Here is a 111,501-nt window from a genome sequence, read left to right on the forward strand (position 1 = left end):
ATATGAAAAGAAGAAAGTTTCCTTCTCTGTTTCATATTCCTTTCCTATCCGGATATTGCAGGCCAGATATGAGGCAGGAAACATATGAATTACAAGATCTCTATTTTTGGAGAAATTGTAGAAAATTGAATCTTCTTTCCAATGACACTAATCTTGCAATTTTTAGACCTCTGAGACTTGAGATATGGGCCATAACCTAAGACAGCATTTGGAGTGCAGGAAGTTCAGGTCTGATTCAATCCTTGTTTTTTGACTCGCTCTTTGGGTTTCGAAACAACAAAACTGAGTTCTATGCCCTTCATATGTTTTGTAGATCTTTATCTCAGATATTTGAAAATGGTGATGAATGCCTAGAACTGAGTTGTATAGCTTCCTTTGCAACCCAAAATCAATCAATGTTTGGTTTTACTGTCGGATTCTACCTACTCAGTAATCTAGTATCTGAAAACACATTAATTTCCCATGAAGTCAATAGTTCAAAAAGGAATCCAAAATTCTAATTAACTTGTACAACACATCCAAAATATTTCAAAATCAACCATGAATAGTGGAAAATATACATGCTAAAAATTCCCTTATTAACCACTACATAGACAAACGTCCCCTTTTCTTCTCTAAGTCATCCTCCATTATCATTACCACCGTTCCACCGTAACCTGACCAGCACCACAGATCTTTCCCAACCATTCTTCTTCCGCCAAAGATCCACCATTTCCAACCATGCTGACAGCGACAACAAAGCTTTAACCAATAGCTCCCTCGCTCATAATAGACCATGACCACCAAAGTAAAGGGTTTCCTTTACAACAGAACCATCCACGGAGGAGAAGAATAGGAAATCAAGAACAGATCCTAAAAAATAAAATTAAAATGAATCAACTAGCATATGTGTTTTTCTTCTTGGTGGCCCCCACCGCCAGCATAGGAAGAAACAGGAGAAGAAGCCAATCCAGATCCACTCATTTCCTGGTTTTTCTTGTGGGGGCACATGAACCCACACACCACCAATAGCGATGGTGAGTGGATACGCGTGCTGTCATTGTTCCTCCATGTCTATAAATATTTTATTGGTTGCGGAAACCTCTCCAATTAATTCCTAACCTTTAGAAGGTCAATTCATGATCTCAGATTATTTTTTAACAGTATTGCTAGAATGTTGTAGAGTTTGATATATGTTTATTGTTTTTGTATAATATTTGGACTCTTTGGACATTATTTGATTTGAATTGATGTGTGTTTTTTATTTGATAATTTGTGTTGGATGGTGCGTTTACTTTTTGGAGTGTCATCGCTAATTGAAATTTAGTTTTTTTTAATTTATGGTTTATGTTTGGGATTAGTGTTTATATGCTTTTGAGTTGAATTTCGAATAACATATAACTTGTTTATAAATTGATAACTTGCTTATAAATTGATATCTTGTTCAATTTAAAACATATTACTGTATTGCGCTAAAGTCATGGCTTTAGTTAAATTTTCAAAGGTTTGATGATAATTTTGCAAATCAATTTTTGATTCCCCCACTTGTTTTTCACCCTTTCATATTTAGTATTTAGAATTGTATCCTACAAGCAAGATGCTTTTTTGATATTAAACGAATCGGTTCTCAGCCATAAAAAACAACAAAAAAAAAATCTTTTCTTTCAAGAATACAATTTCTATTTTAATTTGCATATCACCAAGTCTTTAAAAAATATAAAACATCATATTGTATTTCCATACAAAAATTCAAAATATGTACTTGCATGCATTTTAGAATTTAATAATTAGTTTATTAAAGTCATGAAAACTAGGCCTATATTTAAAAAATACCAAAAAAAATATTTTGTTTTCTTTTAGTATCAAGTATTACAAACTTATATGTAAGACGTATTCTCAATGTTATATGAAAACATAGTTCATTTTGTTATTACATTGACATTAGAATGATTAGGTTGTTAACATATTAAGATAAGGACCTCCTTATTGAGGAGGACTTTTCTTTGACAATAGAAGGATCAACGATTAGAAAACACAACAATACCTTAGTTTATATCAGACAAATAAAAAATATAGTTTACCTCAAGTAAGGCGTATTAGGAGTGCTAATACCTTCCTTAATTTTATGCAATTAGTCCCCTTTTCCAAACTCTAAGACCAGTTAGGGTTCCTAGTGACCAAAATACTAGGTGGCGACTCACATTCTCTGTTTTTACTGATAAAGGATAAGGGTTCCTTATCCTTTCTTCCCACACTGTTTCTGATCTGGGAGGATGATTGTCGTGACACTGCACATCTGTGACATAATGACAACTCCATTAGGAACCACCGATGGACTAAGCTTTGTTTTTTTGTCTGATTATTGTTTGGTTTGTATGTTTATTCTTAATATGCATTTCCTTTTATTGTTTACTTATACACTTAAATTTTTATACATATTGTTTATGCATTATATAGAATTACCTCATGCATCACACGTCTTAAATTTTCAAGCACACACAAACTTCTAAGTGAGGTGGGGGATTAACAATATACCCTATGACTATTGGTCAAGTTTCAAATGCGTAAAAAACTCAACTCATATCTGAATGCCTACTTAGTAATAGTGGATATACATACTTTATCCACTCCTTGCAACGCCCTCATACTGTCTTTACAAAGATTATCACTAGGCAGATTTGTGACCCTTTTAAGATCAGGTAGAAAACCTACTCATGCTCACTTAATGAATAGAACATGTTCTTAGGTTGAATGTGCTACCTTCATTTTGCATCAAGACAAGCCCTTCTTGACGCATCTTAAACTCAGGATTTATGGGTGATGCATTGATTGTAAGTCAGAAAATTGTCATTGTAGAGTTTAGACAAGAATCAAAATTATTGTTTCATTATGAAAAAGTTATGACTATATATCACCCTTTGAAAAGCGAGTTCATCATATAAAAAGATGATCATACATTTAACATGCATACTCCTGGGTTGAAACATAAGTTCCCCCACCTAATATCTATTACACCTGACTGAGATAAAAGATGAAAAATGAAGAAAGGGCTTAGAAAGAGACTCATTATTAAAAGAAAATTGAGAGCATCAAAGGTGAAGTATCTAGACTCACAAATATGTTTGAACAAAGTGCTAAGTTTCAAGAATGGAAAGGGTGATGCCCTTTAGACTAACAAATACACCTAAAATATTTCAGGCATTAATGAACAATATGTTAGAGACTTTTCTAAGAAATTCATGTTGGTTTTCTTTGATGATATCCTAATATATGGCCCTACCTTTGAGTTATATGTCATTCACCTCAAAACAGCACTGGAAACATTAAAAGATCATTGTTAGTTTGCTAGACAATCTAAATATATATTATGTGAATCTCAGGTGAAGTATATGGGGCATATTTTATCAACTAAAGAGGTTGATACAGATCCTAAAGGTAAAAGCAATGAGAGATTAGTATATTTCTAAAACAACTAATGAGTTTAGGGGCTTTTAAGGTTGGTATGATATTATGGAAAATTCATAAGAGGATTTGGAATTATAAGTAGGTCTTTGACTGAATTACTCAAGAAAAATAGTTTCAGCTGGAATCAGAACTCACAAATGGCTTTTGAAAGACTTAAAAAAACCTTGTATGATGTATCAATATTGGCATTACCTGATTTTAATAAGACTTTTTTACTAGGAATTAATGCTTATGCTGTAGAAATAGGAGCAGTACTAGGTCAAGAAGAGAGATCATTGTCTTTCTTTAGTGAAGCTTTATATTCTATATATTTAGGATTGTTTATATATTAGAAAGAATTCCTGTAATTTTAATGGCAATGGATAGGTGGAGATATTATTTTGAGCATGATCAGTTTTGATAGTTTGTTATCAAAACTGAACATGAAAGTTGAAATATTTGTTGGATCAAAAAACTCATTCTTTCATGTAAAGAAAAGGTTTGACAAAACTATTGAGGCTAAGGTATCGGATTTTTTACAAAAAAAAAATGAACAAGAAGGTTGTTAATGCTTTATCAAGTAGAGTGATTATTGGTAAAGGATTCGAAACTGCTGATGAATATGTTATACAAGACGTGGGTGACTGTAATTCCATTTCAATAGTGGTACCAACATGGATAAGAAGATCATGGAAACCTACAAAAATAATTATCAACTACAGGAGATCATCTCTGAGAAATTAGTAGGAGTTGACAATTGGCCTGAATATAGCTTTGTGGATGGAATACTCAAGTATAAAGGAAGAATTGTGATTGGAAAAGAATGGTGTAGAAAGGAAAATGTAGTCAAAATATGTCGTGATTCTTGTATTGGAGACTATGATAGAACTCAAAATTCTTATAAGAGGTTTAAAGTTGTGTTTTATTAGCCTTTAATAAAAAAATGGTGAAGCAGTTGGTGGAGGAGCATGATATTTGTAAGCAAGCAAAAACAAAGAAGGTGGCTTATCCTAGACTCTTACAGCTATTGCCAATACCTGGTGGAGTTTATAGAGACATTATAATGGGTTTTGTGGAAGATCTTCCAAAATCTGAAGGTAAAGACATTATAATAGTGATTGTGGATAGATTTACCAAATATAGCAATTTCATTGTCTTATCACATCATTTTACTACAAAGATGGTAGCTGAGACATTCTTAAGTCATTTTTATAAGTTTCATGGATTGCTAATGATCATTGTGACTGATAGAGACAAGGTGTTACCAGTTTGTTCTAGAAGGAATTATTCAAGTTGTTAGGAGTTAAATTGTTTATGAGTTTAACTTATCATCCGTAATCTGATCGGAAATTAGAAAGGGTGAGCCAATGCTTGGAAACATACTTAAGGTATATGTCTATGAATAATTCTAAATATTAATGTTCATGGCTAGCTTAAGTGCAATGGTGGTATAATTCCAGTTACCACTCCAAAATCAAAATGAATCCTTTTTCGATTATCTATGGCTATCCAACTCCAATTACTGAAATGGCATTGCAAGAGACTGTTACTATAGCTATAATGGGGGAATTACTATAGAAAAGAGAATAGTTGAATCATAATGTGAAGAAATAATTAAATATAGCTAGAAACATAATAAAGCAAGTGGTTGATAAAGGGAGGACAAAAAAGGAATTTGTAGTGGGAGACTAGGTGTACTTAAAGCTGCGGCCTTATAGGCAAACAGTTGTGGCTCTATGAGGAGTATGAGATTGAATCCATGTTATTTTGGTCCTTATAAAATCATTCAAAAGATAAATTTTTGCTACTATTAGTACCAATATCCACCCAGTATTTCATGTCTCACTATTTAAAAAAAAGATTAGAAGTAATGCAATGGTGTCCTCAACTTTTCCAGTGAGATAAATCAAGAAACGTAAAGGTGAATCCTGTGGAAATATTATAACAAAAGATTATGGGAAAAAAAAGGAAATAGGTTGCAACAGCTAGATTGATCAAATGGTCAAATTGTTTTACTAAAGACTCGATTTGGGAGGACCTTGAAGAATTTTAGTTGTAGTTTCCAAATTTTGATATCCATTCTTGAGGATAAGAATTTCTAAAAGGGGAAGATTTGTTATAAACAGTGAGTTAGCAGTAACGTGAACAAGAAGAAATAATTGAAGAAGAGGAATGGTGAGAGAAGTTGTTAAGTAGAAGGAAGTTAGTGTATAGAAGCATTAAATACGTGGGAATAAAGGTAGTTGGTTAGTTGGAAAGATCAGTTAGTTAGTTGGAAGGATTGTATAAACAAGGCATCTGATGTATATGGAACTCAAGTCTTATGAAGTATTATTTCTATAAATTTTATAGACTTCTTTCTATTGGGTTTCTGAAACACATACGTAGTGAAAATGATAAATTTAAGATTTTTAAGGATTCTCAAGGATCTTGTTAGACATATCTAGAGCTGTTTAGGGTATATACAAAGATTACTTGAAGATCAGATGTTCTTTTTGGCTTTGAATAATTGTTTCAAGGCTGGATTGTCACAAACCACAAGCTGTCCAAATGTTCGGCCTCTAACGATAATCCACATAAACCACCAGTTAGAAATTTCCTAAACCCTTTTAGGAGATAGAATGACTGTTATACCTTAGAGTACTAACTCTTTTCTTTTGTGTTTTAGGTGTTTACGTACAATACTTTTCTCACCATTCTCTTTTTCTTTTAGGAAATAAAAGGTATAGATTTCTATTTATAAAGAAACCTAAAAACCTTATAATAGAAAAATATCAATATATCCTTTAAATAATATTACATATATTATTTTAGGGTAATTTTATAAATTTATTCAATCAAGTCCTTACTTGATTATTTCTAGATCTAAAATTGTAACTCTTCTGTTAATTATATTCTAGTCCTCGGTTTCTAAAACTTATTTACAATCAACTATCATTTGATTAATCATCTCATTTTAATTCTAACAAATAGTTCTTATATGTGTGACTTATTAGATTCCCTAATAAGTTAACCCAAATATAAATCATAATTCTAAATAAAATAAGATTAAATAAATTAAAAATTTTAATTTATTATGAATTCAATAATTGATTGATTTATATTTGAAGATCAAGTATAATGTCTAACAACCTTGATCCTTCAAATATTAGAAAAGTCATGAATGGTTTGAATTAAACCTTCAGTAATTAGTATCTTTGTGTAATTATTATCTCTTGATCATGAATATTCTGATTTAAACATTATAACATGGAATATGTCGGCTTTGTTAAATCGTTTTAGTTCTTAATATTATAGTCATTAATTCTTTGAATAAGATTTTAAAACTCTTTTCAAATCTCATTTCATCTTGGCCAGGGATTTCACAATCAATATTATTTGAGAACAGATAAAACATTTTTTATAATTCACCTAGGGTGATGAATCCTCTTTTTATTACTCAAATACCTTAATATAGTTTATGTCATACCCAATATATGTTTGTTTGTTACCCTTGATTAGGACAACATGTGTTCAAGATCAAAACATAACACCCTCTGTATAAAATAACTTAGTGATCTCAAGTTTAAGGGTCACTTATACAACTATCACGAGAGTATTTACATAAGCATAAGTGATCTATCCATATATAATTCTTTTACGGGGTCAGTTCAGTGTATATGTTATCTAACAAGTATTTACATATTAGTGCCAGGTATCCCTCATACCTTAGTATATGAGAGCAATTGCTTCTTTTCATAAAAGAATGAACATATTATGTATCGGTCTCCACAACTCTAATTAATATCTAATCTTAATATAATATTGACTATGAACATTTAAGAGCAATACTTTGATGCAATAAAAATCTCACAATTATAACAACTTTACAATTTTCTTTGCAAAGTATTTTTATCTCATGAGACTCTAAACTTATTAATTAAATAATAAATTCATTAATCAAATATAAATAAATATTAAAAATAAAAAAAAGTATTTATTAATAATAAATATATTCTACATGAATAAAATCAGTACTACATATAACCAACCGATTAGCTACATAACATATTTACTTCTCTCATTTCTTCTAACTCTCAATCTCGTATTCTCTTCCCACAACTCTTTGTTAAGACTAAGTTGTTTCCAGCATGACAATAAAATTACAGGTGAAATCCCAGCATTCTTCTCTCAAATCTCTCCTATTCGCGTTTCGAATCTTAGAAATAACTCTATTGAAGGGCCGATCCCAAACAGTTTATCGAGTCTTGAAAGTCTTCAAATATATCTTTCAAACAATAACCTTACTGGACAAATCTCTGCTAGTTTAGGAGAACTCACTGGAGTGATACATGATCCCAGCGATGAAGATATCTTTTCCTTTGACCTTCTATACTTTGTTACTTACAAACCTCTACTTCACCCTGACAAAATAATTAGAAAACCAAGAAAAATTATGGCTGTTATCTGGGAAATGGTATCTTCCCTTCCAGCACCTCGGCAGATATATACTTCCTTAGATCTATCAAAGAATCAATTATCAGGCGATGTTCCTGATAGTATTGGAGATCTGAAAAGCTTGAAATTGCTGAGCATTTCCTATAACAAACTCTCGGGAAGAATACCAATCAGTTTCGGCGACTTGGAGAGCTTAGAAAGTTTAGATTTGTCGCACAGCACTCTCTCAGGAGAAATACCACAAACGTTCGAAAAGCTTGTCCAACTTACTGTTTTGGAATTGAGTGACAACAAGCTAAAGGGACGCATTCCGAATGATCCTCGGATACATTCAACGATCAAAGTTCTTATGCTAACAATAGTGGGCTCTGTGGAATGCAAATTCAGGTACCATGTGAGAAGGAATCGCCGAGGATGAAATTGACAGCCAACAACAAAGGAATGTGAAGGCAAGGGCACATGGTTTTCTTGGAAAATGATGGGGATTAGATTTCCTTTTGGGTTTGTCTCAACAATTTCAGCTATGCATGTCTCTGGTTAGGTAACCTGGAAACCCTAAATTCTCTTTTCAGCTCATCCCTCTAGCAGAATAAGGGGAAAAGGGCAACAATTTGTTGTGCAAGCACACCCTCTTGTGCTCTTTCTATCCATGAAATAGCAAAAATAGCAAACATTTTTTAAATTATGATAAATCAAGGCAGAATAGCAGTAATAAAGCACAACAAGGCTGCAATAGCCAATAACATTATATAAATGTTTTCAACTGTTGCCCCACCGGCTCATACTTCAGCTCATGGTCGGGGAACCTGTCCTCAAACTCTCAATTCATTTTTTTTTTATTTCTTTCTCTCTTTTTTTTTCTTTTCTTTTTTTACAGTCATATATGAGAAAGATCCTGTACCAGAAGCCTGGTTTTTCTTTAACATGCGGATGAAAAGCTAACCACCCCGTTCTGAGAATCATATTGAAAATAGCATCAGCTTCAAAATTTGAAACCATCAGATTCTTTTGAAGAGGCCAGCATGTACACCAAAATCTAGCAAACAGTGCGCCCGTAGCAGATTGAAGCAATGTAGAGATTTTTGGACCATTTTTCCTGCAAGAAGAAAAACATGGAAAACTGAACAATTAATATTTTCATTATGAGAAGCTGAACAAAGCCACCACCTAAAAATAGACAAAACATAATTACGCCAAATTATAGTCTATTTAGTCACCCAAATATTTTCCAGAAAAGGGAGTCCAACTTCAAGTGGGCTAAATTTTGCAGAGACCAAAATGCTAGATTGGGTGAGGTAACCAATGAGTTGCATATATGGAACTAAGACGGCTTGTCTGATTAAACTTTTTCTTCAGGACTTGCAAGCAACAGCTCAGTACAATTTAAACTGAATTTTACTAGATACTTTAAGGCAGAGAAAACATGCAGAAACCTACCTTAACATGGGTGCTTGGGAAGGCAGAGGTGCGCAGGGTTTCCTGAGTTTCATCCACCATTTTTCGTTTTGGTATGCTCAATATGAAGGCTGCTTGATCAGCAGTGGCAGCCATAGATGTTATCCTGAAACCACTCTCCCATCGCCGATGGATCCCTTCGCTTGGATACAAAAAGTCAAGCTCCACAACCTAGTCCCAGTAAAGCAACAATAATGAGGAGAAATCTGATAACCGGAAGGTAAAAGGGAAAATAAATGTGCAGGATTACCGGTGCATAAAAAAAATCACATCCACAATAGGAAATCATACCTGATCAGAATATCCAGCATTCCTGGACATAACCACACCCCAGCGACTGCCAGCAGTTGTCATGGATGTGACATGAAAACCTTCTTTCCACTTTTTATTTATCCACTTGAAAGGAAAAGATTCACTCACTTTGTAAGACTGCTGGGTGTAAGGAGTTCCTACATAATTGCAGAAACTTCAGAATCTACTTACGTAAAAGTTAAGCCATTGGATCTCTTAGTAAAAAAGTTATTTCGCTTAAACCACCAAGAAACTGAGAAAGGCTCGATTCCAATAAGAAACATGAATGGAAATTTTCACAGCACCTCCTGAAGCAGTGGGAAGCCCTTTCCAGGCTTACTTTAAGATTTTTACTTCTCCCATGCACATGATATAACTCAAATTTCAAGTCCATTTGACAATCATAACCATTTCATTCATGAACCTACATGTTAATCTACGTAGCAAAATCCTAATTTTAATAGCTAGATACACCATACTGTGATACACATGCCGGTACCCATGTTATATGCATGGAAGACTCGTTCCAATCAGCTTGGCAAAATGATGCATCTCAAAAAAGCAAAAGAACAATATGTAAGTTGCTATTTGAAACCTTTTTGTGTTCTATGCATGCCATGATGGCATGACACAACACTTTTAACAAAGGTAGGCTGCAAAAGTGCACCTCAACTAGCATATGCAACAAATAATAAAAAGCCACACTCGGGTTTATAAAACCCAACTAAATCACTTTACATGACCAGATAAAAGAAAATATCCATAGAAGCAAATCTCATTTCAGACAATACTAGGACCTGGCAATACCACAATACAAGCCTTGCCCAGTTCCACTTTGTAGTCAGAAACATAACTGAAAACTTACAGCAATCGTCTGTTTTGCAGATGACAGTTAGCAATTCAAAATCAAGGGGAGTTCAAAGTCCAACAATGGCACTTTACTCCAATTTATTAATTTAGTTCTTCTAGCTGGCTCCCTAATAGCAAAGTAAAACTATAGAACCTGCCTAAGGACAAATACATTAGTCATGTTCACATGCAGACAGATAATGCCTTTCAATCATACTTGATGCATCTCTTCTTTACAAAAATTATCAGTATCTTTGTGCTGACATGTAGAAACATACCTATTTAGTTAATTACATTAAAATTAATATTAAGTACAAAAACAAGCAGAATTAGCAGTTGGCATGATGTAAAACAGTACGAGACTTCAAGTGTAAGAATCTTGGTAGCTTCCAAGTCCTCAATCATTTTTATACATTATGAAGACAGAGTTACCAATCTTCATGTACTAACATATATAGCATGCAATTCTTTATATTGTGGAAAGAGTCACCAACCTTTGGACATAACAACCAACGAACTTCCATTACTTGCACCAGCTATTGAACTGATATAGTAATTTTTTTCCCACTGTTCCATAATCCAATCCTGTTAACAATCCAAACAATTTCAAAGATGATCAGTAGTTCCAGTCACACATGACTGTGCGGCAAAAGATGATGGCAATTAATTTTCTTGAATTAATACCTTGTGCAGGAAGACAGTTGACAATTCATAAACCTGAGATGTGAAGCCCGTTCCAGCATCCATGATTAAGGCCCAGAGATTAGTTGAAGAGGCAACACAGCTGATATATAATCCATCTTCATTACCCTTTTCTACATGCTGGCGCAGCCTTGAATCAGCTACATTGTAGTGGTATCTACAAATCCAAGGTAAGAAAACAAAATGATAATGCTGGAACAAAAAAACTGAGACTATTAGGAGTAATAAGTTCAAGGAACAAGAAGACTGATAATTAGAAAAACCATAATGATAATGAAATTACTCTCTGGAATTTCATATTATAGTTCTGATTTTCAACTGCAAGAAGAATTCTATCTTCAACTTAAAAATTATAATATTAAAAACAAAAACAGAAAGGACATGTATATTTCACACTTTGGTCATTTCAATGACTGCCAAACACTATAGCCTATGAAGAACGATACTTTAAGATATTAATAGGATGTCCTGTAGATGGCTATTCTTCATGCCATACTCCTTAATTGAAAGCAATGCAGAACAAAATGTTTCTTGGATAACCTTGAGGGTTTTGGCATAGAGCCTCCCTCAAAAGTCTTCTTAAACCCGCACACGATACTAATTTCTCAAGCACACTTCTTTTAGCCTTTACAATTGAAATTATTGTCACCAAAATATCTGGATTTGTTCCATCACCATTACATGCTTCTTGGAAAATGAATGACATTTCTTAGTTAAGAATGACAATTACCTTATCTGATTATATTTTATTACTCAAATTGTCTTCTTAGTTGAGATACTTTATAGGGCTTTCACATTGATCAATGGCGTGACCTCTCACTATCATAGATCTTCACAAAAGAAAATTACTTTCCAGCCATACAAGACTAGTGTTCTAATATCAATCATTGGAAACACAGGAATATCCTTGAATCCTTCACTTCTTTATCCTTTGTCCAGCAAATCTGACAATGTTTGTTGCGACAAAAGAGAAAAAAGTTTATGAATTACCTCTTTTTTTTTAATTCTTTATATTCTGGTGCTCCTTGCAAATTTAGTCTGTTTAGAATTTATCGTCGAAATATTAATGCTACTACATAGAAATTATAGCTTATTTAGGAACTAGAATATTTGTTAGGAGTTTACTATTATGATCATTTCTTTTCCCAATTAGCTTTCAACTTTTACCGCCTATAAAAGGGGCATGTATTCTCTGTAACAATAGGGACTTTAATAATAAAGTATACCACACCTAAAACCTGGAAAAAATCCATAGTTATCCTGCATCAACATTTCCACCACATTTAACAACCATATCAAACCTAAACCTTCAACTTTAATCTCCCCTCACCTTGCCCCAATCCCTCCCCCCCAAGAAACATGAACACAAGAGACAGTTTGAAGCATAAAAAAATCTAGTCATAACAGGAATTCAAGGACAGACAAACAACCAGTAGCACTTTCTTTCACACCCATAGCAAATGATAAAACCAGCTCAAATCAACTTACAGAGGCAAAGCTCTGTAAGCACAGAAAATAAGAATTGTGAGCATGTAAGAGTACAAGCAAATGTTATATGACCGTGCCAGAAATAAATATACCTCTGCTTCATAGGTCGACGTGCATTGTAAACAGAAATCCACTGTGTAGCAGGACTCCCTAATCGTACTTTCTTTTTTGGTTGCTCATCCTCTTCCAAGTTTATAAGCAATCTTCCGCGTTTTTGTCCAACCTGTCCAACCTGATTGTTTAAAACAATAATAAAAGTTCAGCAGGTTGAAGCATCCTATCAAGCTCAGGAAAAGAAAAGGAAATCAAAGTTGCCTTAAGAGCTCCGTCAATTCTAATTGGCCTTAGTGGAGTGCATGGTTCAATAAGACTTTCAAAGAAAGATATCAGCTTGGAATAATTGGGCTCCTCATCAAACTTCATATTTGTAACAGCTTCAAGCAATTGTTTGAATGGGGCAGGACAAAAACAACACATCAGCTCTGGAGATGTACCCATCTTTTTCTTACAAACAAGAAAGCTCTTGTTATCTCCCTGTGCATTTTAACAAACAATCAGATAATGACCAAAAAAGAAGTGGGGTAAGAAATAGAATGAAAAGAGCATCTTAATAAAAAAAAAAACCCTGAAACAACAATGTAGACTAACCTGATAACCCTGCCATGGCAACCTTCCTTTTATAAGAAATATTAATGTATATGCTAATGACTCAAGATCATCCCTCCGACTTCCAGTCCGACCTAAATGTGCATGTACACTTGCATACCTTATCGTTCCCCTGCCGGACAGATGCGTCAATATTTGAATATTTAAGTATAAATTGTTGAGCATATATGAAAAAAAATCCACACCTAAATACATCAGGCCTCTGATCATAATCAACATGCTGACCAGAGGAAGCATCTTTCCATCTAGAAGCTGAACCAAAAAACATTAAATTCGCCAGCAATAAATACAGATATATAAATAGCATGTAGTACAACTTCAACCACATAGAGAAGAGCAAAAATCTCATGTATAAATTTAAAAATAAATGTAAGTTGTTATGATACGTAATCGTGGTTGGCACTCAAGGATAGTAAGAGCAAGGAAAGACAACATACCCAAACCAAGATCAATAAGATATAGCTTTTTCTCATCTGCGGTTCCAGGTTGACCAAGTAAAAAGTTTTCGGGTTTGACATCTCCATGCACAAACCTTGTTTGAGAAGAGAACAAATCATGAGCAGCGGTACTTACATTCTAATCGAAATTACTGAGGCAGGTTGATAAATAAGAACGTCAAATCCTGAACCCATGGAAACATAAACGGCTTACCCCTTCATGTGAAGCTTTTCAAGAATTGATATAGCCTCCACAGCAATGCAGGCTGCCATATTTGGTGACATCCTGTAGCAGGTACTTGCATATTAAACAAGGAAAAAAAGCGACCCCTATAACATGGACACAAGGATGTCATGCACACATGCATGATCATGGTGTCAGTGAATGTGTGTGGCTGCGTGTAGGTGTGAGGGAGAGGGAGAGGGACAGAGATGCTCTTTCTTACGATTGGCCAAGGGAATTCCAAACATCCCAAAGACTGGGACCAAGCATGTCCATTACCTGAAATATATATTTGATTTCTTTCAGACACAATAAGCAAGTTTAGAAATTTTGATATGGAGGAACTCATAATCAAACCTCACCAGAATATAGAAGTCTCCTTGACGACCCTTGTAATGTACCCAAGGAATTCCATAACATCCATTTAAGGTGCTTTACAATTCAAATAGAAAAGGAGCAGATCAGTAAAGAGTGAGGATAAGATGATAGATTTCAAATAAGTTTATTATTACATGACTTTCATATTTGAATTCAGATAATGAAGGCAGGTGCTTACTTGTACACTTGCCACTCATAAGGAGGGCCATAATTGCAACCTTTACTATTTCTGTGCTCAAACTTTAGTGCCACCTGTAAAAGAAAGGGAACGGTAAGCATCAGACTCAAAATGGTTATGTTTTCAACAACCTAGGACATGGAAATGAGCCATCGGTCATACCTCAATTGCATCTGGTCCAGTTCTATCACTGCCTCCACTAACTCTTCTGCCAACATAAACTTGGCCAAAACCACCCTTACCCAACTTCCTTTCTACTTTGTACACAGGAGAACTACCCACTTGCACCTGCACCCATTAACAGAAAAACTATCTATTTGAGATAGAGATTAACTATAGATAAACTACTACAAATTTTAGAAAGAGATTATTTTTAAGATGAACTTAAAAGTAAGGACATGCAACCTGACCAGAGCTTAATTTCATTAATATTTTTCAAAATGATTATCATCCAAATATTTTCAAACAGCTTATTCCACATAAGCTGAAGCAGTGGAGACGGCAATTTATTAATTACAAGGAAAGGATACCAGATGAATACTAATAAAGACAGTTTTATACAACTCTGTGATGCGCACAAATAACCCTGCAAAGATAGAAAGGCAAATGGATGATTACCCTCTCAGGAACTGGAGTAGTGCTTCCTTCTTCTTCGACTGCCACTACCTTTTCTGCACTTCCACCCTCCATCGCGATATCTTTATCTGCCACCACCTCTAATCTATTATAACCTAGTTCAGCAGCTCCAACAGCTGCAGGTTCAACCTGACAAGGTTCTGGGTCTAAATCTATCAACCTAACACCCCGGCCTCTACCGGCAGCAGTTGGCCTCGTTGTTGGCGAAGCCCCTTTTGCTACAACTGCAGCATTCCCACCCCTTCCTCTACCACCACCAGCTCTCCTCCTGGTCTTGTTTTGAACAGGCACCGTCAAATTTTCTGCTTGATTGTTTGGTTGATGGGGAGGCTGAAGATCATCAAGGCGCTTTGATCTCCGGGCTCCACTTCTCAATTCTGGCATCCTCAGCCCATGCAAATCACATTCCACTTGATTCCCCCGATATCCCTTCAAATCTCCTGTAACAGAAAAGCCAGATACTCATAATTTATGACATACTTGCGCACACGTGCAGACACATAAACTGCAGTGGGAAATACAACATAAAAGGAAATGGCACTAGAAACAGAAACATTTGAGCAATCTAATAGAGCACGTTTCACACATGTTTCTTACAATAGATATATGCAGTTAAAATTACACATCAATGATCAAAAAAGGAAAACACATAAACTGCCCATGCATACCCTTCAAAACAGACACGTATCGGTAAAGAACGGGTTCAAATGCAACACAATCGCGCGCGCAGAACTGATACATACATGGAAACCCCCTCAATCAACTACAATTCAAACTTTTTAGCAAACCCTTATCAAAACAAACAAGTTGATACAAGTTTTTCTTTTTCTTTATCACAACGTTGTATAATTCCCAACCACAACAAACAACACTCTCAACAACAAACACCAACTGCAAACAAGAAATACATAAACTAATTCTCATAAACATATGCATATATCAAAACAAATATACAGTAAGAATGTTCAGTTGGGTTGCTAAAACAGATTAAATCTTCATAGACAAACATTGACAAAAGCAAAGGTGGGTTAATTTAAAAGCAAATACAAGATAAAAAGATGGTATTTTCATATCCTAAAACATGAAGTAAATGGTATCTTTTATATCCCAGGACATGAAGCAAATGTAGCTAGAAATACCCACAAAATCTAAACAATTCCTTGTCATTCCATTTCCAGAAAATGATGTTCTATCATTTCTTTTCCATTTAGTCACTCACTCTTACTTTATACCAAAATCATATCGTCTCAAAACTAACCACACAAACATATCCAAACACCAACAATTGAATCCATAACAAAATAAAAAAGCTAAGTTTTTTTTCATCTTATTTCAAAAAGTTAAAATCTTTAACCATTTAACAAACAATCTGCAGCCCGATCATCAAAAAAACTAGAAAACCCTTTTGTTTCATAACAAAATCAAAGCCGATCATCAACAAACAAAGCAAACACGGATATTACTATCATCAAAAAAGGAAAACCCGCAAAAGAAAAACAAAAAAAAGCACTCACAGATCGATCTTCGATACAAACGAAAACAACAACGATCGGAGCTATGAAAAACAAGCAACCGATTGTTCCTAGATCGCCCCTTTATTTTTCAGATGAAAAAAAAAAAAAAAACTTTTTTTGTTTTGACAGACAAGGGTTGTTGTTTGGATAGAAAAGCAAGAAACATAGAGAGAAGTTTTTGATTTGATTTGGGCAAAGACTCTCTCTTTTTTGGTGTCTTGAGTTTGTGTCTTCTCTTATTACAATGTGTCTTAAAATGATAGAGGGTGGGGATGGGGGTGGTGGAGTTCTTGTTGTTGTGTCTGGATGTATGTGTGTTTCTCACTCTAGAAAATCTCTCTTCCTTTCCTTTCCTTTCCTTTAGCCAAGGAGTTAAAACCAAAAACTACTCTCTCTCTCTCTCTCTCTAATGCTATCTAGGAAGGTACTCCTCCTATCTACCACATAATGTGTATTTTGTATAAAGAAACATGAGGTATGCAAATGTGGCTTTCTTCTAACCAAAAGGATATTCTAGTGTAGAGAGAAGACGAGATATGGCCGTATGGTATACGGGGGTGTGGTATATATACATGTATTTGAGGTGTATGTACGGTGGTTTGGTCAAGATACAAAACATGGGGCATGCTTGCAAGACATGGGTAGATTGTACAGATCTGTCCCGGTAATAAATCACCATGAAATTTCATTAAATTTCATGTTTCTAACTTGGAAAGGGTTAGGTTTGAATTTTGAAATAGTGGGTGAGCGTAGGGACGAGGAGTTACCCTAGCTTTATGTAGATTCAAGCTTAAAATATATTCATGCTAGTTAATTTATATGTGTGTTTGATATCATAATAGTTTTTGCGATTGTTTTTTGAACTTATGTTTTGAAAACGAGTTTTTAATAAAATCCATGCAAAATTATATCGCGTTGTGATTAATCAAATAATTTTAAAATCATGATTGGAGCATTAATTTATGCGTATTTGAATCGTAATAGTTTTTGCGGTTGTTTTTTTAATTTATGTTTTGAAAATGAGATTTTAATAGAAGCCATACAAAATTATATCGTGTTGTGATTAATCAAATATTTTTAAAATTATAATTAAGTTGTAAAGGAGATCATTGTTTTTATTTTTCTTATCATGCTAAAACTAATTTGTACCTTAATTACTTATAGTTGATGTGCTTTGAATCCAAAATCTAGGATTCTATGAACTCTCATAATTATATAGAAAAAGAAAAAAAAGCACAAACTTTGTGATGTTCAAAACAAAATGTTGTAGGTGTTTAACCTAAAATCTTATAGATATACTTATAAAACTAATGCAAATTTAGTTATATTTGTAATATGCTAGAATTATCCAATACAAAATATTGGATTAAAAGTTTATGACATTATAAATGTACTAATTATCTATATATATTAGTGTTTAACTATTACAGTTTATCATAAAAGATTGATAACTCATCGACGTTAAAGTTTTATCATAAAATAATAAAAAGCAGTGCATTAATTTTTTATACACGTGCATAAATGCATGTATGTCAACGTTTAATCATATAACGGTTTGCATGAGAATTTATAACTTATCACGTTAGAAAGTAATGCATTAATTTTTTGAACACGTGTAGAAAAAATATATAATTTTTTTTAATTATAATAGTTTTATCTATAAAATATACATATAAATGTATTAATGTTGATTGCATTCTTCTTTCTTGTCATGCTAAAACTAATTTGTACCTTAATTACTTATAGTTGGTATGCTTTGAATCCTAGCACTGTTTGTTTTTTTATTTCAAATGCGCTTTTAAAAAAATTTAAATTTTTTTTTTACTTCAAATTAATATTTTTTGGCGTTTTCAAGTTATTTTGATGTACTGGTGTCAAAAATAATTTTTTAAAAATAAAAAATATATTATTTTAATACATTTTTAAGTGAAAAATACTTTAAAAAACATCCGCAACCACATTCTAAATCCAAAAGTCTTTGAACTTTCATAATTCTAAGAGGAAAAAAAAAGAGAGGACATAAACTTTATGATGTTCAAAGGAAAATGTTGAAAGTGTTGAACCTAAAGGATAGATTTACTTATAAAACCAATGCACTACTTGTAATATGTTAACATTACATAATACAAAACATTGGATTAAAAATTTATGCCGTTATAAACATATTAATTTTTTTATATATATCCTAATGCTTAATTATTACAGTTTTATTATAAAAAATTAATAAATTATTATATTTTAATTAATAAAGAGTAATACATTTAATTTTTATACACGTTCGTTCGCGTGTATATATATATCAACAATTAATTATAATAATGTTTATAATAATCGATAACTTATAATATTATCCAACATCGAAAAGTAATGCATTAACTTTTTTGAACATGTGTAAATAAAATACATATAAAATTTTAATTACAATAGTTTTATTTATATATATGAATGTGTTAAGAAATAGTTACATGTGTTTGGATGTTATGGATATAATATACCACGTCAATGGTTAAAAAAAATATACCTCGTCGGGAATTTAGAGATTACCTCCCACCTCTCATTTTTACACGACATTAAATGATGCTTTAATTTAATTATAAAGAAAGCTTCACAATTTAGGTATCAACAAACACATTAAAAAAAAAATCATGAGAATATTTCCTTTTAAAAAAACAAATGTTAGAGATATCCAGACATTTATTTTTATTTTTCAGTAATCAATCTGTACAAATTAATGAGTCAAGTTTTTTTTTATTTGCAGGACATTCAAAAAAATCCTTCTAGATAAACCGAAAAAATTTAGAATTCGCTTGAGAGTATGGTTGTTTTTGTTTCCGGGTGTTTTTTAAAAGTATTGTTTTTAGGTGTTTTTTAAAATTGTGTTTTTCTTGAAAAAAATATAAATTTAATATTTTTAGTGTTTTTTGATATTTTTGATGTACTGATATAAAAAGCAAAAATTATTTTAACATGTTTTCAAATAAAAATAAATTTTAAAAAATACTCAACACCATACTACCGAATATAAAAAAAAATTATCGTCAACTCTCTTTAGGATTCATATTTGAAGGAGGAGATTTTCATGATTATACCAACAAATATAAATGATAAATTCAAAATTTAATCTAAAATAAATAAATTCAACATGCAAAAATCTGTCACAGTATTTCTTGGTCATAGGATCCCGCTAGGGATGCTGCTGTATTTTGAGCTCTACATATGTACGAGCAGGAGTCTGGCCAATGTGAACATGGTATGCAAGCATTGCACGTATATCCAAGGGGTATCCTCCATTTGTGCATCGTTTGGTCAAGGTGCTGCATGTATGCGTGCATGCATGCGTGTATACAGATGTATACATACGGTGTACAGATGCATGCATACGGTGTACAGGTGGAAAAAAAGGAAGTTTTGTTTTTATTCGCATGGGTACCAGTGGTCAAAACACATCGCACGTTATTAGTGCTGTTCTTCGGACTGTCTGGTAAGCATAGCTAACTCCTTTTGCTTCTTTTTTTTTTTTTTCTAATTATTTTTTAAAATATTTTTTAATATATTAAAATAATTTTTTTTATTTTTAAAATTTATATTTAATACCAATATATCTAAACAATCTGAAAATATAAAAAATAATAATTTGAAGCTAAAAAAATAAAAATAAACTGATTTTTTAAAAAAACACTTTTAAAATACAAAAATAAACAGGTTTTATTTTTTTTATTAAATTTTATATTATTATTATTTTCATCACTTCATATTTAAAATGTTTAGACCACTTCACGGATTTCTTTTAAAATTTGAATTTATCTATTTATTTCTATTTCATAAGTATGCATATCTTCCTTTGATTTATATTTTTTATTTATTTTTGCATTTTAAAAATATTTTTATAAAAAATTAAATTTATTTTATTTTTTTCTATACTTAAATTAATATTTTTAACTATTATAATTGTGGTAGCCAATTAAAGCGTAAAAGGGATGTTTTTGCAAAAGTTTGATTTTATATATATACTTAAAATTACATTTATAAGGGCATATATATAATAAATTGCAATTCTAAATGGCTCCACCACCTCCTTCTCCACTAATATCATTAATCTGTCGTGTGGCGTTCTGATAATTTTTGTTTTTTTTTAAATAATATTATTTTAATATTTTGTAATTAAAAAAATAATTTTAAAAATCCCTTTCATCGTAATACCAATCATACAATTAAATATAATTTCATTCATCAACGAAAAAATATCCAAGCATTGGTGGGGGAAAAGTCAAAAAAGGCATTATTTTTCTCTTGGTAATTAACCACCTTCCATTTTCCATCCCTCGGTCGGTCAAAATTACTGAATATAAATTTTTAACCTAATCTGATACATGAACAGCAATTTAACTTGTGAGGTGGGGAATTCATCCACTTCTCCCCTAAATTTACATGGTTCTTTACGCTTAATAAATAAATAAATAAATAAAAAAGTGGCTAATTTTCAACCAGAAACACGAGTCGGTAGGAGAACAGGGTGACACGGAGGTGGGATGAGGAGTCGTCTCGCCAATGCCCTTTGAAAACCAGGCCATGTTTATAATAATTAAAGCTATCACCATCCACCTTTTACAGCATGGCTTTTTTTTAAAAAAAAATATTATTAATATAAAACAGCAAACTAGATGTTTTATTCTCACTAAATATTCCTACGCAAAATTGTTTTTTAAAAAAATATGCATGTTGCATTCATATATAATTAGTCATAAAACAATTGATAACATTACCATAAAAATATATAATCTTATTAAAATTAAAAAGAAAAAATAAGTAAAATAAAATAAAAAAGGTAATAGGCTAAGATTCCTTTCTAGAAAAATAGGTCAAATGTTGCTAGGCTAGCACATTTGATCTAAAAAAAAAATCTCAGGCATACTTAGGTTTAGAAATCAAACACACATTATTGTTTATCTCTATTTTTTAAAAAAAATATAGGTGAATGACACATCATTCATCTATTTATTTCAAAATATAACAAATAACATATTTTTGATTGGGGCAAATGACATGTAATCTATCTGTTTGTTTTCTAGCCACTTCGTATGTTAGGTATAAATTTTTTATGCCTAAAACACCATATTTCAACATGCTTTAATAGGAAAAAAACCTAAAAAACATTGAATAAACCTTAATAAACTCATATTAACCCTAAAACACCCTATAATTACTTTAAAAACAAAACAAATCAAGCCATATTTTAAAAAAAAACCTCATGGGGCTCGATCTACTTTTTTCAGTATATTTAAATGATAAAACTAAATCTATTAAAATATTTTCACTAAAACAAAGACGAATCCATTAACACTAAGATTGATATTTTTTATGATCGAAATGTGGCTGGTTGAATTGTGGCTGACCAAATTATTTCCCTCTCCTCTTTATTTTCTAACGACTTTATCTCTGGTCTCTCAGTAGATAGGGACTAGAACATGAAAAGATAAAGTTTAGCATCAAAATGTAAAATCTTAAAATAATATTAACCAAATATGCAAAAAATAAAACTCCAAGGACCAAACTAAAGTTTTTCACACCTTTTAATAGTAAAAATAAAAAAAAGTTATTTTTTTTAAATTTTAATCCTTATTATTTTGATTTTTTTAATTATAAACTAAAATTTTATTTCATAATATTGATCTTAATTTCTACAAATACATGTTTACAACATAGCTTTATATAAAAATAAAAATGTTTTAAAAATAAAAATTTATCATAGATTAAAAAAAATATCATGCCTCGGTGTTTTTAATGCGAGCATGTGAAAGCCTTTTTTTAAAAAAATAAATTTGAAAAAATTATATAAAATAAGTAATAAAAAAGAAAAAAATAAATGTTTTATTCTCACTAAATATTTCAAAGCAAATTTTTTTAAATCTGCATATTATATCCATATATAATTAATCATAAAACAATTAATAACATTACTATAAAAATGTATAATCTTATTAAAAGTTGTGGCATGACTGAAAATTAATTGGATATTACCTAGATGACTTGACTTGTTTGGAGACAACTCGAAAGACTTGTAAAAATATGAGTTGGCGTTTTTTTTTTAAAATGACATGTTTTTTTCAAAAAAACAATGAGACAATGACATATTGAGCTAACCTGTCGAACTTATAGAACCAATCATAACCTCATTTAGGTTTAATAACTTTTTTTTTGTAAAACTATTTTTTATTTGATACAAAAAATAGAAACTTGCAAAATTAAACACTAGCCCAATGTCGAGTTTTTTATATGAGACCTCAATAACCTCATTAAAAGTAGATTAAAATAAATTATGAAACTTATCCCCTTATCAACCCAAGTGAACCCGTGTCTCGAGTATAGACTTTATTTGATTTAAAATTTTTAAAAACAATTTTTTATTCAATTACATAAATAAAATAGACATTTGCGAAATTCAACACCAACCAAATTTCAAGACGATTGTTAAGACCACGATAAATCTATAAAAAATAAGACAAAATAAATTATAAAAACCAATTAAAAAGTAACTAAATGTTGAAGGATGAAATTAAAAAATAAGAAAAGTGATCATTCACTAACTTTCTCTCTTATTTGTTCTTTTCAAATGCCTTCTCTTCGCTCTTGAAACATAATAATTGAAATATTGAGAAAATAGATTTTTGAACCAAAATTAAAAATATAAAACCAAAGAAATTACAGAATAAGAAAAAAGAAAGTAGATGGACTAAAAAAACTTATAATAAAATATTTTTCTTAAAATTTTTAAATATGTTTAATATTATCAAATAATAAATTATACTTAGTAATTTCTCACAATTTGAACCTCTTAAATAAACACTCATTATTTAGAAAAACTCTCTCACTCTTTAAAAAAAAAGAAAAAGAAAAGAGGAGACACGCGTTAGCATAGGAAGTGACACAAAAGCCTTATGCAAGTCCACGAAAAAAAAGAAGAAATTTTTAAACTCTTAATGAGACTTTCTGTTCTTGTTTTCCTCTCTCTCTCTCTCTCTCTCTCACACACACACACACACACACACACACACACACACACACACACACACGCGGGGCTATTCAAAGCCCACACATGAATAAAAAGTTCTTATATTCAAACTGTCATCATCAATTAAAAAAAAAACAGAAGAAAAAAGCAGCATAAAGATAATTATATATATAAAAAAGACTCAACAACACTGATATTAAAATAAGACCATTACTCGTAGAAAAAATTGTTTAAAATTTAAAAACCTTTGATATTTTCTTCTTTTGAGGTGTTAATGGCACATTAAAAAGATAAAATTATCTATTAACTATTTTGTTTATCTTGAAGGATGATTTTTTTAGGGTTTGTTCGCATTGTGTTTTTTTAATTTTAAATTTTTTTATTTTTAAATAATTTTAATACACTGATATCAAAAATAATATTTTAAAAATAATATTTTTTATTATAACACATTTCTAACAAAAAAAAATACTTTAAACACAGTCCTAAACACACCCTTATTACAAGAACAAAACCTAATTCCCCACTTAATATTACAAGCACAACTATTTTTTTTTATTTTATTTTTTAAATTCTTACATTATTTATTTATTTTTATTTTTAGATGTGTTTTAAAAATTCATTTCATTTAAAAAAATATTAAAATAATTTTTTATTGTATTTTTTTGATTATTTTAATGAACTGATATTAAAAAAAAATACCTGCACCAGTATAATCTTCAATCATTTATTTATTTTTCGATTATTTAAAATGGAAATTCAATAAAAAAAATACTCGACCAAATAAAAAAGGACAGTTTTGTTTTCTTAGGTTTTTTTTTAAAAGCTGTCCATCAACACAAATGATTCAAAGTGATAAAATTAAAAGAACGAGGATGAAAGTGAATTTCACGCGACACAAAGGTGGTTTACCCCTCTCCCATGAAAACCAAAGCACCAGACATTTCTAAACCAGCACCCGGAAAGAAATGTCACCACAAGGTCAAAATACGGGTCGGAGGCCCGAGCTCAGGCACGACCCGGTAACAAACCGATGGGTCATTTTCTCACCCGCCCGTGCCAAAAGACCCACTGATCTCAAATCCAAATCCCCTCAAAACTCTAACCCCAACGACAACTCCTCATGCCCTTTCTGCATCGGCAACGAGCACGAGTGTGCACCCGAAATCTTCCGGGTCCCGTCTGACCCGTCCGACCCGAATTGGAAACTCCGGGTCATTGAGAATCTCTATCCCGCCCTGAACAGGAATCTCGAGGGCCCGTGTGATGAAAAGCAGGATATGGGTGTTCCGGGTCTGGCCATGGGCGGTTTTGGGTTTCACGATGTGGTGATAGAGAACCCGGTTCATTCGGTCCATCTGTGTGATATGGAGGCGAGAGATATTGGCCAAGTTTTGCTTGCTTATAAGAAGAGGATTCAGCAGATTGCTACTGTTGAATCCATTAAATACGTGCAGGTTTGCTCTTTTTTTTTGCTGTACTTTTCTTTTTAGTGAATTTGTGTGTGTGTGTTTTTTTTGTCATGGTTTTTTTATTTAATTCATAAACATAGATTTCTTCTGGGCCATTTGTTCAAGTACGAGTAGATTCTTCAGTTTTTTCTGTATTTTTGGTAATGGTTTTTTCTTCTTGAATCTTGAATTTGTAGCTAAACAAATTAAGCTCTTTTTTTTTTTTTAATAATGTACTGTTGATATTAGCTTGAATTTTTTTTAGGCTTTGAATGATGATGATGATGATGATGATGATGATTATGATTTAGCCTAGATGACACACAATGTTTTGTGAACTTGTCATTCTATTGCTCCTTGAATGGGTATCGGGCGGGTATATTTTTGTTCATTTTTCAAAATTATATTTCATTGTCAATGCTTTGGAAAGACAGGCTTGGAGTCTGTACTCTTGAAAAAATGGTTTATATCTTTAGCCTTTAGGAAATTCAGAGTTTTTCTTCATGTTCTACGAATATATAGCGAGTCTGATGGTGGAGTTTGGTGTTTTTTCATGCTTGTATTCTCTCACTTGTTCGTGTTTTTGTTTAATGGTTCTGTTAATATGATTATGTAACCTAGCCCACCATATATTCATTAGCTGTTGTGATGTATTTTTCCTGCAAAATTCTCTCTTTTTGTATTTTTTTTTTAATTTTTTGCGTAACTTAAAATTTGGAATGCATCATTCTATTATTCAGGCTTCTTTGAACCCATAAAATCTGTGTGCATGCGCATCCTCACAGTATTGCTTACCTTTCAATTAAGGTGTGATTTGACTTGTCTAGCTTTTGCACTATTAGCAACCTGAACCCAAAACGGTCTTGATTTCATTGGTAAGGTGTTCAAGAACCATGTTGCATCTTCTAGAACACCGATGAGTCATCAACATGTTGGTTTTATTGGTTAGTGATTGTCAAGAGCTTATTTGAACATGTTTTATTCGTTCTTAATTTTTCATTTAGTTAATAATTTGTTTTATTTTATCCTTTTTCAGCAATGGGATTTTAGTTAATTCATTAATGTGGATTTACGAAATTGGATTTCGTTCAAGTGTGTGTGGATATTTATGTTCCTGGGAGTTTTGAATCAATGAATACATGTAGCTTTGCTTTTTGTAGTTGGATTTGGAGAATTTTAGTTTAAAATGTTTGCGCTTATTGTTTTGGGGTACTTCACTAGTAATTAGGATTGTTTCACTGTCATGGAAATTTTCTGTTCTGCCTTGTGTCCTCATGTCTGCATAACTAAAAAGGAGGCTGCATTTAAAGTTAAACCCATGAGATTTGCATGCACATGTATGTGTTTTTGTGCAATCTCATCTGCTTTGCTTTCCTGTCATGTTAAACTGCATCTGAACTTGTTTCTCTGTTGCATTGATATGCAATTGAACTGACAATGGTCTTTGTTTTACACTTTAAGGTGTTCAAGAACCATGGCGCATCTGCTGGAGCATCGATGAGTCATTCACATAGCCAGATACTGGCTCTTCCCATTATTCCTTCATCAGTTTCTGCTCGATTTGAGGGCATGAATGAGTACTTTGAAAAGACAGGAAAATGCAGTCTATGTGAAGTTCAAGCAAAAGAACTTTTGATTGATGAATCGACTCATTTTATCTCCATTGTTCCTTTTGCTGCCACATTCCCTTTTGAGATATGGATTATTCCCAGGGCGCACTCCTCTCATTTCCATGAATTTGACTGTGAGAAGGTAATTTTCAGTTATTGGTTCTGCAGATTGAATCCTTTATTTTGCACAGGTTTTCAAATACAACCACATATTGTTGTCCCCCCCCACCTCCCCCCCCCCCCCTTTTTGGGTCTGACAACGACATTATTGAAATTTTAATAATTAATTTCATCCCTTCGTAAAGAGGAAAAGGGTGTGAAAATAGTCATTAAGACACCATGATTTACATTTATGATCCTTAGGTTATTTTGTTAGATACTTTAAATTGAAATCACAAGAAAAAACGAGGGTAGTATTTTTTGATTTTGTTGAACCCAGAATTCCTTTCTAAATGTTTGTGGCTTGAGCTTGGGGAAGTTATTGTCCTGTACCAGTTTAGCCCTTACCTTAAATCTTAAAATTTGAAAAGAATAGCAAGGAATCATATGTCGAAAGAGTACGTTTGAAAGGTGTGTTTGGATTTTCTTCATTTTTTATAATTATTTGGTATAATTTTGCAAAAGAAAATATTGTTGTCTTTTCTTTTCTTTTCTTTTCAGAAATAAAAAGAACTATGTTGGTACAGAGACAATTGTAAAGTAATTAGGAGTCTTTACATTTATTTGGGAGGAGTAAGGTGCCATATGATGGAATAACTAAAAGTAAATTAATAAGATGGTTGTGTATTTAAGGATGCTACCTTGCTAGGTGAGGCTTAATAAAGTGATTATGATAAAGCAATGGACTGTAATAACGCATGTAGAGTTTTCTCTCCACCTTTTTTCTCTGTGAAGTATAAGATGCAAATTTTACTCATGTAATTCGTATAACCTGTAAACTATGTGATGTTTTGAGCCTTAGATAAAGGTTTTCCTGTAATTGTCTTTGCACATGGTAGGGTTCTTTTCCGTGATTGTCATTTTATCCTGATTTATGTGGAATTCTGCAGATGGTTGATCTCGGTGGATTGCTGAAGCTCATGCTTAGGAAGATGTCTCTACAACTGAACAACCCGCCATTTAACTTCATGATCCAGACCTCTCCCCTTCAGGTTAAAGAATCAGAATTATTCTATTCTCACTGGTTTTTACAGATAATACCTCAGTTGAGTGGGGTCGGGGGGTTTGAAATTGGAACTGGCTGCTACATAAATCCTGTTTTCCCCGAGGATGCTGCAAAGGTTATGAGGGAAGTTAATCTGCAAGTGGAGGGTTGAACTGATCACATTCATACCAGTAATATACCTTAGATTTACATGAGAAGCTGAAAAAGAAGGGTAATAAGGAGAAGATAGTCTCATCAATAGGAACTGTTTTTTTTTTATGTTGTGTTTGTGCAAGGAAAGTAGAAGCATATTCATTTGAAGTGTGCGGCAAAAGCTCTCATGTGTCCCGCATGGCTAATGCTTTCTTTTTTTTTCCGGCTAGTGCATCATGCTGTTGTTAATAACTTAATAATGCAAGACAGAGAGAAAGTCAAGAGAGCAACACCTTTGAATGACAGGAAGAAATCGACTGTCATGGCATAGAAAGGAGATCAGATCTACTCGAACAGTTTGGCATGACGGTATCCAATGCTTTCTAGTTTCTAAATTCCAACCCCTGTTCTCTTTAAACGCTGCATGATTAAAGTTTTAAATGATGGGTCAAAATGCCTTTGGAGTGAGATGTCAAAATTTCTTGGTGTTAACTAAACACCAAGAAAGAAAGTAAAAGACCAATGGAGAAGCCATCCTAGTCTCTTTGCCTCATTACTCTCTCAAACCCTTTGGAGAAAGTTGAAAAGAGGAAGGGCCGAATCATCTTTGTCGTTTTAATTTTTCGGTTTGAGCAAGCACGAATAAACTTTGGAGCTACGCATGCCCAGAAAGGGCATGCTTTTCTCCCATCCTATGATGTGCATTTTGCTTCAACTATTTGTTTTTTGCTGTTCTGGACCACTGTGATTTGTGCCCATAAATATTGTCGAGTGTGTTATCGTGAGAGCATGTTGATTGTATTGCTTGTATAATTTGTTAATCAATCAATAATAATCATGGGAATTCTTCTAAAAGATTAACCTTTGATTTTTTAACATGATATTAGAATTTTACGCTATAAAAAGTCATGTAAAATTAAGTAGGTTATTTGGAAAAAATCAATAGGTATTTTGAAAATACATCAAATTAAATATTTTGATTTATATCTCTTTTGATTTTTTTAGTTTTTTTTTATTGTTTGTGTTTTTTTTTCATTTATTAATGAACATAGTTTTTAATTTGTTTAATTGCATACATGCATAAAATATTTTATCTTCACTTATAATTTTTTAAACTATAAAAACGTGTTGAAAAAGCTTCTGTATAAATATTTTTGTTGAAAATAAAATATCTAGTTTTGGACAAAATATGTGTCAAGTATCTAAGTATGCACTAGCAATTGTGTACTGTTCCTAAAGTCACCCAATGTAAAAAGAAAGAATAAAAGCACGTGTTTTTCTATTCCAATGTAAGTTGAATTTATGAACCATATATCAAGACAAGTCTTTCTGTTCAGACGATTTTAAAAGTAGTTCTCCTACAGTGAAGAGAAATCGGAGAAAAACCTAATGAGTCTTTTTCAATGATAATCTCGCTAATGTTAATAAGAAAAACATGTTTGAAACTAGGGGTGATTAAAAAAAAAACTAGTTTATCTATAATATTTGTACTATCTGATATAACATAACTTCTTAAAATCAAATAATTTAAATATTATAAATAACGAGTCAAAAAACCTAATAAATATATATTATGGGTCGGGTGTAGATTGAGATCATTGAAATCCGCTCAACTTAACTCAACTCGTATAACTCAATGTATGTACCTCGAGTTCTTGGTATAAATAATATTTTTCCTTCTTTCTTTTTATATTTTTCCTCTCTCGCTTTTACACTTATAATTTCCTTTTATTCTTTTAATCTCTTTCCCTTCTCTTTATTTCTCATTTTTACAGAAGTTATAGATATTTATTTTGAAATTTAATATGATAAAGTGACAATGGGTTTTACAATTCCAATCTTTTCTATTTGGTAACCAAGGAACCATTAGAAAACAAATGAAAATTTTAAGAATTCAGATTAAACTTTTATTTTTTTAGTCTAATCATAAATCCAAAAGCACTTTATATTCTCTTCCTACTAGTTTGTCTTTGTATCATATTGCACCCTAATAATTTTATAAAATGCTTGACTATGATTTTTGTTTTGATTTGATTTTATGTAGAATTTGTGATAGTTTTCATGTTGTCCCTAATATATACATTCTAGCAATCTTATATAGTTCCAACAGTTGTATCTAGATATTTTTTTTAGGATTGTCGATGAATAAAAGAGTTAATATGCTTAATTCGTGTATATCTATAATATCTATAAAACTTTTAGTTAAACTTGATACATCCAACCTACTCGGGCTAAAAATAAAATAAAATTGAATGGGTCATGTTTATATTTTGTAAAATATCAAAAATTAGGTTGAATATAATTAAAGTCAAAACCCGATCCACTTTATCCATGAACATCCATATTCAAAATTCATTTTAGAAGCAGGGGCTAGGCCCAAAACTTCGAAACATATTCTTAGCTTTCAATGTGTATTACAATTATGCCTACTTTTTCTTCATTTTGTTCATCAAACTTTTTTTTTTATTGCATCCTTTTGTGAGATATTTTGGGTGTTTTATGAATTGATAATCTTTTATCTTCAAGTGTTCTACATATTTGATGGTTTTTATTAAATTTTAGAACTTTGTTGCAGACCAATTTAATGAGATATAGTTTAAAATTATAGTAAAAATCACAATTAAAAAAAAAGAACCAAACTAAAAAATAGAAAAAAACCACGTGGCCAATCTTGAAATCACTTGAAAAAGTTCCTTCTGATCCACCTATTTTCCTTTTGCTTCTTATATAGTCCCTTTAGCTTTTTGAATTTTAATGTAAAACCCCTCGTTTTTCTCTTAAACATTAATTTAACCAATGTATTTCATGGCATAGTTGAAATTAGGATACATTTATTTGTTTTTTAATCAACTTTATTTATCATCATAAATACTCTGATTTGACATTTATTGAAATTTAATAGTCTTTCAAATTCCTTTATTTTTTTAATGAAATTTCAGCATAGTCTTCTTTAACGAAGTCCTATCCGAAATTTCTTCCTGCTACCTGCACCAAAACACATTCTAATAATTTCACACAAATGCCTTAGACATACCATTGGTTCCTTTTATCCCTCAAATCTATTTACAATTTGTCAATAATCCTTATAATACTTCCATTTCATTCCTTTCATTAGTAGACCATATATCATTTAAATGCATAATTGAATTTAAGTAAAATTTTAACATACATAATACTATAATAATAACATTCCATACTTAATATATCCTATAATAAAGTTATTACAATGCCATAATCTTTTCAAGATACACAGGTTCTATACTTAACAAAATGTAAATAATAAACTAAATCAACGTTGTTCCGTTGAGAAAGATGAACCTCTAAAATTTATAACATATAAGGTAAAAAATGCCATTATTTTACTATTTAATATTTCACAAATTCGATTCTCTACTCATATATTAACCCAATATTGTTAATAACTCAGATATATCCATATAAATCCGAAAACCACTTTATTTCTTCATATCCATAAGTCACCTTTAGTAATGACAATTCAATTTACACCAAACCCCTTACTTGTCCTACATATAGATGAATAAGTCATTTATTCTTCATGTTGGTCATCATCCAGATTACCCAACAAGCCTTCTACCCAACTCCATAGTCACCGTCAACATGATTATTAAGTATCAGAACACATTTCTTTCCTTTTCTTTGTCATATGAATCAATTTTTATCAATCAATATTGATATCTGTCTCCTTAGCTACTGTTAAGGGTGTTCAAAATAACTGATTAACCGAGAAAATCAAAGAAAAATTAACTAAAAAAACCGAACCAAAATGAAAAACCGATTAAACTGATTGTCAAAACCATAAATTTTAACAGGTCCGGTTCAGTTTCGATTTTGAACCAGAAACTGGCACAAACCGAACCGTACCTATAAAAGCTAAAAGTTACAAAAATCTTCAAGGTATAAATAGTTAAATTGTAACCTAACCCTAACAATTAACATAACTTTACTGCCTCTCATAAAAAGTCACCACCCAGAGAAATTCCCAATCTTCCTCTCAGTTAATTCCCAATCTTCTTTTCCCAGTTTCCCAATCTTCCTTTCTGGTGGGTTGTTGAATGAGCTTTCAATGAGAAGATCACATTTTTCAACGTCACATACACATCCAAAGAAAATTGATGTACAATGATCTTTGCCCATCTTTGTCACTTGTATCTTTTTCTTGTTCTTATCTTTCCTCCCTTTTCATTCTTAGTTGTACCTCAGACTCCGCTACTTTAAGTTCTTGGTCGAGACTCTTTCTTTCACTCCTGCAACTTGAGGCTCTCCTTTATAAAGTTGCGAAAGGTGCCCCCTTCAGAACAAAGCCCCACCCTTCTTTACCCCCTTTAATGAAAGACCTTCGCCCCACTTCCTATTCATTTGTGGGTCGGGACCCGAGGCCTTTTTTTTTTCTCAATTTCAAGAATCTCCCAACCAATCTTTCTTGTGGTAAGTATTCATGATAATGGCTGAGATCGATGGGATTAATGGCAATGGAAACCATGAAGGAGTTGTTTTGGCTGAGATCGTGAAAATTTTAAAGCCCGATTTAATGTAAACCAATTTTAAAAAATTCAAAAAAAAACCCATATATGATGGGATTAGGTTTCCCGGTTTTTTTTTTAAAAACCGGATTTAACCAAACCGGATCGTTTCGGTTTGAACCGGTTTTCGGTCTGGTTCGGTTAATATTTCACAAAATTAATGTAATTTGGTTCGATTGGTTTTTTGAGTTTAAACCAAACCGAACCAAACCATGAACACCCCTAACTACCGCCATTATGTTATATCAAGTGTCGCATGTACATGCGTGACATTGTGGCGTCATGATCAAGGAGTCGTCACCTAGTTATTTAGTTCAGGGCCACTATGAGATCCAAGTGGATTGGTCTTATATAAAACTCTAGGGTAAGAGATTGATTGCGGCTAGGTAAGGTATTAACACCCCTAGCGTATCTTACCTAAGGTAAGTTGCATTGTGTGGTCTAGATGTGACTTAAATGTATTGATGAGTTCCTAATCAATGGTCCATTTATTGCTTAGAATAAATATTTATTTCATGAATAAATCTGGCATTTCGAATTCATTATGTAATCTTATGCCAAAATAAATTCTTGCGGGAAAAGTCCATATAAGTGCTCTGACATGGTTCACCTATCGTGGAAGACGAAGTAGTTTTCCACAAATCGTATCGTATATTATGGTAAAAAATAATCCCAATTAAAATTGGTAAATACCCAAAATAATTCTAAGAATTTTCTAGTCAACTTCTAGTATTTAAATGCTAGCTTACTTATAGTTCCAACATTTATACAAGAATGTTGACTATTCATTAATGTTGACTATTCATTCTCATGAATTAAAATTTTTAGGGGTTAGTGAAATATTAGCCAAGTTTTTATGGATTTAATAAATTGGTTATTAAATCCAAAAATAGATGCAAAGATAGTTTTTGAATTTTTATTTATATTTAAAAAATGCTATATCATATATATATATATATATATATACATATAAAGCAAAATATGTTTTTTTATCTTTTGAGAGACTTGGCCAAATGCACACTAAATAAAATACATTTTTTTTTTATTTTTTGAAAATGAGAATTTGTTTTTAGAAATTTTGGAGATTTTGATGAGAAGTAGGGTATTTTAATGCCAGATCAACATCTTACTAGGCAAGTTTATAGTCCCAATATTAAATAAAATTGCTGGAAAACTATGTGAGAGACCCACAAATTATTTTAAATTGGTACTCAAATTTTTTTTTATATTTTTTATGAATTTATTTCGGGTCTGTTTGGTAAAAAACCATTTTCATTCAAAACAAAACTGTCAAAATAGATCTAATGGTATGTTTGCCAAACAACCCTTAGGCCAAAAATTCCTTAACAAAAGAAGTAACCAATCTAACAAAGCCTTGGTACTTAATGCAAAACAAAACCAATCGGGTTAACTCGAAAATACTTATTCAAACTTTAATCGAACTGAAAACCATGAGTTGACCCGAAACTAAAGCAAAACAAACAATTAAATCAAAAACATATCAAAACTAAAAAAACAAAAAAAAACATAAAATTTTATGACGAAAACAGATCACACATTAAGAACACGAAGAACATTCAAACTGAAACCCAACAAACACAAATCACAAACCACAAACCAGACAAGTTTCATGCAATCAAGTGAAAGGTTTTTTGTGTAATTATGTGTAGATCAAGAACTAAGCATCCATTTTCTTCGATTAACACTCAAAAGTCACGATTTGATCAAAATCTATTTAGGCAATCAAAAGAACTCTAGAATCTATATGCATGAATATGTGTTATTGGTGTGTTTTAACCCTAGATTATTTGCTAAAGATGACAAGCTAACATGTTTGTGCCAAGAATTAACCCAAATCACCTAAAAAACAAGAGGTTAAGGCAATGTTCATGCGAAGAACATGAACCCAGAATTTGGAAAATTTCCAGAAATTGAAGAACTAATGCCAAAACTAAAATTTGGCCTTCTAGGCCTCTAAATACACTACTTTTGGTCCTCACAAACCACATTATCAATACCAAGCATAATTGAATTCAAAAAACTAATAAATAACATCAAATCATCAATAACATTCATGAAGTTTCAACTTCATAACTGCAGCCCCAATGACAGCCAATAAAAACATTAAAATTTGATTCTCAACTAACTCTTAAACACTTAGAACTCAAACCATGTTCAGGAGCCAGGAACATACACTAATAAAACAAAAAAGGTATCAAACATCCACTGCTACCTTACAAAATAGAAAAGGCATCAAACACCCACTGTCACCTTTTGGTAGATCAAAAAATACAATATTTTATCAAAATTAGTCACAAACATATTGTCTTGACACTCAGTAACGTCAATATCAACTCCAAATAAGATTTAAATAATAAAAACAATATTTTTACGTATTAATAAAAACAAAACTAGAAAACATCATAATACTAAAACAAGCTGAAAAAAATCAAAAGAGGTTTAAATATTAAGAAAACATGAATAGGCAGGCCACATAGACTCCATCAATGAGTTTTTACATGGTTATACCTTCTCCAAGCTTGTTGACTATAGATTGCTATTTTTTCTTCTCTTTTCCTTCCTTCTTCCCATTTCACTCCTTTTCTTTTCAAAGCTTGTTAGACCTTCTATGTTAGGCTTTTAAACCTTCACAATATAGTATATTAACAAAGTATTTCTCCATGTTTTTCTTTTTTTTCTTTTTTTTCTCTTCTGATTTCCAGGGGTATTTATAGGGGTTTTCTAGGTTTTTTTGATGGATTCCCTCTAATATTGATCAAATCTTAGCTCTTTGATCAAAGTGAGAGGGTTTTGGAAAAAAGTTAACAACTGAAAGCTCTTGTACCAGGCTGGTTTTGAAAGTATTGATTTGGTTTTAGGGGTACTTGGTGGTTTTAGACTTGGAAGACAATAAGCTATTTCTGGCCTTTTGATCTTAAGATGAATTAATAAGAACCCTTTTAGAAGTTTTAAGTGTGAACACATGAAAAAAATAGGTGGTTTTTGAAAAATAGGTGTAAACGTTATTAGAAACCACCTGAAATTGGTATAAGATCTACATGCCTTTCATTTGGATCCAACCTTTCTCAATTTGAAGGTTTGTAACTTCACATTTATTTATTTGAAAGTGCCAAACCGATTAGCATAGAATTTGAAAATACAGTGATAACTGATTGAAAACAAGATGTTGTTGAGTTCGTTGAAGAAAATGGGATGTAAATATTTGATGAGAGTAACTGGTCTTTGTAGAGGGGATGTTTCTCAGTTGAATGGTGGTGGTTATAGCCCCTGAGGTGATCAGAAATGTCACAGTCATTCGCCTGAAAGTGTCTACCCGATTAGCCAAAACTATCGAAGAAGTTATACAGTGGCTGAACGATGCATCGTCTAGGTTAAACCCTAAAAATTAGGGTTTTTAATTTGAGATCTGAAATATTTCATTTCAGCCCCTATTCTTCTAATTGCTTTTAATTGTATCCATAATTGCTTTCCAAACTCTTAATTGCATGTAATTTCACCCCTGCCGAACTCAATCATCAGCCCCAAAGTTTAACGTTATTTTTATCTTGGTCCTTGGTTCCCGATTTGTGCACTCGGACCCTGAAATAACCATTAAAATTTAAATATATTTTTCAATTTAGCCCCTAATTTGGTCAATTTCAGCCCCTACAATCACATGTCTTTTTAGTTTGGTCCTTAATTTTTGATTTCTTCAATTAAGTCCCTAATTGCCCATCAAACTTCAGTATTTATGCAACAAAGTCCTCATCCAAATTTTTTTTTCTTTACCCCAGATCAAAATGTTTTCACTAGTAGGGCCTTTTGTTAGTCAGAATTGGATGATCAATTTTGCCAATCTTATACATTTTAGTCCTCCAACGTTTTCACTTATCATCTTGGTCCTCCACCACTAATCTTGGAAAATATTCTATGCTTTTTTCATGTATGTCCTCTTATATTTTTTATTAGTTTTATTATATATATATATGTGTGTGTGTTGGGGGGGTAAAAATGAGTAACAACAGATGCCCATTCTTTACAATAATTACGAAACAAAATCTCATTAAGGTTTTGTATAATGAGCTTGTAAAGAATAAATGTCTGTATGGTTTTTTATGTTATCCACTAATCCAAAGACTTTTCTTTTTACAGAAAATGGTCTCATTATCATGGGTGATTTACCAATTTTAAAATTCAAAAGAATTATTCTATTTTCATGAACGACTTGCCTATTTTGAAATTCAAAAGTTTTGGTTTATTTCCACAGATGACTTACCCTTTTTAAATTCCTAAAATAATTTAAACAAGCGTCCATGCTTCCGTGACATTAATCTATTTTCACGAGTGACTTGCCCATTTTAAAATTCAAAAGTTTTGGTCTATTTCACCAGCGACTTACGCTTTTTAAATTCCAAAAAGAATTTTAGCAAACATCTATGCTATCTTGAAATTGATCTATTTTGACTGGCGACCTGTCTATTTTGAAATTCAAATGTTTTGGTCTATTTTCACGGGTGGCTTAACCTTTTTAAATTTTAAAAAGAATTTTAGCAAGCATTTATGCTTCCCTGAAATTGATTTATTTTCACGGGCAACCTACCCTTTTCAAATTTTAAATACTATGATTTACATCGGATCCTTCCAAAACTTTTCTAAAACAAAATTCCAAAATAAAAATACCTTTTAAGGGTAGACTCTTAACACAAGTGCCTTATCTTACCGTCTTAATTATCCTCACCCTATAAGTGGGATGTCTTTGCCATTTCTTGGCTTTCGTTCACCCATGCAGATTTCGAGTGTTGAGCTGCTTGTGTAGACTTTTTTCGTGAGTATTTAAGCTATGGAGAATGCTATCCTAATCGGGAATGAATTTTGTCATTTTGATGATTTTTGTTTTCAGTTTAGTTGAATTGAACTCCTACATCTCAATGATTCCCTTTAACTAGAACTTTGGTTTCATAGCTCAGTTAACATAAAATTCCAATATGACAATTCCTTTTAATCAGAACCCAAACTCTTTGTCTTTGGTTTGGATAACTTAAGATCCCAATTTGACAATCTCTTTTAACCACAACCAAAATCTTTGTCTTCAACTCGATTAATCTAATATCCCAATCTAATATTTGTTTTCAGCTCGGTCAACCTAAGATCCAAATCTGAAAATTCTTTTTAATCAGAACTAAAATCTTTATCTTCTAGGATAATCGTTTTCTCACAACTATTCTTTATATGCAACTTTTTTCTAGCAGTTCTGTTATCTCAGCGACTCATGTTTTCAGCTCATTGACTTGAAATCTCAATTTGATGATTCCCTTTAACTAGAACTATCTAAAGGTATTTTGATTGAATCCAAAACATTTTGATTGTAGGGTTGGCCTTTGATACTTCCCGGTCACAGGGTTTGAACTTTTTGACATTTTTCAATGCCAAAAAACTAAGAAGTTCCTAATGGCAGGATTTTTCTCATTCTCTTTCTAATTGCAAGGTTAAAACTGAGATCCCTTGTTGTATTTGCTCAAGGATTATTTTTTAAATGATTTAATTATGGATTTTTCCTATAAATAAAACATTTATGCAATGCTTAAGAGTTAGATGACATGCATGTATCCTTACCTGATTTGAAATAGAAGCCCCTATTCTTTGACACTTTATCGTCCTAAGGTGCCTTAGCTTGCCATCTGATGCTTTTTGGACTATCCAATTCTCATTCGAGTTTATCATTTGCCAATTCTTCGTTTGAATATAAGTGCTCCTTTTTAGACTATCCACCATGATTATTGCTCTCATTATTTATCAAGCCTAACCAAGCCCCCAAGTGTGGTGTTGTTTGTTTCATCATAAAGGAGTTTAACAAATCATTCAACTTCTTGGATCATTTCAAAAACCACCTCTTGATTAGCTATGTGTATTTTGCCAACAATTATCTAAAGGCTTTCTAGTGTCAACCTCATCTTAGATTGCAAATCAGCCATGACATTACCCCTTGTTGAAACATATTCTTCAAGCATCAACCTTCATGAAATTTTCAAGTCATTTAGACATACATATCATTGCTTGCAGCAAAGGCTCATCAATGTGTATTTAATGTTCTTCATAATAAATGGCTTTTAACCCGTCTAATCTTATTAAACAACTCTGTACATTTATTATAACTATTATAGGTACTTATATAGCCATGAAGTTGTTCCTCAATTGGGCTATGCTTCTTCAATATGAAAACATTTTCTAAATTCTTGAATAAAACCATTACAGTCATCCTTCACTAATGATTTTCAACATCTCTTTAGCTGATACGACTAAGTTCATCCTTTTAGACCCAATCTATCTTTAGAGATTCTCCCTCATTTCAAGGCTTTGTAATTAGCTAAACTCAATCATGGAAAGAAACACATTATCATCATCAATGATGTTCTTTTTATCACCCATATCAATACGGTGGAATGCACTTTGAATCAATGAGCTTCAAAGTAGATTTTCCCCTGTCAATCTAGGTAGCGTGTATCTTTCCAACATGTGATAACATCTTTCAGGAGTCATAAGCATATTTCAAAGGGTAAACCAATCTTTTAGACATGAAGACTACCCTCAAGTGTAGCGTTACTATCAACTGCTACTAGAGTTCATTAATCATAGACTGTTTTTTAGCAACATTGCCCTCAACTGATCTGATAATGCTTATTCTTCAATCTATCATCAAGAGACACTTGTCATTAACAGATGCTAATCATAGTTTTGATGGATTTCACTAAATCATCATTTGATTATGTGTTTCTTTCCCCTCCAACAAATCTGAATAATGTTTATTTTTCCTCTTAGGGTCCATTGTATTGCCCCTCGTTTGCTCAACTTAAAAAGTGTCAATGTCATTTCTGTCAACGGCTTTGTAAACTCGATCAATGATCTTTTTTATTTGAAAATCTTTCTTTTTTAGAAATCAACTCATAAATTTCTAGGATCATGTCTATTTAATTCTCATTGTTGAAATAAAATTAGAGAGATGTTAGTTTTGAAAGTATTTTTAAAATTAAGCTTCTTTAGTCAAATATCTAACACGTATCATTCAATACATGTAATATGATTATCTTGTATTTTGAAAACATAAATTGACTCGTAAGATTAAAATAGTTTGTTTGGCTCTTTTATAGTGCTTTGTGTCAATTTTAATCTTTTATTTTGAGTATATCATTTGATGGTACGTAACGAGGTGGCATTATGTTGATTTCAATACCAAGGTGTTTGGGGGTTTGAGGGTTTTAAAAACCTAAGATCACTATCAACCATTCACTTCACTCTTTTTCTTTTGTTATCTTCATAATGACATATAACCATGCCATACATTTCATCAAAAAGTCTTGTTTCCTAAAACTAGACAAGAAACTCCATTTTCATTAATCAAAATCAAATAATAGCAAATAATTATGCCTTACCTTTTCTATAGAATTTCCTTTAATCAAAATCAAGCACTATGCCTCACCTCTTAACAGGACTTTTCATCAATAAAAACTTTCAATGTTACCAATCAAATTCAAACATTAGCATATAACCATGCTACTCTTTTCAACAAGAATTTTTACCTCATTTAATTAATAGTTCAAGAAGTTCCATTTTTATCTGTCATTTACATACAACCATGCCATTCCTTCCATTGTCAATCTCAAATTTAAAAAGAATACTATAGCTCATTGCCATTATTTGTCTCATGATACTCCATTTTTTTTTGTTGTCTTACGTTTCAATTTAAAGGAAGGGTCAAGGTTCACTACCAATCATTAGCCTTATCATTTCCTCATTTTTCTTTTACTATATTTGTAAAAAAATGGCATATAATCATGATACACATTCCATTTTTACCTAAAAGATCAACATTCTCTTAACAGAGACCATAAAACAACTCCAACCAATAAAATCATTTGAAGACAATAAAGGTTTTATCATAGATACAAAAGGATATGTTTATAGTCCAATATCTTTTTTTTTTCTCATGCCCCCAACATTAATTTTTGACATTTGTTGTGCCTTTCCTCAATTAAAACCTTTCTTGCTCCTCCTAGACATGATAGGCATACCCCTCTTAGACATGATCGATATTTTTCTACCTTTAACCTTTTCATAGCATTCCATCATCAACACTTGATTTGCTTTTAAGTGCAGATAATTTCTACTTTTGGCTTTCTCACTTCCTTTCTCAAAGTTTTCCTGGATGCCTTCCAGCCAAGGGTTTTTTTTTAGCCCTTTCTTGATCGTTTGGTTTTCATTCTTAGCATTCCTTTTACTATTGATTCTACTATTGTTTTTATCTTTTCAACCAAAAATCCCTCACTTGACCCAGTGTAAGGGTGTAATCTAGGCAAGGTTTTTTTTCAAAAGAAAGATTCTATCAGGCTCAAATTAGGATCTATAAGGGATTTATCTTAAGAATTGTGAAATGAATAAACAAAGATGGTCTTTTCTCATTTCAAACAAGGTCAATTAGAACCGATAAATTTTGACCTTGTCCAGCGTAATAATTTGGACTTGCAAAGAACCATGATTCACGAGTCCATAACTATTGAATCTACTGCAAGTCATTATGCATACTGCTAAACTTCATGATATGTGGTTTAATTTCATATATGAGCTCAAAATTGTTTGGTCATCCTACATTGTTTGTCATGCTATTTTAACAAACATTGAATTATTTCTGCAATCAAGACACTTTTAATCTTTCAAGATTGATTAGTCTTAATTTTGCACGTTGGAGCTTGATCAAAATATCATAGCCAATAATAAAATGCTAATCATCTTTTGATTTTAGAACAATAAAAAGAAAAGGCATATTTCATTAAAAATATGATTTAATCCCTAAACAAAATGTTGAATAAAAAAATTTCATAACAAAATTGTTGACAATGCAACATCCTAATTAGGCCAGCTTCTCCAGCAATCACCCGTGTCTCATCATCGTTTATCAATCTTTGTTATGCTCACGATGATCTAATGACAATATGGTAGATGATATCATTTATCACATCCTCAACTTGCCTCTTGCTCATTAACTTCTAGACTCGATACTTGAAACTCTTGGAACTACTCATATCTCTCATATGGATTATACCACCTTGGGAATGGTGGTTTATGGCAATTGTTCTTAAAGGCATGACAATTCTAATGTCATGTCCAACTGTGCTCCTTCCTCGACAATAAAAATGGATCTAAATGGGAAGAATATATGGAGTAAACCCTTCCCTAATCACAACATATCAATACTTTTGATCTTGAAGTTAAAAAAATATCATGTTAGGAAAATATTTTCCCATTAACACAATGTTAACATTGCAGTTCAAAGGACTTACATGAGGTTTTTTTCTCATTCAAACCCCCATGTTTATTAAATGTCTTTTGTTCCATTGTCTTCTGTTGTAACTCTTCATGATCTATATTTTCATGAAATCACTCTCCCTATCAATGTAGGTCAATACAAGTTTTTCTTTGTATTCAACAAGCCCAATATCTTTACTATCATTGCCTTTAAAGGCTGGTGAAACAAAAGGAAAGAAGAAATAACTTTCTATTTTCACATCAAATACAAATATATTTCTCTTCCAAGTAAGCCAATGAAGTGAACCATTCACAAATATTTTTATCATACGATAAAGAAACTTCTCTTGTGGCAACTTTACCTCATCCAACAACTTTCACCTCCAAGTCTTTGAGTCAAACAACTCAACTCTAATGCAGTGGTACATATAGAATTCTTTATCATGCGGGCGGAACTTGGGCTTCGAGAATCTCATAATTTTATAGCTTAAAGGCTTTGATCTTTCAACCATCATATTAAGTTTTATAATATCATATCATGTTTTCAAATTCAAGATCTTCTGCCATTGTTTGGTAGTAGGGTTTCCCATTTAATAGCATAGTCCATGGTATGCGTGACAAAGTAACACTCTTTGATTTGTTAATGCCACTATTTCAACATGATCATGAAGGAAATCAAATGACATTTCATGATGGGGCTTTAGAGTGTTAATTGAAATAAAGGAAACATGATATTCATTATTGATCATGCTTTGTATAAATAATCTAGAGACAATGTTGATTTTTTGGCTGTGTAGCTTCGTACAAGTGGATTCGTAAGTGAACTTGTTGCCTTCTTTAGAAAGAAGCCTATATTTCACCACAATCTCCATTAATAAATGCGTTAAGACTTCATAGATGACATTCGAGCATAGGGCACAAGCTTAGTTCATGGTAAAGTAGGGGTTCTTGTTATCGGCTTGAAGAAAAGCACAACGATGCTTTTGGATTAGAAGTTGAGCAAATCCTCCTTAACACCGTCAAACATTGACAACTCTTGGCTCTTTAGAGAAAAACCAAATTTGAGGGACCTATATTTCAACCTATGAGCATGCATGTTAAATGTATGAGTATGTTTTTCTATGATGAATTTGCCCTTCAAGAGGTGACACATGGTCGTTACTCTTGCATGATGAATAATAATTTTGATTCTTGCCCAAACTTTACAATGAAAATTTTCTAAGTGACGGCCATTGTGTCACCCGTAAGTCTTGAACTCAAGATGTTTGGCTTGCCTTGATTCAAAGCATATGTAGGGAGCATACACCCTAAAGAGTTTTAATCCTTTTACGTAAGATAGGGGATAAGTTTACTACTTGGTCTCTAGAAAGGGTCTCTTGTTGTCTTAGTGATCACCATTGTAGAGGCAATATAGGGGTTTAGTAGGTGATATGATGACATGTATATTAATCATTACCAATCTAAGCACTCAACAAATAGTCATATGGTTTCATGAACTTAAACCTTGATTGAAAGTCATAGGATAAGTCGCTACTTCGCCAACTAACATGAAGTTTCCATATATGTGCATTTCAAAGCGATGTATCATAAATAGACTAGTCATGCATGAAGACATTCATTTATATCCAATGTACATGCGCAAACGAGATAAAACATACAAAGACGTAAAGAAGTAAGCCAAATGTGAAGATTTAAACACATCAAATTACATAAACCACATAAAACATATAAAACCGAGTCCAATACTATCAAAATAGAAGGTCCCCAGTGAAATCACCATTCTGTCACATATGCGCATGCGGCGTTGCGGTGTCGGGATCAATAAGTGACCACTTAGTTGTTTGATTCAGGGTTAAGAGACTAATTATAATTAAGAAATGTATAACACTCCTAACGCACTTTAGCTGAGGTAAGTTGTATTGTGTGATCTAGAAGTGGCTTAAAGGTATTGATGAGTTCTTAATCGATGATCTGTCTATGGCTTAAAATAAATATTTATTCTCATGAATAAATTTGACATTTCGAATTCATTATGGGCTTGTATGCCCAAATAAATTCTTGCGGGAAAAGTTCATCAAAGTGCCCTGACAAAGTTCACCTATCTTGGAAGGTGAAATTTTTTTCCACAACTCGTATATTGTGGTGAAAAATACTCTCTATTCAAATTAGTGAGAACACCTGAAATAATTCTGATAAATTTATAGTCAACTTCTAGTACTTAAATGCCAACCTTCTTGTAAGTCCAACATTTATACCAGAATGTCAACTTTTAATTCTCATGAATAAAATTTTTTAGAGGTTACTGAAATATTGACCAAGTTTTCATGAATTCAATAAATTGGTTATTAAATCTAAAAATACATGTAAATGTATTTTTTTATTTGTGTGTGTGTGTGTGTTGTGTATATATATATAATGCTAAATCATACATACATATATACATACATACATATATATAAAGCAAAAAATAATTTTTATCTCTTGAGAGACTTAACTGAATGCACACCACATAAAACATATTTTTTATTTTTTTGAAAATGAGAATTTGTTTTTGGAGATTTTGACAAAAAATAGAGTATTTTAATAGAAGGTTAACATTTTACAAGGTAAGTCTACAGCCTCGATATTAAATAAAATTGCTGGAAAAATATGCAAGATATCCACAAATAATTTAAAATTGGTCCTTGAATTTTTTTTTATAATTTTTATGAATTTATTTGGGCATGTTTGGTAAAAAAACCATTTTTGTTCAAACCAAAATTGTCACAATAGGTATAATGATGTGTTTGCCAAACAACCTCTTAGATAAAAAATTCCTTAACAAAAAAAAGTAACCAACCAAACAAAGCCTTAGTATTTGACCCAAAACAAAACTAATCGGGTTGACTCAAAAACACTGGCCCAACCCTAAATCAAACCGAAAACCATGGTTTGATCCGAAACTAAAGCAAAACAAACAATTAAAGCAAAAATAGATCAAAACTAAAAAAAACAAAAACATAAAATTTTATGACAAAAATAGATCAAATACCAAGAATATGAAGAGCACAATGAACTTTCAAACCGAAACCCAGGAAACACGAATTACAAACCATACAAGTTTCAATAGAATCAAGGGCATGATTTTATGCGTAATCATGCGTAGATCAAGAACAAACATCCAATTTTGTCGATTAACACTTAAAAGCCATGATTTGATCAAAATTTGTTTGGGTAGTTGAAAGAACCCTATAATCTAAATGCATAAATACATGTTATTAATGCGTTTTAACCTTAGATTATTTTCTAAAGATGACAAGCTAACATGTTTCTGCCAAAAATTAACCCAAATCATCTAAAAACAAGAGGCTAAGACAATGTTCTTGTGAAGAACATGAACCTAGAATTTGGAAAGTTTTAAAAAATTGAAGAACTATTGCCAAGACCTATATTTGGCCTTTTAGGTCTCTAAACATATTGTTTTTGGTCCTTACAAACCACATTACCAATACCAAGTATAGTTGAATTTAAAGAACTAACAAATAACATCAAATCATCAATAACATGAATGATATTTCAACTTTATAACTACAGTTCCAATGACAGCCAACAAAAACATCAAAATTTGAAAGGAGGCCCCCATATACGTAAGCTAATACTAAGGAATCTTCTACGAATATACCCCCTATCCCTTTACATGCCTTTTTTAGAAGATAATTTCATATGCTTATTTGATTAATCAACATTTGCACAATCTTGCTTGTAACATCCCGAGTTTGTCAAAGATTTTGTACTACAAAATTTATTATAATTTCCAAGATTCATCGCACTTATCCAATTCCTTCCAAACTCTATACTTAGTCAATCATATAAGCCTTCCCTTTTTTTTTATATAATCTCCTAATGATTTTAACTAGTATATAATCACTACATACTAGTTTAACAACACCCTTAACAACCATGCATTTAACCCCTATCTTTCTCAAAAAAATCTCAATTCCAACACATTTTAAAATCTCAATTAAGTTTAACCAAGCAATGCTTTCATCTTCATGCATAGTCATAATAATTATACACATTACTTTCATACAATTAAAGAGTATTTAAATTAACAATTTAATTTCCTCTCTCCTTTTTCTTTATTGGGCAACCATGTAACACTCCATTTTTCAAATTCATGCTTCATTATCCCAAGGTTTTTATACCCATTTCATCCCAGCTAAACCAATTTCCATCAATTTTACATTTTCTTGAAATTTTTACTAAGAACCCCAACTCAAATTTTCTTAGTTTTCTTCTAAATCATTTCAATTTTACTCAAACTTACGTAATTAGATTCTAAACACCTTCCTAAGTAATTATGTGAGTTTTGAAACGTAACCAATCAAAATTTTTGCCACCTATCTTCTTCTTTTCTTGATTTCTCTAGTTTCTCTCTCTAATTTTTCCTTTCTCTCCCTTTAATCTCTATTTACTCTTGTGTTTAAGTGTTTCCTTCCTTTTTTTTAAACCATCTGAAATTCACTCACAAGCTTAAATCCCTTCAATCCCTTCACAATTACAAGAAAAACAAATAAATCCTCTTTTTTTTCCTTTAATGGTTGTCGGTCATGCTTATAAGGAAGGAGGGAGTAATTTTGTTTTTTTTTTTTCCATTTTTGCCCCACTTTTCCTTTTAATTATTTTAGGTAATTTCCTAAGTTTCTAGTTTAATTTGACCTCATAATTTGACCCGATTTGAATTGAATTTCTCCCTCTCTCTCTCTCTCTACAGAAAATCATCTATTCATTTAATTATAATTTCTTCATAATGCTTACAATTCGTAAAATTCCATACACATCGCACATGACAAACTTTAATTCCCTCCTGCCTTTTTATACATGTGTAATTTATATTATTATTATTATTATTATTATTATCTTTCAATTGTCTTTTATTGTTAAGTTTTTCCACATTTTTTTCAGGGGTTTAATGTACTTTTCTTAAAAAAATATTAAATTAATATTTTTTTAATTTTTTTCAATAATTTTAATATATCGATATTAAAAATAAGAAAATATATTGTTTTAATATATATTCTTAAAAAAAAAAAAAACACTTTAAAATGAAAAGTCACCCGTGACAGTCCGCAGGCAATGAGTAGCTGATGCTAAACAACATGATTTGGGTGGTAAATGACCCTCAACGTCAAAGCAGCATTTATGACAGATACACGTGCAAAATCACCACTATCTTCTTTTCTTTCCATCTTTTAGTCTCTTCTCTATCTACTACTCCAAGAGGAAAAACTAAAGGTAAAATATATGCCAAGAAAATCTAATCTAGTGGGACTCGTGGTGCAATTGAGACACACACACCGTTTCATGGTAGCTATTGTGCTGTCTTTTGAATAAGAATAAAAACCCTAGGTCTTGGGAGGTGTTTTGGCGGCTACCCCCTTCTCCAAGCCTTCTCTCTTAAGTTCTTCTTTCACTACTTGACCTCAAACAACTGAAACCCCAGCACCCAACCCCCGCCTCCTCCCAGGGTTTCTCTGTCGCTCCTTCGATCTATATCTCATCAACAACGTCATGGCAGCTGTTCCTTCTGCTACTGACAGTATCCTTGCCTTCTCCTCTTATTTGGGATTTGTTTTTTCTTTTGCAAGATTTGGAGTGTTCTGATGCTACTTTGTCTTTGAATTATTTGTGTTTTGCTCCTTTTAATGCTTTTTCTATGCTTTTGGGTTCTTTGGAACATGGGTTTTGTTGGGTTTTATGTATAGATTTGGAGAAGTCAGTAAAGTTGCGTTCTTAAATCAATTTTGTGCTGAATTTTTAATTTCTTGATTTTATATGTGTTATTTATGCATATATGGTGACTGGTTGATTGAAATGGTGTTGAATGAGTTTTTTTTCCCCTTTTTTTCTTTTTCCTTTTGTGATATTTGTGCTGGGGGGTTTATATTTATGTGCGGGATTTGAATTTGAAGTTTCTATTTTTCTATTTAATATCTATCTTTGAAGAATTCTTTTGATGTTGGGTTTTCTCATGGGACTTGAATGTGAAATTGTAAATGAATGAGTTTCAGATGTCCTGTTAAGCTTTTGAACCAGTTTATAAATGTGGGGTTTATTATTTTTTGGTGCTTATTATGAATTAAATATTTTCCTGGACAAGAATGGTATTTTATATGTATTTTGGGATGCTGTTAATCATGCTAGATGTGCCTTCAAGGATAAAGACTGAGACTTTTTGTTTTGTTCTGCTATTTGGTGATGAATGTTTCTTGCCATGTATGATCGACTTCTTTCGTTGGTCCTTTACATATACTCTCACAGAAGCTGCAGGTTTGCTAGAGAACTTGTCATTAGATTCTCAGACCAAGACTGCTGGAAATCCTGCACCTGCTACGAAGGTATCTTGAAATCTTGACTCTTGTTTTTTTAGAATCCCATATGTGACATTGTTTGATGCTATAGTGAATTGATGGTATAGCCTTCCACTTGTCAATATGGATCAAGTGACTTGGCTTCTAATACAACCAAGCACTACAACGGTCTACAATGCCTCTTCTTGTAGACCCAAATGTGTACCTTTTTCCCTAATGGATATATGTTGATTGCATATAATGGAGGCAAGATGTGTACTGAGTATATTGCCCTACATCTTTTAAAATGGGTATTTAAGTTGATTAGACTGGTCAAGCTATCATCATTTGTAATTTTCCTGATCATTAGCAATCTGTGCATTCTTCTTCAGTCTATCATAGCTATGACAATGAGTAGGAAACTACTCTAGAAGATTAAATATGGTCTAATCTCTCAAGTTCAAACTCAAGAACAGCTGCAGTAATTTCTTGTTGCTTGTTTGTGGTACATGCTGTATTTAAGGTTGCATGAGAAATGGTTTCCGAATCTTTCATACTGGATGAGGGTTTGCTTATTGTTTGATTAAATGGGATTTGTGGTTCAACCTATTTAATGTCTTATCAAACCTTTCCACTATAAATAGGAGAGAGGGTCTCACTTTTGACTTCAAGAGCATCTAAATATTCGGCAATGAATCTTCTTTTACTTGAAATCTGGTGTTGAGTTGCCTCTATGTTAAATTATTTTGATAACTTTTAATTGTTGGGTGGTATTATGTCTGAACTTCATAAGCTAGATTGCCTTTGTTATTTGTTGCATAGTATTGAGGGTATAATCTGTGGAACTGCAAGCGAGTAATAGCTATCAGTTATCTTAGGGGTTGAAATTTTGTTTTCTATTGGGCAGGATTTCTATGGCGATAATGGAAACTTCATTTATAACCAAGGCTATGGTTATGCGCCTTTTGGAACATATCTGCCTCCAAATTCACCCATTCCTACCATGGGATATGATGGCCAGCTATATGGGGCACAGCAGCAGTACCAGTATCCTGGTTCTTTTTACCAGCCGTCAACTTCTGCAGGCTTGTTCTACCCCTCTAACCAGCCCAATCACTCTCAAGGGCATGTAGCATCCTCAGGTACAGCTGACAAAGTACCTTTTTCTGCTGGTACTGCTACAAGAAACTCCAATAACAAAGTGAATGCTGGAAGTGTAAATAGAAGTAACGGACCAGCAGCTGGTGCAGGGTTCTCATCAACACTGGTGTGTAAACCAGCAGTCTTACCTGTTTCTTATTTTAAGCTTTAGATTATTTTCATTATTTGCAAATCAAATTATTGTATTTTGATCTTTATTTGTATGATTATTTATTTATTTTGGAGACCATGACCATGATTTAGTTATAGAAGCCTCTTTGTTTTGGTTTGATTTAGGGGTTTTCAGTACCCAGCAGAAGTGATATTTTTAAAACTTGAAGAAGCCTCCCAAGTTTTTCTTTTTATCTGGTTATTTTATGTTGTTTAGTTTTTGTCAAGTTCTGTGTTTTATAGTTCTTGTGTTTTCTTGTAGTTTCCAGTTTGAAATATATTAGCAGTTTAATTATTTCTGATTTATTGATCTGCTCTCAGAACACTCATCCTACAAGACCAATATCTGGCATGGACCAAGCATCTGGGTACATGAACTTGATGAATCCAAACAACAGGATGTATGGTCAATTTGGAAACAGGATGTATGGTCAATATGGAAGCAGAGCTGGTGCTGATTTTGGATCTTATGCCTATAACTCATGGACAAATGGACGTGGGTGGGTGGTTGTTGATAACAAGTACAAATCCAGGGGCCATGGCTATGGAAATGAGAACCGGGATGGTTTGAATGAGCTAAATAGAGGACCGAGGGCCAAGAGTTTCAGGAACCACAAGGAATTTGGAGCTGTCACACAAACAGCAGAGGGGCAGAACCTCCCATTGTCCGAGAGTAACAGGGATGAGAATTTGCTCCAAATTCCAGACAGGGAACAGTACAATAAGGAAGACTTTCCTGAAGAATACTCAGATGCAAAGTTCTTTGTTATTAAATCATTCAGTGAGGATGATGTCCACAAGAGCATCAAATATAGCGTGTGGACAAGCACGCCTAACGGGAATAAGAAGTTGGATGCTGCATATAAACAGGGCAAAGAGAATCCTGGTGACTGTCCTGTATTTCTGTTATTCTCAGTGAGTATTAGTGCTGTACCAACTACAAGTTGAGTTTATCAATTCATATTTTTCCTAATTTTAACAATCTTGAATATTTGCTTTTTAAGGTCAACACCAGTGGGCAATTTGTTGGTTTGGCAGAGATGGTGGGGCCTGTTGATTTTAACAGAACTGTTGAGTACTGGCAGCAGGACAAGTGGACCGGATGCTTTCCTTTAAAGTGGCATATTATTAAGGATGTTCCAAATGGTTGTTTGAGGCATATTACACTTGAAAACAATGAAAACAAGCCTGTGACCAATAGTAGGGATACCCAAGAGGTAATTATATTATTTTCTTCCCTCCTCCCGCCCTTCTTCACCCCTCTGCCCCACCTCTTTTCTATGTGTGTATATTTTGGGGTGGCTCTCGACCATAGAGTTTATCATTTAATCTTGTTTATTTGTGGCTGTTAGGTTATCTTCGAGAAGGGTGTTCAAATTCTTAAAATATTCAAGGATCACAAGGGAAAGACATCAATCCTGGATGATTTTAGTTTTTATGCAGGTCGTGAAAGAATCATGCAGGAAAAAAGGGCCAAGCACAATTTTCACAAGCAGGCAAGATTTGCTTCTGTTTTGTAATTTTACTCTGAATTTTTCCGTGTTTAGGAGAGATTTATTTAATGTCCTTGCGGTGCTGATTAGGCTTGTAAAACTTTCTTTGAGTGACAGATTTCAGAGGGGAAGTCTGCTGTGATTGGGAAAGAGAGTTTGCAAACAGATGCAGCCTCCATAAAGGAACCAGCTGGTGCTACACCACTTGAATCTGTGAAGATGAATGGAGAGGTAAACGGGAAAGAAGAGAATGGATCAGATTTAACTGTTGAAAACTCTGGCAGGGATGCTACATCCGCTGTATCATCTGAAAACGTTGCTCCAAATGTGGTTGCAAGTGCCTGCTAATTTTTGGGACGTTTGCTATCACATTATACAATTTTAGCATAGAATTCTTAGGATAGGTTGTAGTTGGTTGGTTTCATTGTCGTGGTAATGAATTTGCTAGCTACCATCAGCGTACACATGCTTTATGGGAGTTCCTATTTCAAATGAAAGGCCCCTTCAGCTCTCTTAGTGTGGCAGGAAGGAAATGGCCTCTCAAGACCTCTGAAGGTTTTTTCAGTATTCTTTTTTGAATTAGGCGTATTGAGAAGAATGGGTTTGGCTTTCTATTTATCAGTTTTTATGTGCTACATAGTCTGTTTGCTTCCTCTACTTGACCTCTCCATGAGATGACATAGCTTGAGTAAGAAAATTAATTGATGTCTAGTGGGGCATGTAACCATGATATGGTATTTTAGGTATTGTTTGGTATGCTGGAAAATATTAATTGAATGTCATAGGATTTGACTGAATAAGTAATTGTCTTGATTTGTGTTTGGTGTGTATTGGACGAGATTGGATAATTTATTTTAATTTGTGTTTGATAGATATTGGATGGGACAAGGTTGGCTTAGAGGCTTGAGTGGTTTGGGTTCGTGAAAAAATAAAGAAAGAATTAATATGATAAAAAACTTGGGTTGACATTTGATCTTGAGATAAAACATGGGTAAAAAATTAAGTATATTTTTTTGAACTTTTCTTAGTCAAAACAAGAATGTTTTGATTTGTTTTATTTTATTTGGGCTAACTCAGATTGATCTTCTTAACTTATAACTCAAGTCTTGTCTCAGGTTGATTTTCGAGTCAGGTTTTAAAACTATAATAATTATTTTTACCTTGATTTGGGTCAGCTTGGGTTGATTTTCCTAACTCGTGATTCAACCTGTTCTGGGTTTATTTTTAAATCGGGTTATAAAATTATGATAATAATCATTTGTATATTTATGTTGACCCTAGTTATTGGTCAACTTGACTCCCTTGGCTTTGTTATAGGTTGACTTTCAAGTCGAGTTTTAAAATTATAATGATAATTAATTTTATTTTTATATTGATCTTGGTAAGTTGTTAACTCGACTTGTGATTTAGGCCTTGTCTCAAGTCAACTTTTTAGTTGGGTTTTAAACCTGATAATAATTATTTATATTATTATGGTGACCTAGGTTAATGGTGAACTTGATCTGTGACCCAGGTCAACCCTCGAGTTATATTTTAAAAATATGATTAATCATTTTTAATCTTAAATTGACTTGAGTCAGAGGTCAACTCGACTTGTGATTCGAGTCTTGTCTCGGGTCAACCCCTGAGTCAGGTTTTAAAAATATGCTAATAATAATTTTTAGTTTTATATTGACTTGGATCAATGGTCAACCAGACTCGTGACCCTAGTCTCATACCCAGGTCAACTTTCTAGTCAAGTTTTAAAATAATGATAATCATCACTTTTATCTTTATATTGACATGGATCAATATGGGTTAAATATGGGTTAATTCTTATGCAGAGAATTTGATAAGCTTGTCCTATCTCTTTTAGTGGAACAAAAACTTCTCAATTAGAATTCCTTGGACATGACAAAAATTGATTTTTGTATTGTCCAAAAATACACCAAGCAACTTCATAAAAAAATAATATTATATCTCATCCATATTTATCTAGCGAACTAAACATTATCTTATAGTTCATTACACAGTTCTATATTTTAATCATAAAATTTTTTAGTTAAAGTTTTTTAATTTTGTAGACAAGAGCATAACTAATAAAAAAAAATTGAAGCTTTATAGCATAATCGATATAATTAAGACAAATCAATCTTTCAAATACAAGTTAACTAACACTAAAAATTTATCTTGCTAAAAAAATGTTGGTTAGGAGCAATCATTAATTATATTGTAGAGTTAAGGATGATAAAATATTCTTATACTTTACACACACACACACACACATGTAGTGTAGTCTAGTGCAAAAAAAAAAAAAACAAACAAATATTTTCTTGTCATTTCATCTTTTTATTTTTTCTTTCTTCTATCTCTTATCTTTTCACCTTTCTTTATCCATTTCTAAATAATCTTAGAAAAAACATGTTATTAGAGTACAACAACTAGATCTAGTGAGTTCAAGCATCGTCGTTGTTTTAAAAGGAGGTTAATTGTTTTGTTGATATCAGTAATGACAACATGTTGATGTCAGCACGACATCACCATAATATTTAAATTATACTTTCAGAAATTCATTGAATCAATAAACAAAAGCCTTAATGTCTCATTAACAATTGTTATTTGAGCTATTAATTTTGTAGGAAAAAATATTAGGTTTCAACTGTTTAAGTCCTTGAATCTTGTGAACCAAAGGTTTGCTTCTTGGATTAAGTGATAATGGCTGGTTGTAATTAAGTTAGCGGGATGATTATTAATCAATGACTAGTTGGGTTCTTATAGTGGTCAAATATATAATCCTTGGTAGAGTTGTGAATATGACATGGAAGAGTACAATTGATAAAACAAGTATTATATCTGGTAAGAGTAGTGGGAGTCAAGTTAGAGTTATGAGTGAAGATTTTACCCAACTCTATCAAACTAAATGGAAAAAATTATTTAGCTTGGTCCTAATCCTATATGTTGTTTATTAAGGCATGTGGATTGTATGGGTATATCACAGGAAAAAAAAAGACCAACACCTAACAACTCACTATTCGCTGAATAGGAGTTAGGAGACTTTCTAGTTATATCCTAACTCATCAACTCTATGCAACCTTTAATTGCTCAAGGTTATCTCTTATTGGATTCTCCTTAAAAAAATTAGAATGTTGCTAGCCTAACATGCTCATAATTAGACAATGATGCACAAGTTTATGAGTTATAAAAAAAGGTTCAAGAAACCAAACAACACGAAATGTCTACATATTATTAAGTTTGAAAAACTAATTGATATGAAACATGTTTATGACTTTCTAACTAGGTTAAACATTGAGTATGACCATATTAGAGTTTAAGTTGTGGGAGAGAGAGCTTTTCCCTTTCTTGAAGCACACGTATTCTCATATTCAACAAAAGAAAAATAGGAAAAATACAATGTTGTGCATTGTTACTTATAAGAGGTCAATCATGATAGATAACTCTAATTAGAAAAACTTTAGATGAGGATTTACACGTTTTAATTAACCAAGGTTAGCAGATAAAGAACAATTAAAAGGTGATTATTATGGATGAACTAAACACACAATGAGATATAATAGAAGTTACATGGACATCATTCAAAAAGATAAGGTGGGAAAAATAGTTTTTCCTAAATCACAAATTCATGTGTAAGAGATAACTAAGAGTTTAGTTCATGATAGTCAATCAAACATTATAACTTTGTCCAAATAAGCGGTTCATACACTTAGACATTTAATGGCCAAACTTGATCTTTTATCTTCATCTAATTTTGCATATGCAGGTATCCCGATAATAATTTCTAATTCTTCCACCCTTTTTTATTCTGATTATTAAGTTATAGATTCAAGAGCTAATTATCATATGACTCGATCTTTCAAAAAGTTTTCATCTTATAATCCTTTCTCATGTAAAGATAAAGTATGTATAGTTGATGGTTCTCCAGCCTCCATTTCTAATAAAAGTTTAATCCAATATACTCCTACTTTATATTTAATCTCAGTTCTTCGTATTTCCTAATTCTCTACTAATCTTCTATATCTGTAACTAAAATAACTAAAGATTTAAAAGTGTGAAGTCTCATTCTATTTCACATATTCTGTATTGAAAGACTTGAAGATAAAGAAAATGATTGGTTATGGTGACCATTTATAAGGATGTCAATCAAGAATTACTTCAATGATACATCAATTGTAGCTTTAAGAAACCTATTTTTAGCATAATCTCAGCAATGTACTACAAAAACCTTATCTTGTGATGCTTGTGATTTGCTAAATATATACATGCTTCCTATTCCTCAACTTATAATAGCAGTATTAAACTTTTATAGTGATTCACTAAGATGTTTGGGGTCCTAATCAATTTGTTTTCTTATCTAATTGTAGATGGATTGTTACTTTTATTAAGTGTTATAATTGTACTACTTGGGTTTATTTGATGCATAATAAAAGTAAAATGTCTTCTTACTTTAAGAGGTTTCATAACATGATCTCTACACAGTTTAATGATAAAGTTCATATCTTAAAGAGTGATAATGGTATTGAGTACATGAATGAAGTTTTTCAAAGATATTTGTTGGAACATGGGATTCTGTATTAGACTAGTTATGTAGATACACTAAATCAAAATTATGCAGTTAAGCAAAAGAATAAACAATTGTTAGATCTCTCATGCTCACAAGGAATTTTTCCAAAAACTACCGAGGAGATGAGTTTTTTACAACAACATATCTCATTAATAGGATTCTAATAAGAGTTGTTAAGGGAGTTTCTAAATTATCATGCAAAAAACCTTTAAGTTTGTTTGTTTTGTTTAGGATCATAAATAAGTTGTTAGGAAGTTGGATCCACAAGCGTTCAAATGTGTTCTTATTGGATACTTAGCTATTTAAAGAGGGTATAAATGTTATCACCCTTCAAGTAGAAAAATATTTGTCAACATGGATGTAGCTTTTTATGAGAATAAGTCATATATTGTTAACTCACATCTCAAAAAGAAGGTCGATGAAAGTGAGGGTATGTACTTAGTATCTCCTGCTTATTTGTTAAATCCTAGACCATAATTAAAGGGAGCAAATCAAAGGGAGAGGGAAGAAGGAGATGAATATTCAGCAGGAGTAAAAAAATATAGGAGTGATAAAGAACAAGAAAAAATAGTTCAGGGAGATAATAGGAAAATAATTTGTTTTTTACTTATTCATAAGACTAGATTACCACTAATAAAAGCACAATATCTAGATGTAGATTGGTCTAGTGTAGAAGTAGAGTATTGAGTAATGACACATAAAGTATGTGAACTTTTATGGCTTAAAAATCTAATGTCTGAGCTTGGAATAACTGTTGGTGGCCCTATATCGTTATTCTGTGATAACAGAGTAGCTATCAACATTGCTCATAATCTTTTTTTTAACATGATCGGGCAAAACACGTTGAGGTTAACAAACACTTTATCAAGGAGAAGTTAAATGAAAAGATTATTTGTATCTCATTTGTGAAAACTAAAAAACAATTAATTTGTGTATTTAATAAGGGCCTTAGTAGTAGGTTGTTCCACATTACTTTCAAGATATGTATGAGAGATATTTATACCATATCTTGAGAGGGAGTGTTGTTAGGAGTAATCATTAATTATAATGTGAAGTCAAGGGTAATAAAGTAATCTTATACTTTTTCTTATAAGTGTGTGTATACGGTGTAGGTTAGAGCAAAAAAAATGAACAAATACTTTTTTATTACTTCATCCTTTAACTTTTTCTCTTATTTCTTATTATTACTTATACTTTCGTCTTCCTTTCACTTTTTCACCTTCCTTCATCCATCCCTAAATAATCTTAAGGGAAAAAAATAAGAAATAAATATTACTTCTAATACCAAAAGAGAGATAAACTTACTATTAAAATTAAATTCATCTATCTTATATATTACTTATTTACACGTGAAACAAGAGTCTACTATATTAAATTCTATTATCTTGACAATAAATCAAAAATTAAAGATACATTATGTCATAAACCATTTTTACCTCTATTTTTCAACATAAAAATGAGAAAAATAAAAAAATAAAGAGCGAAACAATAAGCAAATAAAAAAATAAGAAACAAAATAAATATAAAAAGTTTAAACTTTTCTTCAAAAAAGAATGTGAGATAAAAAGAGAGGGATATGAGAATATGAAGAGATGAGGGATAAGAAGAGTTGAAAAGATAAGAAAAGTCTGGGCTAGACCAGATACATAGAAAAACAACAGAGGATACACTGATAAAAATTAAAAAAAAAAACTAAGAGAACCCAAACACAGAAAAAATAACAAGAGATCAAATAAAGAAAACCAAATATATTGGAGAGTAAGGGGGAAAAAAAAGAAAACAGGTAGAAAACACCCTAAAAGAATTAGTCTAACTGATCAAAAAAAAAGAAGACTTTCTCCCCCTTACAAAACCTTAGCCTTCATTTTTCATTCTGCCAACAAAATACAACAATCTTTTATCAACCATCCATCTCTTTCCTTTATTTTCAACTAAGCCACAAACCACAATTATATTCCTTTTCTTCTTTATTGTTCTCCTAAATACCTAAACAACCATATCAATTGTCAATATACCTAAATACCACTACCATATTCGATTAACAACCCAACTCCAGTTGATAATCTCTCTCCATCTCACCTTTCACCATCATTGTTCTCCTCTCTCACCAGTACAAAATCCACTTAAGAACTCATCCAACCCAAAACAATAAACACTTATATTCTTTACGCGTCAAACAACCATGTTTTTATTTTTTTAATTATCGATCAACCACCAACTCCAACCAAAGCAATATTAAATCTATTTATCTTATATATTACTTATTTACATGTGGAACTAGAGCAAAATATATTGCATTCTATTGTCTTAACAATAAAAGGAAAATTAAAGATACATTATATCATAGCCCATGTTTTACTCCTTTTTTCCAACATAAAAAAATTGAGAAAAAAAATAGGAAGTGAAACGACATGTGAATGAAGAAAAAAGGATCGAAATAATTATAAAGAGTTTGAACCTTTCTTCAAAATAATTGTGAGATGAAAATATAGGGATATGTGGAGATGAGAAGATAAGAAGAACTTAAAAATAAGCAAATCCTGAGCTATAAATAAACCATATACTTAGAATAAAAGAAGCAGATACACTGCAAAAATGAAGAGAAAAGCCTAAAAGAACTTAGACATGAAAAATACATGATAAATAAAGTAGAGAAAGCTGAAAACTCAAGGGAAAAAAAAGATAAGAGGAAAGATACTATAGAGTAAGAAAAAGAGAGAGAAAAGTAGAAAAAATCATTCAAAAATTAGTTCATCTGATAAAAAAAAAAAGACTCTCTCTTCATTTCAAAATCCTAACCTCCATCTTTTATTTTCCCAACCAAATCCAGTTGTCATCTTCTATCCATTCATTTTCTTCCTTTATATCTAGTTAAGCCACAATCATAGTCTTTTTCTCCTCCATCTCATCATTGTCCTCAATAACCCATACAAGTCATTATAGCCATATCAATTGTCAATCTACCTAAACACTATTGTCATCTCTGATTAGCGGCCCAACTCAAACTACTAGTTTCTCTCTATCTAACCTTCTACAACATCACTGTTTTTCTTTCTCACTGTCACCAAATCCACCCCAAAACCATCCAACCAAAAAACACAAAACACTCATCTTCTCCACAAGTCAAACAACCCATTTTCTTTCATTTTTCATTGTCAATTAACCACTAACTTTAACCAAAAAAATAATGATCAACCACCACATCCCTCCACGTTGTGAATTCTTGCCTATAAAACATGAAATAACAACTCCTTTTTAGCCTCAAACCCATGAAAAAATATTAGTCTTAAATTCAACCATAAACATTTAAAATCAAACCCAAAGGTAACCCAAACACATCACCTATAATTTCCACTAAAAAAACCATAGTTCTTTATATTGTTTTGCAAGTCCATTAACCATGTATGTATTACATGTCACACTTCATTAAGAACACTCATCGCCTTTGCCATTACTTTTCCATATTGTTTTTAGTTTAATTCTATAATTTTTAGAGGTCAATCTCAAACTTTAACACATTGATTTATGTTAAATTTTGTGATTGACTAATTTATTTGTGTAATAATTTGACATGGTGTGTTTGCGAATTTGATGAGTATGGTGCTTAAGTTTATATATTAATGATGTTGTTGAGGATTATTATTTGTTGAGTCCATTATTGATTTATATATGAGAATGATGGATGTGTGATGTGGTGTGTTTAATTATATGTATTGACTCATTAATCTATATGTAGTTTTTATTATTTTAATGATTTTCTAAAAAAACAGTACGAGTATTTTTCACACACACACACACACATATATAAAGACTTTCAAATTTTTATCAAAGAATTGACCCATTGATAGATCCTCAATTGAGTTCTGCCAATTAGATGTTGAAACTTTGTTATTTTTTTTTCCTAGAAAACATTTTTAATTGTTTATGTTATTTATCTTCAAACTATAAGTAGTGTGATCATTAAACAGGCCCTATTATTTGGAAGGTGAAAACAAAAAAAAAATTAATATGTATTTTAAGAGTTGTATATGTATATTGTTTTATTTAAATGTGAATTTAATTTATGAGTTGAATGGTATCCTTTTGATTCACTTTTTTATTATATAATAAACCACTATCTTTCCATTAAAGTCGTCTATGAGGTGATAACATTTGTTTTCTTTTTTAAAAAATATATAGTATGAATTTTGTTTTTGCTCATGTTTGTACATATTCTTTGTATTTTATCAATATGTCAAATGTATATTTAGAATTTTTTTTTTTTACATTCTAAAATATTTCCCTATCATTGCAAACAAACTTTGACTAGGTTAATGTCCTCATTAAATCCTGTTGAGTATGAGTGGAGATCTTCATGCTCATTTTGAATTCAATCCAAGAAATGGTCTTAGAGTTCAATTTATCATTCACCATCCTCTTGGACCCAACATCCCTTGTTAGGCCCAAGTCTCAAATCACTATCATAGGTTTTAGTAGTTTTTAACACATATGAATACATTAGTTCAAGCAAATCCTTAGCAAGAGTATAATATGTATCTTTATCATTAAAAACAAGCAACAATACAACTTACCTTTAGTAAGATGAATAAGATGATAGTGATCTTTCCTATTACCATAACTAACTCATTATCTAGAACTCTAAAGACTAGTTAGAGTTTTTAATTATTATAAAACTAAGTAGTGACTCATCCATTTTTACCCTTAGTTCTCTTAGATGTCCCTGTGACGTATTATTTATAAAAAAATTGAACTAACGATTTATGGATTCTTTCATACTTTTATATTATATATATATATATATATCAACTCTTCATAAGTATCTCCACAATTGAGAAAATTATTTTTATAGATTATATAATATCAACTTAGTTGTTTGTGCCCATATCACGAAGTGGTCTATATTGAAACAATTCAATATAATTCTAGGTTCAATTATCTATTATATTCTCAGTACTATATTTATTATATTAGGGCCTATTATACATAAACCATTAGGGTTGACTATCCTTATACTAATTATATTATCATTACTATATTTATTATATTAGGGCACATTATACATAATTTATTAGGGTTGATTATCCTTATATATATAACAAATATACATAATTCATCATTAGAAAATACATTAAAACTGCTAAAATACTTTGCAGCTCATGACAACTTCTCCAACTTTCTCTCAATTAGTGTTTTCTCTTGTTATGTTATGGCGTGAGAGCCTATTGCATGACTACACACATGATTACTCTAGAAAAATGTCTCCTTCACAAACCTTCTCCACATCACAACCCACAACAAACCTACTAGAGTTAGTTCTGCTAAATAAACTCATAATAGTAGCAACCTTCAACATGCTCATTGCTATTTCACTCTAAAACTTACAATCAACAATTATGTTTTTTGAAAAGTAGAGGTCCAGTCTTTTAAATTGACTAAGACTTATTGAAGTTCATAAATGATAGTCATTCATGCCCTACTAAAACCATTATCACTAATAACATCATAGAAGTCAATCCAACATATACCATGTAGATGCAACATGACCAACTGCTCATGAGCACACTGATTACCTCTCTCTCCATTGAGGCATTGTCTTTAATTATTGATTGTACCACATCTTATATTATTTGAGCCATTATATCATTGACACTAGCTTTTCTCTTCATAACACGTACCATATCTATACACCCAACTACAATAGTTGCAACCTTCAAGTTGCTCAATACTACTTATTTCTAAAACTTACAATTAATAATTATATATTTTATTTTTTGAAAAGTAGAGGTTCAACCTTTTCTAATTGGACAAAACTTATTTAAATTCATAGATGACATTCATTCATACGTTGTCAAAACCATTATCACTTATAACATCATAGAAGTCATCTGACCTATACCATGTGAATGCAATATAACCAACCACTTATAAGCACATTGATTGCCTCTTTCTTTGTTGATGTATTGTCTTTAATTATTGGTTACACCACATCTCATGCTATTCAAACTGTTTTAGCAATGACATTAACCCCTTTCTTCAGAACACATATCATGTTTATACAGTCACTAATTAAATTACGTTAAAAACCTAATGAAAATGTCATAACCTACTTAAAATGTAGAAAACTTATAATGATGAGTTTGCACCTGTTGGCAAACCTCTTAATGCTTCTAATTTCAATCTCAACTTATCCATCGCTCTTATAGCTTACACAGGAGCAGTAAGCTTTAATAAACTATACCTTTTTACTACCACGCCTTGAGTTTATCAAAATGAATAATCTTTATCACCTCTCTATTCGACAAAACAGTGATGCCAAGACATTCCACCCAGCAGCTCACCTTTATTCCTATTTAAAATCAAGAACAATCTCCTTCTCTCTACAGTAGCAAACGTCCCTACTCTAATGATTATTTCTATAATGATCATAGGTGGTTTAACCATCATGGATCAAGTCATGAAATTGAGATAATCGAATAAAAATAATAATGATACATGGTAATACTTTAATAACCCAATCTTTAGTGTTTTGTTAATAGTTATATTTTAATATTATAAAATTGTAATGTCTTTTCGCATTACAAATACTATTATATAACAATATTTACGAATTACTTTTGCCTTAAAAAGTTTTTTTATTCAAATAAAATGTACATATGACCATAGTTATCAAATCCGATCCAGGGGTTGACCCGACTAAGAGGCCGGGTAGCGGGTTACACGGGTCAACCTAGAAAAATTAAAAAATATTATTGAAGTTTTAATATTTCATATGAAAAAATTAAGAAACAATTCATGTGAATATAAACTATGCATGTTGTAAATAATAAAATTTAAAAGAATATTTTAAAAAGTTTTTTATCACACATTAAAAAGATATTATATTATCCTTTTAAGTTGAAGTATTTAAATCAAAAACATTTTTTATCCCATATTAAAAAAACATAATTTTTTTCTTGTGAATATAGAGTATATATACTAAAAGGTTTCAAATTCTTCAAATCTCACATTAAAAAAATATTATGTTATCCTTTTAAGTTGAAGTATTTAAACCAAAAAATTTTTTATCGCACATTGAAAAAACATAACTTTTTTTCTTATAAATATAGAGTATATATATTAACAGGCTTCAAATCCCACATTGGAAAAATAATTACATAAAGTATATATACTAAAAGGTTTTAAATCCTTCAAATCTCATATTGAAAAGATACAATGTTTTTCTTTTAAGTTGAAGTATTTAAATCAAAAGGTTTTTTATCCCACTTTGAAAAAACATAACATTTTTTTCTTGTGAATATAGAGTATATATACTAAAGGGCTTCAAATCCCACATTAAAAAAATAACTTTTTTCTTGGGAACATAGAGTATATATACTAAAGGGTTTCAAATCTCACATTGAAAAAAATAAAACATTCTTTTAGTATTTATATAGTAAACTTTGAAAATGGTTAATAACCAACTAAAACAATATGAAAAAAGAGGGGTCTAGGAGAAAAACCACATTTGAAAGAAAAAAAAAAGAGTCTTGTTTGGGTTCGCCTAGGTCACGAGTTGACTCACCAGGTCGATCGGGTTTGGCTGGGTTTTTGCACTGACCGGTCTTTTGCCTTATCCGGATTGGTCTAGTCACCAGGTCAACCAGGTTCCAGGTCGATCCGCTAGGCCGATCCGGGTTTAATAACTAGGCATTGACACAAATAAATAGATATATGGTGTGAATTTTAACAAGATTATATTAATATTATAGTTTGAACAAATCCTTTTATCTTAAAAGTTTATTTTTAATATATATGAGAAAAATGTTAGAATAAAATGAATAAAAATTGTGTGCCTTTTTTTCTTCTCAAATATTCATATAACAAAACTCTAAAACCTGTGGGATTTCTATTGTATAGTAAAGTATAGTGGATTGTAAGTGCTTTCACTGTGAATTGTACTGTTTGGTGTAAAAACTAAAAGAGATCAGCAGAGGGATCAGTGAATTACTATGTATATCAAGTGAATTCAATGTGGATTGCACTGTATATTTATTGTGAATATAGACACATTGCACTGTGGACAACACTGTAGCAATAGAGTCTTTGCACTGTGGACAACACTGTAACACCTTGAGGGGCCTTCCCTGTTATGTTTTTGGTCAAGAATTGCGGCTGGGGGTGTTGCCTTCTCTACCAAGAGCTGTTGGGTCTGGCTTGGTAGCCAGACTCAAATCACTTTCAAAAAGAGTTGGGTCTAACTGCGCAGCCATACCCGAGGATATTAGGTATGACTGCGTAGCCAAACCCAACAACCATACCCAATTAAATTTCTTAAGCGTTGCCTTCTCTAATTTAAATTTATTTTTAAAAATAAATTGATGAGATTTTTTTATATATTGTACAAAAGTTAGGTAATGATAATTGTTTTTCCGTTTCAGGTTGGGTTGAATTTCCTAATTAAATCATGTTTGATTTTGCGTTTCAAAAATTCTTTGAAAAAAATTTGAAAATTTTTAAGTTTTTTTCCTTACTTCAAATTAATATTTTTTATGTTTTTGTATTATTTTAAAAAAAAATATGTTGAGATTGTGTCTGACTGCGAAGCGAGACCCAAGAAATTTTAAAATTTTTAATTTTTTTTCTATACTTTAAAATAATATTTTTTTGATGTTTTTGTATTATTTTTTAAATATATTTTCTAAAAATATATTGAGATTGTGTCTGGCTAAGAGGGGAGACCCAAGAAATTTATAATTTTTTAACTTTTTTCTTTACTTCAAATTAATATTCTTTTGATCCTTTTGTATTATTTTTTAAAATTTTATTTTAAAAAAATTATACTGAGATTGGGTCTGGTTGCGTAGCTAGACCTATGACAGCGTTGGGCCCTGCCTACAACAGGACCCACAGCTGATGGGTCCTTCTGACAAGCATGACCCCATTCAATGATGTTGGGCCCTGCTACCTAGCAATGAAGGGCCCAGAAGGGTACCCAGCTAAGGGGTCCTTCTGCCAAGGCTCAAGTTTATTGGGTATGTCTTAACTGCCAGCCTCAATGATAATGAGTTAGGCTGATAGCAATGGTGGGCCCAGCTACAGCAGGACCCAATAAAGTTGAGCCCTGTTGCAACCAGGACTCCGCAATGGTGGGCAACTAGATCCGCTACCTAACCCAAGTTTATTGGGTATTGCTCATCCGCTATACCCAATGATAGTGGGTTGGCTTTCCAGCAACAGTAGGCCCAACTTATCTACATGACCCAATAAAGTTGGGCTCTGCTACCACCATGACCCAACAACGGTGGACATATGGATTCTCAACCTGACCCAGGTTTATTGGGTTCCATGTCAGGACCCAATTCTCTCGGGTCCGGCATCCAGACCAAAGACAATGGATCTTGCGTCACGACTCACGATTCTAGGGTCTTAGATTTCTAAATATTATTAGTTGTATTATAAATATTGTCATTTTTATTATAATTAAAAGTAATAATATAAAAAATATTATTATTTGTGTTATAAATATTATTTTTTTTATTATAATTAATAGTATTAATAAAAGAATTAATAAATTTGAAAAAGATTATTATCAATATTGAAAAACAACCATAGATTTGATTTAAATGGCAAAATAAAAATTGTTATTGTTATTGTTAATAAATTTTTAAAAATACTTCAGGACCCAATTCTCTTGGGTCCTGCATCGGGTCCCAATTCTCTTGGGTTTCGTGTCAGGACCTAAGGGTAATGGGTCGTTCTGCCAAGCATGACCTAATAATGTTGGGCCTTGCTACCTAGCAGGACCCATCATTGGTGGAACCTTCTGACAAGCATGATCCATTGATGCTAGGCCTTGCGGCCAGCAACTTTGGGCCCAGATGGATACCCAGCCGGTGGGTTTTATTGCCAAGACCTAGGTTTATTAGGTTTGACTTTGCTGCTAGACCTAATGTTGGTGGGTCCAACTGAAGTAGGACCCATTAAAGTTGGGCTCTGCTGCTAGCCCCGGCTCCCAGCATGACCCACTATTGTTGGGTATTGTTGTAAGCATGACCCAGCAATTGTGGGCCTAGAGCTACGACTAAAGTTAGATCCTGCTTCTATTTGGACCTAGCAGCGGTAGGCCCTGCTGCCACCAGAATCCAAGAGCGTTGGCTGAGTTTGTTTCATTTGAAATTCGAGTCTACAATTGGGCTGGGGGAAACCGGTCAACCTGAAATTCAAGAGACCTGGCAAAACCTAATGGAGTCCCCTTTATTTGGATTTTTTTCTCTTACTTATAGACCTTTTTTTTTCATATTTTTTCAATTGATTATTAACTCATTTCAAAGTTCACTATATAAATACTTGAATAATGTTTTATTTTTTCAATGTGAGATTTGAAGTCATTTAGTATATATACTTTATGTTCACAAGAAAGAAGTTAAGGTTTTTTAATGTGGGATAAAAAAACCTTTTTGGTTTAAATACTTCAACTTAGAAGAATAAAATAGTATCTTTTCAATGTGGGATAAAAAAACATTTTGAGGTAATATTTCAAACTTAATTATTTACATATATAACCTATATCCAAATGCATTATTTCTTATTTTTTCATATAAAATATTAAAACCTCAAATAGTTTTTTTAATTTTCCCGTTTTGACTTGAGTCAATATGTGTAACCCAGGATAAGACCCCTTGGTCGGGTCAACCCCGGGTCAGGTTTGATAACTATGGTTGTCGTGAAGATATATATTTTAATTTGTTATATTTTTTGAACTATCATAATACATTGAAAAATTTACATACATAATCTTTTATAAAAATTAAAAATATTTGACATGCGGCGAAGCGCAAGTCATATAGCTAATAATAGCTAAAGTTTGTCAAAAAAAAATATAAATGATTTTATATAAAAAGTCAAAGATAATGTAAGTCAATAACCAAGAGTTTCATATAAAAAATAACTAAGGTCTTATTTAATAATTTCCTAATATTTATTTTATTTTATTATTTTTGAGTTTTAATTTTGTGTAGGGTGAATAAAAACTAAATATTATAGTTAAGAATATAAATTTTATGAATTATTTTATTTAGAGAAATATTATTTTAATAAAACAAGTAAAAGATAACATGAGAAAATAATTAAAGATTTTGTTAATTAATAGTATAATACAATTAAATGTAATTTTAGTATCTTTTAGCTTTTAATTATTTGTTTTTGTTGACTCATTTTAAAGCATTTTTAGAGTTTGGATAGTAAAAAAAATAAATCTAGAATGTTAGGGGTGTTTTGAGAAGTTTATTTATATTATTTGTAGTTTTACGTGATATATCATATATTAGAAAAAACATGATGAACCTATTTTATGATAATTATATTAATATATTATTCTCTTTCCTATAATGAGAGATATGTTTGAATTTATATATTAGTATTGGTATTATTTTCATTTTTATATATAAAATAAACCTCTTATTTTGGAGAAAGTTTTTTTTTTATTTTAGCATCTAGAATTAGAATTTTTTTAAAGTAATACAATATGTTTATTAATTACTAATAAAATACTTTAAATACATGTGATGATTAGTAAAATTTAAAGATATTTTATCAAATTAAATGTTTTGACACAAAGTTTATATGTTGATAATGTATTTAGAGCGTGTTTGAAATTACAATTAAAATTTAATTTGTTTAAAATTTAATTTTTTTATTAAAAATTATTTTTTTAGTATTTTTCAATCATTTTAATATATTGATGTCAAAAATAAATTTTAAAATTTCAAAAAATATTATCTTTAATATATTTCTAAATAAAAAATACCTTAAAATACACCTTCCACTACATTCTTAAACATGCATTTATGCCATGTCCACCAAAAAAAAAATATACATTAATTTTAAATGGCTCACAATAGTGTTTTTATTTTGGATTCTATGCTTAAAATGCATATAGTGTCAGTGTGTAGGATTCTTCTCATAAGAAAGAATTTTTCTAAAATTACCCTTATTAATTTTATAAAATATGTATTTTGAACTAGAAAACCTGTTGTTTATAACTTAATTTAAATTATATTTTAAGTTGAAAAAAAAACTCAGTTGACTTTACCATGTTTTTAGTAATATATTTAATTTAATTAAACTTGATTAATTAAATTAATATAAAAAATTTTATAAAAAAATAAAATAACTCTATTTTAACCAAAAAAAAAATCTCGAGTTGATCATAATTCATTCACCCATATCTTTTATGCCGATCTATCAATTATTTAACTATAAAAATAAATAATAATTTCCTTTTTACGGAAGAAGGACGAAGGACGCATCGCTCTCCGTTCAACGACAAGTCGTCTACCTGCAGAAACTCTAACGACGGCATAAGACCTCATAGAATCTTTTTAAATTAAGATTTCTAGGGCATTCTTGCACTCTTCACACCCTTCATCTTTTTGCACACACAACAGAACACAGTCGGTCACACTCACACTGATCTCATCCCAGGTCTCTCCTTTTCTTTCTAGGGTTAGGGTTTTGAGTTATTTTCTGTTTGAAAGAAAGTAAAAGAAGAGAGAAAGAACTATGGGGTTCTCAATGCAACCATACGGAATACAATCAATGTTAAAGGAAGGACACAAGCATTTATCAGGTCTCGATGAAGCTGTTCTCAAAAACATTGATGCTTGTAAACAGTTGTCTACCATCACTCGCACTTCTCTCGGCCCTAATGGTACTTCCATTTCTCGATCCAGAAAGTAACTTTCTTTTTTTTTAATAAAAGAAAATCCCATCTTTTTTTTCCTGGGTTTCTATTGATTTAGGGTTTCTGCTACTTGTTGGTGTTATTTGTTTTGAAAGAGAACGGAAAATCTGTAAGTTAGAGTAAGCAACAAATGTGCACTACTAATACATTTTGGAACTTTGAATTGAGGGCTGGAAATATTAGGGATTTAGGTCTATAGATTAGGGATTCAATGGCCAAATTGGAAACCAAATGGCTTTACTCACATCTAGGGGTTTTTTTTGTTTTCTTTTCGGTTCGTCCCTTCATGGATTAATTATTCTGAAGCTAATGTTTTTTGTTGTTGTGATTAGGTATGAATAAGATGGTTATTAACCATTTGGACAAACTCTTTGTCACCAATGATGCTGCCACTATTGTAAATGAGCTTGAGGTTCAACATCCAGCTGCCAAAATTTTGGTCTTAGCTGGCAAGGCCCAACAAGAGGAAATTGGGGATGGAGCTAACCTGACTATCTCTTTTGCTGGAGAGATACTTCAAAACGCGGATGAGCTTATTAGGATGGGCCTTCACCCTAGTGAGATCATCAGTGGTTACAATAAATCAATTGACAAGGTATGTTTGCTCTGTGATGAATATGCTTAAATGGCTTGTTTTGTTGTGTCAAGGAGACCTTGCATGTACCTTCCTCACTTAATATGATTTTTTTCCCCTGTTTGCAAATGCACTCTTAGGCAATTGAAATCTTAGGCGAACTGGTGGAGCCAGGTTCTGAAAACATGGACGTGAGGAATAAGGAGCAAGTTATTTTTCGTATGAAGGCTGCTGTTGCTAGCAAGCAATTCGGACAAGAAGACGTTCTCTGTAATCTCATTTCTGAAGTAAGTGTATTTATTCTCTTTTAATTATTAGTCGGTTGTTCTATTAGCTGTTTTGTTATGATTTTTTTTTGTTTGTGCTCTTATTTTCTTGCATTGTAGGCATGCATTCAAGTGTGTCCCAAGAACCCAGCAAACTTCAATGTGGATAATGTGCGGGTTGCAAAGCTTGTGGGAGGAGGTTTGAACAATTCTTCAACAGTCCGCGGAATGGTTTTGAAAGGTGATACTGTGGGAACCCTAAAGAGAGTGGAGATGGCAAAGGTGAGCAGACACCTGTTCTTTATTTTTCTGGTTTATAGCATTTAATCTGAAGCTGCTCTGAATTTGTTGATGTTTTCTTTTATTGTTATTTGTTTAAATGGACTTCTTTATCATGTGATTTAACAATTTCAAATAAATTATTTTTTCTTGTGCATTCATAGGTTGCTGTTTTTGTTGGTGGTGTTGATACCTCGGCAACTGAAACCAAGGGAACTGTCCTAATTCACTCTGCTGAGCAGGTATGGAAGCAATTACATTTATTGTTGTTCTCTATATGTTCTTTGCAATGTTGTGGAATATATCTGCTTAATATTCATGAAGCTTTATATTTAGCACTAAAAAAGTTAATGAAGATAGTGGTCAACTGGATATTTTAACAACTACCTACTTTGAACCCCACAGCTAGAAAATTATGCAAAAACTGAAGAAGCCAAGGTTGAGGAGCTCATTAAAGCAGTGGCAAATTCTGGTGCCAAAGTAATTGTTAGCGGAGCAGCTGTTGGAGAAATGGCATTACATTTCTGCGAACGTTACAAGTACATAAGCTTTTTTCCTTGTGGTTTTTTTTTTACTTTCTCTGAATATATCCATTTATGGGGGTTGTGGGATAGTATTTTTGCCAAATTGAGGTCATATTATGCTGCATTGCTTGTAACATTGTTAATGGGTTGCTTAAGTGGCTTTTTCATTGCACCTATAACTTTTGTAGACTCATGGTTCTGAAGATCAGCTCAAAGTTTGAACTGAGAAGATTTTGCCGCACCACTGGTGCTGTTGCTATTGTGCGTTCTCTTCTATTTGAACTTTTTTTTTTATTGTTAGAAATAGTTGTTCGTGCTGTTTTCAAAAGTTCTTTTGGTTGAATTCTGATGTTCTTTTGTGTTGTTGCTACAGTTGAAGCTTAGTCCACCCAACCCAGATGACTTGGGATATGTAGATTCGATTTCTGTTGAGGAAATTGGTGGAACTAGAGTATGTTTAGAATTACCTTAATTCTATCATTTTGGCTGTAGATTTTTCTCTTTCTTTTGTCTTGCATCTTTTCCTTTTGGCTCTTGAAATGATATGCTTGTGCTCTGTATGAATTATATGAAACAGGTCACTGTTGTGAGAAATGAAGAAGGTGGAAACTCTGTATGCACTGTGGTGTTACGAGGAAGTACAGATAGTATACTAGATGACCTTGAAAGAGCTGTTGATGATGGAGTCAATACTTACAAGGTTATTGTTGCTAAACATTCCAGTGGAGAGTTTGGTTGCAGGAAGTGAATTCTAAACTTGTACATTTTGTTCCAGGCAATGTGTAGGGACAGTCGAATAGTACCTGGAGGGGCAGCTACTGAAATTGAGTTAGCCAAAAGACTCAAGGAATTCTCATTTAAAGAAACAGGGTAAGTGCTTTCTTTCTATTCTTGTCCTTTTGTATTAGTTCTGTGTTTGTAATTCATACATGAATGATCTGTTGATATGCTTTTTTTGTTTATCTTGCAGATTGGATCAATATGCTATTGCAAAGTTTGCTGAAAGTTTTGAGATGATACCTAAAACATTGGCTGAGAATGCTGGTCTCAATGCAATGGAGATCATATCCTCCCTCTATGCTGATCATGCTTCTGGAAATATTAAAGTGGGCATTGACTTAGAGGAAGGTGTTTGTAAGGATGTATCAACCCTGAAAATCTGGGACCTCTACGTTACAAAGTATGTTTCTGTCTTTATCTTGTAGCATTCACACTTCTCTGTGAAATGTTTGCATGCCAAGCTGTTTTTTTTACACTTGTTGCATTTTAAGGCTTGACAGAACTTTTTCCTTGGTTAAGTTGTCCTTTTCTTTTTCTTTGACTTCCGCAGTCTGTTTATTTTTGTGTGTTCATGTATGTAACATTGCACTTTAGTCCACTGTGATTGTTAGTCATTATTTTCTTCCATTTCCTGTTATGCTATGTTTTGAAAGGCTTAGTTGTGTAGCTAGAAGATAACCATGGATTGTAGGATGAATTGAGAAGCCATGCATTGGATTTGGATCTTTGAAACCAAAATATTTTGCATGATTCATTTATAAGCTGGATAGCAGAGTCTTTTATCAGGAAAAAAAAATAAGGATAGAAGGATCTTATTCTTCCACAGGATATTGGTTGCTAGTTTTTAATTGTAACCCATTGTCAGTATTAGGGCTTCTTTCCTTTTAGACAATCCTATAGTTACTCAACGAAAACTTATATTTTCAGAATCAGATCAGATATTGTGGATTCTAGTAATTGATTTTTAACTACTATAGATGAGGAGCAATCATTTATCAAGCTAAAACTTTTGTTTATCTATATAAAATACAAGCTCAACCTTTCTTGTTTCCCCCCTTTTGTACAGGTTTTTCGCTCTCAAATATGCTGCAGATGCTGCCTGCACTGTATTGCGAGTGGACCAGGTATTTTACTTCATGCTGATCCATCCCATTTTCTTGTGATTTGAAGTTTCCTGAGCAACTTTTTTCGCTCAGTTTAGTTTTGTAATGTAATCTTTTCAGGGTACAATTTATAAAAATAAAATATAAACATGTTCTTGACTAAATAAACTTTTTACTCTCAAGTCTATTTTCAGCTTAGAATTTTGGTCGATTATTCCTGTATGAAATAATAGTGGAATTGATTTGACAGCAACCATATGGAATTGACATGAATTTGAATTGTGACTTGCTTACTTTGTTTTATTTTGCCCTCTCTGCCATGCAGATTATAATGGCGAAACCAGCTGGAGGTCCAAGGAGAGATGCAGCGCCTGGAGGGATGGATGAAGACTAGTTTTGCTCATGGCTATTTCCCTTTTGTCTTGATTGTATCTTTTTGCAGGATCTTTAACTTGCATTGGCATCCTTTCTTTTCTTTCGAATGCCAAAATTTTATTCTAAAAACAATTTTGTTAGAGTCAAAGAGAAGTTATGTATATGCCACTTCAAATCTAGCTGATGTGATGGTTGGTTTCGATGTTGGTCTGGAAGTTGTTCCCTGTAGTTTTTACCGAGAGGTGTTTGCATTCCTTGCTTTGAGCCTCATCTGCAGTGAATGAATTTGGTTTCTTTAGTGTTCCGATTCTGACTCTGAGCTGTCTACTAATAATATAAAATGATAGTATAGCACAAGGGAATGGATTGGGTATGTTCTTCGTGTTTCCATGTTAAAGGCATGTTCATGTCTGGGGAAACTTGAGCACATCCTCTCGTGCTCTTCTCTTGCCGACTTCGGTATGTCTGGGTGTCGTGTTTTTTTTTTTCATGACTAGAAGGTTCCATTACTATGATCGAATTTTTTTTTTTTATGTAGACATAATCGGTGAATTATGTAAATAAAACAATTATTATTATTATAAAAGGTGTTTCACAAAAAAAAAAGAAAGTGAAGTGCCCATGACTGAAAGTTACTGTAGGAGTCAGGACTAGGTGTTTTTGCCCCCCTTTCTGTTTGCCTAGAAGCATTGGAGCAAGCATTTGAAACTCACTAGGGTGCAGAGAGCTGCAAGAGGTGGCTATTACCTCTCTGGCTTTACGATATATCCTCCCTTCTTCGAAAGGCAAAATATCTATACCTGGAGGTAGTCTGCATTATCACTTCTCACAGTGGCAAAAAATTAAGGGTGTAGAGTCGGTACACCTGACAGGCAATGTTTGGCAAAAAGTGCAAGTATAAAAGCCAAAATACAGATCCAAACAAAAATAATTCGTGAAGGATGAGCTTAGCAAACTAGTTTCTGGTGTGTGTGGGAGCTCTTAAAGAGTGCTTCTTTCTCCGCCCTCTCCATGGCTTCTCTTCTTTCCTTCTCTCTTCCAAAACCAAGCATTATAAAAGCTACTTCATTATCTCCAACAACTACCAGCCCTTCAACTCCAGAGGTTCTTGAAGAAAAGTTTGGTAGAAAAGGCATCAAATTCTTGGAATCCAACAATGTTCCAACTGTTGAGCTAAAAGTTAGAAATGGCAGCTCTGTGAGGGTCCAGATACCTAATGCTCATGTCAGTTCTTACAAGCCAAAAGTTTACTGGAAGGATGATGGTTTTGAGGAGGTTCTTTATACCCTTCCCGGTAAGGAAAAGGATTCTTATGGTATAGCTAAAGGCGGAATTGGTTTGGTCATCAATGATGCCTCTGAAGGTGGTTCCAAAGGGTCACTCATTTCTTCTTCTGAATGGACTGTAAAGGATGTTGACTCTGATTCCATTGATGCTGTTCAGGTATTTGCTTGGTTCCTCAACTTTTTTTCAGCTTTTGTCATTGTTCTTGAAACGAGTTCATGCCTGAAGCAATCGGGTTCTTTTTGAAGGAAAAGCTAATTTTAATGTTTTTGAGGTTGAATTTTAGATTCTGTAGTAACAAGTTAAGGACAGGGTCAAGGGACAATTTTATTGATTAATTTGTCGTTAATTTTTCATTTTGGAAAGGGAAAAAGGGTCAACTCCAAGGATGAAAAAGGCGTTAGTTTTGGGATAACGTAGGGGGCTGTACAATTTAAGCCTCTTGTTCCCCTCGAGTCTTGTATGATAGTAAACAAGATTTTTTTTTGGACTCATGAGCATGAATCCATTTATTTTCACAGTAACTAAACTTCTTTTATCAGTCAATTTCTCCTGTGTTCAGTGGCAAGAGAAAGAGAGGACAGGTGGGGTGGGGGTTGTAAAATTAAAGCAAAGCAGCAGTCTGCTTTTCTTTGGGAGAACTAGGATCAATGTGTACTCGAGGAATGAAAATGTCATGCTTCTTTTTCTGGCTTGTTGCAGGTTGAATTGAGCTGCAGCAGTGGACCTCTTGAAATATCATATGTAGTCTCCCTTTATCCACTGAGCATGGCATCAGCAGTGATAGTAAAGAATAATGGTCGCAAGGATGTGACTCTAACTAGTGCTATACTTAGTCATCTCAAATTCAAAAAGCGAGCAAAGGCAGGGATCCAAGGACTGAGGAAATGTTATTACTGCACACAGCCTCCTTTATCTTCACCTTTCGAAGTTTTATCTCCATCGGAAGCATTGAAACCGGAGTCTCCAGGATTGCTTGATTTTGATTTTGAGCCCGAAGAGAAACCAGGATCATGGAAAGTGCAAGAGGAGCCCTACATAATTTTGAAGGATAGGCTTAGTAGAGTTTATGCTGCTCCACCGCAAGAGAGGTTAAAAGCATTCTATAACACCTCACCTACAAAATATGAAACGCTTGATCAGGTATGCGTTTGTCACTTCTACTTCAAGCCCAAGATATAAGCTCTTAACATATAGATGGAGCACATGAATTCAGCGTTGGGAAAGTTTTGAGCTTGACCTATGGTTCATCACTTTCAGAATCATCCATTTCCTTAAATGCTTTATAAATCAGAATACAAATAGAAATTTTATCATCTTCGTTTGCAAAATTTCACAGATACAAGTGATATGACAGGAGATTTGTGAATGAAGTTTTTCTTGTCTAAAATAAGCATTGACTAAAGCACACAGATAGTTTGGTTTTTCTTATCCAAATACTTGTGAACAGAATATTTTGATTGAACTCCATGTGCTTGTTGTCTATTCATGTCATAACATCATCTGCAACTGAGAAAATTAATGAGTAACATCAGCGGTTCATTTCAGGGAAAAGAGCTGTTCTTTAGGGTAATACGGATTGGTTTCGAAGATATCTACATTGGCAGCCCGGGCTCGTTTGCAGAAAAGTATGGCAAGGACTATTTTATCTGCACTGGCCCTGCTGCAATGCTGGTTCCTGTCGTTGTGAAACCTGGTGGAGAATGGAAGGGGGCACAGATGATTGAGCATGATAATTTGTAATTACAAATTTTGATATCAAATTCAAAATCAATATTCCATTAGCTTGTTCAGTTTTCCCTTCGTCGCTGGTTTAGCTCTTTCCAAAATCATATTGTAATCATACAGTTATACTGTTCAATGAATGTCATTATAGCCCATCACTTCTTGAAGGATCTGTATGGTTTATGCTAACAAAAAATAACTAGAATGCTCAAGTCCATGCTTGCGAAGATGGAATCGAAAGTTTACGGAGGCTTGAGAGAAACAAGGCCTCAAATACAGCTTAGATGTGTGTTTATAGCATATGCTTGGTAAAATATGATGAGTTTGATTTTACAATTTACACAAGATAAGCATCAAGGGTGTTTCCATCATTTGGAATATATGACCAAGATAGAGAGAAGGAAATAAAAAATTCAGGCAAAAGAAAAGGGAGCAATTTCCCTCCCATCATCTGAAAGGATAAGGCTGAATACTTGACCAACAATTTGGCATTTAGATAGCAGTAAAATAAGATGAACCTGTCAAAAAGTCTCAAAATATCTACGTAGTTTTCAATGGAACCAACCAAAAAACTGTAGCTAAATTATCCCAACAGCCAGCCATACATTGATAAGTGGGCCTAACCCTTTTTCTCTCCATTATGTGCAATAGAATAGCAGCTTTTTTCATTTTCTGCTTGATGATGCCAGATATTTTTCACAAGTATGGCTTTGAGTTCTCTCTTTTCACTGAGCTTCACTTCTACCCCCTGCACAAGTCTCACCAACAGGCATTTATTTAATTTCCACCCTCATCTTCACTCTAGTTCTCTTCAATACTCTAGCAAGAAGAGAGACTTCCCACTTCCATCAGTGGCTTCAATTCCATACCAACCAATCAATGTAGACTACTTGGAAGAAGAATTCAGTGGCCATGGAGTCACTTTCGAACGTCTTAGTGATAGCTGCGTTGCCAAGATGACGGTGGAAAATGGGAGCAGCGTCACATTGATGCTACCAAGCGGCTTAATCACATCATACAAGGCTCGCATGTGGCATGGAGGTACAGTTGAGCTGCTGCAAACTTCAGTCTTGGAGGGGGAGGATGGAAGTGCTGCTATACGAGGAGGGGTTTCTCCAGCGTTTAACTTTGACAGTGATGGTGAAATTTCATGGTCTCCTAGTACTTGGGCTCTCAAGGATATCAGAGGAGATTCTCATGACACTATTCAGGTCTGTCTTTAATTCTGCAGTGTCATATTATGTGATGGCAAAGAACTAACGCCTTCTTTAATGGCCTTGCAAACAATTTGCTAGACCATGATGTGTTATCAAGTATGCAGTTTCTTACTTGTAACTAAAATTGGTTGTGAAGGATCAAATTGCAGTGACACCAAAATCTGTAAACAAGAATAGGTTGAAATGTCCCAAAAACTAACAGTTTCTCAATTGGTCCACAAGTTCTCTTGAACCTGTCTTGTAACTTTTGCCTGTTGGTTCTTCAAGGGTTTTTTTTTTTTTTTTTGCTGATGCTTGGAGTTGTTGGGATATTCTTAAAATATGGACTTGAAGAATGCAGGTTGAAATGGTAAGCACTGATGCAAAAGATATGGTTGAAGTAAGATACATCTTGAGTCTCCGTGAAGAAACCTTAAGCTCAGAGCTAACAGTCTCAAACTTAAAATCTTCATCGATCCAAATGAGGGGCGGCATCATTAGCCATCTGACAGTAAGCACACCAGAAGCAACCTTTGCATATGGATTAGAGGGATCGGACTTCTATAACAGGCCTGTGTTCTTGTCAAATTTCGGCATTGTTCCTCCTGACCTTAGCCAAAAACGTGGATTTGGTTCTGGTCAACTGTGGGGCAATTTGGGGCTCAATGGTTTTTTTACTGGCTGGGATGCAAGAAACCAGAAGAACGGTGATAAAGGAAACGATAGTCTAATAGAGAGCGAAGAAATGGAGGGTGAAGAGAATGATAATTATAAGAATTTAACTGAGGAAATGAGCAGGATTTACACCAGCGCACCGCGAGACTTCACAATCATTGACAGGGTACTCTTCTTATCGACTCTCATTTTCAATAATTCAAGCTAGTTCAAGCTCAAATTCTTGATTGCTGAAACCTAAAGTTCATGCTCAGTGATTCTATTTCTGTACTTTAGTATTGGTTTCCACATTTACAAATGCTGGTCGCTCACAAATGCTTTCCTTTTCCACTTCTGTTGCTATAACAGGGCAGAAGAAACTCAGTTGTTGTAGGAAGGGAGGGGTTCGAGGAACTATACATATTTAGTCCTGGTTCAAGCCGTGAAAGCTATGGCATGTATTCTTTTATATGTGTAGGCCAATCAGCCATGCTTAAACCAGTAACTTTGAATCCTGGAGACGCATGGACAGGCAGTCAGCATTTACACAATCCAAATCTCTGAGTACCATTGAAACATGTTTGCGCTTTCATCTGATTTTTATGCTCAAGATGGATCCCAGGGTGGTACAAAAAGGCAACATACTTTGTTCATGAAGAGAAACCATTTCACATCTATCATAAATCCACACAAATTTCTTAATCTTTTCATGTGATCTTTTTACATAAAATATTAAAATTTTAAATATTTTTTTAATTTTCTCGAATTAATTCAAGTTAACCTGTATAATTCAAGACTCAGGTTTTATATTAGATCAACCCAAACTATATTTAATAACTAAGCTTTCATTATAACATTTTTTTTTTATCATAACTTTCAGCTTGCATAACACATCACTTCACTGTCCACAAGACAATTTGTCTGCTTCTCCAGCTCTCCCCTTCCTCTTCTTAAAAATAACCCAAACTGATTTTGCAGGTGATTTTAAGGAACAATATTCAGTTGATGTAGTTAACATGTTCAACGATTAAAAAAAGAAAAGAAAAGAAAAGTTGCAAGAACACAAATTGTTTCATGATATTAAACACATAAACATCCAACTCATAGTTGGAGCAATTGACTACCTTACATTGCTACAGAAAAACCTAGGATATTCAAAATGACCTAATACAGTGTAACTGGGAGATTTTGATACAAATGAGAGAATCAAGTTGGAACCATATGATGACTATCATCCTGCAGATAAATGAACATTAATGAGGCAAATATTGCTAGCAAAGCAATGCAGAACCCAACAACTAACAGGGAAGAAGTCTTCCTCATTTCCCTTTCAGCGCAATTTTTTTTAGGATCATCAGTTTTCTTTCCAAGAATCACCTCTGTAGACACTTGCGTATCAGTGTTGACCGGAATTTCCTCTGTTGATGCCACTGATTCAGAGGGACCTTGTAACTGCTCACCACCAGCATATGAGTTTCCGTTCTCATTGACCTCCGAACCCATATCCTGCTGAAAGCCATTTTGTTTTAACCTCAGAGTGGGCCTATAATCAAATTTGCACGAGCATGGACTTCCGAACCTTTCATTCTGTTTCTCAGAGAAATCTGAATCCAAATCATTAGGATCCTGGAGAGCGTGTACGAGCTTCCTGGGAGTTGTGAAGATGCTAACGTTGTTGACATTTATATGAGAGCGTGACCGCTGAAACACACAAAAAGGTGTGATATGCAATCTATATTAGCAATCAAAAACCAATATCTCAAGCATCAAGTAAACTTGTTTTGATTGGCAAATGTTGATATATCTCATGCTTTAACTGGTATAAAAAAAGAGCGCAGGCCTACAAACAAAAGTAAATAAGAAATTTGTTCAGCTGTAGTGCAAGAATCTCAGCAATAATTCTAGTCTCCTTTAGAAGGTATGATCACTGTATTAACATAGGCAACCTTTATAAGCTATGACTTAACGTATACTTGACAGCAAAAGAGGAAATATATCCATTTCACGACAATGAAACAAGAAACTAAAGCCAATTCCAAATGAGAAATAGTGGGAAAATCCTCCAAACTGGTTCTCCAGCTGTTTGATATGTATTAAGAAAATGTTGTTGGCAGTTTAAAACCCTCCTCAAATATGATTTAAATGGCAAATAAACACTGTAGCCAGCCTATTTTCTGCACCATGAGGTTAAAAATCCATTATCACTATTCAATCCTTGCCTAAATCCGTGGTTAAAAAATACAAGTGACTTATGAAACATGTGTGAGGAAAATACCTGAGGACTGGGAGTGGTGCACCTCGATAGTCCATTTCTAGGACTTCTAGGCAAGAAACCTGCAAATTCACCCGTGCAACTTCCTCTGTTTTCAGTAAGTTCATGTAGCCCAGACTGATCAGAGAATGCATCATGGATGGGACTTCCCTGAGACTCTGAAAATAAACCATCTTTTAGAGATACGTCCACCCCTCCATTCTCAAAACTCCATAGTTTCCGATTCACACTCCCACGGTCATACTCACTGGAAGAAGTATTAGTTGTCGAAATAGGTGACTCAATGAAAGATTCATATTCCATAAAGGAATCAAGAGTTTGTGATTCAGGTGATATAGATGCTGGAGATTGATCACCATAGGCACTGGACAAATTTCTCCTTCCTCTGTGGTCTCTCCTGCCAAAGTTTGATCCAGTAATTGAACCAGAACTCTTCTCAAATTTTGACCCTTTCTCTGCAGCAATTTTCTTTGCAGTTTGCAAGGCTTCGAATGCAGCTCCACTCACATAGGCCATTGGATCGGACTGGCTCTCATTCATCTCCTCAACTATCAAATCAATTTCTGAGAATATGCTCCTAGGATCCAGACATTTCATCAAGAAATTGACCATTTGGATAGCCGATAATCGTTTCTGAGAATTACCCTCTAAGACCCCAGCTTTCAAGATGCGCAATCCAGATTGTACCAAGAGTCTTGCATATGCTTCAACTATCAAAGCATTATGCTTAGCCAAAGCCATTACCAGGGCCATGTGTGAATTAGTTTGCGTGGGCTTCTCCTCCAAAGAAACAGCCACATTCTGACAAACCCTATTCACCATCTCATCTGAAGCAAATCGCCAATTATCTGAGTCCACTAGAGCCTTCAGGCAAAGGGCAGCCCCTGAAGTCAGGCATTCTTGAGAACCTAAGAGAGCTTCTGAAAGAGGCTTACAAAGCGAGTGAATTATATGCCTTTTCTTATGCTCTGGGGTCGTTGGTTCAATCCCATATCTTGCAATTGCTGGTACCACCTTGGAGCACGCTTGTTGAAGAGGAAAAGATCCTGCACTTGATGCTAAAGTTTTGATTATGGTAGCCATGATACTATCAACCTGAGTTACAATATTAACTCCATGGACACGAGCAAGAACTTCATACAGTGAAATTGTGTATTCACCGGACAAAGACCCAGTTTCTTTTGTTTCGGAAACTTGAGCAAGAAATTGTGGGATTGCCTTGGAATCCAAGCCTTTCACATATGATTTCAGTGCTTTCATTGCTGATTTACGACTATCAGCATCTTTGTCAAGATTTGCCAATTCTTGCCGCAGTATTGGACTCAGATTTCTTCCCATTGTTGACCTGAAACCAAACAATCAGATGGGATCGAAATTATCAAAATATATCATCTCCACAACTGAGTTGCTACTCTGTCATTTGCAATGATTTCAGTACCTAACAAAGGCTCTTCGTTGTTGCCAATTCGAAGGGCTCTCCATGAGAACTGTTAACTTCAACTATCAGATTCGTGATAGACTCATTAACATCCAAACCAGAAATATAATTCCACGCTCAACGGAATCAGAGGAAAAACAGACTTTGATAGAAATGACAAACAACTTAACTAGAAAAAAAAAACTTCTTAAGATTCCGTATCAGAAATTGCACATATGAATCTAAAATACAACAAAAATTCTCCTCCAAGATCAAACCTTTAAGCCTGAAGTAAGATTTCCAAAGGCCAAACTTTGCTTTGGGAGTGAAATTACAACAAAAGAACTCAAACTAGAAAATGGGCCATTCAAATTTTGCCTCAAAACAGCATAAACAAAACATAAAAGTAAAAAAGTAAAAAGTTACCTCTTCTTCTTCTTTTAGATACTGCTCTCTCCACTTCCTTGTTTACACAAATCAAGAAACAGAAGGTTCTCAATCTCAAGAATTTGAAAAACAATCAGATTTTTTGAAACAAAATTAAAGATTGGTTCTTTGTGAGTTTTAGTTGGTGGGTTCAGTTTTTTACAGTTTAATATTATTTTTATTAGTTTTAGTTGGTGGATTTTCAAGGGCTGTCTTCTGAGGTTTCCTTTTGTGGCTTCTTTTGTTTTTGTCGAGGGGACGTTAAAATTCAAATCTTTCTCTGAAATTCCGCCGCTATCCCTCTTTCAGCGGGCTCCAGTTTCGCTTTTCCGTCTTGGACCATCCTGCCCTTTATGATTATGGGATTAGACTGTGAAAACGTTGAAAAGCAGTTAACGGTAGGGGGTTAAAAATGTGTTTGCGGTTATTTTTAAAAGTATTTTGTATTAGAAAAAATATTAAAATAATAATTTTTTATTTTTTAAAAAATTATTTTTAATATTAATACATCAAAATGATCTAAAAATAAAAAAATATATTTATTTAAAAAAAAAATTTAATTTTTTCAAATATATTTTTAAAACACAAAAACAAATAGATTTATAGTTATCGAATCCAACCTCAATTAACTTTTACTAGCATATTGGTTTGTGCTACGCATCAGGTTAATATTAATTTTTAAAAAAAATATCAAAATAATGATAAAAGTATAGAAAATGTTTTAACTCTACTGAGTCTGATGGTCATGTCAGGCTCAAGAGCCTTGAGTCTAACAATCAAGCAAACCCAAGAGTATTAGATCTAGCGGCTATGTCTAATTAAAAAATTTAATTTGTTATATAAAAAAAATTAAACTACCATTAAAGTATCCTAAATCGAAATGATAATTATTTTTTTATAATTTTTTATTTTTTTTATAAAAAACATTTAAATTATTCTTGAATAAAATCTTAATTAATTTTTTTTAAAAAAATTTATTTATTTATTTTTTATAGGCTCTTAAATCTAATGGTCATGCCAGACCTAAGAGTATTGGGTCTGGCGGTTATGCTAGACCAACAATTTTTCAAAAATAAAAAATAAAGAAGACAACGTCTTCATGGTCTTCTAAATATCTATGGTATGATCTACAGTACAAACATTCTATGTATATAATATCCGCACAATGATTTTTTCATGCATTTTATAGTATAGTGTAATTAGGTTTTTAGTTTAATTAAATAAGATTGATAAATAAAATATCAAGAAAAACACAAAAAACTATTATTTTAATAAAAACAATTGATTCGATAATATGAGAATTGACTCAATTTTGTTTTCCAGGCTGATCAACTTTGATAACTATAGTTTACACAAATAAATTACAGAAAACTTAGTTATTTAATTAAGATTTGTGCTTCAAATTAGGGATAAAAAAGTCATGAATTCTTCCGGGATAGTAACAGTGGCATTGAAAGAAATTTTTGTTGATTTTCTGGTTATTTATTTCATGAACCTATTCATTACCTTTTTTGTTAAAAGCAATTAATGAGTGTCTATGGGAATGTTATGGAACGTACAAAATAGAGTATATGAAAAGACAAAGTGTTAGATGGTAGATACGAGGTCTCAAGTAGGAGGGGTGAGTAAAATAATTAAAAAATCAATTAAATTAAGAAAATTGAAAAAAAAACTGAAAATGTAAAAAAAAACTGATTAAACTAATTAAAATTTTAAAAAAACTGACCGGTTTGGTTTCGGTTTTATAAGTCTGAAACCGAAAAAACCAAACCGAACCTAAACTAGAAAAAAACCGAGCTAAACCGAAAAAAACCAATCCAGACCGAAAAAACCTAGCTGAACAGGGTTGAACCGGGTTTTGTCCTAAAAACTGAATTGAAACCGATCGGTTTGAACCGGTTTTGTTTTTTTTTTTTTAAATCGGTTTGGTTATTTTTTTTATAAAAATCAAACTAAATCGAAAATGTTCATCCCTGGTCTCAAGTTGATACGAGGTAAACGTAAATTGAGCAAAATTATAAATGAAATTTTTTAAAATATTTTAAAAAATTATTTTTTTTTATTTATGTCTAATAAGTAAAGATTTATTTGTATAGTATTTTTTTTCTTAAATAAAGATCTTTTTAATTATTGTCCAAGTGATTCTTAACTTAAACCGATGCTGTTAATATGATAATAATGATTTTGAAGAAGATTGTTTTTAAGATTAATGTTTAATTAAGAGAGAATCTCATTGTAAAGCTAGTAGGCCTATTCAAAGCTTTGCTAATTGAGACTTTTAGCATAAATGATTGGATTTTATATTTTTCTTCCATTTTTCAGTGGAACTTATAAATTCTGATGTTCAACTTGATTGATATGTGAACAATTATCAAATTTATGTAATATCAAGAATTATCAAGAGAATGAAAAAACATTTATGAAAAAACAACTATAAACCCCCTGTTTTTATTCTTGAGAATGTAAGCTGAATTACTATTAATTAAACAAAAAACTATGAAACATGGAAATTATTATACACAGAGACACAAAAAAAAATATTCATTGCTATAGCGAAATTTTATTTTTGCCCTTTGAAGAAAAAATACGATGCCTTTATATGGAGGATAATTTGATATTTTTTAGTGGCTCATTGGCCATCAAAAAGTTACCAAAGGATATATGTGTTTTTTTCACTTTTAAAAACATAAAATGATTAATTTACCCCCAAATAAAGAAAATTATAATTATTGACCAACAATATTTATGTCTTTTTATTTTTTGTATTACAATAAAAAAAACATTTTTGCCATTGGAATAAGAAAATAAGACATGCATTCAAGGGTATTTTTGTCATTTTACAGAGGCTAATTTGTTTATTCTATATTCATGAAGAACATTTTGATCTTTTTCGTTGAATAATTAATCATTAAATTAAAAAAGATGTTGGCGTGTGCTCTCCACACACTTGTGCCCTTTAGGCGATGCATTCAGCACCTCTCATAGGCCAAACCTGCCTTTCTATCATGTTGTTGGGCGACGCGTTCAACATCTCTTGTTGGCCAAACCTGCCCTTCTGTCATATAATTGGAAGCGTCGCTGCATTCTCTTTCTCCTAGTGTTGCTCGTGATGGAAAAACATGGACGGTTTGCTGTTGATGGTTATTTTTTTTCTTTTTTTATCTCTATATTTTCTGTCATTTTTTTTTGTGTTTCAATTTCAATCCTTGTTCTATTTATTTTTATTTTTTTGTTCTTGGCTCTTTTATTTTTTTTTCAATTCGATTCTTATTCTTTTTATTTCTGATTTTTTTCTTGATACTTTTATTAAAGTTTCATTGAATTTAGATTTCACCATTTTATCAGAGTTTATGGTGTCTTTAGATTTCATTAGATTCATATATAATTGATGAAATATTTGCTAATATTACAAAAAAGAATTTTATAATCTTATTCGAAAATAAAAGCAAAATTGAATGGTGTTTAATGAAATAATATTTTTAATATAAATTATTTTATTTTATTTATAATGAGTTTAAATTAGGATTTAAGAATTTTCTTTTAAAAAAAAAACTAAATGGTTGTCTGAAAAGAACCTAGGTGGATGCCTAGGTTGGCCAATACAATTGCCCCAATACAAAGATGCTTAGGCATGAGTGGGCATGACCACTTGCCTAGCCTTTTTTTTTTTTTGATGGTATTTTAAAAAAAAAAAACTAAGTATATGACACTTGGTAAAGATTTCGAATCTTTTTATAGCCTAAAAATTAGTCAAGATTTTGCACTTCAATAACCCATTTTCAACCATTTTTTTAACCTAAAAACACCTAAAAAATACCTCAAACACTTTAATAAACCCATTCTAAACTTCAAACATCTTAAAATCGATCAAAAATTTCAAAACTAAACCAAATAAAAAAACATTTATCGAGCCTCGATCTAACTTTTGTTTTTGCTAGATAAGAGTTCAAATACACCTCAATAACACTTATTTCATCTAATGGAATCCAATAATACCAAGATCAACATTTTTTTGCAAGAATGTTGTCATCCGTAACTTTTTCTCTCCTTCATTTCTTGGCGACCATCTCCTTACTCAAAACTAAAAGACTTAAATGTGAGGGGAAAAAATAGTCTATGATCTAAACATAAAATCTCAACACTAAAAAGACCAAAAATGACTAAATGGAGAGATTATGGACAAAACATAACTTTTTTCATGTAAATGTGGAAAGAGCCCTTTTGTTTTTTTAGGTTTTTATTTTGATCATTCTTATGTTACACTACAAATTTAAATCATATTTTGGCCTATATCTAAATTCTAAAATCTTACCAAACACTCTGAATTGTCAAGAATATGCAATGAGAAAAAATCAACACATAAAATATCACGAACATTAGATGGAATGATAAAGTTTTTTAAAAAATTAAAGTTCAACATTCAAAATGAAAAAATAAAAATAAAAAATAGTATTGTTTATTAAAATAAAATGCATTTAATGCGTGTTTGGCGCTAAGGATGCGTTTACAGAAAAACACTATCTATATATATTTGATTACGGTATAAACACAGTTTGAAGTTTGTGAGACCTATTATAATTTGCGTTTAAACCACAAGATTTGTTGAAGCAACTTCAAGATGCTTTGTTGCAAACTGTGTTACAACACGGTAACCAGAGGTGCCCAAGAAGAAGAGCAGAAATAGAGGAAAAAGGAAGTTAACAGTGAACAATGAACAATGGAGAGCATTGGACCGTCAGTTCACCATCGACCTCCGCCGTTACCACCGCCAGCCAGACATTGCCTCCGTCCAGGGTAGCCGGCTCTTCCCCTTCCCCTTCTCCTTCACCTTCTCCTTCTTCTTTTATACTTCCCTGTCTCCACTGTTCTGCAGCGTGAACAGTGGAGAGCAGCTCCCTCACCACCGCCAGCCAAACATCGTCGTCGTGCAGGGTAGCTTGCTCTTCCCCTTCCCCTTCCCCTTCTTCTATCGCATTTAGCTGCTCTCCACTATTCACGTTGCATGTGAACAGTGGAGAGCAACTCCATTGTTAATGGGTCGGACCGGGTTCGACCCAAATCTAAATGTATTGAATAGGGTTTAACCCAGTAAAATAAAAAAAAGCCAAAAAAAATTCTCAGATATTGTGTTTTATTCGAAAAACTAATGTTTAACATGATTCAATGACACTACATAATTACATTAGAAGGAGATCGTATGATGACGTAGCATTTGCAGAATTTGATCGTAATCCCAATTTTGTTCCTGATGATATTTACTTGATATTGTTGCACGTTCAGGAAACCATGAAAACTGTAGTCCTTGTCGGATAGATTTCGTATGTGATGAAATTGCATATGGTTCAATGAAATAATAAAAAATACTTTATATAAAGTATTGTTTATTTCATGATGTAATAGTAGTAGTTAAATCTATAATATTTCAATTAAAAACCATCAATATTAATATATGTCTGTTTTAGTTATTTTATAAACTCAATTTGAAAAGCATTCTTAACCAAACACATTAAACTACTTTTTGTTCAACCTCAATTTCAACCACAGTTTTAACCAAATATATATTTTTCTAAACCAACCTCAACTAAAAATACTTTTTTATAAAAAACTTTTACACCGTTTGGGAATGTGGTGCAAACCGCATTCCACAAAAATTCTATTTTTTTTTATTTTTTTATATGTTTTAGATCATTTTGATGTGCTGATCTCAAAAATGATTTTTTAAAAATAATAAAAATATCATTTTGATACATTTCAACGTAAAAAACACTTTGAAAAGCAACCACAACCACACTCCCAAACCACATTATCTATCACAATACAAAAAAACACCCTTTCGCATTTAAAGCATGTGTTGACAGTGTGGTTGCAGATGCTTTTCAAATAACTTTTCGTGCCAAAATACATGCCAATGATGTTTTTTCATTTTTAAAAAATTATTTTTGACATCAGCATATCAAAACGATCCAAAACATACAAACCATATTAAATTTTAAAAAAAAAAAATTCAAATTTTTTAAGAACGCAGTCGCAGCCGCGTTCCCAAACGAGCCCTTACATGTTAATCAACAGGGAAAAGATGTTCTTGTATGATGTTGACAAAGGGCCATATAAATTATACAACGAAGTTTTTTTTTTCTTCATGAATTTTGTGCAAATAAACTTAAAAAATAAGTAAGTCATTAAGTTCATTCTTTTAATGTTTTAAACTCAAAACAATATGCTTGCATTTAATTAACAAGTACAATATTAAGAATATCAAATATTTATTATCATCAAATTACAATCATTGTCGTCATAAACCCTTAGAGTCGACAAGTATTTTCTAGCTTTTTGACATATTTATACGAATTATCTATAACTGCTACTCTCATATAAATTGAAGATTTTTCTTAAAAATTACTTTCATATTTAACGAAGATTTTATGCGATGAACAATTTTAATTTTTATTGATGTGGGTATTCTTCAGCAATTAGTTTTCCTATATATATAGTGAAGATTATTTCAAACAGATAATTCAATATCGAGTAAAGATTCTTTCTAATGAATATTTATTTATTCATGTGGATGCTTTATAGCAACTAGTTTTCCTTTTTACCTATAAATACACTCGACAACCAATCCTTTGATGGTGAGGTAAAAAGTGTGGAGAATACGAGATTGAAAGGAAAAAGGAAAACAAAATCAAAGTATCCTGCATTTATTCATGAAGATGCAACAAGCTTAACTTGCAAATATTACTTTTATTTATTTCTGTTTTTGAAAAAATGTACTTAATATAGTTCCATTGTAAAAGATACAAAGAAAAATATTGAGATACACCTTCATTAAAAATGAGTTTAACATCGTAATAAAGTATTTAGAATGGAAAAAAATTAGAAAAAAACACAAATCTTTTCAAATTTATCTAGCCGAGTTAATATTAAAAAAATAAAAAATAATATTATTTTAATAAAATTAATTAATCTAAAAACCCGATAATTCCCTAATCTATCTAACAATTATAATTAATATTAATACTTCACTTAACATTTATTATTGCAAATCCTTTGATATTTAGAACTTATTTGATATTATAGTAATTGTTACTTTTGAAATTGTTTTATTATTTAAAAATATATTAAAAAAATATTTGTTATTAAAACGATATAAAACATCAAAATAAAAAAAATAAATTTATAATAAATAATAAATAATTTCAAAAACATTTTTAAAATATAAAAACAAACAAATTTTCAGTGAATAAAAAGTAATAACCTTTAATGTAGCATAATCATTATCCCTCCAGTAGATGTTGGAACTTCATCCATCTATAGCTACTGAGAGCAAAGTTTTAAGACCCGGCCCGGTAGCCAGCCCGGTCTAAGGCCCGGGTTCCGGGTTTTGGCCGGGTCACCGAGTTTGACCGGGTCGGCCGGGTCAATTTTTTTTTTAAAAAAAATCAAAACGACGTCATTTTAGTAAAAAAAAAAAACAAAAGTCAACGGGTTTGTCACCGGGTCTTGACCGGGTCAGCCGGGTCGACCCGCCGGGTCGCACCAGGTTTTTCCTTCCCCTGTTTTTTCATCAACCGGGCCCGGTTCCGGCCCCGGGTCGACCGGGTCCCGGGTCCCGGGTTGACCTGCCGGGCCGGGCCGGGTTTTAAAACTATGACTGAGAGGACTACAAGCATCTGCATTGGTGTCCGTGCAGAAACATAAAATCTGTAACAACTCATTGTTTTAATTAATTTTTAAAGTTTTTTTAAAAAAATTAAATTGATGATTGTTAATTGTTTTGAAATATTTATATTTAAAATAAATTAAAAAATTAAAAAATTATTTTAATATATTTTTAATTAAAAAATACTTTTAAAAAGTACTGTGAAACACAAAAAAAACTGCAAATAAAAAACAAAATTCAATTTAATTTTTTTTTTAAATTTTATATATATTTATTTATTATTTTAACAAAATAATATTAAAAAATATATATTTTAAAAAAATATAATTAATTTTGTTAGAAAACAACTAAATACACTCAAAATCTTCTTAGCGAATTCAGCCTAGTGAAATAACCGTAATGCCATTTTAAATTGGGCCTTTAGCATGCGAAACCAAGCATGAGTCTTGTGGTATGGCCTGCGTGTCAAAGTCCAAAGAGCCGAAGATTGAGTTCTTTAAATAGTTGGATGTCCAAGAAGGTAGCATTTGCTGCTTTTATTCTGCAGTGTGTTGAAGATTTACCAAGGTAAAGAATTGGATTTCCCCCAGATGGAACACACTTTTGATGAACACATTTGAATACCAGAATGTGAATCCAGAGCCATAAGATACCATTGCTTTTGCCTGCCTTCTGGTAATAATGCCCATGGGATTTAGGGTATTTATTTATTTATTTATTTTGGTTTTACCAGTTAAGCTATTTTCAGGCTAGCTTTTGTGTATCAAGGCTAATTCTCTCTACAGCCAAAGGATTTAGGTGTTGAAAATTTAAAATTGGAGAATAACCTCACCGTTAAGGAAGAAAGAGCAACAAGAATGGGAGGCGGGCTTTGAACTTGAGAAGAGACTCCCCCACTGTTGGATAGAACTTACTTTGTCAGCTCATTCAGAGGACTTCTCACTTGCTGAGCTGAGATAGCTTCGGCTATGGATGCAAGAACTGATAGCAAAATATGCATAATGGATTATCATGTGGCCTGGTTGTGGATATGTACACATCTGTTTCCTTTTCTGTTCCTGCAAAGAAAAGAGGAAACGGTGGAAGGATTGGTGTTGGGGCTGGGGGGATAAAGGAACTCGTGAGAATCCTACTTTGTTACAAGACCTGCGCGGTTGCGATGCTTTGTAGCAAATGAAAATTGATGATACAAATAAGGAAACTATAATTTTGAATACATTCTACCATTGAAATTGGGGTAGATTCCTGCAGGTTGGACAGTACCACTTCCCCTTGAATCTTGTCTCTGGTGTCAGCCCAACACATGAATAATGGAACCATTCACCTCCTTGGCACTGTAAGCAGAAAAACAAGTGAGCGAGTATTTGCACAAGAGTTCTCCAAAAAGGTGACACATTCGGAATGGAAACAACTAGCTATTAAAATTATTCTGCTCAAATCAAATTGATGAAAGATGAAAGATAGTATGATACTGGATTCTAAATTCTTATTATTTTTTCCATTTAAATTTATCATGTTAACTTCACAAATGTCGTCTTGGAATTTTATCAAAATATTCACAAAAATTTAACTTGTTATGACTAACACACATGTCAAATGCAAATACAAAACTATAGACAAGGAAACAAAGTAATGAACTTTGATCAAGAAGACCAGCAACAACATGCAGAGAGCAAAGGAGAAAGTACTTACATTCTCAACAACATGCAGAGAGCAAAGGAGAAAGTACTTACATTCTCGTTATCACAAGCAATCATATCTCCAAAGGACACCTAAATGACCACAACCATCACAGAAGTTCAGTGATGTAGAAGAGTTTTTATCGTACTTCAAGCAAGCAAATGTAAAGCAACTCTGCAGATGAAAGAGTTGAATTTGAAAATGATATAGCATTAAACAAAAAGTCAAACCTGATGGCAGACACAGTAGGTAGGTTCATTCGGATCAATGGGTTGCTCAGCTTCAACAGGAACAGTGAAATCCTTTTTATGGCTTCCTGGAGGAGGCATGAGCTCAAAATCCCTATCACGTTCTCTGTCCCAATACCGATCCCTGAAATCAATCCTTTTTGATCGAGGTGTTCCATAAAAGTTCCTGCGTTTCTCAATTTTAGGGACTATTAAAGGCAGTGGAGGAAGAATTGCCGGCTCATCTGGTGATAGTTTTCCCTCTGAATACAAGAAAAAAAGGAAAAATAATTAAGCCACTAAATAGAGTCCTGTGCTAGGATTAGAGTTGCAAGAGATAAAATAAAGTAGAATGATTGGTGATCCATTTGTTGTACCATGCTTCAAATCTTCTGCAAAGTTGTTCAGATCCTCATCAAGTCGTTTTATATGGCTGTCTATCTGTATGCAGATCATAGTACAGGGAATTGAGTAAATTAGAAAGAGTCTGCCATACCCTCCCTCTCTTAGCAGAGGAAAAAAATAGGGGCTTATCTGTATTCAACAACAAACATAATGACAGAGGGGGGGGGGGGGGGTGAGAGATAACCTATCATATGCCATGCTTAGAATGAGAAGACCCATATATTATTATCCTCAACTCAGACCAAAATTAAAGTTAGATTATTGAGGACTCGCAGGCAAACTAAAGTGAGTGGATAGAAGAAACCAAAGTGAGTTCAGCAGGGATGTTCCATTCTGTGAAGGTGCAACCTCTAGGTGGCTTTGCTTTTATTAAAATGAAATCCTAATAACTGTGGAATCGCTATGTGCTTGTAAATGTCCTCAGCAAAAGAGAAACCTCCAATGGTGCATATGAGCAGCCGAGATAGAAGAATAGTAAATATGTAGAAGCAATACTGGTTAAGGATTCTAAAGTTGGGTTATGACGCCTTTTTGCCATAAAATTATGGACAAATGATTACAGGAAATTTCAATACAAGATAGTCTCATCAAACAATCTAGGAAGATAAACTATATTAGTGAACATATGACAAATGCAACATGACTTATTGGCCAACACATAGCAATCACGTAGAATTTGATTAAACAACACCAAGGAAACAGAAGAGTCAGTTAACTTCAGCACAGACTTTTATTTTAAGCATTGTAGATCCTGGTTGTCCCTGTTGGCAAAAACAATCTCATCCTGAATACATAGATTACACAACCCAGTCAAGCATTTGAACCATGGAAAATAAGATACAAATGATGCTTTTTCACAGTAACTTAAACACTAAAGCTTTCCATCATGTTTAAATGAGAAGTGGATAAGACTGTGCTCTGCTAGGGAATTTACCAAATACCAAGGACTTGACATATTTCAATGCGGAAAGCACTTTTAACATGGTAGATATTTACCTACAATGCCCAAAAGAAGAAGTTCACTGGAGTGGGAGATATTACACTCTATTCTCCAAAACCATAATCAGAGAAAGCTACATAAGAATATATCATCTAGTCAGAGAACTACTTTATAGGCATTAAAAGATCCCTCTCCGCGTCTTCAAACACCAAGCACTTGAAAAACAAATCACTAAGAACTACAACAAATCCTTGAACACGATAATGCCCCCTAAATTTTACTATTTAAGAAACATGTTCCCTACCACATCAGACCCCAATAAACTCTTAATAAATCAGCGTGATCCATATAATATAAATTTAACATGCTGCAAGAAACAATTTATTAAAAAGGCCTTGGAATAAGAGAAACTCACAAGCTCATAAGCTTGCCGTGCCAACAAAACCTTCTCCGTGCACAAAATCAATGCATTATCCTGATTTGCCTCAATATCCTTCCTCATTTTCTCGACTGTGTCATCCTCTTCCCTATTATTAGTGTTGTAGCAATTATAAATACTACCATTCCCTTTTTTCGAGCTTTGAGATGCCAATCCTAGACAGTAGTTTGTCTGTTGCCTTGTTTGATTTATCATTGCTTTCACCCATAAAACACCAACAAATCAAAAGATGAAAAAAATTAACCATGCACATTCACACACACACACACACACACACACACGCTGTCTATATGCAGGCTTAAAGACAGAAGAATACCAAAGTTTTCCGCAATACAAGAACATGTAACATACACGAATACCCATGCATGCACATGTTTATATCCGACATGACAACTCAAATTCTATTTTTTCCCACTAATGAAACCGTAAAAGAAAAAAAAAAAAGTCTACAGCTTATTTATATAAATACATGCATGAAAATGTGCAATAATTAAGCATTAAAACTACAAAAAAAAAAAAAAAAACTTTCACAACCATATCAGTACCACTCCATGAGTATATTGGCCATGGCACAATGCCCAATCTTAAAACAGAATTTTATTTTCAACTAATGCAACCCTAAAAGTAAGAAAATTTACAGTTTATATGCATAAATGCATGCAAATGTAAAACAGTTAAAACTTATATACATGCATAAAAATTCATCAATTGTATAGATACTCACATTTATATACATGCATAAAATTCTCGTAAATTGTATGTGTACACACAAGTGAAACGCACGTAAACAAAAAAATACGTAAATGTATACGTATATGTGGAAGCGGGACTTTCTTACATTGGGATCGGTCATCAAGTTCCCTAATAGTATTAAGAATCCGTTGAAGCTCAGCTGGTAATGTATTTGCATCTGTTGAAATTCAAAATAAAAATAAAACTCGCAATTTATCGAAAATTGAAAATTGATGCAAAATTAAGGGACTGTAGAGGAACTTACACTCAAGGTAATCATCAACGTATACTCCAGTTCGAGCAATTGCCATTTATAGAGATCAGGGATTAGGTTTTCGTAAATTCTAGGGTTTTGCAGGTTCCTGGTTTGTGTTTTGTTTTGACGAGGGAGGAAGGAAGTGGAAACGGTGTCGTGTTTGGAATTGTTTAATAGTTGGTGGAATTTTGTTTTTCTAGTTAGTAAAAAACGGGTTGACTTTAGACCGTAAGGACGCGGGGAGTTCAGGCAACAATGATGCCGTCTATATTTATAATTAAATAAATAAAAGATCCTAATTTAAATATACAATTTGCTAGGAAAACAAAGTTTTTAAATTTATAAATAAAAAAGTCCAACCCTTTATTGAAATCTTAAAAGGGAAATGGAATTAAAATAAATAGATAAATAAGGGTGACTTAATATATTTTTATTTTCCTCTTTTATTAAAAAACAAAATTTAAAATACTCCATTTCTTTCTTTTAAATATCTTCTATTTTTCATTTTTCAATATAATATTTCTTTTTTCAAATTTTTTAGGAATTTTCAAATTAATTTTTTCTCATATATTTTTTAAAAACTTTCTTTTATTTCTCAAAGATTCTGAGCATAAAATTATATATTTTTGACACTTCTCCACATTTGATGAAAAACATGAAGGAATCAAGATGGAGGGACTACAATAAGAAAATTTATTGTGTATAAGGACTATATTAAGAATTTTAAAATTATAACATTTCTCATTTTTTAAAAAGAAAAATTCTTTAATTATAAATTTAATTAAATCAAGCCTTTTTTTACTATTTAATTTTGTTTCTGTTATATTTATAGAATCCATTAAATACATGCTAATAACTTATAACTTTTTGGTGCGCGGGTGGTTTGTTTGTTTTTTATTATTGTTATAGAAAATCACTCTTTTTTTAATATAAAAACAATTATACTTTTTTAAATATAAAAATAAATTGAAAACTATATTTGTTAATAAATAAAAAGGCCAAAAAAAAAATAAGAAACAAATATAGATCAATATATTTAATCTTGTAAGATGAGATATTTATCCGGTTGTATTTTCTAAATTTATTCATTAAAATAATATTTTTATTTAAGCAAATAATAATAGAAACAGAGACATAAATTAAATTGAATGAATAAAATAAAAGGAAAAAAAACATTATAGAAGGCTCACATATTAAAAATATTATCTAAAAATATTTTTTTTCAAAAATAAAGTTGATCTATATAAAAGAAAAAAAAGTATAGATGAATCATATAAACTCTTCAAAATTTAAATGCATAATCAAAAAAATAATTATTATTTAAAAGATGTTATCTAAACAAAATAAAAGAGAGAATGAATATTAATTTAAATATAAATAAAAAAATATTTAGAGAGAAAACCATATAAAAAGACATTAATTTTACAAAAGAGTTAGAAAATCTTTTAGAAAAAACAAAGAAAAAAAGCAAAGATCAGGCGTTGCTAAACTTGATCTATTTTGTTAGAGTCTACGCGACGGGCCCTTATTTTCTTTGTTGCAATTGGGGCTGATGATATGTCCCCTACTAAAGCAAATAAAATGTCAACTGATTTGCTCAGATTTTGGCTATTGTAGTAGCTAGAAAATCAGGGTTTAAGTTATTTTTTTACCAGAAAACTAGTTTTTCAATTTATTTTGACTCAAAATACCTACAAAACACCTTTGGAATTGTTATAAACATATTACTGACCTTAAACAAATCGTCCCAAAAACCAAAATAAAAAATCAAATTGAGCGTAGATCTATTTTTTTTAATGAACTTTAAAGTAAAAAAAAACTCATAATATGAACTTCTCTCATCAAATGAAACCATTTGATATAAACATCGATTGTTTGGTGACATAAATCGATGTCAATGATATTTTTCTCTCTCTACAGACAGAATCTAGTGACCTCTCTCTCTCCTCTCTCAACCAATGACAAAAAAAATAACAAAAATAATTTTTTGTATCAAAATTGAACTTGAAAAAAAAATTGAGGCACCGAAATTGTATAATTTATGATATTTTATAAGTTAGAGGACCAAGGTGTATCTTTATCGAAACTTCTTAAACAACACCCATGCTTGGCACCTTTTTTTATTTTGGTCTATATTCTTCTAACCCCACTCTTAATCAAAAGCAATTGACTTTAAATTAGGATCAAATTGCATAAAATAAAATTTTAAGAAACAAAATGCATTGTCAAAAAATGATCAGAGGCATCCATAGTGATTTGTATATGCGTGAACAATGCTGATGACTACAGTGAATATCCCACATATTTTAATATTTAGTATTGTTGCTACTCAATTTTTAACCCATGTTTTGATAAATTTTCAGAAAAATCAAAAAATGGAGAAAAACCACGAAAATCCAAAAATATATGTTTTTAATATATTTTCATCATTTTAGCATTTTTAACATCGTCTTAAAAGAATTTAAATTTTCAAAGATCTTGGGAACGTGTTTGACTTTTAACGCGTTATTTTTAAAAATTACTGTTTTTTCTCATTCGAGGCAATGTTGATAAGAAAAATCCAAAAAATAAGATAAAATCAAAATTTACAAACAAAAAAATTGAGGGACCAATTTTGAAAACTTGGCAACACTTTTGGCTATAAATAAGAGTTTCCAACCCATTCATAAAAGGGGGGCAATTTTAAAACATTAAAAAAAATACAAAAAGAAAACCTTAATCCTAAAATCCATCTCTTTCAAGGAGCGACGCCCCCCTCCCTTTCAGCTCATCTTCTCCAAGCCGCCGCTCCCTTTCTTGGAAAAGAAAACCTCCCCTGCATACACTAGTCATCCCTCTCTTGCTCCTGCCCCTGCATTTCCTTCCTTGTTGCAGCCTCGCCAAAGCAAACTCCAATCTGCCTTCAGCCGGCCACACACTCGACCTTCCCCTTTCCAACTACTTTCCTCTCATCTTCAACCTTCCACCGGAAGTACCACCTTCTAGCCCGCAGCCGAGAGATCTTCCCTGTTTCAATCGGCCACAGACCCACGGTCTTCACCGTCAGCCGCAGCAGCGTCGTCCCCCATCTCCAACAGCCAACACACGACAGCACCTATAGAGCCAACAATCGTTCCCACCGCCACACTGACACCAACCGATATGTCCATTCCTCCGCCTCAACACTGCCAGCAACCTCTCCCATCTCCACAGCAGCTCCAGCGGCTGTGGGTGATAAAATATCTCTTCTCCATTTCTGCCCGCCGACTCGATAAAAGCCTAGCAGTCGGCGGCCCCTTGGTCATACAGCCGACCACCTGAAACAGAAAAGGGAAAAAAGGAAAAGAACCGATCTGTAGAGAGGAGCATATCCGAAATGGAGAAAAAAAGAAAGAGACGCAGATCTAAAAACAAAGTAAAAAAAACTAAAATCGACTGCCTGTTGCGTTTTTGGGTGTTTTGCAGGTCACACCGGCGAGGAAGGGAAAAGGGGAGGAAGCTGTGACCGACCCCTGCTTTTTCGGCATTTTATGCGGCGGCGCGTGAACCCACACACCACCAGTAACGGGGGAAAGACACGCCGCCACTGTTCAACTATTCAGAAACCTTCTTCAACACTACATGCAGTTCCAGAAAGATTCCCAACACTATTATGGATTTGTTTTGGGGCTATTTTTGTAATTTCAAATTATTTAATGTATTTTTTGTAATGTAGATGTGAAAAAGAAAAAAAAAAGAAAAAGAAAAAAATATATAGTGAATTTGAATGTGTTTGTTTGTATTTTTTATTTATTTTTATGAATGTTTTTTTTAAGATAAAATTGCAAAGAATAAAGAAGAATTTAATATTTTGATTTGATCACGATCAAGAATTATGAACTTACACGTAAGTCGTATTTCTAATATCCGATGAAAAGATAAAAATTTTAAAACTTCTTTAACACATTAAAGTCACGAAGCAGCTTACCTCAGGTAGAGTGCGTTAGGGGTGCTAATACCTTGCCTAATCACAACTAGTTCCTTACCCACGAATCTCTAACAAGACCAGTATACCCGGGTTTTCTAGTAGCCCTCAATGAAATACTAGGTAGCGACTTCCAATGAACGAATCAAAGCAACATAATGAAAAATCGTCAGCCGACGCCGCGCGGGTGACATGCGACAAGTATAATTTGATTAATATCCCATGATAAAAGAAAAAGATACAAAAAAGACAAAAATATATTTAGTTAAAGAGAGAATATATAAAATAAATGTGTTTTTGTTACAATTTTGCAATAATTTCAAAACAAGAAATACAAGAAAACATGTTTCATATGTTCTCATTGTCTCTTTCTTTTCTTTCTCTAGGGAATAGCCAAGCATGATTTAATTGTGATAAGTACAAACTAGCACTAAAAAAATATCTAAAAAACCAATCTATTAAGTACATAAAAGCACTAGCAATTAAGTAGCGTTTGATTATTGTCCTGGGATAGAAAAGACGGAGGCAATAGAGATAAAAGAGATAAGATGAAAAAAAAAGACGAAGATAAAATTGTGTTTGGTAGTATTGTACAAGATAAAGTGACTATCTCTATATCATTTTTGGTTATGGTGGACAAAACAAAATAAAATATAAAAAAGTCTATTTTTTCTTTAATATGTATTATTGTCAAATTTGTATATTTTTAATATATATATATATATATATATATATATATATATATATATATATATATATATTACTTTAGATTATATTTGGTGTTGAAATTAATAATATTATAATAATCTTAATTATAAAACTAGGATTAACTTAACAGGTTGACTCGATTAGACTCGGTTAAAACCCAGGTCAATTAAGGATAAAACAGGTCAAAAATTCGTTGATTTTTTTTTAAAAATATTTTTGTTCAAAATAAGGTTATTTTAATTATTTTTTAATTTTTTTAGATCATTTAGGTCGACTTTCCTGACTCGTGACCTAAAACTTACTTTGGTTGACTACTAGTCAACCCTCATGACCCGAGTTTTGTCCCGGATCGACATTCGAATTGGGTTTTAAAGCTATGATAATAACAATTTTTATCTTTACATGTTTTAGTTGAACAATTTTATAATTAAGATGTTTTACAAAGATATTTTAGGAAAAAAATAATAAATATTGTTTCTGGAGATATGTATTTTTTATATTTTTTGTTTTGAAAAGTACATAAATTCATTCTAAAATTATCTCAGAAATAAATTTATTTTTATGTCTCTTTCTTCAATCAAATATATTTATGTTTTCAATGTCTTCATCTTTTCTATCTCAAAACAATAACTAAACGCTACCGTAGTGAAATATATATTAGGTATTATGATATAATTTTTTTTTAAAAAATATATTTAAATAATTTTTTTTATATTTTTATATTTTAATATTTTAATATTAACACATTAAAATTATTAAAAAACACTAAAAAAATAACAATTTAATATTTTTGGATACAAACTCACTTTTAAAACACATTTAAATAAGTTTCAAATGCAAAAACAATCAGTGCTTAAAGTTACCTCATGATCTCACTTCATTGCAAAACATATGAGCCATCAGCCAGCCCCAATAATTTATCATAAAACGCCCGTTTTGACCGCGTTTTCATGCGGCTAGACCAACCCTTGGGGTTCTCTCATAAAACTCTCTCAAACACAATCACTAATCGAAATTGCGTTCGTCTTTGACTCTTGAATACAGAGAATGGGAATACCATCTGAGCTAAGGCATTACTGGGCACAAAAAACTTTAACCAATCAAAACCTTAATCATAATGGTTATGATATTAATAATTGTAATGGAAGATCTTTGTTGATTGCTTCTCCAGCTGAAGAACAGAAGATTTTGCAAGCTAGACTTTGTACTCAAGGTTCTTATTCTTAGCTTTCTTTTTATACTTCTCATTTTTCCTTTTGTTCTTTTGCGTGTATCTGTATTATTACTGTTTCTGGATCAGATTTAATAGTTCCTTTGCATAAAGTACTTATCTTTCTGTTTTTGTTAGATTTTACATTCATCAATTCATGGACCCAAATCAGCAAAATTGATAAAAGCCTGTTTTTTTTTTTTTAATTATTATGGGTCAAATTAATAGAGTGCTTCCTAGCATACAAAGCTTCTTCTTTTTGTTAAATTTTGGAATCATCAATTCAATGGCCCAGTTCAGAGAAGATGATATATTGACTGGTTTTCTGGGTAATTTTTGCAGAGGGTGTACGTGCAGGAGTCAAAGCAGCTGTTATCACCTGCGTTGCCACTGCAGTGCCTACAGTATGTTATGATCTTATAAACTCTTTGCTATTTCAATTTTTTTTTTCATGATAATGTGAGCCTGGGAGCCGATGATTGTTTAATTTCTGATTCTGTGTGCGCTTGCTGATGTATTTTATGATTAGGATCTGTCAGTTTAGAAGCTTCAATTGCTGCGTTTGAGCTCTATTTTTAACCACATGAGATTATCTCGCTGTAATTTCACATGTTAATAATTTTGGGAGGAATGGGAAATTTTCTGCCAGTAATGTTTTGCTTGATTTTATTTGCTTTTCAAGTGAATTTAGCTGCAAAAGATTTATCTAAAGCTCCTCTGGTGCTAGATTGTTAAGTATAGGTAAACAGATGAGCAAATTTTAATAGCTAAAGTTAAAAAGAAATTGGTATATGCTCTGGAATCAAATTTAATCTGAGGGATTAATTGTTTGTCGCAAATTGGAACATCTTAACACTTTGATGGTCTCCATACAATGACATTAATAGAACCTTTTAAACTACCATGCCATATAGCAGTCTGGGAAATATTGTCTAGGAAAAAAACTCAGCTTCAATCTGTGATGGATGGTCCATCCCCTGGAATAAAGGGAAGTCAAACTGAGTAGAATAAAGAATGATGTTGGTGATGGATAGCCTGTTGTTGCCAAGACTAATAACCACTTGGAGATGGGCTTTCATGGAGTTTGAGTTTCTCAGTTCAAATCAGTCCCTTTGTCAGCTCTGTAATTTTATAGAAAGTAATGGCAAAAACTTGTGCAACTTGGCTTTAACCTAGCTGACCAATAAATTATGAGTAAGGGATCATGGACTTCAATTGAAAGCCCTGCTTCTGTCATCTTCTTTTAAGCCTCCTTTCATTATTGAAGCAATCTGACAGTTTAGGAAACTGTTTATTTGTGCTGTTCGATTGATAAGTTGTGGGTAACTCATTGTTAAGTAAAACATAGGGGGAAAAAAGGAGCCTAGTATGCGTGCGCGTGCGTGCGTGCTTCCATATCAATTGAGATCAAGAGAGGACAAAATGTGGATTCAACTATTGTAGAAAAAGAACACTAATGCATTCTTCTGTTTTCAATCAACATGGAAATAGGTGCATCCATATTTTTCTTTGACATCCCTTATTCACCAGTATAGCTTTGGTGGCATTTAAACTTGATACATTCTACTTGAAAAGGGCTGAGAATGTTTTATCATTATTGTGTTTCTTTTGAATCTCCAGCTAACTGCTGTTCGCGTGATTCCTTGGGCAAAGGCTAACCTCAACTACACTGCTCAGGCACTCATTATATCTGCTGGTATGATATTAATATCATCGGAAGAGTTTCTAACCTGTTTTTCTATTCCATGTTTCACACATGGAAAGTTATTTTTTCCTTCTTTGCCTTTGCCTTTGATATCGTTTTTTGTTTCTTTTTTTTTTTTGGGGGGGGGGGGGGGAGCTGTTATTTAGAGGAGCTTGCTCAAAATCCCTGAAAGATTTAAGAGCAATGTGGACTTCTGTCACATGAGTTACATCTTGCATGGTGCCAGCATATATTCATGCATGAAGGTACCAAGTAGCGGTTTATGGGAAATCTAATGTCTTGATTTTTTTGTGATTTCAACAGCATCAATTGCTGCATACTTCATCACTGTTGACAAAACTATCTTGGAGTGTGCAAGAAGAAATGCTCATTACAATAAAAGAGATTGAGAGAATGTTACGAAGTGCAGTTTTATGTTGGAATCATGTCTCCAATACCAAAACACATTGCTGTCTGTTGTGCTAGAGGTCTGGGATTTTGACAGTAAGACCATTGTTGGGCAGTGATATTTTACTTTTGGTCCCTCTCACCATGCGAAGATAAGATGAGTGGACTTTTTAGCATATTTCAGTGAGGATTTCTTTTGTGACAATGTTGCTTTATCTTATTAAGAATTGCATAAAGTTTGATGCCATCTCTATGTTATTAGGTGGTGGCACTTGTTTATAGTGTTTTTTTGCAACCTTTTCTATTTGTGTTTTTAGAAATAAAATGCACTAAAGAAGTTTCCGCTGGAATTTGATTCCATTGCCAGATGAAGCAAGGCAAATGGAAGAAATTAGTGGGTACTCATCGATCCATCTTGGTGTTTTGTTGAAAGGAACACTTAAATTTCAAATCTGAGAGTAAAAAGTGATTATATTAGCTTTTATTTATCAACTTCAGGTGCTAGAGCTTATCCTTTTGAATTGTCAAAAAAATAGTTGCCTTCCAAGAGAAGAGACAATGACATCCTGGATGATATCAAGATTTTGATTGGTGAGAGGAAACGGTCCATATTCACTGGCGTTTTAGACTCTCAAATGTGTGATTTTTCATGGATACTGTATGAACAGAACATACTAGACCTTTGAAACACAGCTTGTTTGCATGATGGCTGCTACCACCACAACGCCCGCATTTCTTACACTGCAAGACCGAGTAGCCATAGTCACAGGGTCTTCCTGTGGCATCGGCAAAGCAATAGCCATCAACTTAGCCTCACTGGGTGCAAAACTTGTCATCAATTACACTTCTAACAAGGAGCAAGCTGAACTTGTAGCTAAGGAGATCACTTCTGGTTGTGTTGATGGTATCCCACGAGCTGTCGTGGTCCAAGCTGATGTATCTGAGCCTGTGCATGTGAAGTTATTGTTTGATGAGGCTGAAAGAGTGTTTGGATCACAGGTTCATGTCTTTGTTAATTCAGCTTCCATTGCTGATTCTAAGTATCATACCATCGCTAACACTTCTGTGGTGGATTTTGATCGTATTTTCAGGTTCTTTAATAGGTAACTTGGTTAATAAAACTTGTTTAGTGAATTTAATGTCGCATAATCCAGTTTGTGTGCTTTTGTTTCAGTGTCAATTTGCCGAGGAACATTCTCATGTTGCAAAGAGGCCGCAAACCGGGTAAAACGAGGTGGGGTAGAATTATATGGCTGTCAAGCTCATTGGAGGGTTTATTGAAGCCAAAAATAGCAACATATACAGCATCAAAGGCAGCAGTTGAGACAATGACAAAAATACTTGCAAAGGAACTCAAAGGGACTGGTATCACTGCAAACTGTGTTAAAAGAGTGATGGAGGAGTGCCCACATGGGAGGCTTGGCGAGACCAAGGATCCTTCTGTTGGGTTCTTGGCTAGTGATGCTAGTGAGTGGATCAATGGACGGTTATTGGTATTAATGGTGGCATTGCCTAGAGTTTGGCTTGTGCAGTACTTTGAAATTTGTATCCTCTATATTAATGCGACTATCTTCCCTGTAATTTGATTATTACTCTTGTAGAGTTATACTTGCCTTCACAATTCTACTCTTTTATGCAAAGTGAAAATGTGGTGACAAGCAATAAACTGCTGATAGATAAATGCTGAAAATTTAAGAAAAACTCTCCTCCTCCCCCTCCTCCTCTAGTACAAATCAATATGGTTCATGAAGAACAATAGTTTACAAACTTACCACGGATCGTGTCTCAAAATATACCACATAACTATTAGAGAATTCAACTTGGGAAAAGAAAATGGTTATTTTGAACGGCTAAGTTGCAGTAAACACCTTTCTTAAACATAGCCACCATTGACACGAATAACTTGTCCATTTATCCATTCACCGGCATCACTAGCCAAGAACCCAACAAGAGGAGCTACATCCTTGGTCTCGCCAAGCCTCCCATGCGGGCACGCCTCAATCACTCTGTTCACATACTCCTCACTCCTACCGAAGAACATTTCAGTGGCAATTGGCCCTGGTGCCACACAATTTGCAGTAATACCAGTCCCTTTGAGCTCCTTTGCTAGTATTTTTGTCATTGTCTCCACTGCTGCTTTTGATGCCGTGTATGTTGCTGAATTTGGCCTCAATGCACCTACGGATGAGCTTGATATCAAAATGATTCTACCCCCACCACCCTGTTTAATTCTCTTTGCTGCCTCTTTGCAGCATAAGAACGTGCCTCTGCAATTGACACTGAAACAAAAACATACAATTTTAAACACAAGATAGAACAAAGTTAGAGCTTTTTATATCAAGAAAACCATAGAAAAAAAAAGAAGAAGAAGCGGAAAACACCAATTTCATGAACCAATTAAATCAGAAAAGGTACCTGAAAAGACGATCAAAATCCTCTACTGAAGTGTTGGCAATTGTAGGGTGCTTGCAATGGCAGCTGAATTGACCAAGACATGAACCTGTGATCCAAACACTCTTTCAGCCTCATCAAACAATAACTTAACCTGGGTAGGCACAGAAATGTCAGCTTGAACCACTGTAGCATGTGGGGTATTCTCAGAACAGCAAGAATTGATCTCTTCAGCTACAAGATCAGCTTGGTCCTTGTTAGAAACGTAATTGATGACAAGTTTTGCACCTAATGAGGCCAAGTGGATGGCTATGGCTTTACCAATGCCTCGGGATGAGCCTGTTACTATGGCTACCCGATCTTGAAGTGGGAGAGATGATGGGTTCACCAGGTCTGTTGTTGCCATTTGATGGATGGAAAGTATTGGTGAATAACAACTATGGTAATTTATGGCTGAGAGTTGATGAAATAAGCAGCAATTATGTGTGTAATCAAAAGCCTTGATGACATCAGGAGGATGTCTAAAAAAATTCGTAAAGGAACACAGTTTATAAAATATACAAAATATCTTGTAGTTACATGAGTTCCATATGACAATTACAACATGCTGACTCATAAATACAATCTATCACTTTTATTTCATATTTTTTATTTACAACACGCAAGTCATATATAATTTTACAATTTTATTTAAAATTTATACTCGAATTTTTTTTCTTTTTTTTTCCTCCTCACTCTCTCTCCCCATGGCCACCTGCCTCTCCCTTTTCACCACCGTCAACAACCTCCCCCCTCCCCACCACAAAAAAAAAAAAACAACCTAACAACATAAAATCACTTATCTCTCTCTCTAGCCTTGGATTGCTAGCCATTTCTTTCTCTCTCCACCGCGACTCATCCATTTTCAGTCAAAATAACCACCACGGGTCATTATCATCATCCACATTCTATATGTAGAGGTATATTAAACACTTACTCTCTATCAATTTGATGTGTGTGTTAATTTAATTGTATAGAATGTTAAAGTTTTGAATTAGAAATTATGTTAGTTAGATATAAAATAAGTTGATAATTATGTTATTTTGTAAAATAATCAATTATTTTAGGTTGTTGTTGATTGTGAATTAACAAAATTATTTTGTAAGAGTTAGTGTTGATTTAGATTAAATTATGGATTATACCGAATTACATATAAAATAATAATATTAGCTATGAAATACATAAATTTGATTAATAATTTTATTATAGTAGTGAAATTTGATGAATGTAAGTGTTCGCCAATTAATTTGATGACTTTAGATTTTGGTTGATTATATTACTATTATGGTTTTATTAATAAATTATGCACTTTAATTAACCCAAGATATTAATAAATTAGAATTGTGTTTTGTTGTGTTATTTGACAGAACGTCTGGTAATTTAGAAATATTATGCTATCATGGTGGTATTATTGTTAATATCGACAATGATATCACTTATAATGGAGGAAGCCATGAATTCCTAATTGCTACATTAAACATGTCTCTTAATGAGTTATCCATAGTGTTTTATGATTGACTTGGCTAGAATATGTTGAAATAGAAGTTGAAATTACTTGGAGAATGTTACAAATCGAGGTCAGTCAAAGTCAAGATTGTTATGTCGGTGTACCCATTTGTAGTGATATGAGTATGAATTCAATGTTTAGGTTTACGATGATTAATAAGAATATTATGTTGGAGCTCTACTAGAATAGTAAGCCTAGCTAGAAAACTCTTATAGTATGGAGTTAAACGAGTTCCAAGTAACTTATAGAGAATCACACGAGCATCACGAGCTGCGGGTCCATCTATGTTAAGTGGTAATGCAAGTAGATAAATATTGGTGCAGGAAATTTTTAATAGAGAACCTTAGTTGGGTATGACACCTGCTTCATATTGCTATGGACAACTCGAACCAAGTGACGACAAAGATGATTGTCACATTGATAAAGTTGCGGTTGAGGAGGAAGTGGGTATGTTGATTTAGTTCAGCCTGTTAATTAATGCATGACTCTTTTTGATCTTGAATTTTAGATTGTGAGTGTGAATGACCAATACAGATGCAATGATTGGGCCAATAGTCATAAGCATCCAAGCTTATTTGTTAATGAATTAGAGGTTGGAAAATAATTCAGAGACAAGTCTAAATGTATTAATACCATAAAGTTATGTTATATAAAGAATTGATCATGGTGCAAGGTCCATCATTTAAATAAAACTTATGTTCAGTTACAATGTGTTCATGAACCAATTTATAGATGGTATTTGCGTGAGGGATATCACCAAAGATCTAATTTATAAGAAATTTCAAAATTAAAAGGGCCACACACATGTCAAAAATCTCTTGTTTTTCAACGCCATCATTCAATTTGTCGTAGATCTAATTATTGAGGTGATGTTATCAATTATAAAGAAGAATTTAAGTACAGGTGTTGCAACGATTTAAGGTATTGTGGAGAGGGATTATGAGCATGAAGTCTTCTATTTGAAGGTCTAGCTAAATATAAGATATTGGAGTGGTTTTTTAGTACACATGAAGAGTTATTTCAAAACCTACCTAGAATGCTACTGACTATTTGAGATTCAAATCTAGAAACAATTGTCACTTAGCATTATAAAAGGATTGATGACAACAAAGCAACATTTAGAAGGACATTTTGGGTATTTTATACTTTAATTGATGGGTTTAAATATTATCATCCTTTAAATAGTATTGATAATACTCACTTTTATGGTAAGTACAAGAAAAGGTTGTTGATTGCAATTACTTATGATGTTGATAATGAAGTTTATCAGACGTGTTTTGTTATTTTCAAAGAAGAGATGAATAGTAATTAAAGTTGGTTTTTAGATTTTCTTTTGTCTATATATGATTGGTGGTCGTATCAAGTTGTGTATTATATCGGATAGACATATGGCGGTTAAGAATTCTATGGCATAGATGTTTTTCGAGCATGTTGGATATCACCAATATTGTTCATGACACTTTGTGAGTAACTTCAAAACTAAGTTAAAAAATGTTACTTTGAAAAATATGTTACATAAGATGTGTACAAATCCTTCTAAATAGGAGTTTGATATTTTATATGAGAATTTAGTGGAGATTGATGATGTGATCAAAGCATGGCTAAAAGTTTAACTTAAGAAAAATAAGCACTATCATATGATTCAAGTGGTCATCCTTATGGCAATATAATCATGAATTTATCATAGGTTTTTCATAATGTTTTAAAAACTATATGTGAGTTACTTGTATTGACTATAATGTAGATAATTTTTTTTAGGTGTAATAAATATTTTATGAAACGCAAAGAAAAGGTTGAAAAATTTTATAGTCGTGATGTATTATGGTCTTCAAAGGTCTTAGCTGAAATACTTGCTGATGTGACAACTTCTAAATCACACTTGATATCTCTATTTAATCTTAGATGTGTGATATTTCAGTATGAGACACCTCTAACAGCTAGTGTTGCAAGAGAACTGCGGGGAACATTTAACATCAATGAAGCAATTTATACTTATGGCAAATGGAAATTGTCTCATAGAACATGTTCACACGTAATTGCATATTGCCTAATACATATAGTCCTTGTTTTCAACCCTTGTTTGATACGTCGTTGTGGCCTCCATATAATGGTCCAGATGTATATAGATGTCCAACTAAATGATGAACAGATAAGGGTAAGAGGAAATCCACTAGTCTACATAATAAGATGGATCCTTAAAGGGGGCACTCATTGAATAAATGTGACATATGCGATCAAAGTGGTCATAATAGAAAAACTTATAAAACTAGACAATATATGTTATGTTTTTTGTATTTGTTTTAAATTATGTAAACTTTGATTATTGTTTTTAATTCAATTATATGGATATTTAATTATATTGAAAAGTCTAATAATTTATTATACAGAACCTCGACGAATACATATTTCGGACTAGATAAGGTTTTATTACTTTTAAAAGTGCCAATAGGCAAGACCACCTGGTTGTTGAGGCAGGTTCTAATGATAGATAAGTTTTATATATGTAAGGTCAACATTGTTCTAATGATATTTAAAGTGGATAGGTCTGATCTCTAGATTAATAACATTTTTAATTAAGCATTGTAAATTGTTAAAATTTAACAATTTTAATTGTTTAAATAACAAAATTACTTGATTTTTAGGGCGATGATCTTGTAACACCTTGATAGAATACCATGATGAAATTGCATGAGAGTGTCTTTCTAATACGATTCGGGCAATGAAAAAACAATTAAATTCAGATTCTAATGTAAAATGCATAATTGTCTAGCTTCACGACAACAATCATAATTCCCAATTCGACTGTTAGATCGGGCTGAAATTTTACGTGGAGTCTCCAGACAAGTTTTCCTACCTTGGGTTAAAATTTCATATCAAGATGTATGTTATTTACTTCTCTTTGAGTTGTGGACTTCCTATTTGGCTAGGATTCTTTTTCTAAAAGGACATGACAGCTTATTTTGGGAATCTCCTACTTCTATAAAAATCTTTAATGGGTTGCAATATAATTTTCAAGTGTGGCAAGGATTCATAAATGTTTCAAAATCCTTTTCTTACAAGGATTCTTTATTCACCCTAGCTACAACAAGGAAAAAAGACTTCAAAATTAATTCTACTTTCAGATCAGATTTTCTAGTCTATTTGGGACTTTTTAATGGTGACAAATCTGATTCTAACATATTTAGAATAATAATTTTTGGATTTTTATTATTTTTTTCTTAGTCTTTGGGTTATTATTACTTATTAGGATGAATTATAAGTGGGCCTTATATAAGTCCATCTAAGGGAGGTCTATTGGGGTTTATTTAAGTCTAGAGTTAGTATAAATATAGGCATAACTAGACATGTAAGTTAGATAATTCAGATTAATAAAACTTCTTATTTGCCGCACTTTGTGTGTGTGTGTGTGTGTGTGTTGGTGAGATACTCTCCCTTCCTTGGTTCTATAAAGAACTGAAAAATGACTTATCAAAAAACAACTAACTTCATGGCTCATCCTTATACTTCTCGTTCACGAATCAATATTCGTTGGGTGGGGGTTTTCATTTTCAATAGTGTTAGTGTCTAGGTACAAGTTATTTTTGTGTCACACTCCTGTAAAACCTGATTTACTTGGCTTTTCAGAAATTGTTGTCTTTGCGTGTGAGTTATGTAACCGCGTGATCACGAGGTTCGCATCACCTTCCATTTTTTATTGGCACTAGTTTTTATGAGATTAGTTAGTTGCATGACATACATCTTGATCGCGCATTAATTGCAGCTTTGGTTGAGCGATGGAGGGATGAAACACACACCTTTCATCTACGTGTTGGTGAGATGACACCCACACTCTAGGATGTCACCATGTTGATCGGTCTTCTGATAGATGGAACCTCTATAATAGGACGTGAAAGGTTGATTGATAGAGATGCTTTATGTGATCGTCTATTAGGATGGATGCCTCCAACCAATATTTATAAGGGCGATGACATCAAATTGATATGGATGGACATAAGTTTTAAGACCCCCCAACAGATGCGATAGATGACCAAAATATTATGTGTACTCAGACATATATATTATATATGTTTGGAGGTTATATTTTTATAAGTATTACTGGCAATGCAACACCGTTGTTCTTTCTAACATTGCTTGAGGATTTCGAAGTCATTCCTAATTACAACTATAGGGGTCATGCTTGCATATCTTTACTAGCAATTATATAAATCATATCTAAAAAGAGAAGACAAATTGTCAGGTGTTTACTATTTCTTCAGGTATAATTATTTTAAATTCTTTAATTGTTAGAGTTAATGGCGTTTTAAATACTAACATAAAATTGTCAATGTTGATAAATATAGGTATGATCATGAGAGCATATTCATATCAGATGTCTAGAGAGTTGGAGGAATAATATATTTGACATTGTCACCTAGAAGCCACTATCCATTTGTTCCAAGTAATAATAAATAAAATTGATTTTAATCAATATGTTATTTATATAAATTGAATGAAAAAAATATAGTAACTTTTTGGTTTGTCATGTTAGATGGTGTGAGGCTAACATTTCATGGTAAATCCCACTCATATCTATGAGTTAACACAGGTCTTGCTACATTGCTTTAACATTTTAACATTGTTGAGATGCATTGTCCAAATTGTGTAATGCGATAGTTTAGACTATCTCAACATATACTAGATTATATTGATATCGGTGATAAGTGTCACAATATTAGTCATCAGGGTAAGTACAAGGGGAATTGGTCGATGATTCATGCATCTTATATGGATCTTAGAGATGATAAAAGAGGTCATGTTTTTAGGAGCGTTATCCGACGATTGATGTAGATACCTATATGAGATTATATATGTCCATTACATGTCATTTCATTACATCTATCTGGTCACATTTCTCAGGGTGTCCATGTAATCCGATGCATTATGCGTCATGATATTCAAGACAGATTTGATTGCTATGCAATATTGTTTTACATACAATATTTATTAAACTAGATTAATGTTATTATGGATGATAACTACTAATTGGTTTTTAATGTATGTATACAAATTCATTACTTGGTACGAGAGGTTTGGAAAGCAGTAAAGACTATTCATAAAGGTGTCGATGAGATGGAACATATTGTGGTTAACATTACACTTAATTTATGTTGTGTTGGACTTTAAGAGGTTGGTGAGTCTGAGCATTTTGAAGTGGCATTAGAGAAGATGAGATTACTTATCGTGAGAGTGTTGGGAATGCTGGTCTATTCAAAAGTATCCTAAGCCTGTTCGTGAGCATCCTAGGCATGTTATCGAACATCTCAGGCCCATTTATGAGCATCTCAGGTCCATCCATGAGCTCGGATGATATTGGTCCTCCTCACACCTACATAGATATTGCAGACCCATCCTCGAGTTGGGATGATGCTCCAAACTTGTCCACAAGTGTTTTAGGCCTTTCTACAAGTTGAGACGATTATTAGATATAATTACATGTTATTATATGTTATGAGAATTATGAATAAATGTATAATTAGTTTAATTTTAATAAAATGTTATGTTATGTTATGTTATGTTAATCGTGAGTTTAATTTTGTTACTTATGATTGAAGATGTTATGTGTTGTTTATGTGAATTATGTTTTGATGCTGGAAAACTAGTTAATTGAATTGTGTGAATTGTGGTTTTTTTAGGGATAGGGTTATTTGTAGAAGAACTGCCATAGGATGAGTCTCTTATTTGAGTCATAGATAACATTTGCAACTCAAGTGTCGCAATTGGCATTTGTAACTCTTAATTTGTAGATGAAGAATGCGATTATTTAGTCACATATGATATCTGCGACTCTCGTATCACACATGTTATAGACGACTCAATCAAGTGTGCTAGATCTCTAAATATTTTTTCACATGAAAACCCATATTAACAAAAGCTAAAACTCTTAGAAAAACATTGTTTAGTCAAACCTAATTTCATTGTTCATTGAAAAAGTTTAATGACAATATTAACCTTCCCATCAAAAGGCTCATTAAGTTCTTTTTATAACTCATTAATCATTACAAAATTGATTAGGGATAAATAAGTCTTTTTATATGTTAAGAGTACAATGAAACAACTAAAATAC

At 32.5% G+C, this 111,501-nt stretch overlaps 10 protein-coding genes and 2 pseudogenes across 14 annotated transcripts; 8 read left to right on the plus strand and 4 right to left on the minus strand.

The window, feature by feature from the left end:
- The first annotated feature begins 4,366 nt into the window (after positions 1 to 4,366).
- On the plus strand, positions 4,367 to 8,278 carry LOC133668097 (receptor-like protein 46). Its single transcript, XM_062087843.1, has 2 exons — positions 4,367 to 4,520; positions 7,572 to 8,278. The coding sequence occupies exons 1-2, from the start codon at positions 4,367 to 4,369 to the stop codon at positions 8,276 to 8,278; spliced, it is 861 nt and encodes a 286-aa protein (XP_061943827.1).
- A 246-nt stretch (positions 8,279 to 8,524) lies between these two features.
- On the minus strand, positions 8,525 to 17,108 carry LOC133667890 (casein kinase 1-like protein HD16). The gene is made up of 17 exons (XM_062087587.1): positions 16,678 to 17,108; positions 15,146 to 15,603; positions 14,690 to 14,815; positions 14,528 to 14,601; positions 14,334 to 14,403; positions 14,195 to 14,250; positions 13,963 to 14,034; positions 13,749 to 13,843; positions 13,497 to 13,563; positions 13,294 to 13,423; positions 12,967 to 13,179; positions 12,738 to 12,883; positions 11,140 to 11,314; positions 10,950 to 11,040; positions 9,607 to 9,764; positions 9,298 to 9,486; positions 8,525 to 8,956 (listed from the first exon to the last, which is right to left on the minus strand). The coding sequence occupies exons 2-17, from the start codon at positions 15,545 to 15,547 to the stop codon at positions 8,897 to 8,899; spliced, it is 2,124 nt and encodes a 707-aa protein (XP_061943571.1). The 5' UTR covers positions 15,548 to 15,603; positions 16,678 to 17,108; the 3' UTR covers positions 8,525 to 8,896.
- A 7,466-nt stretch (positions 17,109 to 24,574) lies between these two features.
- On the plus strand, positions 24,575 to 28,831 carry LOC133706337 (ADP-glucose phosphorylase-like). The gene is made up of 3 exons (XM_062131844.1): positions 24,575 to 25,143; positions 26,599 to 26,889; positions 27,797 to 28,831. The coding sequence occupies exons 1-3, from the start codon at positions 24,655 to 24,657 to the stop codon at positions 28,061 to 28,063; spliced, it is 1,047 nt and encodes a 348-aa protein (XP_061987828.1). The 5' UTR covers positions 24,575 to 24,654; the 3' UTR covers positions 28,064 to 28,831.
- Positions 28,832 to 47,110: 18,279 nt separating this feature from the next.
- On the plus strand, positions 47,111 to 51,650 carry LOC133668444 (YTH domain-containing protein ECT2-like). Its single transcript, XM_062088299.1, has 7 exons — positions 47,111 to 47,460; positions 48,183 to 48,259; positions 49,119 to 49,478; positions 49,844 to 50,437; positions 50,527 to 50,739; positions 50,875 to 51,018; positions 51,133 to 51,650. Exons 1-7 carry the CDS (start codon positions 47,433 to 47,435, stop codon positions 51,361 to 51,363), a joined length of 1,647 nt encoding a protein of 548 aa, XP_061944283.1. The 5' UTR covers positions 47,111 to 47,432; the 3' UTR covers positions 51,364 to 51,650.
- Positions 51,651 to 67,939: 16,289 nt separating this feature from the next.
- Positions 67,940 to 72,499, plus strand: LOC133668378 (T-complex protein 1 subunit theta-like). Its single transcript, XM_062088176.1, has 13 exons — positions 67,940 to 68,261; positions 68,627 to 68,889; positions 69,009 to 69,155; positions 69,255 to 69,416; positions 69,578 to 69,655; positions 69,819 to 69,952; positions 70,126 to 70,198; positions 70,311 to 70,388; positions 70,515 to 70,637; positions 70,713 to 70,807; positions 70,908 to 71,117; positions 71,784 to 71,841; positions 72,146 to 72,499. The coding sequence occupies exons 1-13, from the start codon at positions 68,114 to 68,116 to the stop codon at positions 72,212 to 72,214; spliced, it is 1,638 nt and encodes a 545-aa protein (XP_061944160.1). The 5' UTR covers positions 67,940 to 68,113; the 3' UTR covers positions 72,215 to 72,499.
- A 595-nt stretch (positions 72,500 to 73,094) lies between these two features.
- On the plus strand, positions 73,095 to 75,371 carry LOC133668379 (photosynthetic NDH subunit of subcomplex B 2, chloroplastic). The gene is made up of 3 exons (XM_062088177.1): positions 73,095 to 73,638; positions 74,182 to 74,622; positions 75,028 to 75,371. The coding sequence occupies exons 1-3, from the start codon at positions 73,207 to 73,209 to the stop codon at positions 75,220 to 75,222; spliced, it is 1,068 nt and encodes a 355-aa protein (XP_061944161.1). The 5' UTR covers positions 73,095 to 73,206; the 3' UTR covers positions 75,223 to 75,371.
- A 460-nt stretch (positions 75,372 to 75,831) lies between these two features.
- On the plus strand, positions 75,832 to 77,632 carry LOC133667979 (protein NDH-DEPENDENT CYCLIC ELECTRON FLOW 5). The gene is made up of 3 exons (XM_062087705.1): positions 75,832 to 76,415; positions 76,762 to 77,241; positions 77,424 to 77,632. Exons 1-3 carry the CDS (start codon positions 75,909 to 75,911, stop codon positions 77,616 to 77,618), a joined length of 1,182 nt encoding a protein of 393 aa, XP_061943689.1. The 5' UTR covers positions 75,832 to 75,908; the 3' UTR covers positions 77,619 to 77,632.
- A 474-nt stretch (positions 77,633 to 78,106) lies between these two features.
- LOC133668087 (protein SINE1-like) lies at positions 78,107 to 81,401 on the minus strand. 3 transcript variants are annotated; one of them, XM_062087832.1, is made up of 4 exons: positions 81,170 to 81,400; positions 80,765 to 80,813; positions 79,330 to 80,671; positions 78,107 to 78,755 (listed from the first exon to the last, which is right to left on the minus strand). In XM_062087832.1, exons 2-4 carry the CDS (start codon positions 80,806 to 80,808, stop codon positions 78,261 to 78,263), a joined length of 1,881 nt encoding a protein of 626 aa, XP_061943816.1. In that variant the 5' UTR covers positions 80,809 to 80,813; positions 81,170 to 81,400; the 3' UTR covers positions 78,107 to 78,260. The 3 variants fall into 3 exon arrangements, with proteins under 3 accessions (XP_061943816.1, XP_061943817.1, XP_061943818.1); XM_062087833.1 differs by having other exon boundaries at positions 80,765 to 80,826; XM_062087834.1 differs by lacking the exon at positions 80,765 to 80,813 and having other exon boundaries at positions 81,170 to 81,401.
- An 8,098-nt stretch (positions 81,402 to 89,499) lies between these two features.
- On the minus strand, positions 89,500 to 93,733 carry LOC133668231 (PHD finger protein ING2-like). 3 transcript variants are annotated; one of them, XR_009833656.1, is made up of 8 exons: positions 93,518 to 93,733; positions 93,359 to 93,430; positions 92,497 to 92,717; positions 91,114 to 91,177; positions 90,740 to 90,999; positions 90,522 to 90,601; positions 90,054 to 90,163; positions 89,500 to 89,887 (listed from the first exon to the last, which is right to left on the minus strand). XR_009833656.1 is itself a non-coding variant. In XM_062088000.1 (8 exons), the coding sequence occupies exons 1-8, from the start codon at positions 93,561 to 93,563 to the stop codon at positions 89,839 to 89,841; spliced, it is 861 nt and encodes a 286-aa protein (XP_061943984.1). In that variant the 5' UTR covers positions 93,564 to 93,733; the 3' UTR covers positions 89,500 to 89,838. The 3 variants fall into 3 exon arrangements, 2 of the variants coding, with proteins under 2 accessions (XP_061943984.1, XP_061943985.1); XM_062088000.1 differs by having other exon boundaries at positions 90,563 to 90,601; XM_062088001.1 differs by having other exon boundaries at positions 89,500 to 90,163.
- A 5,323-nt stretch (positions 93,734 to 99,056) lies between these two features.
- On the plus strand, positions 99,057 to 101,740 carry LOC133668515 (early nodulin-93-like). The gene is made up of 4 exons (XM_062088419.1): positions 99,057 to 99,372; positions 99,712 to 99,773; positions 100,990 to 101,065; positions 101,378 to 101,740. Exons 1-4 carry the CDS (start codon positions 99,207 to 99,209, stop codon positions 101,461 to 101,463), a joined length of 390 nt encoding a protein of 129 aa, XP_061944403.1. The 5' UTR covers positions 99,057 to 99,206; the 3' UTR covers positions 101,464 to 101,740.
- Positions 101,741 to 101,892: 152 nt separating this feature from the next.
- Positions 101,893 to 103,082, plus strand: LOC133668516 (NADPH-dependent aldehyde reductase 2, chloroplastic-like; annotated as a pseudogene).
- Positions 103,083 to 103,151: 69 nt separating this feature from the next.
- On the minus strand, positions 103,152 to 104,364 carry LOC133668514 (NADPH-dependent aldehyde reductase-like protein, chloroplastic; annotated as a pseudogene).
- Positions 104,365 to 111,501: the final 7,137 nt, after the last annotated feature.

Source organism: Populus nigra, chromosome 11, assembly GCF_951802175.1.
Source record: "Populus nigra chromosome 11, ddPopNigr1.1, whole genome shotgun sequence".
Lineage (NCBI taxonomy): Eukaryota > Viridiplantae > Streptophyta > Magnoliopsida > Malpighiales > Salicaceae > Populus > Populus nigra.

Excerpts from the sequence above, each read along its gene's own strand:
- LOC133667890 (XM_062087587.1), bottom strand. The coding sequence starts at position 15,547 with ATGCCAGAATTGAGAAGTGGAGCCCGGAGATCAAAGCGCCTTGATGAT. Across the intron at positions 13,424-13,496 it reads CAGAGGCCTGATGTATTTAG|GGGAACGATAAGGTATGCAA; the intron begins GTGTGGATTTTT and ends TCTGTCCGGCAG. Across the intron at positions 12,884-12,966 it reads CAATTAGAATTGACGGAGCT|AATCAGGTTGGACAGGTTGG; the intron begins CTTAAGGCAACT and ends ATTGTTTTAAAC.
- LOC133706337 (XM_062131844.1), top strand. The coding sequence starts at position 24,655 with ATGTCACCACAAGGTCAAAATACGGGTCGGAGGCCCGAGCTCAGGCAC. Across the intron at positions 25,144-26,598 it reads AATCCATTAAATACGTGCAG|GTGTTCAAGAACCATGGCGC; the intron begins GTTTGCTCTTTT and ends TTACACTTTAAG. Across the intron at positions 26,890-27,796 it reads ATGAATTTGACTGTGAGAAG|ATGGTTGATCTCGGTGGATT; the intron begins GTAATTTTCAGT and ends GGAATTCTGCAG.
- LOC133667979 (XM_062087705.1), top strand. The coding sequence starts at position 75,909 with ATGGCTTTGAGTTCTCTCTTTTCACTGAGCTTCACTTCTACCCCCTGC. Across the intron at positions 76,416-76,761 it reads ATTCTCATGACACTATTCAG|GTTGAAATGGTAAGCACTGA; the intron begins GTCTGTCTTTAA and ends TGAAGAATGCAG. Across the intron at positions 77,242-77,423 it reads ACTTCACAATCATTGACAGG|GGCAGAAGAAACTCAGTTGT; the intron begins GTACTCTTCTTA and ends TTGCTATAACAG.
- LOC133668231 (XM_062088000.1), bottom strand. The coding sequence starts at position 93,563 with ATGGCAATTGCTCGAACTGGAGTATACGTTGATGATTACCTTGAGT. Across the intron at positions 91,000-91,113 it reads TGCAGAAGATTTGAAGCATG|AGGGAAAACTATCACCAGAT; the intron begins GTACAACAAATG and ends TCTTGTATTCAG. Across the intron at positions 89,888-90,053 it reads AATCTACCCCAATTTCAATG|GAACAGAAAAGGAAACAGAT; the intron begins GTAGAATGTATT and ends TTTTCTTTGCAG.
- LOC133668379 (XM_062088177.1), top strand. The coding sequence starts at position 73,207 with ATGGCTTCTCTTCTTTCCTTCTCTCTTCCAAAACCAAGCATTATAAAA. Across the intron at positions 73,639-74,181 it reads ATTCCATTGATGCTGTTCAG|GTTGAATTGAGCTGCAGCAG; the intron begins GTATTTGCTTGG and ends GGCTTGTTGCAG. Across the intron at positions 74,623-75,027 it reads AATATGAAACGCTTGATCAG|GGAAAAGAGCTGTTCTTTAG; the intron begins GTATGCGTTTGT and ends GGTTCATTTCAG.
- LOC133668097 (XM_062087843.1), top strand. The coding sequence starts at position 4,367 with ATGGTGAAGCAGTTGGTGGAGGAGCATGATATTTGTAAGCAAGCAAAA. Across the intron at positions 4,521-7,571 it reads AGATCTTCCAAAATCTGAAG|GTGAAATCCCAGCATTCTTC; the intron begins GTAAAGACATTA and ends ATAAAATTACAG.
- LOC133668515 (XM_062088419.1), top strand. The coding sequence starts at position 99,207 with ATGGGAATACCATCTGAGCTAAGGCATTACTGGGCACAAAAAACTTTA. Across the intron at positions 99,774-100,989 it reads TTGCCACTGCAGTGCCTACA|CTAACTGCTGTTCGCGTGAT; the intron begins GTATGTTATGAT and ends TTGAATCTCCAG. Across the intron at positions 101,066-101,377 it reads GGCACTCATTATATCTGCTG|CATCAATTGCTGCATACTTC; the intron begins GTATGATATTAA and ends TGATTTCAACAG.
- LOC133668444 (XM_062088299.1), top strand. The coding sequence starts at position 47,433 with ATGGCAGCTGTTCCTTCTGCTACTGACA. Across the intron at positions 48,260-49,118 it reads ATCCTGCACCTGCTACGAAG|GATTTCTATGGCGATAATGG; the intron begins GTATCTTGAAAT and ends TCTATTGGGCAG. Across the intron at positions 50,438-50,526 it reads CTGTATTTCTGTTATTCTCA|GTCAACACCAGTGGGCAATT; the intron begins GTGAGTATTAGT and ends TTGCTTTTTAAG.
- LOC133668087 (XM_062087832.1), bottom strand. The coding sequence starts at position 80,808 with ATGGAGAGCCCTTCGAATTGGCAACAACGAAGAGCCTTTGTTAG. Across the intron at positions 80,672-80,764 it reads CAACGAAGAGCCTTTGTTAG|GTCAACAATGGGAAGAAATC; the intron begins GTACTGAAATCA and ends GTTTGGTTTCAG. Across the intron at positions 78,756-79,329 it reads GCACCACTCCCAGTCCTCAG|CGGTCACGCTCTCATATAAA; the intron begins GTATTTTCCTCA and ends TGTGTGTTTCAG.
- LOC133668378 (XM_062088176.1), top strand. The coding sequence starts at position 68,114 with ATGGGGTTCTCAATGCAACCATACGGAATACAATCAATGTTAAAGGAA. Across the intron at positions 69,953-70,125 it reads CATTTCTGCGAACGTTACAA|ACTCATGGTTCTGAAGATCA; the intron begins GTACATAAGCTT and ends TAACTTTTGTAG. Across the intron at positions 71,842-72,145 it reads CTGTATTGCGAGTGGACCAG|ATTATAATGGCGAAACCAGC; the intron begins GTATTTTACTTC and ends TCTGCCATGCAG.